The 142,664-nt window shown below is 53.3% G+C and overlaps 3 protein-coding genes across 3 annotated transcripts; 1 reads left to right on the top strand and 2 right to left on the bottom strand.

Moving 5' to 3' along the window:
• The first annotated feature begins 12,213 nt into the window (after positions 1–12,213).
• On the top strand, positions 12,214–33,950 carry LIMS2 (LIM zinc finger domain containing 2). The gene is made up of 10 exons (XM_065881222.1): positions 12,214–12,299; positions 17,405–17,564; positions 19,757–19,823; positions 19,987–20,107; positions 30,345–30,494; positions 31,153–31,303; positions 32,187–32,279; positions 32,869–32,917; positions 33,081–33,156; positions 33,803–33,950. The coding sequence occupies exons 1-10, from the start codon at positions 12,214–12,216 to the stop codon at positions 33,948–33,950; spliced, it is 1,101 nt and encodes a 366-aa protein (XP_065737294.1).
• GPR17 (G protein-coupled receptor 17) lies at positions 22,889–23,923 on the bottom strand. The gene has a single exon (XM_065881223.1). The coding sequence runs from the start codon at positions 23,906–23,908 to the stop codon at positions 22,889–22,891; it is 1,020 nt and encodes a 339-aa protein (XP_065737295.1). The 5' UTR covers positions 23,909–23,923.
• A 1,550-nt stretch (positions 33,951–35,500) lies between the features above and the next one.
• Positions 35,501–115,558, bottom strand: MYO7B (myosin VIIB). Its single transcript, XM_065880910.1, has 47 exons — positions 115,541–115,558; positions 109,705–109,818; positions 108,527–108,679; positions 106,444–106,628; positions 100,482–100,603; positions 99,328–99,470; positions 97,087–97,200; positions 94,881–95,034; positions 92,373–92,449; positions 91,171–91,290; positions 90,728–90,870; positions 86,595–86,805; positions 85,832–85,967; positions 80,698–80,861; positions 74,476–74,613; positions 72,530–72,682; positions 71,855–71,953; positions 69,922–70,016; positions 66,673–66,757; positions 64,803–65,021; positions 63,799–63,969; positions 62,723–62,932; positions 62,421–62,588; positions 59,367–59,441; positions 59,091–59,218; positions 54,926–55,052; positions 52,748–52,867; positions 51,507–51,680; positions 50,685–50,912; positions 49,218–49,385; positions 45,992–46,109; positions 45,778–45,904; positions 44,535–44,701; positions 43,362–43,543; positions 42,412–42,542; positions 41,937–42,094; positions 41,625–41,778; positions 40,950–41,105; positions 39,984–40,089; positions 39,086–39,199; positions 38,745–38,832; positions 37,587–37,693; positions 36,962–37,147; positions 36,619–36,735; positions 36,317–36,400; positions 36,013–36,132; positions 35,501–35,602 (listed from the first exon to the last, which is right to left on the bottom strand). Exons 1-47 carry the CDS (start codon positions 115,556–115,558, stop codon positions 35,501–35,503), a joined length of 6,429 nt encoding a protein of 2,142 aa, XP_065736982.1.
• Between the last annotated feature and the right edge of the window lie 27,106 nt (positions 115,559–142,664).

Raw genomic sequence — 142,664 nt, forward strand, 5'->3', positions numbered from 1 at the left:
TGTGCAGGGCCGTCACCCAGCCTGCAGGGGCACATCGATCGCTATTAAGGCTGTGGCCCCGAGTCTTAGGGCAGCCCCAGAAACCAGCACGGATCCTGTCACCTGGGGAGTCCTGTGCTTCATTTGCGATTTGCTGCCCACTTCCCAGACCTCCTGTCCCGACCCAAGTCTGTGGACAAAGCCAGCTTCCAGCGCTTACCCCTCCTAGTGCGCTCGTGTCCTCCGGTCCCTCGCAGGGCGCCCCAGCGGCTGCCTCGCTCCCCACCCTCAGAGCTTACGGGGAAAAGAAGGGAGAGAGAAGGACAGGGACGGAATCAGGAGCAGCGACAGATGGGTGGTGGGGTGGGGGTGGGATGCGTGGCAGGTGATTCTCCAGGCGCAGAAGAGATCGTAGGGCAGAGCCGCAGGGTGCCAGCTTCTGCCCAGATTCCCCGGGTGAGCGTTGAGGCAGAAACCCCGACGCACCTCTGTTCCCTCAGCAGGAGTCCTCTCAACCCTGAGTCCCGGGGGTCTTCCAGGGAGAGGGGGCCATCGGGTCAGCCAGACGCAGCCCGGCAGGAGAAGCTGGGAAGGCAGGCGGGGTGGGGGTGGGGGTGGGGGAGCAGAGACCAGCCTGCCCCAGCTGCTGCCTGGCTCCAGCGGGCTCCCTGAGCCTGAAAGATGCTGGTCGTCAAGTGACACAGGGACCAGAGTGAGCCTTGGAAAACACTGAGTCGGGTTTTTCCTTGTGAAAGTAAAACTGCTCATCTTAGAGAGTTTGGAAAAACCCAGAAACAAAAAAGGTAACAGAAACATTAGAAGAAAGAAAGGAAACACCAGCAGTTCCACTCCTCAGAAATGCCCTCAGGGACATTTTGGTGGCTTTCTTCTTTTCTTGTGGTGTTTTCTCGTGCTCATGTGTTTTTCACAAGCTGTGAGTGGTCTGTGAGCACAGTGTTCCGCCCTCCTTTGAAGTTTGCCTACCACATGCGGCGTCCATGCCAGGGCTGGCTAGCCTCCCCTCCCCACACAGCCATAGGGGCCAGGCTGGCAGAGCAATGGACATTCAATCTTTGGGGTGGGCGAGGTTTTTCCTGTCCCAGAAGCTGTGAAGTTTCATTTTCATGCCACCATGCCCTCCACACGTCCACTGCCCCCACGAGATGCCAGGGCAGTTCTCACACCTGGATGCTGGTTCTCCGCACATCATCCCTTGCTGCCCAGACCAGGCTGACCTTTGGAAATGACCCTGTCCTTGTACACCTCATGCACCTTCTGGGGCTGTCCCTGCCAACGGCGTAAAGTCCCAGCCCTCCCATGGGACTGGAGCAGATGAGACCAGAGGGAGGGCAGTGGGGAGCCACTGAAGTGACCTGGGGTGACATACATGACCAGGCATGTCACCCCATGCCTGGGGCTGCTGAGGAAGAGATGGGGAAGGAGACTGGCCAGGAGGCAAGAAACGGGAGAGCCTCTGCTTGGCAGCCATGGGGCTGGAGAAGAATAGACGGACTCAGGGGACCTGGGCGGTGGAGTCTGGACCCAGGACGGATCCAGGAAGAGGATGCCCAGTTTGTGGTGGTAGGTGTGGGAGTGGACATAGAGCTAGTTTGGGCCATGAAGCGTTCGAAGAGCTGTGGTGAGTCTAGGGGCAAACCCTGAGACTGGACATGAGGGCCTGCAGCCCAGGAGAGGGCTGAGCTAGGGCGGAAGAGTGAATGAGGCCTGGAACGTGGGCGTGGTTGCTTAGGGAGCAGCTGTGCTGTGGGAAGAGGCTCAGCCCCAGCTGCAGCCCTGGGGACTCTGGACCTTAAAAACACCGCATCTTTGTCCCAGCTGAAGGGGCCTTTGGCATCACCGGTTTTCAAGCCCGGGTGGGTTACGTCCCCTACCCAGGGACCTGGCCTGGCAGCAGCTCCCTTCCAGAGGGAGCCTGGGACGTGGTGCTCGCAGCAGTGTGACTCGGTGGCTTGGCCTACCCACCAAGTCCCACCCACCGCATGACCGGCATCCGCAGAGGCTGCCAGATCTCAGCTGGGTCCCACGCTCGGTACGGTGCAGAGTGGGGCTGCTAGGGCCCCCTCCTCACACATACCAGCCTCCCCCGACCCCGATGTGCTCCCAGCTGTTCCCCACCCTCCTCAGGAATACGGCCAGTGACCCCCTCAGCAGAGGGACCTGCCGAGGTGCAGCTAGGGTGGCAGCCAGAGCCCTCAGGACAGCACATGGGGCTGTGATGGAGGCAAGGGTTTAAGCACAGTGGGAAGTGGGTGACACGGGATGTGCACCTGAGGCCTGGGCCCAGCCTATGGCCCCTCACCGCCTGCCTTTTCCTCTGCTTCTAGTGCAGACTCCCCTCTCTGGCTGGCCTGGCCTGTAGTGTGTGCCCAGTTCCATGCTCTAACAACACCTCTACCTGGGCTCACTTCAAGCTACCCACGTGATGTGAAGCAGTTCACGAAATTCCTGAAAACTGAGCGGTCAGCAGTGTGATCTGGCCCAGGGTGGCCCGGGCACACCGCTGTGGAGAGGCCCCAGGCGTTCCCTGCACAGCGGCTGGCCCGCCTCTCCGGCGACACTGCTGCTCCCGGCTCCCACCTACCGCGCGCACATTCTCACTTAAACCTTCCTGGAGGCTTCATTTCTAGGGGGGGAGTGGGGCAGAGGGAGGTCCCTGAACTGTGCTCCTTGCTCTGTTTATTCAGATCTTCTGAATTTCTGATGATGTCTATTTACTCGAATTTCCCGTGAGGCAAGAAGGTTGGAATACACCACTCATCATCTCAGGCATGCCAAAGGATCTGGGCGAGTCGTCTTCGGCTCCCCAGTGAGGTTGGCTCTGGCGGAGAGGCTGTTTGTGGTGGTGTCGCTGGCTCCCCTGGGGGTGGCACTAACCACTCAGCCGGAGAGGCAGCGCCATCTCATGCCTTGCTGGCGGCTGCCCTGGCCCTTGTCTCTGCCCTAGTAAGTGACATAGTTGCATTCATCGCTACGTGTGTGTTTTGCTTAAACATTTGAGATAGGAATCCCATGCTATGAAATTCACTGTTTCAGAGTGTACAGGTCAGTGGCTTTTAGTACATTCACCACGTTATGCAACCATCACTACTAATTCCAGAACATTTTCATCACTCCCAAAAGAAAAACATTTGCAGCCAATTCCCCCCGCCCCAACCCCAGCCCTTGGCAATTCCTAGTCTGCTTTCCGTCTCTACAGATTTGCCTGTTCTGGACGTTTCATATAGATGGAACCATACATTAGGTCACTTTTTTTTTTTTTTTTTTGCCTGGCTTCTTTCATGTAGCATCATGTTTTCAAGGTTCATTTATGTTGTCATATGAATCAGTACTTTGTTCCTCTTTTTAGCCAAATATTCCCTTATATGGATATACCACGTTTTGTCTATATGTTCATCTGTGGTGGACATTTGAATTGTTTCCACTTTTGGCTCTTATGAATAATGCTGCTGTGAACATCCCTATATATATTTTCTACTTTCTGGAGCATACACCTAGGAGTGGAATTGCTGAGTCACATAGTAACTCTGTGTTAAACTTTTTGAGGAACTGCCAAGCTGTTTTCCAAGTGACAGCACAATTTTTACATTCCCACCAGGAATGTGTGAGGGTTCCAGTTCTCCACGCCCTAATTATTACATCATTATCTGCATTAGTAGGTGTAAAGTGGTATCACATTATAGTTTTGACTTTTATTTCCCTAGTGACTTGTGATGTTGGACACCTTTTCAGGTGCTTATTGTCCACTTGTATATCTTCTTTGGAGAAACGTCTACTCAAATTCTGTACCCATTTTAAAATTGGATTCTTTTTATTGTTGGGTTGTAAGAGTTCTTTTTGTATTCTGGATATTACACACTCGTCAGATATATGATTTGCAAATACTTTCTGCTGTGGATTGTCTTCTAACTTTCCTGAAAGTGTCCTTCAATGCACAAAAGTTTAAATTTTGATGAAGTCCTATTTACCTATTTAATTTCGATTGCTTGAGTTTTTGGTTTCATATCTAGGAAACTGTTACCTAATCAATGGAGATTTATACCTATGTTTTTTTCTAGGAGTTCTTTAGTGTTAACTCTAATATTTCAGTTTTCAATCCATTATGAGTCAGTTTTTATTTATTTTTTATTTTTATTTTTTATGAGTCAGTTTGTATATATGACCTGAAGTAGAGGTTTAAAATCATTCTTTTTCATGTGGTTATTAAGTGGTTCTAGCATCATATGTTGACAAGACTATTCTTTCCTCAATGAATTGTCTTGGCAGGCTTGTCAAAAATCAGTTGACCCTGGATGTGTGGGATTATTTCTGAATTCTCAATCCGATTCCACTGATGTATGTGTTTATCCTTATGCCAGTACCATACTGTTTTGATTACTATAACTCTGTAGTAAGTTATGAAATTGGGAAATGTGAGTCCTCTGACTTTGTTCTTTTTCAAGTTGTTTTGAACAACTATTCTGAGTCCCTTGCATTTATTTCCATATGAATTTTAGGATTAGTTTGCCCATTTCTGTAAAAAAGGCAGTTGGAATTTTGATATGGATTGTGTTGAATCCATAGGTCATTTGGGGGGAAAGGTATTGCTATCTTAACAATGTTAGGTTTTCTGATCCATGAACATGAGATGTCTTTCCATTTATTTAGGTCTTCTTTGTTTCTTTCAACAACGTTGCAGAGTTATCAGTGTATAAGGCTTACACTTCTTTGGTTAAATTTATTTCTAAGTATTTTTTTATTATTTATTTATTTATTTTTGGCTGCGTTGGGCCTTCGTTGCTGCGCACGGGCTTTCTCTAGTTGCAGCAAGCGGGGGCTACTCTTCGTTGCAGTGCGTGGGCTTCTCGTTGCGGTGGCTTCTCTTGTTGCAGAGCACGGGCTCTAGGCGCACAGGCTTCAGTAGTTGTGGTTTGCGGGCTCTAGAGCACAGGCTCAGTAGTTGTGGTGCATGGGCTTAGTTGCTCCACGCATGTGGGATCTACCTGGCCCAGGGCTGGAACCTGTGTCCCCTGCATTGGCAGGCAGATTCTTAACCATTGTGCCACCAGGGAAGCCCCATATTTTTTCTTTTTGATGCTATTAAAAATGGAATTGTTTTATTAATTTTATACTCAGATTGCTCATTGCTAGTGACTTTTTGTATATTGTTCTTTTATCCTGCAACCTTGCTGAATTAATTTACTAGCTGTAATAGGTGTGTGTGTGTGTGTGTGTGTGTGTGTGTGTCAGGGGGGAGTTCTTTAGGGTTTTCTATATATAAGAAAATGTGATACACAATTAGGGATAGTTTTACTCCTTCTTTCCGATCTGGATGCCTTTCATTTTCTTTTCCTGCCTAGTTGTCTTTGCTAGAACCTCCAGTGCAATGTTGAAAATAAATGAGAAGGCTGGATATCTTGTCTTGTTCTTGACCTTAGAGGGAAACCTTTCAGTCTTTTACAATTAAGTATGATGTTAGCTGTGGTTTTTTTGCAGTTTGAAGAAATTCCCTTCTATTCCTAGATCCTTGAGTTTTGTTTTGTTTTGTTTTGTTTTAATCATGAAAGGTGTTGGATTTTGTCAGGTGTGTTTTCTGCATTCACTGAGATGATCATGTGGTGTTTTCCCTTTATTCTACTGATATGATGTATTGTATCAATTTTTAAATGTTAAAACAACCTTATCTTCCTGAGATAAATCCCATTTGGTCATGTTGTATAATACTTGTTATAGGCTTCTAGATTCAGTTTTGTTGAGGACATCTGTATTCCTAAGGGATATCGATCTGTAGTTTTCTTGTGATGTCATTGTCTGGTGTTGGTATTAGGGCAATACTGGCCTCACTGAGTTAGGGTGTTCCCTCTTGGTTGATTTTTGGGAAGATTTTTGTGAAGGACTGGTGTTAATTCTACTTAAACATTTGATAAAATTCGCTAATAAAACCATCCGGTCCTGGGGTCCTCTTTGTGGGAAGTTTCTTTTTTTTTTTTTAATTACTAACCTATCCCCTGTACTTGTTACTGGTCTATTTGGATTTTCTGTTTCTTCTTGAGTCAGTTTGGGTAATTTATATCTTTCTAGGAATTTGTCCATTTCAACTAGGTTATTTAATTTGTTGGCATATGATTGTGCATAGTATTTCCTTACAATCCTTTAAATTTCTCTAAGTTCAGTCCCTTGTTTCATTCTGAATTTTAGTCATTTGAATGTTCTCTTTTTTTCTTGGTCAGACTAGATAAAGATTTGTTAAGTTTTGATGATCTTACCAATGAACCAACTTCTGGTTTCATAGATTTTCTCTATTTTTTTTCTAGTTTCTATCTGATTTATTTCTACTCTAATCCTTATTATTTCCTCCTTTTGCTTACTTTGAGTTTAGTTTACTAATCTGTTTGTAGTTCCTTAAAATGGGAGGTTAACTTATTGATTTGAGATTTTTTTACTGTAGATATTTACGGTTATAAATTGAGCACCACTTGAGCTTCATCCAATAAATTTTGGTCTGTTGTGTTTTCATTTCATTCATTCCGAAGTATTTCCTAAATTCCCTTGTGTTTTCTTCTTTGGTTCATTGGTTCTTTAGGAGTATGTTGTTTAATTTCCACATACTTGTGAATTTACCAACTTTCCTTTTATGATTGATTTTAATTTTATTCTGCTGTGGCCTGAGAATATGCTTCTTATGATCTCAATCATTTAAAATTTATTGAGGCTTGTTTTTTTTTTTTTTTTTTTTGTGGTACGTGGGCCTCTCACTGTTGTGGCCTCTCCCATTGCAGAGCACAGGCTCCAGGTGCGCAGGTTCAGCAGCCACGGCTCACGGGCCCAGCCGTTCCGCGGCATGTGGAATCTTCCTGGACCGGGGCACGAACCCGTGTCCCCTGCATCAGCAGGCGGACTCTTAACCACTGCACCACCAGGGAAGCCCTGAGGCTTGTTTTATGTCCTAATATATGGTCTGTCCTGGAGAATGTTCCATGTATCCTTAAGAAGAATGTATATTCTGCTATTGTTGGGTGGAGTGTTCTATAGATGTCTTTTAGGCCTAGTTGGCTTATAGTGTTGTTTATGTCTTCTATATCCTTGCTTAGCTTCTGTATAATGGTCTATCCATTATTGACAGTGGAGTATTGAAGTCTGTAGCTATTATTTTTAAATTATCTATTTTTCTCTCAATTCTGTCAATTTTTGCTTCAGGTATTTTGGGGCTTTGTTGTTAGGTGCATATGTTTATACTTGTTATTTCTTCTTTATGGATTGACTCTTTTATCATCATAAAATCTCCTTCTTTGCTCTTGTAACAATTTTTGCCTTGAAGTCTATTTTGTCTGATAGTGTAGCCACTACAGTTCTCTTTTGTTTGCTGTTTGAATGGTATATCTTTTCCATTCTTTTATTTTCAGCTTTTTGTGTTTTTGAATCTAAAGTGAACCTCTTGTAGAAAGCATATAGTTGGATCACATTTATAATATCCATTTAAAAAAGTTCAAAAAACTTTTAATTGGAAAGTTTAATCCATTTATATGTAATGTAATTACTGATAACTGGGGTTTACATCTGCCACTTTCCTATTTTTTTTATTTGTCTTACATCTTTTTTGTTTCTTAATTCCTACACCATTGCCTTCTTTTGTGTTAAATTATTTCATTATGCAGTCATCTTTAAACCAGATGGGAAAAAAAGGTTTACAAACAAAAAATACATTTATACTGTCTTTTATATGTATCTTATGGTTACCTTTACTGCCCTTAATTTCTTTTTTGTTTTTAAATAATTTAACAGGTTCTTCTCTTTTTTCCCTATTTATTTTTTCCTGCATTCGGTCTTCGTTGCTCCGTGCCGGCTTTCTCTAGTTGTGGTGAGCAGGGGCTACTCTTCGTTGCAGTGCTCAGGCTTCTCATTGCAGTGGTTTCTCTTGTTGTGCAGCATGGGCTCTAGGCACGCGGGCTTCAGTAGTTGTGGCCCACGGGCTCAGTAGTTGTAGCTCACAGGCTCTAGAGCACAGGCTCAGTTGTTGTGGAGGACAGGGTTAGTTGCTCCAAGGCATGGGGGATCTTCCCGGATGAGGGATTGAATTTGTGTCCCCACCATGCTGGCAGGCGGATTCCTAACTGCCACTGCACCACCAGGGAAGTCCCTGCTCTTAATTTCTTCATGTGGATTTGAATTATTGTCCAGTGTCCTTTCATTTCATCCTGAAGGACTCTCTTTAGTATTTCTTTTCAACTCTAGGATTTGTTTTTGGTCCCATTTTATAATTTCTCTCTCTTTATTGATATTCTCCATTTGGTGAGAGATTTTCATACTTTTCTTTAGTTTTTTAGATCTGGCTTCCTTTAGTTCTTTGAACGTATTTGTATCAGATGATTTGAGGTCTGTCTAGTAAGTCTAAAATCTGGGCTTCCTCAGGGACAGTTTCTGTTGATTGCTCTTTTTTTTATGTGTCTAGGTCATTTTTTTTGTTGTTTCTTTGCGTGTATCATAATTTTTGCTGAGAACAGGACTTTTCAAATAAAATAACGTGGCAGCTCTGGATACCAGATTCTCCCTACTCCCCAGGGTTTGTTGTTGCTGCTTATTGTTTGTTTAGTGAGTTTTCTGAACAGATTCTGTAAAGTCTGTATCTCTGTCAGTTGTGGCCACTGAAGTCTCTGCCTGGTTAGTTTAGTAGTCAGCTAATGATTGGACAGAGATTTTCTTGAATGTCTGAAACCAGTAAGTCTCCCAGCCTTTACTGAAGGCTCTGAGTGTATGTTGGGGCACAGTTTCAACATCCAACCAGGCATTTTACAACTCCGCCTTAGTCTTCACTTCCTGATTGTACAGAGCCCAAAAGGTCCATCAGAAGTGAGAGCTTAGGACCTTCTAAGGACTTTCCTGAGCATGCACCTAGCCCTGGGCATTCGCATGGCCTTCTAGATTCCCAGGAATATGTCGGTTCTTTTTGAAGCCCCTAAGGACATCTCATTCCTTGGTTTTTCCTTTTAAGCTTTTTGATTAGTCAATTGCCCAACTGTCCCCTTTGCCTGTGACAATGGCAGCTATGATAGTAATACATAGGTAGCTGTGATAGTAATACATTTGAAAAACTCACCCCAGGAGAGGATTTGAGCACTGGGTAAGTGTGAGTGAGGTCACATAAAAACCAGCCTTTCAAGTAGGATCTTCCAGGGAAGACCAGGTCTTTCTCCTTTGGGGATGAAGCTTTGAAAGAGTTTCAGCCTGTTCTGCTCCCTCATTACTGGGAATGCAGCCAGTTACTCTTCTAGGCAGCTATGGAGTTAGGAAGTGGGGATTAAGGACTAGGATAAATTAAAACACCATAAAGGTGTTCTTACCAAGATTCAGCTTTTATAACCCCCTCCCAGTTGGTTATTTTTTTAATTTATCTATTGTTATTGAGGTATAATTGACATACAGCATTATGTTAGCTTTAGCTGTACAACATGATTTGACATTTGTATATATTGTGAAATGATCACCACAATAAGTCTAGTTAACATCTAGTTAACTAGACACCATAGTTATAAAATTTTTTTTTCTTGTTATGAGGACTTTTAAGATTTATTCTCTTAGCAACTTTCAAATATGAAATACAGTATTATTAACTATAGTCACCATGCTATACATTACATCCCCATGACTTATTTGTCTTATAAAAGGAAGTTTGTATCCTTTGACCCCTCTTCACCCATTTCACCCATCTCCCCCCCCCCCCCCACCTCTGTCAACCATCAATCTGTTCTCTGTATCTGACCTGGGCTTTTTGTTTTGTTTTGTTTTTAAAATTCCAAGTATAAATGTGACCACACAGTATTTGTCTTTCTCTTTCTGACTTATTTCACTTAGTGTAATATCCTCAAGTTTCATCCATATTTTCTCAAATGGCAAGATTTCATTCTTTTTTTATGGCTGAATAGTATTCCATTGCATTTATATACCACATCTTCTTTATCCATTCATCCATTGACCTAAACAACACTTAGGTTGTTTCCATATTTTGGCTATTGCAGATAATGCTGCAATGAACATAGAGGTGTGTATATCTTTTTAAATTGGTGTTTTTGTTTTCTTCAGATAAATACCCAGAAGTGGAATTGCTGGATCATATGGTAGTTCTATTTTTAATTTTTTAAGGAACCTCTATACTGTTTTTCATGGTGGCTGCATCAATTTACATTCCCCCCAACAGTGCAAGAGGGTTCCTTTTTCTCCACACCCTCACCAACACTTGTTATTTCTTGTCTTTTTGATAATAGCCTTTCTTTTTTTTTTTTTTTTTTTTTTTTGCGGTACGCGGGCCTCTCACTGCTGTGGCCTCTCCCGTTGCAGAGCACAGGCTCCGGACGTGCAGGCTCAGCGGCCATGGCTCATGGGCCCAGCCGCTCCGCGGCATGTGGGATCTTCCTGAACCGGGGCACGAACCCGTGTCCCCTGCATCGGCAGGCGGACTCTCAACCACTGCGCCACCAGGGAAGCCCTTCGATAATAGCCTTTCTGACAGGTGTGATATCTCCTTGAGGTTTTGACTTGCATTTCCCTGATGACTAGTGATGCTGAGCATATTTTCATGTACCTGTTGGTCATCTGTATGTCTTCTCAGCAGTTTTTCTTGCTCTCTGGGTTACTGTAAGTCTTTGGTTAATTTACAGAGCTCTGAAAGAGGTGATGCTGACATTCCTTGCTAGTTTTTTCATTGCTTTTATGGAAAGACAAACTTTCAGAGGTCCTTATTCTGCCATTTTTGCTGACATCATTCTTACGTGTTTTTGCAACTGTGTTCTCTGGAGCCAGAATGCTGGCTGGGGATCCCAGTGTGACTGGTACCTCCACCTGCACTGGTAAGAGGGGCCTAGGCCCCAGGCCATCGACTTGAAGCTGCTCTAAGAAAACTCTCTACAGTAGCTTTCTTAAGCATTCATCTCTCTACATCAGCAGGTGGGAGGTGATCCTTCTACTTGTTGGCTCCAGGCTCAGCTTCTCTCTGCCCTCTAGCCCCTGGGGCCACCTTTAAGAAAATATTTGTTGAATTGATCGGTGCTTGGTACCTTTGGAATTGAGCTGCTTTGACAAACTATATACTGCACCCAATGTTCGTAGTCATCTGGCTGTGTTTGGGGGTTGACCCCCAGGGTAGTTAATGAGTACTTACTTCCTCGTGTTTGGATTTACTAGATGACGTGTGTTCCTCGGTGTCTGGGACTGGCATCTGAGTCTCGATGGATCCCCTCAGTTTCCTCCTGCCCCCGTGTTGGAGGCCCAGCACCCTGGAACGATGGAAGGCAGAGGAAGTTCCTGCTCACGCTTCCTTGACCCCGCTAGAAAGGTTTTCCAGGGAAATGGAATCTAAGTTATAGATTTCTGCGAGCCCTCCGGATCCTTATTTAACGCTGCGCGTGGTGCCTGCCTGGCCAGCAGTGGCTACAGTTCAGATGCTGGCCGTGGGTGTTTGCACTTAGATCACAGTAACCCCGCCAGTCCCTTTAAGTAAGAAGGCATGGAAACGCTGCCTTTCTTGTGGTCTTCCATCAGAGGCTGCTGCTTCTGCTTTCCGTGGTGAGCTGGGGGGCTACCTGCCCTCTAGCTTTTGACAGTGTGGACCCCTTTTGGGGTGGATGGTTATTTGTTGGCCAGATCCAGGGACCGGGCTGCCCTGGTCTGGGTCTCCTCGGTGGCTGCATGTTCTCAGGGAAGGGAACAAGGCAAACGTGGGCATGTGTGGGAATCCCTCATCAGCTTCTTGACTGCAGGATTCCTAAGCTGGCTCAGTCCCATACTGCCCTCCTCAGATGTCTGTACCATCGTCAGCATGTCCATGTCTGTACCATCGTCAGCATTTCCTCGGAGGCTCCTGGCAACCCGGGATCTCCAGGCATCCTGCCCTGCCACTGTGGACTGGACCTCTCACCTCGGTGCACTTTGGGAGCTTCCCAGCGTGTTCCCTCCCCAGCCTGGACCCAACCCTGCCAGCCTCAGCTTTCACTGTGCGGCCCCCGCGGCGGGAACAATATCCTTTCTATTCGGAGTTGACTCTGCTGCCCTTTGGAGATCGCAGTGCGTAACGTGAGCTCCTGTGCAGAGGGGTGGGGGCCGAGGCGCCCCCCGCACGCCGGGAGTCCGGCCGCCCAGCCCGGCCGTTGGTGGCTGCCCGCCGCCGCACCTGCCCTCCGAGGCTGGGGTCCGACGGTCGGTCGGAGCGGGCGGCCCGCGACGCGCCGGCAGGAGGAGGCCCGCGCCATGGCCGCCCGGCTGGGCGCGCTCGCCGCGTCGGGGCTGTACCGGCGGCGCCAGCACCGGCAGAGCTCGCCGCCCGCCGCGCCCGGGTAGGTGGCCGGGGGCAGGGCGGGGGCGCGGGGGACAATGGCCGGAAAGCTGCCGCCGCGGGCCTTTCCTCGGACACCCGCCTGGCCCTTCCGACGGCGGCGGCGGCGGCGGCCCGGCTGCCCCGGGCGTGAGTTCGGCGCCGGGCGTGGCGGCCATGGGGGGCAGGGCGCGGCTTAATCCAGCCGGGTTTGCTGTCCTGGGATCTGCACTCTTGGGCAGGGCGCTGAGGATGGGGCGCTCAGATAAGTTGCCCGAGGTAACCTCCACGACCACTTTCAGACTCGGATCGCTTTCTGGCCGCTTTCTAGATGAGCACCCTGGGTGGTCAGGGAACGCGCTGGACATCACCCATCCAAAAAATGGCTAAGCTGTGACTTGAAGCCAGGGTGGACTGACTCTGAAGCCTGAACTGCTTTATCCCGGGGAGAACTGCCAGTGTAGACAATGAGGAGAGCTTCCTTTGGGACTGGGAGGGGGAACCTGTGGGTACGGGATGGACCTCAGGGCATCTAGAGGATGAGTTAGCCTGGGGTGGGGAGGGCCTGAGGGGGCACTTAGATAGTGGAGCCCCCGGAGTGAGGGTGGGACTGGGGGAGGGGCTCCTGGACAAGTTGAAGTTGCAGGGAGTGAGAGCCATGAGGGCCGCGGGCTTGGGGTCTTTGGCATCAAAATAGCAGGTGGGACCCCCGAAGGCGTGGGGGAGGAGCTGTGGGAAGACCGTGGGGTTTGCGAGGAGGGGGTGGGGATTCAGGGAGGAGACAGAGCAGCAGTCACAGAGGTGGGCGGCCTGGAGGCTGCGGGAGGAGAGCGAACCCAGAGGCTGATGCTCTGCGTTAAACGTGCGCCCCACTGTGTGCTCACGGTGCGCGCATGGCCAGGGCAGCCTTCCGGAGCGGGGCTGAGGGTTGAGCCCTCAAAGGTGTCTGGGAGGCCGTCAGGTGGGGGGCAGGGAGCAGAGGCTGCAGAGGGCCACCCGCGGGATACCTGTTGTAGCCGGGCTTGCACCTGCATCCGTGTCTCAGGCCCCTCACCAGGGGCCACACCAGGATGGGCACTGGACAAACCCACTGCTCCGGTGGGGAATCCGGGGCACGGGAGGCCAAGTGACTTACCTGAGTGAACAGGAACCCTCACCGGTTGGCCTCTGGGTCACCGTGGACATCTGTGGAGTGAGCTGGGAGTGGGCGACCAGGGCCCTGATGGGCCAGAGGCCAAGCTGGAGGCTGGTGTCACTGTATGGATGCAGCACAAGAACTTGAGCCAGATGAAAGGAGGGCAGGGCTGATAGTGAAGATCAGGCCTCAGGAAAGTCCCGTGCACACATGCAGGCACATACGTTCATATGCTATCCTCAGCTTGGTATTTCTTTGAGCTTCTGGCTTGTGACTGACTGCTGTGCGGGATCACCTGGCCTCAGCGACACGGACTCACCCTCGAGTGTGCAAAGGCCCCTGTGGCCAGCCCCTGCCTATTCCTGGGCCCACACGCTGGCTTTCTAGGCTCTGGTGGGTGGGAGACTGGAGTGGGGGATGGTCTGGGGCTGTTGAAAAAGCAGTCTGGAATGGTCATGCCTGTGTGATGCTACCAGGAGCTGAGGGGACGCGGGAGCGCAGGTCCAATCCCGTGTGACCTCAGCGGGCTTCTGACCCTCTCTGCACGTCAGTTTCCTTATCTGGAACCAGCAACCTCCCCTCCCGAGGACCTGGCTCGGAGAGCACTCCCTCCAGCCCACCCCAGGCTAGAGCTCAGTGACGTCTTGCAACAAATAGGCTTGCGTTGGCTGTCAAGATTGAGAGCCTTTGGGGTGCCGCGGAGGGTCGGAGAAGGGTACAGGGTAGATGGGGGTGACCACCTCCCTCCTGCCCCACCGGCTGCCCCAGCCCGTCTCAGGAAGCGGGCACTTCTGTGACGGCATCCCCATGGCCCCTGCTCGGGAGCACAGGTGTGCTCTGGGGTTTGGCCTCTAGGTGGTGGCCGTGCCCTCGGCAGTGTTTGTGTGCTGTCCAGCCGGGGCGGGGCGGCGGTGTCTCCCTGCAGGTAACCGGGCAGACTGTGCTCCCAGCTCTTGGGCGGAATGTGTGGAGGAGGATGTAGCATGCGCATCTCCCTCCTTTGTCCTTGCAGGGAGCGCTGCTGGGCCGGGGTGGCGGTGGGGCGGGGGGAGGTGGTGGTGGTGGGGTCCCTGAGCTGCCGGCAACAACCGCTCTGTATCCAGTGCTTGGCCTGCCCGGCCCTGTGCTCCGCGCTCTGTACCTATGCTGCAGGCAGCGAGTTCTTCGCTTCAGCTCTGCGGGGCAGGTCCTGCTCCTCGGGGACCTCTTTGCAGATGAGGAAATGAGGCCCCGAGGAGCTGGGCCTTCTTCCAGGCGCACAGCTGGGGGCTAGGGCTGTCAGGGTTTAACCTCGCGGGGTGGAGCCCAGAGCGGCCTCCTCCTGCAGGGGACAACTGGCATTTTCTCTGACGGGCCTGTGGTCCGGCTGTCCGGCACATGAGTACGTCGGCCCATCTGTCTGCCTTCGGCCAGTGAGCTGGGGTGTTCTCTGCGGTCCGGAGCAGGGGCCATGGGGACGCAGCCACAGAAGTGACGCCGGGGGTGCACCTGGCCGAGACCTGGGTTGGGGCAGCTGGTGGGGCAGGGGGGAGGTGGTCACCCCCGCACCCCACCTGTCTGTGCCGGGGCTTATTGCGAGGTGTGTCGGGGACAGACGGCAGAATCCTTGACCTGAGACTCCCAGGGACCCAGCCAGGGAACTAGACCCAGACCAGTGAAGGGCCAGCTGCTCTTTTGGGGGCCGGCTGCTGTGGTGACAACGTGGAGACGCAGTCCCCGAATGTCTGCCTTGCGGGGAGGCTGGAGTTCTGGAGAGGCAAACCGAAGATGGGCCTGCTGTGCACTCGCTTGGTTAGGGTCCAGAGGTCTGGAACAATCTGGAAGCCTGGGGCTGCACTTGAATTCTTGTTTTGGCTTCATTTTCTGGGTCCTTTCAGTGGGGAATTCCAGGCTCAAGAGTCACAGGATTTCCTGTTGATTTCTGACTACTCCAAGACCTGCCAAGGTCTTGTTCGTGGCCAGGCACTGGAACTTCCTCCCAGCCACCTTGGGTATGTGTGTTTGGGGAGAACAAGGCCTCAAGGTTCACAGTGTTCTTGGGACAGGAAGCCATGCCTGTGCTGACAGAGTCCAGCCCAGCCCATGGCGACTGGTACTGATCGCCTTGTGGCGATCAGCAGGGAGCTGGAAAGGAGGGCAGTGGTCACTGTGCACAGAGCCTCCCTGTCATCTTGGGCTCTGCCCATCCCTCCTGCCACTGTCCTGCCTCCTTGCCCCTTTGGCTTAAATATGGATGCAGGAGACGGCTTTGGTCCCCCAAGTAACCTGGGGGCAGGCAGAGGCATGCAGAGGTGCACTTGCCTGGCAAGGCTCGCCAAGGAGCCTACTGGCCCTGCCCTTGCCGCGAGGGCTCCTCCAACAGAGCAGAGAGGAAGTCCTGCCTGGGTGCCCCAGCCTGGCTTCCAGACCGTGTCCACGTGGCAGCGACCCTCTGCTAGACCCACTGTCCACACCTAGACCCCTGACAGGCAGAGCCCTCTCCCACCTCCTGGGCTCGTCGCGCCTAGGGACCCCAGCACGAGCATTGCTCACTTGAGAATTCTCCTCCCTGTGCTGTGGCCATGAGGGAGGGGTGGGCTTCAGCATCCCGGGAGGCGGAACAGGCTGAAGAGATGTTCTCAGGAGACGTGCCGTGTGCCACCGCACGCGTCTACGTGATGTTGCCAACTGGTTACATCTCTCCTCACTGAGCCTGACCTTCCTTCTGTGCCCACCCAGTTGACACGAGACAAAATTTCTTTGCCGCCCTTGTAGCCAAAGACACAGGCATCAGGGTGCTGGGCGTTTGTACAGACTGTCGGGGCTGACAGCCAGGCTCCTCCAGCCTGAGCCTTGGGGCCCCAGCCTGGAGCCAGCACACATCTGTCTGTGTGGCCATTTCCCCTGTAGTTTAGCTCAGATTCCACACCTCCCGGCGGGATGTCTGCCGCTTCCCCGGGGACAGCAGTTGCCCTCTGTGGATGAGGAGGTCCACTCCCCACTCTGCTCCCATCTCCAATATTCACAATCTCACCTTCCCCATGGTAGGGTGGTTATATGTTTTGGGGGTGCAGGTGATTTGAAACTAAGTCGTGGTGCAGGGGAAAGAGCCATTGAAGTCGGACCAATCTGTGTTCAAATCTGGACGCTGTCATCTGCTCTGTGACTTTGGGGAAGTTACTTAACCCCTCTGAGCCTTAGGAAAGCAGAGTGGCCTCGGGGATTAAATAAATGTGTAAAACCCGAGCCGCTCCCCTGTGTCTGCCGAGCGTCCCTGACACCTCGAGAGACGGCCCAGCACCATGACTGAGCAGCCTGGGGGCCCGGTCAGTAACACTGACAAGCACAGCGCCATCCGCTGCGGGCTTACAGTGGGCCAGGCACCCTGCTGAAAGCTTGTGTGTCCGTCGTCTAACAGCCTGTAACCTGTGGCCATGGCCGTGATTAGGGTCCTTCCACGGCTGGGCGTCTGGGCCTGGAGAGCGAGGGCCAGCCCTGGCCGCCCTGTGAGTGAGAGCAACGGACTTGAGTCGTGACTGCTCTGGCCGGCGTGAGCCCGGCGACGGCCGGGCCTACACCTGAGCCCCCGTGTAGGGCATCAGGGGCTGCAGGGTGTGGGGGAAGGTCGGGGCCCCAGAGTCAGGCGGGGGACCGGTTCTGATGTAGACTTTGCCTCCACCCACTGTGGCCTTGGTGGTGTGCGGGTCACTCTCTCCAGGCCTCCGCTTGTCCATCTGGGAGATGGAGGCACTGCGCTGGCCTCGCAGGGTTGTCATCTGGGAAGGCCACCGTGGCCTGGCATGCGCTGGCACCCAATGTGCCCGAGGCACAAGGTAGCTGCAGGGATGGGTGACCCAAGCCGGTGCCGGGCAGCGTGGCCCCGCCTGTGTGACTCAGTCCCTGCGGTGTCAAGGCCGACCCGGGGTGAGCACGGCGCTGTCTTCACCCCAGAAAGCGTGTCCATCGAGTGCGGCCCTCAGGCCCTGACCTGCCCGTTCCTTCTTCCCACCCAGTAACATGTCCAATGCCTTGGCCAATGCCGTGTGCCAGCGCTGCCAGGCCCGCTTTGCCCCCGCCGAGCGGATTGTCAACAGCAACGGCGAGCTGTACCACGAGCACTGCTTCGTGTGCGCTCAGTGCTTCCGGCCCTTCCCCGACGGGCTCTTCTACGAGGTGAGCGTGCTCCCCGGACCCAGCTCAGGGTCTGCCCTCTGCAGCCTGTGGGCCATGCCTGGCCGTGGTCCTCTTGTGAAGATGAGGCAGACACGCCAGCCCTTGAGCCGAGCGGTGCTCCTTGAGGACCTTGCTGGCCACCTCGGGGCCCCATCCCTTACCTGTGAGATGTGAACAGTGTTCTCCTGGTGGCCATGGGTGCTGAAGGAGAGTCGCCGTTCATCCTGTCACCTCTGGGCAGTTGCTGGGGGGCCCTGGGGTGCAAACACCCTGCCGTGGTGGCACTTACCCCCCCTGGGGTCATGCAGTCAGCGTAACCCACGTGTACCAGATGGTGCTAAGTGCTCTGGTTGTAAGGCATCTCAGGGGAGGCGGGGTGGTGATCAGGGAAGGGAATGTCTGAGCAGACCTGAAGGAGGTGAGAGAGCAGCGTGTACTTGCAGGAAGAGCTCTCGGCAGAGGGCACAGCAAGGGCAAAAAGGCCCTGAGGTTGGAGCACGCAGGTATTTGAGGAGCAGTGGGGGGGCCGGTGTGATGGAAGCAGAGCAAAGGAGAGGGAACAGAAGAAGACGAGAGTGGGGAGGCAGATTTGCTTGGCCCCGTGGGCCTTCGTGGAGCCTCAGGCTTTCCTCCTGGGAGGGGCAGCAGCCACTGCAGGGTCTGGAGGGGAGGGGTCACATCGTCTGTCTGACCTTAGAGAAGGACCTCTGGTTGCTCTGCTGAGGAGAGACTGTGTGCGGCGGGGACAGAAGCTAGGAGAACAGGTGGGACCAGAAGCTGATTATTTCGGTAATCCAGATGGAAGTGAAGGGGCCTACACTGGGCTGCCCTGGGTCACAAGAGCAGATCGTTAAATTTTCAGCAGCCTTGCAAGCCGGTTGTTAAACACAGCCATTACTAAAAGTTAAATGATATAAACATACAATGAGATAAAACTGTATTAAAAACAAAGGTAACATTCGTTTTCCTGTACAGTAGAAACACAACATGGTAAAGCAACTATACTCCAATGAAACTTAATTAAAAAAAACAACAAAGGTAACAGATACTCAAAACTCACCGCTTCCTGATTACTTTATTACATTTCACGATCAGCTATGCCTTTGAGGTTATGCTTTGTTATTATGCCTGTGTGCTGGAAACACCGTACCATGGTGGCTACTGACGTCTCTTCTCAGCTCCACGCGGAGGTCGGTTGGTAGCTTGAAATTGACCACGGGTGGGAATATTTATACCATAGAAATCGGCAAACGCTGCAAGGCAGCCTCAGAGCCGGTTGTGAAATGTTTACCAGCACACCAGGGCAGTGCTCAGAGGCTGGACAGATTTCCAAGCTGATGGGACGGGCTGGTAGATGGCTGTGGGGTGTGTGATCTGCCTGGCAGAGCAGGAGTTGCTGTTGCCTGTGGTGCCTCCTGGGAAATGCTGGCCGATGATGGAGGCGGGGGTGGGGGAGGGGAGATGTGGGCAGGGCGCTGTGGATGTGCCTGTGACAGTTTAAATTCCTGCCGCCTCTGAAGGTCACTGGCTAGGGCTCTAGCCAGGCACAGCTTAATAAGACACTCATTTTAGAGAACAGGGGAAAGCCAAATACAATTATCAAGGGAGAAGAAAGCAGGGGCTTTCCTGGGGCCACACTTGGGGCCAGTGTGAGGGCCCTCCTTGCCCAGACAGATGGGGACAGCGGCTGCAGGACTCCCTTGCCCCGCTTCCTGTGTCCCTTCCCTGGGTCTTTTGTGGCCGCTGGGGGAGTGGACTTCTCACACAGGAAACAGGGCCAAGGGACACACAGAATTCAAACTCGATCCCCACCCTCCCCAGCCTGACGTTCCGCCCCCAGCCCTCAGCTCGTTCCTGAGACCAACAGGGCCGAGATCTTCTGCAAGCAGCAGTGGTCCTTTGCGGGGCTGGCCTTGCTGAGTTGCCGGCTTCTTCGAGGCCCCTAGCTTTGCACTCTCCCCAAGTCGAACAGGCCAATCCCGTTCCATCTCCAGGCCTTGCACGGGCAGCTCACTGTCTGGAATTCCTCCCCGCACCTCCCCCCCACCAGCTTCCTGTGGTGGTAGCAGGTGCACAAAGTGGGGTGTTTGTCCAGCGTCCCCGAGGGCAGGTCCTCACCCAGCAGACGGGCCAGCGCAGCTTGGGGGATGACAGTGCCTTCCTTGTCCTCTGTCTGCTGGCCCCGTTTGCAGCTCGAAGGGCGGAAGTACTGCGAACACGACTTCCAGATGCTGTTCGCTCCGTGCTGCAGGACCTGTGGTAAGGGCCGCACAGGCCTCGGCGCTGCCTGGGAGGCGGGTGGGCAGAGAGCTCTGCCCCTCAGAGCATCGGCCCCGGGCTCCCACGGGCGTCACCCTCCCGGCTCTGGGAGGGGCCTGCGGAGGGGCAGGGCAGGAGGCGAGCAGGAACCTCTCTCCTCCAGGCGAGTTCATCATCGGCCGCGTCATCAAGGCCATGAACAACAACTGGCACCCCGGGTGCTTCCGCTGCGAGCTGTGCGACGTGGAGCTGGCCGACCTGGGCTTTGTGAAGAACGCCGGCAGGTGAGATGGGCCCCTCATCACGGGCCCAGGCCCGGTCCGGGCGCTGCAGGCTGCGGATGGGGCTGCCGTGCGGCCCTGTCCCCGCGAGGCGGACGGGAGAGCCCTGTCCAGTGTATGGGTGAGGACGGAGCCTGGAGAGAGTGAGGGATGGTGAGTCGGGGCCCACGCCAGGCTTGAGGCTGTTCCTGGGAGCAGGCTGACAGCATACAGCAAGGAGGAAGGTGGCCCAAGCAGGTGCTGTTGGTGCAGCGGAAGGATGAGGAGCTTGAGTCAAGTTCCTGCCTGCCCGGCCGCCCCCAGTGCTGGCCCCGGCCGTCCACCTCCGTCCTCACGCCCCACGAGCGCTGCTGGAGGGACAGCACTCAGCTGGGGCCCAGGTTTCCTCAGCAGCCTAAGCTGTCGCCTTCCATGAAGACTTGCTCTTTTCTCCCCGCCTCCTACCCGCCCCCCCACTGTCCCTGCACCATCACACCCACAGCCAGGACCTCCCTTCCCCCTCCCCGACGGATGGCCACCCCTGCCGCCCGGCATCTGTGCTGCCGCCCTGCCTTGTCAGAGTGGGGGCCGTGTCCCTGCACCCCAAAGCCCTGCTCACCCCACACACCCTCTCCAGCAGGGGCTCATGGCTCTGGTCCGCTCTCTCTCCCTTTCTAAAGGCTCAGGCTTGGTGGCCCCCAGGGTTCAAAGCACCCTCTGAGCCTTCTTTCCACAGCGATTGCCTGCAGCCCTCCCCAGCCCACTAGCCGCGTCCTCCCATCTGCTCCCTGCCGCCCAGACTGGTCGGTGTCTCCGCGGCCTTCACGGCAGCCCCCGCTCCTCTCTGGGCACCCAGGCCCCCGTGTTCTGGGAGTTTCCCCCTACTTCACGGCTGCGCTGTCCCTCTCCTCTCCTGGCTCACTTTCCTCCACCTGTCTCTCCATGTTGGGCTTCTCTGGGGCTCTGCACCGGGCCCAAAGTCCCGGTGCCTCACATGGTGAGTGTGTGCTGGGCAGTCCAGATGTCCGCCTCCACCCCAGACCTCTCCCAGAGTACCCCACTGCCCACGTGCCAGCTCCACTTGGTGCCCGTAGGGCACCCCAAATGCCACAGAGCCCAACCAACCAACCGACTCCGAGTTTCCCCTCTGCCGACAGCCAGGCCTCAGGGAAGAGCAGGCCTGCCTCATTTGCAGCGCCCTAGCTGTCCATCTCCCATGCCCTCCCGTCTGGGCACTTGTCACATTCTCTGGTGCCTGTCGAACACCCCTTCCTGACGCTGCTGTAGTGGTCTCGCCCATCTGCCTGCCCCACCAGAGACGCGTGTTGTCCGTCTTGGTGTCTGCAGAGCACTCAGTAGCAGCCTGGGTATTGGGTGCGGATCTGAGAGACCATCGGGGGGAAGACAGTGCAGCGGGGCGGGGGGGGGTGTCCCATGCTGGTCCGTGGGGTCCCCTGCCGGGTGTGGGCCTGAGCCGCAGCTCACGCTGGGACCCCTACTCCGGTGCTCTGCTGGAAAAGTCCGGAAGAGGCTGGACGTGCTCAGGAAAGTAAAGTATCACTGTGACAAAAGGAGTGCGGGGGCCCTACGCACACCCTCCAGCCCAGGTCGACGCTCTGAAGCCCACGGGGCAGAACTTCAGAGTCTGCGCGGGGCAGGCCCACCGTAGGGCCACCAGAACCACAGTCCACACTGCTGCCTTTGCCTCTGCTTTGCCATTCTTGGGTCAGAGGGAAGAAAAGTTCTGGGGAGGGAGTTGTGTTAACCAAACAGAATAACCTTCAGTTATTAAAGTACAGTTATGTTTATGATCAGTATAATCAAGTACAAGAAAGGACCGGTGAGGGCGATCAGACCACCCTATAAGCAAAACAGCTCAAAGCTTGGCCTGCCGGGACTGATGGAAGCCTCTTGGGAAGGAGGGGGGGCTCTGCCCCTGCTGGGTCTGGGTTAGTAGCAGACGGGTTCACAGGCCGGGCCTTGCCCTCCCCGCCACCCAGCGGCGACAAAGCTCAGCTCCCCGTGACCGTCCACCCATAGCACGTGTTCCACGGGGACTCGGGAAGGACTGGGCAGCTGCCAAGAAGCCCTGGGGATTGTCGAGCACATGCAGGTCTGTGTGTGGGTTTCTGGCGGGAGGGATGGAGAGCTGATGTGCCTCACAGGCCCCGCCCGTGTTGCTGGCTGTCACCTGGTGACCACCCTGAAATGTGCTTACAGTGTTGGGTTCTAATTTATAGCTTGTGTCCCCTAAATGCAGAGTCCTTTGGCAAAGGTGCCACAAAGGGACCTCAAAGCACCTTGCACTTGAGAGAAAACCTTTAGACTCTCCGCCCCCCCCGCCCCCACCCAGCTTCCAGTGCCCCCTCTTCCCGTGGGCCCGTTTGCAGCTGTCTCCGGCGTCCTCTCTGCAAAGCTTCACCGCTGTGCGTTTCTGTCGGGGGAAGGAGGCTGGGAACCTCGCAGGCGGCCCTTGGGAGAGAAAGACGCTCATTGTTCAGGAACGTTTCTGGCCTCCTTGCCCCCTCAGCAGGGGGTGAAGCTGCTGAGTGTCTTGTAGCTGTGAGTGAGCAGGGCCAGGCCGTCTGGTCCCTTCTGTGCTCCCTGTTCAGGGATTTGCGTGGCAGAGAAGACAGAACTCAGCGCCGGGTGATGAGTTCGGGCCTCGGAGCAGGTGGTGGTGGCCCGCTGAGCCTGCAGCTTGTGTTCTCGGGGCCGCTGGGGTGGAGGCGGGCTCCTCCTTGGTGGTGAGTCTGAGGGCCGGTCCTCGTGGACGAGGCGGTGCTCAGAGAGGTGGCCCCCGGCTCACAGCTCCGACCTGGCGCTCAGCGAGCTCTCGTTGGTCTTCCCGTCGGCGCTGGGGGGCGGCCCTGGGAGCCTCTTGCCACACAGCAGGCTGCACAGGGCGTCCCGGAACTTCTCGGCCACGAAGAAGTACATGATGGGGTCGAGGGCGCCGTTGAGGCTGCTGAGGCAGGACGTGATGCGGTTGCCGAGCGCCAGCGCACGCTGGGCGGCGCACGAGGTGCGGTGGCCGCGGTAACGCAGCACGTAGACAGAGCGGTGGACGTGGTAGGGCACGAAGCAGATGAGGAAGATGGCCAGCACCGCGGCGATCGTGCGCACCGCCTTGTTCTTGAGGCGCCGCTCCACGCGTGGGCCCTGCCGCAGGCTGCGGATGATGAGCAGGTAGCAGGTGACCGTGGTGACGAACGGGAAGGTGAAGGCCACGGCCAGAGACACAAAGGCGTGCTGGGAGGCCTTCTCCCTATACAGCTGCAGGCAGACCACCGTGCGGTTGGTCCGCACCGTCTGTGGGCTCACCAGCAGCGGGGCCATGGCCACGGCCACCATCACCCAGAGGAAGGCGCAGGCCAGGTGGGCGTGGAGGGGCCTGCGGAGCTTGAGGGACTTGACGGGGTGCACGATGGCCAGGAAGCGGTCAGCGCTGATGCAGGTGAGAAAGTAGATGCTGGCGTACATGTTGAGGTAGAAGAGGAAGCCCGTGAGCCGGCACGGGATCTCCCCAAACGGCCAGTGGCTCCCCGAGAAGTGGTAGACAAGGCGGGTGGGCAGGACCAGCACGCAGGACAGGTCGGCCACAGCCAGGTGCATCAGGAACACGTTGGCAGGGGTGCCGGACTTGTGGTCCCGGACGAAGAGCCACAGGGCCAGGGAGTTGCCAACAAAAGCCAGGATGAAATCCAGGAGGTAGAAGGAGGCAAAGAGGACGTTCTCCAGTGGCGTCTCTTGGCCACATTGCTCCGTGGGGGCCAGGGAGGAGTTGGCCATCAGGCCTGGGGAAGCCACCTCGAGGCCATTCATGCTTTGGCTGGAGGTAGAGCCCGGGGCTGAGCCTGGAGGGAACAAGCAGACAGGCCCCGGAGAGCCTGCGACGGGGCGTCACCCTCTGCAGACGTGAGCCCTCGGAAGCCTGCGGTACCTGCCGACCCCGACCCTGTTCCACGCTCGGCATTGCCTCGGGGGCCACTGAGGACACCTCCTGGGTCCATCTGGGGGTGGGCAGGCATCACAGGCTCTCTGAACTTCAGCAGGAAGCAAAACCAAAACCAGGGACTGGGTGCTAAGCTGCTGCTGGGGCCGGCTCCCCACTGTGCAGCCACGTCCCTACAGGGCATGTGAAGGCCCTGGTTGGACCCTGGTGATCCGGAAGGCCACCTCTCAGGCCTGGGGGATGGAGTCAGCACCACAGGGAGAGCGTGGTGACCCGTCTGTCTGAGGCTCTGGGGGGTGCGAGGGCGGGGGGTGAAGCCCCACGTTTTCTGTCCCTTTCCCCTGTGTGCTGTCTGAGGGGCGGGGTGCATGGGGCCCCTGAGTCCCACTTCTCATGGGTGGATGGGCGGGTCACCTATTCCTGAGGGCCCAGTGTGTAGAGCTCAGCCATCTTCTCTTCAGCCTCGGGGGAACCCTGCGCACCCCTCCCTGACCCGCCTGCCCACCGGCTTCCCCAGTTCTCCCGGCACCCGCCACCCGCCACAGGAGGGCCTGGCTGGGAATGCCAGTGTCAGAGTGTCAGGGAGGGCAGAGGCCTGCTGTGTCTGCCGGCACCTGAAGGCCATCCGGGCCTGGATCCCAAGGTCTCTTGAACTTTCTGGATTTAGCCCACCAGCCCCACGGTAGGCATCTTAACGAGTGGAGACCTGTGTTTTAGAAAGCCCTTGGGCCCCAGGCCTGCAGGGGGTATTTTACCACCCAGGGTAGTTTAACTACCAAGAGGCGGATTCTTTCCCAGGAGAGGAAGAGCCGTTTCTCCCAGAGGTAGACAGACCTGCCAGGGTTTTCTAGCCAAGATCTGCAGCCCCAGAGAGGCCCGGGGCCCAGGGAGGCGGCCTGTCTCTGCCTGGCCTCACCCGCCTGGTTTACCTACACCTGAGGGGCCATGCAGCTCGGAGCCCTACTGGCCTTGCTAACAAGCCATTTCTGTCTGCCAACCCCAGGTCTGAGTGGGTGACCCTTGCTGCCGCCCCAGCAGACAGAGTAACAGGTTCCTATTTTGATTTTGGTCAACTCAGGAGATCCAGAAAGGAGAGGGAAGATCCCTAACACCCCGCCTCCCTCGCCAGGCCTGGGACCCGGGGGTGTGGGCAGGAGAAGGCAGGACAGCCGGGCCAGAGCACCCTCTGTCCACAACCCACACAGTCCACAGCCCCGAGTGGGGGTCAGTTTCAGCCTCGCGCGCCCCTGCCTGCAGCGCAGCTTCTGGGGCTCCCCTGAAGCCCCGCCCCCCAACACCTCCACTCCCTGCCTGTGTGGTTGGGCTGCAGGGGGGCAGGAGAGGCGGGAAGCAGCAGGAAGCGGGGCAGCTTGCGCGGTGTCATGTCCCGGCCGAGCCACGGGACCCGGAGCAAGTTGCCTGCAAGCTTCTCCTGGCTCTTAGCCCTCTCCTTTCATGCCCTGGCAGGGCTGACAGTTGCCCCGGGGGCATGGGCACGTCAGCCCTGAGGAGGAGGCTGGGTGCCGTCCCCAGGCACGGGTTCCCACAGTAGAGGGAGGGAGGGTGGTCCAGAGTGCGGGGACGAGGGGCTGTCGGGCCGGCAGCAGCTTCGTGCCTTGTTAACCACCACAGATGGCTGCGGTTGAGTGGCAGAGAGCATCTGGCCAGTCGTCCTCAAGCCGAGGGCGGGCGCTTGCCCGATCGTGTCACATTTTAATTATTGAAGGGGTCCAGGGCAGTTCCCCTGCCCAGATGATGTCTCCTGGCTCCAGAGTGGTTCACGCTGCCTGAAATTCTACTACAGGGATTATTGCCCATTGGTCCAGGTGTGTGTGACTTGAGGGGGGTGGTCTGGAGGCCAAGTGAGGGAGGGGTCCTGTTGCAAACCTGGGGCTGGGGAGGGGCTGAGCTGGGTGCCCTCCGCTCTGGGCTGACCTCGGGCTGTGCCCTGCGGCGGTGCAGTCGTCACCCGGCCCCTCCGTCAGGGCCACTTCCAGGTGCCGACCACCTCCTCTGGCCAGCATGAGGGGGCGGGCCTGCCTGGACACCGCACACCAGTCCTGAGGGGCAGGCCTCAGTTGCCTCATTTTACAGATGAGGAAACGGAGGCTTAGCATTAGCTAACTTGCCCAGGGTCACTTGGCCGGGCGACGGCCTTGGAGTAGGAAGTCAGGTCAGGAAGACCCGGCGGGGACAGCCGACACCTCCACCTGCCTTTCTCGTGGAGGCTGACAGCTCCCGGCTGCTAGAGCTCGTGCTGGAGTTTCCTCCCTGCCTCAGTGGCTCCCACGGGGGCCTGGCCCGAGGACCATCCATACAGTTGGCACCACCCCTTGTTCAAAAAGCAGCACAATGGTGATGGCAGAGCAGCGAACTGAGCGTGGGCCCCGCGTGCCTGCACAGGTGGCACCTGGCGGGCGGGCCAGCGCCTGGCTTTCTGCTCCCGCCCCGTGCCCTCCGCCTCCCAGCCCTGAAGGCTGCGTGCGCCGTGCTCTCTCCGGGGGCGCAGATTTGGCTTCAGAATTCTTTTAGGCTCGCTTCTGCTTTGCCGGGGTTCCTCTCCCCTCCCCCACGTTAGGAGTTTCGGTGCTGGTCCTGCCGTGCGGTCCGCAGTGGCTCTGCGGGTCCCCAGAAACGCCCGCACTCGCTGCCCCTCGGCGTGTCGCTCAGCTCGGGCAGGGTGACTGCAGTGCTTGCAGTTTGGCCCGGGCCTGGGCGGGCCTGGGGCCCCGGCCGGCCGTGGGTCAGGCGCAGGGCTTGGCCTCCGCAGAGGGGACGTGGGCGGGCCTGGTGGGGGGGGGGGGGTGGCCGTCTCTGGGGCATCGGCCGCCAGCACCTCTCCCTCCCGACTCCTCCTCTGGCCCCTCCCGGAGCCGCCTGGCTCGAAGTGAGGGGCACGGGGGCTGTCACTGCAGCCGTGGGACCGCAGGCCGGGCGCTCACTCTTCCTTTAAAAGCCCCGACAGGGAGACAGGAACACTGCCTGCGTGCTGCTCTCATTCAGACCGCGGCGGCCTGGATAACTAAGTCGGAGTCCGACCACAGAGAGGCGTCTCGGGGCTGGGGCTGGGCTCGCGTCCCTGCCCTGCTCTGCCTCTGCCTCGGCTGGGCCTGAGCTCCCCGCCCGCCCTGCCAGGCCCTGCCCTTACCTCTGTCGGCGGGTCTGGGGCGGCAGGTGGGCTGCAGCCTGTGAGTGGGTGGTGGGCTCCGCGCAGCTGTGGTGGAGGCCGGCTGGCTATTTAAGGAGGGGAGGCGAGGCTACAGCCCCTCGGGCCCTGAAAGGCCGCTTCATTCCTGAGGGGTCCCCTGTGTGGTGGGCCACTCCTCTGGCTGCCTCTGCTGCCGCTGGGCCGTGAATATTCCAGTGTGTCCCAGCCGTCCCCCCACCCCCCGCCCCCAGCTGGGCCACTGAGCGGCACAGAGGCCAAGTGTGCGACTGTCTTCGAAGCCGCAGAGTGGGCGCCGGCCGGGTGGGAGGCCTGGCTGGGACCGACAGACACAACAGGACGTTTCAGATCAGAGTAATTTCCTGGGAGGCGGGGAGGGGGCCAGGGAGGGGCTGGCCGCCATGGCAACGGGCCTGGGCGCCCAAGCCCGCACTGGCCATCGGCAGAGGGGGTCTTGTGAATGGGGAGGGTGGGAGGCCAAGGAGTCTTGTTCGGTCCAATGAGAGGGGACGCTTTCAGGACACTTGCTTAGGGTCCTTGTGTCCTGCCCCGTATAATGGGGCCCCGTTTGGGTGTGCGGAATAAATCGCGGCCTTTATCTCGAGCGGGGCGCAGCTGCAGGCTGCCTCATAATGGGGCGCTGTCTGTGCCTGTGGGGACCCGGAGGCCTGGCCCTCGCCTGTGTGGGCTCCTCCTCTGGACGGGAAGCCTGGGAAGAGGGTCGCTGCGGCCCGCCGCCCACCTGCCCCACAGCTCCTCCTGGGAGTCTGGGAGTCTGCGGGGTGTTTGGATGTTGACAGTGGCTGCCCCTGTGACGGCTGCAGCAGTGCTTGGTTCTCCCCGTCTTTCCCAAAGTGATGCATCCGGTAACACAGGGAGCCGAATCACCATTCCTAATTTCAAAAGACTTCAGAAAACTTTTTAGTTACAACGTTGAAAGATGTACACAGCCATCCCTGGGAAGTACCTGCCACAAGTACTGTCTGAAATTCTTTCGCACAAACCCGTGCACTTGGGATCACTGCCCATTTTACAGACGGGGAAACTGGGACTCAGAGAGGTGAGGTAACTGGCCAACGACAAACCAGTGGGGTGGCCGAGCCCACATTTGGACTCAAGCGCGTGTCACTCTGAAACTCAGGCTGTATGCGTGTGTGTTTTGTTCTCTTCTGTTGCAGCTCAGTGGTACAATTCTTAGGTTCCATCTTCATTCTACCTGGGAAAAAATTCTGCAGGTTGCCTTTAGATCTGGCGCTGGGATCAGGTCTGTTGAAAAGACGTTTCCCGTCTGGGGTTCCGTCAAGAGAGCGGGACTGCTCAGTTCTGTCATGCCTGGGAGCCGGTGGGGTGTGCGGCCCCCCTCCCCGCTGTGGCCCGGGGTGGCTGTCTGGGAGAACTGGCTCACGGTGACTTGAAATGTGGGAGTCTGGCTGGCTTCTGTCGGGTGACTGATGGCAGTGGTTTTAAGGGCACTGACCGTTGCAACAGAATTTTGAGGAGTTGTGCTAATTTCTATATCTTTGAAACAAAAACCGTTCCGTATGGGTTGCGTGTTGTCCTACTGCTAAAGACGAGTCACCAGGATTGGAGTGGGGTTGTAGGGAATAAATGCCCTGTCTGTGGCAGAGACATAGCAGGCGGCAGGCGTGGGAGTGGCCCCGCCGTGGCAGGAGGCCTGGGGTGGGGCTGGGGCACGGGGTGTCTGGGGGAGAGTGGGGCGGGGAGAGCGCACTGGGCTTCAGGGATCTTGGGACGGAAGGGAGATGGGGACTGTAGCCACAGGCCACGTCTGTGGCCGCTGGGCCGGTAGAGTGAGCTGGGGGCCCCAGGCCAGGAGATGACCTTCCAGTCTCGGTGGCCACGTCATCGTGGGAGATGACGCCCGCCATCCTTCCCTTCTTGTCTTTTACAATCATTCACCCACTTACGCATCAGAAGACCTGTCCTGAGCCGCTGCCCTGCGTGGGGCACATGGGGTCCGTAAGGGCACCGCTGGGAGCTGGTCAGCAGCTTACCAGGGGGCTGCTGGGAACTCCCTCGGGCCCCTTGCCCTTCACCCCGGGGAGCTAGGACACACTCAGGGCAAGCACAGGGCAGTCCAGACCCAAACGCGGTAGGAGGCACTGCGGTCAAGGCCATGGAGTTGGCTGCCCTGGCACCTAGGGTCTGCCCACCACACCTGCTTGGGGGTTCCTGAGTCTGAGAGTTACTCTCTTAAGTGGACTCCCTGACCTGCCTCTAAAAGAGGCCCGCACCGGTATCAGGTGACTGGGAGGCTGGTGAGAGTGGGTTGGGGACCTGGAACGGGAGGGAAGGAGGGCCCGGATGCTGAGAGCACTTGCAGACGGGGTGGCAGGTGGGGGATGGGAGCAGTGCACTGGGGCCTTTGTGCAACTTCGCCCGGGGACCCAGAATCTAAATTCCTGCCGCCTTTGAGGCCCAAGGAAACAGAAACCATGTTGATTTATCTCTCTCGGTAGAGACTGCAGCTGTGGCCCAATGGAGGGAGTAACATCAGAAATCACTCTGAGGTCTTTACAAAAAAGACTCTGTAATGACAGTTCCTGGGTCTGGGGGCCTCCATCTGACACAGCTGCACTTGTCTTTGGAGACAGAGAGAGCCTGTAGACATCCGGGTTCCTCTTTGTCGGGCCGACCCCTGAGGAAGCAGGCGTGCAGGCCCAACGGGCCTGGCACTCCTTGGCCCCTGGGCTGGGCACGAAAGTCACTATACGGTCACTCGTGTGTGTTAAAAGACATTTGAAAAATAAAATGAATTTTTCAGCAAATGCCCATGAAGTGTCTGCTCTCGTCCACACACGATGTCCTAGGCTCAGAAAAAGCGTAAAGAAGAAAAACACCACATTTGCCGTACTGTCCAAACACGGCATGCTGCTGTGTTTCCTCCTGGTCTTTGCCCCGTGCAGAGGCTCCTTTTAGAGGGTGCACCCGTGGCCTTCCCGGCCGCAGGACTGTTGGCTTGCTTTTCTGGACCACCGAGCTGAGCCCCCCGACGCTTCCTGGCAGGCGTTCGTTCAAGCTGCGGGCGGGGGCCGGGGGCGTCTTCTCCAGGGAGGTGGCCCAGGCTGCCCGGGCAGGAAGAGTGGCTCTGCCCCTGACCCCCACCTCACTTCTCACAGGCACCTGTGCCGACCCTGCCACAACCGTGAGAAGGCCAAGGGCCTGGGCAAGTACATCTGTCAGCGCTGCCACCTGGTCATCGACGAGCAGCCCCTCATGTTCAAGAATGATGCCTACCACCCAGACCACTTCAGCTGCGCCCACTGCGGGTAGGTGCACAGCCGGGCCCGGCTGGCCGGGAAGGGGGAGAGCCGGGTGGAGGTGGGCCGGCCGCCCGGGGGCAGTGATGGGGCGGGAGGGGAACACCACGGGGGCAGAGAGGGGCGTCCGGAGAGTGGGGTGCAGGGGCAGGTAGAATGGGTCCAGAAGGGCACTGCTGCAGGAAACGCCTCTCAGGCGAGGCTGACAGGAGGACTCATGGGTGAGGGAGGGCTGCCCCCCACCCCCGCCGCCGGTGAAGCCGAGAGGAGGGAATCCCAGGTGCAGAGGATGAGCGTGAGGTGGAGCGGATGAGGGAGGAAGGAGAGGCCATGGAGCCATGCCCTCGTGCTGGTCCCAGACGCCCAGTCTGGTCTGGAGGGCGGGGGCCCGGGGAACAGATCTGTGCCGCCTTCTGCAAGGGCCGGGCGGGGAATCCTGTGCCCTGGGGCCCGTCTGGGGCACAGGAAGTCTCCAAAGAGAGCAGAGATGAAAGCCACGCCTGCCCCGGGCGGGTGCTCTGCTGGGACCGAGCTGGTGGGGGGTGGAGGTGGCGGTGTGTCTCAGGAAGCTACTTCCCTGGCGCTGGAGGGGCTGGGGTGACCCTCCCAGCACGACAGGCCACGGAAGGGCAGGGTGGTCACCTGGGGTCTTCACGCTGTCTTCCAGGAAGGAGCTGACTGCAGAGGCCCGCGAGCTGAAGGGCGAGCTCTACTGCCTGCCCTGCCATGACAAGATGGGTGTCCCCATCTGTGGGGCCTGCCGCCGGCCCATCGAGGGCCGTGTGGTCAACGCGCTGGGCAAGCAGTGGCACGTGGAGGTGAGCGAGGCCAGCCCGGACAGCAGGTGGGCGCCCCGGCTCCCGTCCCCAGCCAGCCTGGCCCCGAAGCCCCTCCACACGCCCTCCAGCCCCCAGGCCATGTGGCCGGCTCCCAGCGGGGACCTTCCTCGTAGGTGCTATCCCTCCTCACCCCTGGTCTGGGACAGGTCTGTCCACGGGACCCAGCAGACTTGAGCCCACAGGCCATGGCTGGGCAGGCACACCCCCTCCCTCCCTCCCCATCCTGGCCTTCCAGAGGATTCCAAAATCATGAGAACACCTTGGGGACACTGGTCCGGGGTGCCCTGTGGGATTGCGGTTGGCGGAAGTGGCTGCGTGTCTGGCCCACCTGCAGGCGAGGTGCTCAGGTGTGTCTGACTGGCTGTCCGGGAACACTCACCCCTGCGCTGGGGGCTCTGATGGCCTTAGGGACACCACCTGGCAGGGAGGCGTGCAAGCCTGTGACTGGGTCAGCTCTGTGTCCCACAGTCTCTGCCCTGGGTGGCCTCTTGGCGAGGGTCCTGGCACGGCCCCCAGCCCCCCGGGGGAGGGTGAATCCTCACACGCCACGGCCTCCATGGGCGGAAGGTGTGCCCGGTGACTCTGGGCCTGTAGAGGTGTGCACCAGAAGCAGACGGTGCAACCCACCACGGCCCGGGCACCTCGCCGGCCCCGACACGGGGGCCGAGGGTGCCCCGTGGGCCCGGGGAGGATGCAGCGCCACCAGGCATCAGGGAAGGAGTGGGGTCTGCTGACCATGAGCAGTCCGTGGAGGTGTCAGCCCAGCGAGGCCCCCCACCCGCCAGCCTCCGCTTCCTGGCTGTGTGCTGGGAGGTCGCTCCAGGCCTGACGCTGCCCTCCCTGCACCCCCCCGCCACCCCAGCACTTTGTCTGCGCCAAGTGTGAGAAGCCGTTCCTGGGGCACCGGCACTATGAGAAGAAGGGCCTGGCCTACTGTGAGACCCACTACAACCAGGTAGGGCCCGGGACAGGGGAGGTGGGAGCTGTGGGGAGCCAGCAGGGCGCGGGCTGGGAAGGCGGCTGTGTCCGTGGCAGGAGAGGACACGGGGCGGCCCCCGGGGCCCCGCCATGGGTGCTGAGGCCAGGCCTGTGAGCTCAGGGTCTCGGGACCGGGGCAGCCCTCTGGGCCTCAGGGTCCCCATTTGAGAAACGTGCCTTGTGGCCCAGGCCTGCCCCGGGCACTGAATGAGATGGCAGTGTTAAGTCCTGGGCTCTTGGGGTGACATATACTACCATCTCCTCCCCCCTGCCAGGCTTGGCAAAGCTGCCCAGCCTTTCTGGCACAGAGGACAGGGTTACTGCCTTGCCCACACTTCTCAGGACACGGGCGGGAGCAAAGGGGTCTTAGGGGGAGCAATGCCTCCACATGCTGTCTTTCCCAGGGGGTAGTTCTGATAGACCCTCAGGCCTGAGGCTGTGCCCTGGCAGGAGGCCCAGGTGGCTGATGAGAGCTGCCCTTTGGGGGGTGGGTGGGGACCACACTCCTGGCTCTGAGCTTGGGGCACGAATGCCTGCAGCATGTTTAACACCTGCTCTGTCTACAGCTCTTTGGGGACGTCTGCTATACCTGCAGCCACGTGATCGAGGGCGATGGTAAGGCCCCTGTCCCTGTGCCCCCTTCCCGCCCCAGGCCCCGTTCCCCCACGCTCTCTGGGCTGTGGGTCCTGCAGCTGCGTGCCCAGCTGGCCCTCCGTGTGCACAGCTGGGCCTCTGGCTGGCCTGGGGGGGCCGCTAAGCCCCCATCTGACCCTCACAGTGGTGTCGGCCCTCAACAAGGCCTGGTGTGTGCACTGCTTCTCCTGTTCTACCTGCAACAGCCGGCTCACCCTGAAGTAAGTCGTGCTGGCTCCCAGGGGTCGGGGGCCGAGGAGGGCAGAGACCTGCAGGGTGTCCCCCTCCTTCCCCCTGGAGCCCATCAGGGGCTCACGTTGGAGTCGGCTTGCCATGGGCTCTTCCCTTCGTCGGACCCTCCCTGAATGCTCACTGTTATCAGGCCCTGGGTGTGCAGTGGGAGCAGGGGCAGCCCCAGCCCCGAGAAGGCAGGTCCAGGGACCCCCCAGGGCACGGTGGGAGGAAGAGTCACACTAGCCTCCGCGCTCGGAAGGGCGCCGGCCTCTGGGGAGGGACGGACACTCCGGCTCAGGGAGCAGGAAACACGCTCAGAGCCAAAGGAGCCAGACCTCACCTAGGAGGCTGAGAGGGGGAAGGACAGCTGGAGCGGTGAGGTGAGGTGAGGTGCGGCCCGGCGTCTGAGGACAAGAGGGAAGGTTCTGGAGTTCCAGCATTCCAGAGAAATCTCTAGGCAGAAAGGGAGGCCTGGAGGCCCGTCTCCTCGTCTCCCATGGCGTTCGGCCAGAAGGTGCCCCCCGGACCTGGCCGGCTGGCGCGGGGACAGGCTGGGGTAGGGGAGGTGGTGGGCTCTGGGCCAGGGGGTCCGAGGAGACCCCGGCTCTCCTGGCCGCTGCCCCTCCTCTGCAGGAACAAGTTTGTGGAGTTCGACATGAAGCCCGTGTGTAAGAGGTGCTATGAGAAGTTCCCGCTGGAGCTGAAGAAGCGGCTGAAGAAGCTGTCGGAGCTGGCAGCCCGCAGGGCGCAGCCCAAGTCCGCGGGCCTCCAACCCGCCTGAGAGGCCCGCCCGCCGCCTGCCGCCCGCCGTCGTCCTCCTGCTCCCCCCGGCTTCGCTGCCCGCCCCCGCTGCCCGAACCTGTGGCTTCTCCCTGCCCGTCTCTCCGCTCAGCATCCCCCCGCCAAGGCGTCCCGTCCCTCCCCTCCCTCCTTCCACGAGGCCAGAGGCCACGGGGCAGGGGCCTGGGCGTGGCAAGCCTGTGACACATCCTCGTCCACAGCTTCAGCCCGAGGTCTTCCAGGGACAGAAGCAAGTAGGGCCAGGGTCACCTGGGCCGGCCTGTCCTGACCTGTCCCATCCCCGCAGGAGGCCTCGTGGCTCGCATTCTGTGGCAGCTTGGCCAGCCTCCGCCCCCCGTGGCACAGGTGTAGCCCACGGCCAGGCGGCCGCCCGGACCCCAGGGCCATGTGGGTGGGCGCCCCCGGGGAACCACCCTGCAGTCCCCCGACTACGCACGCGCTCAGCCAAGCAGGAGCCTCGTGCCCAGGCCAGGCCGGCGAGTCCTGCTTCTTCAGCCCACGCAGCAGTGGGAGGGCCCCCGCTCGCCCCACCGCCAGGGCACCCGCTGACCCCCCGGTGCAGCCTGGGGCTAGGAGGTGGTGGGCTCTGGTGGGCGGCTCATTCCTGCCCTCCGGGGAGGACAGCATGGGACCTTGGTGTTGGGACTCACACTTGCACAACGAATGAAGGCTTTTCTACACGACCCCAGCGCTTGCGTGGTTTGTGACATTGCGGTGGATATGCTGCCGCAGGGTTAGGGAGACAGACGCCAGACCGGACAGGCATCCCAGGGCCAGGCTGCCGACAGAGACCCTCAGTCCTTGAAGGCTGGCCCGGTGGGTGGAGTCGGGGGACAGGCTCCGCAAGGGCTGGCGGGGGCCGTGGGTGCCCAGCCCAGGCTCCGAGGCCCCGCATGCAGCTCCGCCCTCGGGGCAGCGAAGCCAGCAGCCACCTCCAGCAGACCCTCCTGGTGGCAGCCCGTGTCCGGTGCCGGGCAGGGGAAGGAGGAAAGGTGTGCAGAGGGGCCTGTAGAAAGCATCTCTGCAGCCTGAGGCGGAGGAAGGGAAGTGGTGGGGGTGGAAGGAAAGGGAGGAGGGAGACACGAAGGAAGTCACACCATGAGGACGAAGCTGTCCTCTGCTGGGCCTGGACGGGCCGCAGTGCTTTTTGCTTTCTCTGGAAGGAACCCTTTGCTGGACCTGCTGCCCACCCGAGCCCCAACCCGACCCTCGTCTCTCGCTGACACACTCCCCACTGTTCTGCGGAACTTTTATTGAACATTCCTGGGGGGAGTCCTCCCCGCCATCCGTCTGTCGGCCTGGAGGCCTGCCAGTCCCAGCCCTGCCCTTCGGCCCTCAGAGTCAGCACCCGGGTTGGCGGGGGGGGCCCTGGGGTGCCATAGGGTGGTGGTGCTGGGGGTTCTGGGGAGAGGGTGACTTGAAAGGCTGCCACCAGAGGGCAGGCCTTGGGCCCAGAGAAGGGTCCTCGGGACGTGCCACCAGGAGCCCCCGATTGCGGAGGGTGGCTGAATGGGCAAGAGGCCCCCACCGCTAGGGACTGGCCGGGACTGAGGTCCGGGGGTCCCGCCGCTTGTTCACGGCACTCAGCAGCTGCTGCACGTACGAGGTCAGCAGGTCGTCCATCTTGTAACCCTGGACGGGGGGGAAGGGTGGGGTCGGAGTCTGAGGGGTACAGCTAAGTGGGGCTTGGGCCAGAGCTTGCGGGGCCCAACCTCTGCCTCAGTGACACACCGGGCAGGGCGTGAAGAGAGAAACAGGGCTCCTGCGGCTGGGCCCCGAGTCCCCTTCCCTCCCTGGGACCACAGGCCCCCCTGCCAGGCCTTGTTGCCCCCCGGTGACACGCCCAGCCCTTCCTGAGGTGCGCCTCCTTCCTCTGCCGGCCCGGCCTGGCCTGCCCACCCCAGGCATGGGGGCCACGTCCTCCCAGGGAGCAACTCGCCTGGTGGCCAGGGGGTTGGGTCAGGGTCGGGGAAACCCAGTGTCCGGAGCCTCTGGGTCCCTCGTGTCTGGGCTGGGAGAAGGCCCCCGGGCCTCGGGCTCACCAGAGAGGTCTCACACAGCAGGCGGCTGCCCCGGCCCAGGCTCCCCAGCACCATGTGGAAGTAAGTACTGCCACTGCTCCAGCTGGCAATCTTGGTGAAGGGGTAGGTGGTGAGCAGGTCCTGGGGGCACAATGGGCGGTGGGTAGAAGCCAATCAAAGCCCAGACGGCCCAGGGGCCCTGAGTCTGAGCTGCAGCCCGGGGTCCTCCAGAGCCCATGGGGCCATGTGTGGGAGGCCAGGAGGGCAGCCCCAGCTGCGCAGGGGCCCAAGGACCCTGGCGCGGTCCCCGGGGTCTTGCCACTACCTTGGTCTTGGGGTGGATGAGCAGAACCCCGTGCCGGTTGATGGCGATGAGGATGATGTCCGGGTAGGAGGGCTCCGAGGTTTGCTGGGGAGGGAGGGGGGGTCACAGTGATCACAGCCCAGCCTGGGAGGCCAGGCGGCCCCTCCCCGAGACGCACGCACGCACACACGTGCACACTTGCTCCCCCAGGCCCGGCCGCTGGCCCTGCCCGTGGCGTGTTTTGGGGAGAAGCTCAGGCTGCTGGGGCCAGAGCCGGGTGGGGCCTGCGTGGCCAGGATGGCCGGGCTTGGGGCGCGGCCTACCTTCACCTCGAAGAAGGCAGACCCAAAGGTGGGCCACCGGCAGATCCACTTCAGGAAGGCCACCTTGGCCTCTTCCACTGTCATGTCCCTGCGCTTGTCACAGGCCAGGAGGATGCGCTGGGGGAAGCAAGGGCCAGTGAGGGCCTGAGTGGAGGCCACTGCCCGACCGGGCTGCCACACAAGGCCCCGAGGTCCTGGCCCAGAGCGGCAGCTGCTGCCTGAGGCCGTGGACAGCGCGGGGAAGGTGCTACAGCGGACCCAGGCCACCCCCCACGGTGGCACCTGGGCGGGGTCCCTGTGGGGGCAGCAGCCGAGGGGCCCCTTCCCAGCCCCTGCCAAAGACCTTCTTCCATTCCTCTGAGGACATCAGACGTGTGAGGTTCTCAGGCACGAGTTCCCTCAGGACCTTGGGCATGCTAGCTAGCTGGGACCGGTCATCGCCAAACTGGGCCTTGTAGATGAGGCCTGCCAGGTGGACGGCATCCTCCTGTGAGCACTTGTGGAACCCACGCAGGTACTTGGGCAGCTCCTGGGTGAAGGACAAGCTGGACTTCAGGCTGCAGCCACGCCTGGCTTCATGCTCATGTGGTAGCCCGCCCCCATCCAGGAAACCGAGCCCGCAAAAAGCTAAGGTCATCCGGGTAAGGTGTCCAGCAGAGGGAAGGCCACTGAATGGAGGCAGGGCTCCCTGCCGTCTCGCCGTGGAGGGCAAGGGCCAGTGCTCCACGGGCTGCAGGACCCTCTGCGCGCCTCCCCGCCCCAGCAGGCAGGCATGCTGCAGGTGACGGTGTGGCCGCTGTCTCCAGACGCCGCTGTCCTTCTGCTCCTGGCTGCAGAACCCTCCCACCGAGAGGCCCTGGGCAGGAGCTGGGTGCCCGGGGGCGAGGCGGCCGTGCTCCACTCTCAGGGCAGGTGTGGGCTGGAGCGAGGGTGGCCCCAACGCCCACCAGGAGGGGCGGCCCGGGTACCTGATGGTAATGGAGTATGGTGTCTGCCTTCACATCTCTCCCTGGGGCCACGCTGAGCCACAGTTTCCGCATGAAGTACACCTGGTAGGAGAGCGTCACAGCGGCCCCTGGATAGAGGCGGCAGTGAGCACCAAGCCTGTCCCTGGCCCAGCAGGCCCGGGGCGCTGCCCGCCCACCCCCGCACCCTGCCCTTGGCCCCTCGCATCGCCGCTGTGTTTGTTACTGCGGCCTCCCCAGCTGGACAGCCTCCATGTCTCTTCCTCCCTGTGCCCCAGCTCTTCCTCATCCCTCAAGATAAGTGTGGAAGCCCCCTCTTCCAGCAGCATTCGCGGATCTCCCCGTGGGGTCAGGCCCCGTTCCGCCCTCTCTGCCCCCATGCACCCTCCATCACCCCACAGTCCCGCCATGTGTTCTAGGCCTGCCGCATGCCCGGACCCTGCCGGAGTTGGGAGAGCTCCAGGGGCAGGGCCTGACCGCCTGGCCCCAGGCCTGGCCTACCCATGACCCAGGGAACATGAAGGGGAATGAGAATAAATGAATAAATGAATGGGCACAGCCATGCAGGAGTGGCCCGGGGAGGCCCCTGACCCTGGCCCAGGAGGCAGACAAGCCCTCCCCCGCCTCACATCCCTGCAACGCCCCTTCCCCGCCCCACCTCTCCTTCCCGGCCTCCCGGCCCCCGGCCCCTCCCCTTCCCGGCCCCTCCCCTTCCCGGCCCCTCCCCGTCCCGGCCCCTCCCCTCCTTCACGGCCCCGCCCCTCCTTCCCCGCCCCTCCCCTCCTTCCCCGCCCCTCCCTTCCTTCCCCGCCCCACTCCTCCTTCCCGTCCCCACCCCTCCTTGCCGGCCCCTCCCCTCCTTCCCCGCCCTTCCCCTCCTTGCCTGCCCCACACCTCCTTCCCCGCCCCTCCCTTCCTCCGCCCCACTCCTTCCCGGCCCCTCCCCTCCTTCCCCGCCCTTCCCCTCCTTGCCTGCCCCTCACCTCCTTCCCCGCCCCTCCCCTCCTCCGCCCCACTCCTCCTTCCCGGCCCCTCCCCTCCTTCCCCGCCCCTCCCCTCTTTGTCGGCCCCGCCGCTCCCCTCCTTCCCTGCCCCACCCCTACTTCCCGGCCCCTCCCCTCCTTCCTGGCCCCAGCCTGCCCCACAGACCCCTCCCCTCACCTTCCTTCTGGGGCTTGTTCTTCTTCACCCAGTCGGCCACCTGCCTCAAGGAGTCAAAGAAAAAGTCTCCCTCCTTCTGGCTGATGACCTGGGGCGGGTGGAGAGGAGGGCACAGGGAGGCATGCAGGTGTGCGGCATCCAGGGATCCATCTCTGGCCTGGGAGGCTAGGTGCCGCACTGGGGCTCCGACCCCTCCTGCCTACGTCCCTTCACCCTGTGTGCCGCGGGGGGCCTGGCCCAGCGCACGTGGGAGACCTCCGCCCGCCCGCCCTCCCTCCCTCCCTCCCTCCCTCCCTCCCTCCCGACCTCCCTCCTGGCCCCTGGCCTGCTGGGCCGCACACCTTGTCCGAGATCTTGATGAAGAGGCTGCAGCCCTCCCAGGAGGCGAGCTGTAGCCGGGCGGCGATGCTGTCGCACACCTCCCGCACCCGGGTGTTGGTGCCCACCTCCACCATCTGGGCAGAGAGGGGGCAGGGGAATGTCTCAGGACGCGGCTCGGCCTGGGGTGACCCTCAACAGCCTGCTGACTGGGGTTGGGGTCGCGCCTGCCCTGTCCTGAGAAGGGCAAGACTCCCCTTCTGGAAACCTGGCCGGATGTATGCGCTGTTTGGTCACAGGGCTCGCTGTCTGGGGGTCCCAAGAGTCCCAGCCTTTTGAACTTGCTCTGAGAGCCTGCCGCCAGACTGTGGGAACTTTGTCAAGGCCACAGTCCGCTTGGGGAGGGCTGTGAGGGCCCCCTCGCTCCACTGCTGCCCCTTGGCCGAGGGTCTCCCGACTCCCACCTGTCCCCTCCGCCGTCCCCAGAGGCCGACTGGGCTCTGTCCGCAGGCACCCCATGGCGGCCCTTGCTCACCATGTCCCAGGGCCGGGTCGGAAGCCTGAGGGGCCCCCAGCCCTGTGGCCTCTTCTCCCTTGTGCCCAGCCTGGAATGCCCCCCACACCTTTGGGACGTCCAGACTCCCGACTGCACTCCAGCCTCCCCGGGGCCCATCCCTCCCCTGTGTGGCCCGGAACACCTGAGGGCGCCCAGCACTCAGTTCATGCTCATGGGGACTGGGGTGGGGCGAAGCGGTAGTTTCGGGGGAGACGGGGCAAGGCTAGGAGAGCGCTGAAGGGGAGACCATCCACTCTATATTGGAAACAGCCTTGTCGGGCGGTGTCTCCTGGCTCTCCTCGGGTGACCCCTGTGGGGAGGGACCTTGCTCCAGCTGCGGGTCCCCGGGGGGCACAGGGCCTCACCTCGCTCGTGTTGTTGGGCAAGCAGATCTTGTGGCACATGCGGGAGACGTTCTGCTCCACGGCCTCCACCTCCACCTGGTGCGGGGGCTGCTTCCGGGGCCCCGTCCTGGAGCAGACAGTGCACGGGCTGCACATGCCACCCGACACCCTCACTTGGGCCCAGCCTCTAAGCTAAGCTCTGTGCCAGGTACAAAACAAAAGCCAACCCCGAGACCACCGGCGTTCTGGGGGGCTGCCCTGCCTGCGGTGCTGGGCACATGGCCTAGAGGAGGCAGCAGTGGCCAGCCTGGCCTCACTCCCAGGTGCCCCGAGGTTCTGAGGACACACATGGGCAGGGGACCCAGGCTGGCCAGGGGTCCTGGGCCCGGCACCAGTAGGCAGGGTGAGTTGTGTTCTCATTCCCACACAGCTGGGCAGGGGGTTGGGGATGGGGACACCCACCTTCCCCACTGCGACCCAGGCTGCCACTCACTGTCACGTCTGCTCACCAGGTCACCCCACCCTCTTACACAGACACAGGAGACCAAGCCAGGGCTGGAGGGCAGGCAGAGCCAGGGAGGAACTGCAGGACGGGCTGGCAGGGATGGGTCTGAGCTCAACTACTGTGGGCTGAGCTAGGGGGACACACAGGTGGCTGGGGACATCAAGGTCATCCTCTGGCCTCAGGGTAGTTCCTTCTCTGCCCTGGACAGGCAGCCACAGGGGCAGGAGGAGCTCATGGCCAGAAACCTCCACTGACCAGCCTGGCCGCCCTGCAACCCTCTGGGGCCTCACTCTCCATCTTCCTCCCCGGCTGCTGGGACCTGGTCCCGCCTCCACAAACTGACACCAGCTTCTAGAAAGGAAGCCGAGTCTGGCTCCACTGGCGGGTGTCCCCACTGGACCATGAGCTCCTGGAGGAGCTGCGGGGCCCCCCCGGCATCCCCAAGCCGACATTCCCGGGGGCCTAGGAGCCGTCAGGCTCACCTCAGGACCCTCTGGATGCGGCGGCTGCAGTCGGGGGCCAGCACCTTCCTTCTCTGCGTGTCTATGAATTTCTGGGCGTGGGGCAGCAGCGCCTTGCCAGGCGGGAAGAGGCCGGTGCAGAGCCACAGCAGCTGCCAGCCCCGCTCCTCGCTGTGCCTGCAGATGGAACTGCTGGTCAGCCCAGGAGGGGCCCCTCCCGGAATCCCGGGCCAGCCAGGCCCCTCGGGGAGATGGGGCTTTGTAGGATTTACGCTATGAGCTGAGGCCTGCCTGAGGCCCTGGGCAAGGCAGCCGCTGCCCTGCTGCCAACGCCACCAAGGCTTCCCTGCCCACGAGAAGGGGAGGGGATGCTATCGTGCCCATTTTGGGGAGCAGGGCACTGAGGTCTAGAGAGGCTAGGGCCTGCCCAGGAGACGAAGGAGAGGGCGGAGAGGCGGGGCCCAGGGCAGGTCTGCCTCCCCCCACCCCCACCCCCGGCTCTGGCCAGCCCAGGAAGTCAGGGCCACCCCAGGTCCCAACCTTCCCACCGTTACTGCGAGGGTCGCCCTTATGAGGGGCCGCCTCCCCCTCTGAACAGTGGACACAGCCTCGGGGGCTGGGGCGAGGCCTGAGGGGGCCCTGGGCATGGCAACCCGCGCGTGCGGTGCCCTCTGCCCCTCCCTGGTGCCCGCAGACCTGCTGGTGTTGTGTGTCAGCTGCTTCAGGATCTGGCAGTAAACCTCATCCTGCAGGGCTGCCTGCTGCAGGGCCGCCGAGAAGATCTGGTCCGTGAGCTCCAGGGAGGTCCAGGCCTTCCGAGAGGGGTAGTCGCCCATGTACCTGAGGACGGGTGCAGCCGTCAAGGAGAACGCGCCGGCGGGGCTGCCTGTCACCGCTGACCCCCGAGCCCAGGCCCGCGCGGACCCCGGGGCAGCGCTGTGCCCTGGGAGATCCTGCCCCCTGGCGGGCGGGCTGCGGAGCTGGGGCAGGCTGGCCGGGAAAGGATATCGATGAAGATCCGACAGGCGACATCCCGCAGCTCGGCGTCGGCGTGGACGCGCCGGAGCAGAGGCTGCCGCAGCGGCTCGGCTGAGTGGGCCCACAGGCGGCCCCGGGGCCGGGCCAGGGGCAGCACGGCTCTGCTGACCGTCTCCTTCTCCGGGACCCTGTCAGGGATCGAGGCGGGGGTGAGGGCCCTCCTCACACCTCCTCTGCCCGTGCCCCTCTCTGTCCCCTCCCCACCATGAGCCACACGCACAAAGTGGCAAGAGAGCCCCGGGCTCCAGTGCAGGTCCCCACGGGGATGCCCTCTGTGCCCACAGCTCTCAGCTCAGAAACGGGGCGGTAGGAGGAGGGTCAGAGGGTCCTCTCCCTGCCCAGCAAGGCCAGGCGGGCAGTGCACCTGCTTTCATGGCCTCCAGCCTCCGGGGAGCGGAGAGCAAGGCTGCTTGGGGTGGGTTCTGGGGGTGGGCAGGGCAGTCACCTAAAAAACTCATAGGAGAATTCCTCCAAGGTGTGCAGCTTCTCCTCAGGCTGCTCCTCGGGGGCCGGCTCTGCGGGCCGCCCCTCCTGGGCTGCCAGCTTCCGCTTCTCTGGTGGCATGGCCAGCAAGCTCTGTGAGGGCACGGGTCTGTGGGTGTCCAGGAGCCCCTGCCCACTAGCTCCTCCTAGCCTAGTTGCCTCAGAGACTCGGCGGGGGCCAGACCACGGGGCTGGATAAGCCTGGGTCTACCCTTCTTGTGTCACCTGCTGTGTGACCCAGGATCAGTGACTCAGTGTCTCTGAGCCTGTTTCCCTTCCCTTAGGCGGGCTCTCAGGTCCACTCCTTCCAGCCTCAGCACAAGTGCCAGTCCCTCAGGGATGCCTTCCCAGACAGGGCAAGCCCCCGCCCTAGGATTTGCTCCCATAACAGGTACTCCTCCTTGGTGGCATTTCCTTCACTTGCCATCAAGTCGTCATTCGTCCCAGTGCTCCTTGAGGGCGGAGACACTACTGTGTTCAATCCTGTACTGCAGGCGCGGGGCACGCAGTTGGCACTCAATACATGCACGCTGGAAGGCCTGTCTGTCCTGTCTCCCTGGGGGGCTGGTCTTGGGCGCTGGGGTGGGGTGGCCCCCCGGGTCAGGGTTTAAATGAGGCTGAGACAAGGACGGATGCATCCCCAGGACACTCCCTGGTGGGAGGGGTGGAAGGAATGTCCACTGATTGAGCACCTACTAAATGCCGAGCGCTGCACCAGGCACTCACTGCACGAGCACTTCCTGCCTCTCCATCAGCCCAGAAGGACGATGGGGCCGGCAGAGCTGACGTGATTGCCCAGGATCCATGAGGTGGGTCCCCGGCCCCTGAGCTAGGACCCCAGGCCGGGCATCTCGGCCACTTCCCCAGGTGCCCACGGGTACCCAGCCGAGGGCAGGGGAGCATATGAGTTACCAGCAGCTCTGCCGAGGGCTTGGTGACCGTTGGGATGGTGTAGACGCAGGCCATGGGCACCAGCCCCGTCTTCTTGGTCCTGTCATTCTGGGCCAGGGACCAGTTCTCAGAGGTCAGCAGCCCCTGCTTCTCTGTCAGGATCAGCAAGTCCCCCTTCTTGAAGGGCAGGAGGGTGGCATCCTCTACAAATCCAGGTCACACGGACACACATACGGGGCAGAGAAGATGCCGTTTCCCAAGCGCTCAGTGGAGGCCACAGGCTGGGCTGGCATCCTGTGGGCCATCTCCTTTGACCGGTGGGGAAACGGAGATGCAGAGCAGTGGGCCCAAGGCCACCCTGACAGTGAGCTGGTGGTGGGATTCCCAGAGCTGTGGCCCTCAGGGGGCCTGGACAGGCACAGAGCCTGGGGTGGCAGGAGCTGGGGAGACCTGCTCAGACGCCTGAAAAGGAGATGGCTGGCAAGCCGGGAGGCAGGTGGACCAAGGGAACAGAATACCAGCTGGCAGTCACCAAGCCTGCCCGGGAGCTGGGTGACCTCTCTGAGCCTGTTTCCTCAGCTGTAAAATGAAGAAAGTCATCCCTCCCTCCTGGGGCTGTTGTGAGGATGGAATGGGCCCCAGGGGCAAATCTTCTGCTGACGTTTCTTACTGCACTTAAGACCCTGTGCACAGCCCTCCCCTGCTACCTCCCTCCTGAAGCCTGATTTCCAGCCGTGCTCAGGGAGACCGTGGCCGAGGACTCGACTGCCCGGGCTCACCCCGCCCCCAACCCCCCTCCTGAGCTGTGTGGCCCTGGACAAGTTGTGTCCCTTCTCTGAGCCTCCAGTCCTTGCCTGTAAAATGGGACAACAGGGCAGCTGTGGGGACGGTATGCAAGGCACGGGCGGGTGGCCCAGCTGTTCTCTGCAGGTGAGGGCGCTGGCCCTTCCCATGCTTCCGGCACGAGGACAGCCTTCAGCGAGCGCACTTCACTTTGGAGGGTTTGAGACCCCTCCTGGAGTCTCCTCATCTTGCACATGGGAAGGCCTTGCCTACCGCTGCCCCCTGAGGGCTTGGTGGCCTCTCTCCCTCTCTCTGCTCGAGTCCTTGTGCCCCGCCTGCCACGTCACCACCGGGACCTGGCACGAGCCAGCCACCCACCCTCACCGGTCCCCTCCCCACCTGGCTGGGTACCTGTGGCCTTCCTGTCCTGCAGGGCCATGGCGAACACGGACCTCTCCTTCAAGCCCTGCAGAAACATGGCCACCAGCTCGGCGATGGCCACGCTGCTGGGGGACCTGAACTCGAACTCCTCTTCGTGCAGCGTGACGAGCACCAGCCTCTGCCCACCCTGGGCCTCCCTGAGGGGGAAAGGGGGCAATGTGACCAGAGGTCTACTCCACCCTCCCCCTGGGTCAGCCCCTCGACAGCCTGGGAGGGGTGACCCGCCTGAGTTACAGATGAAGAAACTGAGCAGCGAGTCCAGAGCCATGGCAAGGCCAGGGGCTGAGAGCAAGTCTGCCCCGGTCCCAGGCCCCGCTGTGTGTGTGGGCAGGTGAGCCAGAGCTTAGGCTCCCATGGGCTCCAAACGCAGTGGTGGTATTGAGCCCCAGTCTGTGGGGTCAGCTCCGGGCAGGCAAGGTTGGTGGCCAGCGTGGAGGGCCACCACGGGGCCAACAAAAAGAATGGTGGCGCTGAGATGGAGCGCCAGCCTGGGTGAGCTTGGGCGAGCTACCCAGCCTCTATGTGCTTCCGTTTATTTATCTGCAGACTGGGGGTGCTGGGGGGACTTACTGGCATAGCAGAGAGCACCCAGCACGGTCAGCCTCAGTAAGTGGTGGCCAGCCTGCGCCCTGCACACACTGGTATTGACCACAGTGGCCATGCCACACCGGGCTGTGCTTTAACCAAACAGGGGCTCTGGCAGGGCACAAGCAGGCCTTCCCGAAGGGCATGGAGGCCTTCTCAGAAGGTGAGAGCTGTGGAGAGCACAGGGACAGGGCGTCCGAGGTCCCACCAGGCGTGCAAGGCCGCCCTCCTGCTGCTCTGTGCCCTGCACACGCAGCCCTGTCCCTCGCTCCCTCTCCCAGGCGGCTGGCACCTCCGAGTGAGTGCTTCCCCTCCATGAGAAGGGAAGGAGCCTGTAGGTGAACGTACAGCCTGGAGGCTGCAAGCTCATGTGCCCCTTTCCAGGGGGGCTGGGTTCTAAAGGAAGCCTGAGAAGGCAACGCGTGACGTGCAGACACAGTGCTGGCCCTGGGACAGCGGAAGGTGGGTCCCGATCCAGCAGCCATCACACCACACGTGTGACGTGGTATGAGCCAGCCGGGCTCCCAGGGACGATGTCCCGCCTCCTCTCCCTGTCTCTCTGGAGCCCCCCAAGGGCTGAGGTTGTGGGGAGAGAGAGATTTGGGGCCTCTTCCCTCAGGGCACCCACCTGTTGGTGATCAGGCTTATGACCTCCAGGAAAGAGAGTTCTAGGAGCCTCTTCTCCTTCTGGTCCAGGAAGTACAGCCCCTTCCAGTTAACAGCCAAGATCAGCTGAGTCTTGGGCAGTCGGGGGCCTGGCGGAAGGAGACAGAAGTGTGAAGCCTGGGCTGGCCCGAGGTGTGGGCCCAGCTGCACCCTCGTGCCCCGTCAGACACCGTTACCTGAGAGCGTGGTGACTTCAAATAGCCGGGAGAAGAGCAGCGGCCACTTCAGGCAGGCGGTGTTCACCACCTGCTCTTGCACGGCCAGTGGCGTGGCCTGCTTCTGGGTGTAGGGTGCCTGCTCGGAGGACATGGTGACGTGTCACCTCCATCACTCATCATCCCCCGCCTAACTACTCACCCAGAGCCCAGGGTGCTCATTTGCTGGATGATTCTGTGAAGCCTCTGCCTAAAGCCAGGCCAGTGCCGGGCGAGGGCTGGGTGGGAGGCTCTGGTGGGCTGCGGAGGACCCCTCACCGGCGGTTTTGAGAAGGAAGGAAGGCTTTCCCCTCCTCAGCATCAGAGCTCCAGAGGCTGTAGGGCCAGGCTCCTGCCTCAGCCTGGAAGCCTGTGAGGGTCACGTGCAGGTGTCTGCGGGCCCCCGTCTGCGGGCTCAGGCGGGCTCTCGCCAACACTGGCCTCAAGGGGCTGCATGTTGCCCCGTGCCCGAGGCCAACCATGGTGTGTGTGTGTCTGTGTTGCTGGTGCCCCTCTCTGCCTCTCTTCTGCGGAGCTCTTCGTCTGCACATTTGGGAGGCCTCTTTCAGGGTCCTCGGCTTTTCCCCACCTTCACCCTTTCCTCTCCCCATCTCACTGCTCTGTGCTCATCGCTGGCTGTAACACCCAACTGAGCTTTCTTGTTAATCTGTTGAATAAAATGTTATTTCTCTCGTTCCTACTTTAAAAGGTGGTTGGGTAACATTCAGATACCGGATTGGGGGATGTTGATACATCCTACCTGAGACCTGGCAGTATGCAACGGGTGTCAAGGATTTTTAGAACAGTCGCACACTCTGAAATCCCTTTTCTAGAAATTGATCCTGATGAAATAACTGGCAAACACAGAAAAGTTGTATCTACAAAGAGGTTCACCTTGCTGTTTTAACAGTGAAAAATGGGGCATGACCTTACCATTCATCAGTAGGAATCAGTAAAGTGAATTATAACTCATGAATGCAGTATATGCAGCCCTTAAAAACAGAGAGCTCGGTATTTAGTGACACAGAAGTAGGGCCGCAAGCTATTAAGTGAAGTAAAGAAGCATGTCTTAAAGTTATCTAATGATAATCCTATTTTTAATTTTTTAAAAGGTATGTTTTGGGCTTCCCTAGTGGTGCAGTGGTTAAGAATCCGCCTGTCAATGCAGGGGACACGGGTTCGAGCCCTGGTCCAGGAAGATCCCACATGCTGCGGAGCAACTAAGCCCGTGCGCCACAACTACTGAGCCTGCGCTCTAGAGCCCGCGAGCCACAACTACTGAGCCCGCATGCTACAACTACTGAAGCCTGCGTGCCTAGAGCCCATGCTCCACAACAAGAGAAGCCACCGCAATGAGAAGCCTGCGCACTGCAAGGAAGAGTAGCCCCCGCTCGCCGTAACTACAGAAAGCCCATGTGCAGCAGTGAAGACCCAACACAGCCCCCCCCCAAAAAAAAGGCGTGTTTCTCTCACTCCAATCATATGCATGTCTCCATTGTGTACATGTGAATAAGGCAGTCTAGAAGGACACACGTCACAAGCTTAAGAGGGATGAGCTCTTTGATGTGACATTATTGGTGATTTCCCTGTTGTTTTTGTATTTGTCTGTATTTTCTGGTTTATTTGGTAATGCCCAGGTTTTAAGTGTGTAATGGAAAAAAATCAGTGAAACTATGTCCACTTTGGAAAAAGTGTGGTGTGAATTTCCTAATTCTTTACTCTCACCCCAACTCCCCCTGCCCAAATTACGAAGCCACTTCTCACTCATGTTCATCTGGGGTTGTGTGCATCTCTTGTTCCCCTCCGTCTCGTACTAGCCCTAAAACGTCCATGGTCTCTCCCCTGTAAACACATCCACTCAGGCTGGGAAACAACAGGAACAACCAACAGGGTTTGCTTCCCCAAATTCCCGTTCAAGGATTGTCCCCAAGGGATGCTAGCCACTGCCTTGTGGAACAGAACATATGTGGTCAAGCTTGTGTGGGGAACATTGGGTAAGACAATCAGGCTTCTGTCCTGCAGGACTTCTTAGAGCCTTTCCTAAGGGCTGTGCGCTGTGACACCCGAAGAGCAGGAAAGAGCAAGCTGCATCCCCTGCCGCAGGCGTACAGGACCCTTGTCTACGGACCCACTTTGAGCACCTCCTCCTGTGTTGCCAGAATGGAAAGTGTGTTTCTTGGTCATCCTCCCTGCCCTTCTCCGCACTTGGATGGCCCCTGCTGCCACTCCCCCGGGGCTTATCCCCCTGCCACTGGGCTCTCAACCCCTTACAAACAAGCGCCATGCTGCCTTCGTATTTCCCACTGCCTGTCGTGTTCTTTCTTGGCCCCCAGTGCAAGTTAATGCAGGGGAGGCATTAAACAAAGGCTTGCATCCTCAGTAACCCCCTGTGCACAGCTCTCCTGCAGCAGCTGCACCAGCCAGCCAGGTCCTCAGAGATGCCTTTGCACCCTCAGGCCACGCTGCAGAGCAAAGCACCCTACGAGGAAGGAGGCTCTGACAGAGGGCCGGGTTTGGGACAGCCCTGTGGGGAGGGGAAGACAGACAGGGGGACTGAATCAGACAGCCTGTCTTTGTCCCTTCTTGGGGTGGAAGTTTAGGAGCAGCAGAAAGCTCCGCTGGTGCGGGTGATCCCGAGAACATGAGTGGGTGTTGGGAGGTGCAGGTAGAGTCTTGGGGACGAGGCTGTGAGCCTCCGGGACCTGCCTTCACTTGGTGCGGGCTGACCAAGCAGGGGTAGAAGAGGGGCAGCCCTCCCTGCTGTCCAGAGCCAGCCCCGGGCACACAGGGCCCAGCAAGGGGACACCGTAAGGCTTGGGGCCAGGATGGGGCCTCACAGGGTGGGACTGGTGCCGAGGCAAGGGCGCGCTCGCGGTCAGCAGCTGGGGATGCCCTCCCACGCCGGAAGGCCGGGGCCCAGCCCGACACTGCAGTGGAGACCAGTGCAGGGCTGAGCTGCCCTGACCTATGGCAGGATGCCGCCGCGGAAGGAGGCGGGAAGACGGAACGGGCCTGTCAGAGGGAGTGGACCTGAGCGAGACTCTTTAAACCTGAAGAGACAGGGCTCTGCTGAGTGGCAAGTTAGTCTCCCAACCCCCCATGAGTGGGGACTCGTCATGGGGTCTCCATCCGCTCTACACACCCTAGGGCCCCCAGGGCCCCCGTAAAGAGCTGCACAGCCCGAGTGCACAGGCTCTGGGGAGCTGACCTCGGCGAGGGCGGCGGTGACCAGGCTGGCCCACTTCTCTGGGGGCTTGGTCCTGTACAGCTTCGGGGGGACACAGCTGGGCAGCAGCTCCTGGACGGCCTGGCTCCTCACCGAGGCGCCGAGCTGCATGGCACAGCACTGGGCCAGCAGGTGCACCAGCTCTTTCTCCTGCACAGCCCGGGGGACACACAGCGGGGCGGGGGGGGGGGCGGCGTTGAGAGCCCACCCTCCCCCAGGACGCTCTCGCCCCGGCCCAGCAGAGGTGACCAGCCACCTCTGCTAGGCAGGACCTGCCCCTCCCCCAACACGGCAGAACCTCCGCGGGCCCCGACTGGGCCCCGACGCGGGCTGGGCTCCGGCTGGCAGGCAGGGACCTCCCAGCGGCCTTGGCCTGAGCCCTGCGGGGCCTCTGCCTGAGGACAAGGGGGGATCCCCGTGCCCCTCTCTCAGCCCTCCGGAGCCAGAGAATGTGTGGGAGGGAGCTCTGAGGCCTGGGTGGAGCCCCAAACACAGCTGTCTGAGTGGGGTGAGTGTGGGCGAGGCCTTCACCCTGTCTCCCCCAGTCCTCACTGAGCAAAGGGGACCAGTGGCCACCCCTGTATGGCCTCTGCAGGGCTCATGTGGGTGGAAGCCTGTGTAAGGCCCCAGCATGCACAGCACAGAGCAGGGCTCCTGCTCCAAGCAGCCCAGTGCTTCCCGGGAGACCAAAACCTTGCCCGGCCACCCAGCTGCCTGCCCTCTGGGTCCCCTTTTCCCCTCACCCCTGCCTCTCCCTGCCCACTGCCCCATTCCAGGCAGGCCTCCAGGGCTGCCATGGCTGCCTCCGACCCCCCAGGGCAGCATCCTCCGATTCGGGCCCGGGAGGTCTGCACCCACTGAACAGGTGCAGCGCTGCCCTAGGACTTCAGGTGCACAAGCTCCCTTCCCTCGAGTCTCACAAACATCCAGAAAGCTCAGGTGACTCTGCACTTTCCAGATGAGGGCCAGAGGCTCAGAGAGGTGACCTAAAGTTCCAAGGTCACACTGCCAGGAAGAGGCACAGGTGGGACCTGAACTCAAGTGCTGGGGCTCCAAGGCCGTGTTCTTGACCCCCAGGCCCTGCTGCCCCATAAGCAGCTGCCGTGGTGAGGCCAGGTGGGCTTGGGGCTGATGGGAGGGCTTCCCCACCGGCTGCAGGTGCCCCAAACCCCAGCGGCTTGAGCAAACCTATGGCTGAGGGACGAGATGGAGGTGGCCGGGCAGGGACAGCTGCGCCCAGAGGGGCCCAGGGACCTGCACTGGCGGACGCACCCCCGGGCCCGCTCCTCTCCCCTGGCCGCCTGCCTTCCAGCTCCCCACGGCCATCCCTGGTGGCCGCAGCCCAGCTGCCCTTGCTCTGTCCCCGCCGCCCCTGCGCTGGAACAGGGCACTTTCTCGGGCTGTCTGATGGGTGGGTCTTCAGGGCCCTGACGGCCGTGGTCCCCTCACCTTCTCGAAGCTGTACTCGCCGGAGCGAACTCCGTGGAGGACTTGGTGGTAAATGAGGCGGGTGCTGACTGGGTCCTCCCGGGAGTCATGCCACGGGGTGAAGAACTCCTTCCGGAAGTAGAAGCGCCAGGGTGCCTTGCGCTCGCTCTCGCCCCTCTCCCGGGCCAGCTGCTCACACTGGGCCACGGCGTCCATCACGTGGTCGCGCCCGCTGCCCAGGGACCAGAACTGAGGCCAGAATCGGGGCGGCAGGGGTGAGTGACTGCTGCATGTCAGGCTGCCCCACCTGCCCTTGGCACACGGAGGACAAGAGCCCGCTGGACGCCCGAGGGACTCCTCCCCATGTGGCATGGACTGTCAATCACCCCCCCAACACTGTCCCGCCTGCCCGCCCCGCCCACAGGCGGCACATGCCCACGTGACGGGGTCGGAACACACTGATTGGTTGGTTGGCATGAGCACGTCTCGGTCTGAGGCTCTGGGCATGGGCATCAGGGCATCTGGGGGGGCGACGACGTGGGGTTCAGGTGGGGCAGTGCTGGTGTGACCTCCGCACTGCTACATGGGAGTCTGAGCTCCCAGCGTGGGGGGCTTGGAGCAGGATGTGGGGGGGGGACCTACCAGTGTGCCTGTGACACCGTCTGGGGCCGAGGTACAGCCACTGGGCTGAGCGCATGAGTGCTGGGGCAGGAGGGCAGGTTGCCTTGTTAGGAGGCATGTCTGTGAGCGGGAGTTTGTGTTCGTATCTGTGTTTGGCAGCCGGCAAGGCGAGCGGTGGCTAGGCTGATAGGCGGGTGGTGGATGGGACTCCCTGGCCAGTACCTTGTCATACACGGCAACCTGCAGGGAAAAGCCCACGTGGTCGCTGAGGCCCTGCTTGTGGGCGATGTGCAGGCAGACTTCCCGAGACGTCGAGGCTGAGTCCACCGAGACGGTCAGGCTCTCTCCAGTCGCCAAGGTCACATGGATCGGGACGTGCTTCTTGGACTTGACAGCCTGGGGACAGACGAAGACTCAGGTCCTCTACCCGGGAGGCTCCTGGACTCAGCTGCCGGCGCTGGCGCTCCCGGAACCCTGGGATGGGAGGCCAGTCCACCATCCCCTCTTCTCATCACGCTGCCCCTGCTGGCTCATCCCAGTGGGTTCCAGGGGGAGGAGCCTTCTGAAGCCCCACCCGGTTCAGCAGGGAGTTAACAGAAGTCCTGGCCAACGGGCATCTGCTACTGAACTGACAGACTGGGCCAGGGCTGCGCCCCTGGGATGCAGCCGGCAAGCGGGAGGCCCAGTTTTAACATGAGATCCCTGAACTTTGGCTGGGTGACTCAGAATCACAGAAAGTCAAGAAGCTCTCGGAAATGGCTGGGTCTCGTACTCTGGAACATTTGGGGTCCGAGGAAGCCACTGTTCCTCTGTGTACAGCAGGGCGTGAGCATCACCACACCGTTAAGGCAAGTTCGCATGCAACCCCAAAGATCGTGGGCAGAGCAGGTAGGTAAGGTGGAAGCGGGGAGGCCCTGTGGACTCGGGTGGCAGGGCGAGGATGGGAGGGAGTGTGGCGGGAGGTTACCCTGCTATAGGGCACCGTGGGGCACAGACAGTGAGTGCCTTTCAGGAGCTGCAGGTATAGTGGGGGGCAGGGGTGTCCCCTCAACCCTGCCTGCTTCTGAAGGTCCTTTCCTGAGGATACTGCAGGAGCTCACAGGTGACACAAACAACATTGCCACCACGGCAGACAACCTTGGTTGGCCATATAAGATGCGTATGTCCTCGGGAGGGGTAACGCTTTAAGCAGCCACTCACACCCTGCAGCTGAGGAACTAAGGAACTAAGTAGACTTACTTTCCCCTTCAGCTGGTAGGGCCCTAAAGGAATGCCGATTTAGATTGGTGGCGAGGGTGCAATTCTGAAGGCTGGACCAGGCCTGGGGAGGGTCACGGGGACCACAGGCACAGAAGGCGGTGGATGGGCCCGGAGTGCACACTTCCTGCCGGCAGCCCCATGAGCGGTGCTGGAAGAGCCATGACGGCTGGCACCATCCCACATGGACCGTCTCTCGCCCCTACCTGCAGCTCCAGCCAGGAGGGCGGCTCCGTGCGCACCCCGTTGGCACAGGTGCGTCTCAGGCGCTCGGCACAGAAGGGCCCGTAGCCGACTGGCCCTTGACCAATGAAGTTCAGCAGATACTGGTGGGTGAGGAAGGGAAGGGGACGAAGGCACTTAGAACAGAGGACACTTTCTACTTACTGTCCAGATTCTAGAAACTGTGATACTAATTGTAACTATGGATGTTGCATGTGTTAACTAACCTTACTTGGCAATCATTCTGCAATACACACCTATGTAAAATCACTACACTGTACACCCTACACTTGAACAATGTTATATGTCAATTACATTTCAATAAAACTGGAAAAAAATTTTAAATGAAAATAAAAATGATAATAGTGTTGGCAAAGGTGCATTGACACGGGGCTCTCACCCTGTGAGAAGAAATATCAATTAGACGGCATTTCTGAGGAGTCATTTGTCAATATGCTTTAAATAGTACATAGTTTAAAAATGTACATACTCTTCGACTTAATAATTCAAACCTACGATAAAGGGAGATATATAGGTTTTTTTGCTTTTCATTTTTAAAATTTATTTAGTCTTTTGGCTGCATTGGGTCTTCGTTGCTGTACGTGGGCTTTCTCTAGTTGTGGCGAGCAGGGGCTACACTTCGTTGCGATGCGTGGGCTTCTCATTGCGGTGGCTTCTCTTGTTGCAGAGCATGGGATCTAGGCACGCGGGCTTCAGCAGTTGCAGCACGTGGGCTCAGTAGTCATGGCACGCAGGCCCTAGTGTATGCAGGCTGCAGGAGTTGTGGCACGCAGGCTCAGTAGTTGTGGCGCATGGGCTCTAGGGCGCGTGGGCTTCAGTAGTTGTGGTGCATGGGCTCAGTAGTTGTGGTTTGTTGTTTGTAGAGTACAGGCTCAGTAGTTGTGGCGCAGGGGCTTAGCTGCTCCGCGGCATGTGGGATCTTCCTGGACCAGGGCTTGAAGCCATGTCCCCAGCATTGGCAGGCGGATTCTTAACCACTGTGCCACCAGGGAAGTCCCTATAGTTTTTAATCATAGTGGTGTTTATGGTGATGGGCAATTGGAAGATGGATCCTAAATGTCCATCAACGAGTGAAATACACGCTGGGACAGATGGCATTAGCACTGCCATTTGGGAACAGTTTATGACATGAGAAGACACATAAGATAAGTGTTTAAAATGTTTAAAAAGGAGAGCCGATGTTCAAAATATGTTTGATAAGATGCTGAAACAAGGCACTGAAAACTTTTTTGTCTCTCAGAGAGATTCTTTGAGGAGATGCAGCCTGGAAGGGTTTACTGGTGTCAAGGGTGGCCCAGGGCCTAGGGCAGATGGCTAGGGTGACCACACTTCCTGCTGTCCCTGACAGGACAAGAGGTAGTGATATTGTTTTCTATGTGATTCCAAGTATGACCCTATCACACCACAAAAGGCCAGGAATTGTAATGGAAGTTACCTCTGGGTGTGGGGATGACTTTTATTTTCTTTCTAGATTTTCTTCATATCCTACATATTATTTTGTTTTTTTTTTTTTGCGGTACGCGGGCCTCTCACTGTTGTGGCCTCTGCCATTGCGGAGCACAGGCTCTGGACGCGCAGGCTCAGCGGCCATGGCTCACGGGCCCAGCTGCTCCGCGGCATGTGGGATCTTCCCAGACCGGGGCACGAACCGTGTCCCCTGCATCAGCAGGTGGACTCTCAACCACAGCGCCACCAGGGAAGCCCCCTACATATTACTTTTATCATCAGAACCAAAAGGTATATTAGAGTAGCAAAGGCTGGGGCCTCCAACACTTGAAAGCACCTCCCTCGTTAGTTCTAAGGCCTAGAGAGAGATGCTGCAGCCAATCTCTGGTTGGTGCTCACTCCTCAGACCCCTTTGCCTTTTCAGTGCCCACTGCACCCATTGATTGTCTCATTGTCTCCTGGTGCCTGAGCCCGGGTAAGATGACTCTGCAGATCCTGAGTAGAGGTTGGAAGGAGCATCCTTTTATGCAGACGGGAAACTGAGGCTCAAAGAAGCCCAGGCCCTGATACCCATCCTGGCCTGCAGTAGCAGGAGAACTGGGCCATGCATGCGTTAGGATGTCTGGACCTGCTCCAGGGCCCCGGGCCCACCCGTGCTGCCCCCGCCTTCAGCCCCTGCCCCCAGCCCTTCCCACCTTCATGAACCTTTTGGATGGCAGGAAGCAGCCCAGGCACAGGGCAAGCAGGATCCAGCCCCGGGCCAGGCTGCTTGTTTTGTAGTTCTCCGAGAGCTGCTTGCAGATCTGGCAGTAAATCTCGTCCCTAAAAGACACGGAGTGCTGGGAGGCCAGGCAGGGGGCTAGCTCTGGGGGAGAAGAGGAGAACGGGGCACAGGGGCACACAGCTCCTTCTGCACCCCTAGGGGCAGACATGTTTGCAGGGGGACCTCCAGCCTCCTCGCCTCCAATTGCTTTTGCTGTACCTCCTCACATCCAGGCCCACCGTGGACCCTGTCATCTCCCAGGACTGCTCCCTCCAATGTCTCCCCAGTGGGCTCTGTAGCCCCACTCCTTTCTTTTCTTCCCTTAATATTTATTTATTTATTTGGCTGTGCTGCGTCTTAGTTGTGGCACACGGAATCTGTTTCCTGAGCAGGGATCGAACTCGGGCCCCCTGCATTGGTAGCGTGGAGTCTTAACCACTGGACCGCCAGGGAAGTCCCTCTGCACCCCCGTTCCTGATAGCCCTTGTTTCCTGTCTTCCCAAGGCCTCAGCCCTCTGTCCTCCCAGTCAGTCATCTCGGCCCCTTGGGCCTTTGCTCCTGCCCTCACCCACTCTGCTCACAGCACCTTGACCCTCCAGCTGTGGGTCACAGCTACAGGGAGGGCCGAGGGGTCTCCAGCCAAAGCCCTGCTCCTAGCAGATCAGCCTAATCTGATCTGCTCCTTTCCCCAACCTCACAGTTATTTCAAACCTTTCCCTCTGCCTAGAGGTCCTCCCCCTTCCCCTGAATGCAGCACCCCCCACCCCGCCACTGCAGGGAGGAGAGTGGGGACTTCGAGGGAGAACCCCTCAACTCCTCACCTCCTGATCAGTTCCCATTCCCACAGGCTCATGAACCTCTCTTGGGGAAGGGGCTTTCCTCCACTCTTCCCTGCTGACTCAAGCCTCTATCAACTTATAAAAGTGTCACATTAGCCTCTCCAACCTCACACATCCAGAGACCAGCACCTTTCCCCTAATTACACAGCGGTATGCTCCTAAATGTTTAACAACCAACTCTTCTGGGGGAAAAAGCCCTGAAATTCATTGCATTTGCCAATTTCTGTGGTGTAAATATTCCCACCAGTGCTGATTTCAAGCTACCAATGTCACGTTGCTGACCACAGAGTTCAGAGGAGACGTGCACGGCCAGCTTTCCTGGGCCAGTATAGTCAGTCCCAGCAGACCTCCTCCTTCTGCAGCCTCTGCAGGCACTGCCATCAACCACTCTCCCAGACGGGAAATCTGGGGGCCACCCCAGACTCCACCCATCAGCCACCACATCCTACTATCTGTCTCCTGGAAAATTTCTCTGTCCGCTGCTCTCCACTTCTGCTCCCTGGGCTTCCTCATCAGCTCTGCAGCAGCCCTCTCCTGGCCTCCCACCCCCAGGCTCCATCCCTCCATGTCATTGCCAGGAAGATCTTTCTGGAAGTCATCTATGATCATGGTCTTCTCTTAAAGCTTTTCCCTGTGCTTTAAGGATTGAATTCAAACTCTGGGCCCCAGCTGGGACAAATCATCCGGAATTCCAGACCCTCAGGCTGTTTCAGAACTCTGTGACCCTGCTCACCCTCTCCCTCTGTCTAGCGAACACCCCTCCTCCTTCCCACCCCACCTGGCCCTACTCTTTTTCGGTGCCCCCACTGGATCACCACCTTAGCACAGGCAGTTATTGTGGGTCTCCGGGTCCTCCCATGCTCCCCAACTAAAGGATGGGCTCCTTGAGGACAGAGACACGTTGCCTTCTTCTCTACATCCCTAGCCCACAGGCCAGGGCCTGGCCCTGAGCAGGTACTTAATAAACATTTATCAAACGTGTGGCTGGATGTGAAGTGGGGCATTTGCTTTGTCTTGGAATTTGGCTAAGACTCCAAAGCCAAGGATAAACAGATGATAATACTCAATATTCTAAAGAGATACACTCTTGTAGGATTTACTAAAAGATGGCAGAACCAGTCCAGCCAGCACGCCATCTCCAGCCTGCATAAAGGAAGGTGAGAAATTTGAAAGGTGATTCCTGGAAGCGACTTCATGGGAGTAGAGAGATCTCTGGCTCATCTTCACTACATCTAAGTGAGGGGGAGTGAGGGGGGACCCAGGAGAACTGCTAATGGAGTGGGGACTGTCTGCTAGAGACGGACCCACCTCACTCCCCATCTGAGGCATGATGAGCCCCAGCAGCCCACTGGACCACCCCAGGGTACTGGAATGGGGCATGATGACAGAGCTCTTGAGAGTGCTTCGTTTTTGTCCCCTGGAGATACAAGTTGGGGGTCTCCATGAACAAGAGACTAGTGTCTGCTTCCTGCTAGAGAAGTCTAAGCCACCCTTGATGGGCAAGATGGGAAAGAACAGTCAAGAGCTGAGAACTGCACTGGTACAGTTTGGTGGGGCAAGCGTGGATGGGTGTCGGTTGACCAAGAGGAGGCCATGGAAGGAGCTGGGCGTCAGGCATCTTGCTGGGATCCACGCAAGCAGGCCAACCATCATTCCGGAGGGTCCCAGTGGTTAAGAGGCTGTGGTATGTTCCATTAGGGGCTAGAGATGACAGAGAACCTCAAGGGATCCCTGAGACAGTGTTGGCCCCAGCTGGGGTCAGGACTGTGCGGAAGTGCCTATAGGGTATCTGAAGAACCCACAATCATCTTATATGGGTCTACCATGTTGGAGGGTGTGGTGGCCAGTGAGGACTAACCATGAGAGAATTACCAGTAGAACCAACTAAGTTGGAAGAGTTGCCATGTTAGTGTCATGCAGGCAGCTAAAACGCTAGTCTTACTGGCTTGAAGAACCAGAAGACAGAGTTTGGGTACCCACAGCAGTTGAAAGTGAAAAGAGAAATCCTGTAATGAAGACAGCCAAAGAAGAGGAGTCCTACATTTTGCATATAAAATCTTCCTGAATCTCTGGCTCACCCTTGATCTACACGTGTGTGGGGAAGACTCCAGGCAGTCCAGCAAAGGCTAAAATAACTGAACAGGGTTTCCAGGTACTGCTCACCAAAGGGAGGCAGAGTTTGAATCCACCCAAGTTAATTGTCTGCTAAAATGAAAAGTCAACACTCTCCGAAGGAATACAACAGATTCCAGAGTCTCTAAACATATCATCCCCAAATGTCTAGGATACAACCCCAAAGTACTAGATTTCTGAGAAAATAACAGTCAGGTACTGGACGTATGAGGAAACAGGAAAACATGACCATTCTCAAGAGAAAAGGCAATCAGTGGAAACTGGCCCCAAGATGAACCAGATATTGGATTAATCAGAAAAGGTTTAAAAACTACCATAACTGTGCTCAAAGATGTAAAGGACACTATGCTCATAGTGAATGAACAAACAGGATATCTTGGCAGAGAAACAGAAACTATAAAAAAGAACCAACTGCAAACTCTAGAATTGAAAAATATGATATATGAAATTTTAAAAAAATGTTGGATGGGTATAATAGCAGACTGGGGAAGACCAAAGAAAAATCAGTGAATGTGAAGATAGATTAATAGAAACTATCCAATCTAAAGAACAGAGGAAAAAAAAAAGAAAGCAGGGATGAACAGACCCTCAGGGATGTGAGGGATAATATAAAAGTCTTCCATAGGTTTAATTAGAGTTCAAAGGAAAAGAGAGAGAGAATGAAGTAGAAAAAAACATTTGAAGAAATAATGCCCCCAATTCCCCCAATTTGGTTAAAAATAATAACTTAAAATATGTGAACCCTTGAGATACAGTAGTCTGTCCCTGAAAGCAGTATACATGGTTCTTTAAATTTCTATAAAAACACAATTCCTGTAAAGCATATTGTATATAAAGTAAAATATACATAACATAAATGAGGGACTTGCCCATTTAAACGGACTTGCATTAAAGCTGGTTATCAAATGAATCACCAGCCCATGATGAATTTGTCTTCCTAAAACTGGGTTTCACCCAGGGGTTTTAACCCAGAGCAAATAGAGGACCCTTGATGATAACGTCTGCTGTCCTGAGACCCAGCCTGCAGGCCCCAGGGTAGGGAGCAGGATAGGGCTGCAGCCATGGGCTGAGAGCCAATGAGGGGTCCCATGTTCTGAATGGGGTGCGACGGGGGTGGGGACTGACCTGAGGCTGGGCCGCAGGATGGCATAACCCACAATGAACTGCATCTTCTCCAGATTGGACATGGGTCGGTCTGAGATGGGTTCGTCAGGATCAAATGCCTCTTCCCCGATATTCAGCTGGCTGGCCACCTTGAAACCCAAAGGCGGCAGTCAGGACAGCTGAGATTCTTCCCATTTGCAAAGGAGGAAACCGGGTGAAAGCCTGGAATGCTGCCGCAGGCCAGCCAGCGGGCGGCAGAGCTGGGAACAGGCCCAGGTCCCCTGTCCCTGGGCTCACCTGGCCCGTGACCCTGGAGGACCGCTTCAGCTTCATGGAGATGTCCTTGGTCCCGCTGTCCCTGCGGTTGGGCCTCTGTGGATGGAGACAGTTCTTGAGGGATGGTGAGCTGGGGTAGCACCTCCCAATCTGACCCAACAGTGCCTAGGGTGGGGCTAGTCTTCAGATCCCCCAGCCATTTCCCAGCCGACTGACAAAGCGCCAAGCAGCCCCTCATCTTGACTGAGCTGTGCAACACTGACAGGTGTGCATTGCCATCCTCACAGCTGAGTGAGGAAACAGAGGCGAGGGAAAGTGAGAAACTGGACAAAAGCTGCTCAGCCAGTCACCTGCCCTCTGGGAGGGCTCAGGACTGTCCTGATTCCAAAGCTTGGACCTCTCGCCAGCCAGGCGGGCTGGGTCTGAGCCCAGGTGCCCAGGACAGCCCCAGGCTATGGTCATTCTCTGTGACAGTTCGGTGGATGAATTGGAATACACTCCACCCACTGCAAGGTAGGGGCTTTCCCAGAGATCAGAAGATTCTAAGCTGCGGGGCCTGGTCTGGGTGGAGAGGGGTCTGCCCCCAGCCATCGTGATCTGCTGGTCTCCTTAGGCAGGGGTCACACCCTGTCCTGATGGTGTCATGAGAAGTTGCTGCCAAAATTAGAGCTCAATGTGGGACTGGGTTCAGGGCTGGGTACCAGCTTCTGGCTGGGCTAAAACTGGTTTGCCACACAGGGGACAAACATAAAACATGGTAGGCTGGCGGGCGAGGGTGGGCAAGGCTCACTCAGCCCACTGCTCCTCCTCTGCGGGCACATGGTGGGTGCTTAATAAGTGTGCAGGAAGGAACATTTGAGATCTGACCTCTGGGAAGCCAGTCCTCCCTGTGTTCACCTTCCAGATGTGCCAGTGGCTGGACCACCTCCCAGCATCCCCTCCCTGAGAAGTGGCCAGCCTCCAAGGTGGCCCCCAGTGGCCCTTGCCTCCTGACATTCTCACCCACCATGGCATGTAGGCATTGAAGCTTCCTTCCTGCTGTCTCTCTGAGGTCACTCATTGTGGAGGAAGCATATGTGAGAACACTCGGGCAGCACCATGGAGAGGCCCAGGTGGCCAGAGCTGAGGTGTCCTGCCAGCAGTTATGTGAGGGAGCCATTTGGAAGCAGATCCCATAGCCCCAGTCGAGCTTGGAGATGACAGCTTGACTGCAACCTCACCAGAGACCTTGAGCCCGAACTAACCAGCTAAGCTGCTCCTGACCCTCAAAAACTGTCTGAGATAACGAATGTGGGCTGTTTCAAGCTGTCAAATTTAGGGGGTAATTTGTTACACAGCAATGAATGACTATTACACTCTGCAGAGCCCACATCTCTAGAGGTCAGGGAGTCAGGGCTTGAGTTTGGGCAACTTCCATGTAATCCCTGGACCAGATCTGGCCACGTGATGCCAGGCTGCAGACTCCCTTAGATGTCTATGCAGTTGGTCTGCACACAGGACCTCACAGCTATCTGAGCTGAGGTATGGGGCACTGTGATATTGTGATTTCTAATAGGAAATATATATTTGGTCTTTGTCCCCATTACTGGCACAGAGCTCCTAAAACCCTTGGAATTTCCTATGATAAAGGTGTCTTTTTATGTTAATGAGGTGACTTTTGGAAAGCACCTAAGGGTGGGTCTGGTTGCCAGGGGACAAGGGGAGGGGGGAGGGGCGGGACATTGAGTTCAGCTGGCTCAGTGGCCAATGATTTCATCAATCGTATCTATGTAATGAGGCCTGCGTAAAACCCCAAAAGAACAGGGTTCAGAGAGCTTCCAGGTTGGTGACCACTTGGAGATTTAGCGAGAGTGGTGCCTGGAGAGGACATGGAAGCTTCTTCTTCTTTTTTCCTATTATTTATTATTTTGTTTGGCTGCACCGTGTGGCTTGTGGGATCTTAGTTTCCCGACCAGCGATTAAACCCAGGCCCTCGGCAGTGAAAGTATGGAGTCCTAACCACTGGACCACCTGGGAATTCCCCATAGAAGCGTCTTAGTCTTTCCCCACACCATGCCCTATGCATCTCTCCCATCTGGCTGTTCTGAGTTGTATCCTTTTATAATAAACCAGTAATGTAGTAAGTAAAATGTTGCTCCGAATTCTCTGAGCCACTCTCCCAAATCAAACCCAAGAAGGGTGTCGTGGGAACCCTCTGATTACAGCCAGTGGGTCAGCAAATGAGGAACAATCCGGACTTGTGCTGAAGCAGGGGTCATCTTGAAGGATGGAGCCCTTCATCTGTGGAATCAGACGTTACCTCCAGACAGATAGTGTCAGGATTGAGTTGAATTGTAGGACACCCAGCTGGTACTGAGGAGTCTTGGTGTGGGGAAAAATCCCCATACATTGGAATTGGTGTCAGAATCATAGGCGATCGTGGGACTCCTAATGCTGGTGGGCCCGAGTGCTATCACTGCTGTGTCATTCCTTTGGACTATTTTGGTTAATTCCACTGAGATGACATCATGAAACCAGGGCTTTAGGAAGGACTTCTGACCAAAAATGGATGTGAATTAACCTTCCATCAGAGGACAGGGCAGAACATGGGTAAAGAATTTGGTCTCTGAGTTCAGCAGAATGGATTCAAAGCCCAGCTGTGTTACACGTATTCACTGTGATCTGGGGACAAGTCACGTCACTTCTCAGTTCCTCTAGCTACACTAAACTTAATAATCCCTACCTTGTAGGGATGGCTCATCTGGAAATTAACTGCAGACAGGCAACTGGCACATAGCACGTCACCAGTCAGTAATAACATCTGTTGTTAGTATTACTGTCCAATGTTCAGGTCAAACCCGGTGTTCAGAGCCTGGGAGATCCTCTCCTCTGATGACTGTGTTAATTCACAAAGTCCTGGGTGTAATGCCTGACTCAGGAGTTCCTGAGTGCCATCCAAGACTGAAAAGCCTCGGGGGCCCCTGGGTCCAGCAGGTGATGCTCACTCCACACCTTGCCTCCCGCTTCCAGTCCAGCTTCCGGGGCCTGGGGACCCCGGAAGGGCGTATGCCCTTTGTGCCCCCGCCCACTGCGCACCTGTGCGGATCCGCCGTGTGCTGGAGGCTGGGCACCGCTCTCCCTGCCCGGGGCGTCATGGATCTGCCGCATCACCGAGTCACCACGCAGGGTGTTCCTGGCAAAGAGCACTGGCTCCGGGATGTCACCCATGAACCTCTGGATGATGTTCCACACAGCCAGGGCGGCCTGGGGAGATGGGGACAGAGTGCCTGGCTGGAAGCCAGCTCCACGCAGCGGGGAGCCCACAGCACCCCGTCCGTGCCTGGTTCCCGCTGAACCAGGGGGAGGCCTGAGCCACTAGAAACCAGAGAACCAGGTACCGAGCAGTCGGCATCCTCCTCGTGGTAAAGCAGAGGGTATCGGAGGGGCCGCCGGATGTGTGTGTGGCTGGCTGATTTCTGAAAGTAGGTCACGGCGAACTTGGGGAAGGTGTACTCGGCCAGGCCGTCTGCGTCCTCCTCGGGCTCCTCCATGATGGGGACCGTGTCCAGGTCAACCTCGGGTAGCTTCTGGGTCCTCTCTTCCAGATCCTGGGTGCCAGTGAGAGGGAGGGACAAGGGTCTGCTGTCCTTTAAGATGTGACCTGGCAGCGTGTGCATCTTTGGGGGCCGGGGAGCCCCAAGAAGGGTCTGTCTGGTTATTGACGGGGTGCAGAATTATCCACTGCCCCTTGTGTTGGGGACCTCCCCGACCCTCACCCTCGGTGGGCCCCTGGTGGGCTGCCGGGTGCTGGGCGGGCCTCGGTGTGAAAGCCCCAGGTACCTGGCACCCTCTGCCTGCAGACCTGGGCTCTCCAGACACTCCCCACTCCCTACCCGCTTCCTGCTTGCTTCTGTCAAATGCTCCTCCAGTGGAGGGGGGCCGGGCTGCCCGCACTGCACAGATGATTTATGTGTGTGTGGGGGAGTCTGGGCGGGGGAGGGGGAGGCATGAGCACCTTGGGGGGCGCCTAGGTCACTGGCCCAGAGCAGGATGCGGTGCGAGTCAGCGGGACAGCCCCGGAGCTGCCCCCAAATCAGATATGCCCTCCTCCTGCCGTGCGTTTTCTACCTCGGGTCCCCAGGTCACAGATTGCAGAGCAGCAGCCGCCGAGGTGCTCTGTGACAGGGGCCAAACGCACGCGGGAAACGCTGCCCGATTGAAAGCCCAATGACATTCGCGCAGTAAAGGCTCTAGGAAGCCTTGCAGGTAAGAAACCTGCTCAATTTGAAAGGGTTTGACCACAGAGACCCTCGCTCCTGTTTTCCCTGCATCTTCACCCAGGACCGCAGAACTCACTTCAACACCTACCTACTCCTTCGGCTCCCCGAGCTGAGTCTTGGCTTTTCAGCAAAGCCTAGAGGTTGGCCCCTAGACAGAGCCCCTCTCGCTGCTGTGCCGGCAGGGCCTATCTTACCTCGACGTGCGGTGTGGCCTGGCCTTCCTGCCCGCCCATCAGGGAAGGCAGGAAGCCAAACACCTGTTCCACCATCTCCGTGTCGGTGACAGTGTCGTAGATGGACTTACGCTTCCTGCTGGGGACAGCGCTTGGGCTTTTCTGCTCTGCAGCAGGGATGACCAGAGGCTCCTGCACAGACACCCCGGGGGGCCACGGTTACCACAGGCCCAGTTGGGGCAAGCCCCTCCCGGGAGCCAAATAAACCTCCTCCCGCCATATTTGTCCAAATCAATACATTTCCCTCTAAAATCCTAGGTTTTAAAAGCGACAGGGACTGGAGATCAACCAGCCTGGGCTTCTCCTTTCCCAGTGGATAATTAGAGGTCCAGAGAGGGGAGATGCTTGCTTGTCCTCACAGGGTACCACGCCAAAGCCCGAAGACCCCCAGAACCTAGCTGCAAAACCCACTCAGGCCCACCTGGTCCCTTCACAAAGAGTACCAAGGCTCCCCTGGGAGGGGGCCCTGGGCCTGCCCTGGTCTGTGGCCTGTCCGGGGCCATGTGGGTGCAGGAACACGCTGCTGACGTGTCTGGGGCTCTGCACTGTTTCTTGCTCTGGCCACTGTACTAGCACTGTGCCCCGTGGACCCATTTTCATCTACGGAGCAGGGGAAGACTTTACCCTAGGCCCTCTTTCCTTATCACCGCTGCCAAATGAGCAAGTTCTGAGGAGTGAGGCTGAGTCTCAGGTGCTCTCCGAATGGAGGAAATGGGATCACGCAAGGGTGAAATTTCAAAACGCAGGGATACGCATCTCGGCGCTGCTCCCCTGTTCCCTGCCCTCCCGCCTCTCTTGCCTGGACTCTCTTGAAGGCTCCTCTTGGTATTTCTTGGTATTTTTGGACCTGGAGGGGGCAGGAGTGTCTGGCAAGAGCCCTATGTTGCTGCCCATTCCTTCCGCCTACCCTCCCTCACCTGGGCCCAGCCACCTCCCACCTGCCCAAGAGGGCAGTGACCACCTACATTGGCTTTCTGCCGCCGGAAGTTCCGCCGGACAGCTGCGCCCCTGGCGTACGCCTGGATGACCACCACTGCCCTCCTCTTGGCCTGGACCTGCTGGCGCACCAGGTAGCCCCTGCAGAGGGCTTGCAGCTGGACCATCCTCTGCCGCATGTCCTGGTACTGCTTTGCCAGCAGGTGGCTCCGGGCAATGGCCTGCAGACGCTCAAGACCCAGGAGGACCTGCGGAGGCAAGAAGGACGGGCACTCACAGAGAGGCCTGGGCCCAGCAGGGCACAGAGCAGAGAAAGGCCTTCCCGAGGGGACAGAGAGCAAGGGGCAAGGTGTCCTTACAAATTAGCTTTACAGTTACCTGCTTTATGGCATAAGCGCTAGTGCTAAAATTTTATGTGCCTGTGAGTACAAGCATATTAAGTGAGTTAGTTACACTTGTAAAGCAGTTAGAACAGAGCCTGGCATGAAACTAGTGCTAAAGAAGGCTCTTTAAATGGCGTCAATAATAAAGTAGTTTCCTGGTAGTTCTACCAGTAACAGAGAACTGGTTTGGGTGTCACATGCGTGATACGACTCCAGAGGCCTTGCTTTTCACACCTGCAGCCAAGTCCAGCCAGCTTGTGTGGAGCTAGAGTACCTGTGTGGAGGCCTATGGCCGGCTCCCTCAAGCTAATCCCTCAAGGATTTTGAAAATAAAGAGGAAATAATAAACTATGAGTACCTGCTTCTATGCTGCAAACACACCCTAGGCCACAGCAGTCCCTAAGCCTCTGGGATGGCTCCTGTTGGCTTCTGAAAGACCAACCTAACGGCTGCCAGGTGTGAGGGGTCACGCTTCATCTCACAGGTTTGGAAGTCACACAGACGCACATCCAAACTCCAGCTCTGCTGCTTACTGACTGCGTGCTCTTGGGGAAACGACTTAATTTCTCCATGCCTCGGTCCCTTGGCATACAGCGTTGGCTTAATAATAAATAAAATGGGGACTTCCCTGGTGGCGCAGCGGTTAAGAATCTGCCTGCCAATGCAGGGGACACGGGTTCGAGCCCTGGTCCAGGAAGATCCCACGTGCCGCGGAGCAGCTAAGCCCGTGCGCCACAACTACTGAGCCGGCGCTCTAGAGCCCGCGAGCCACAACTACTGAGCCGGCGCTCTAGAGCCCGCGAGCCGCGGCTGGAGAAAGCCCGTGCGCAGCAACGAAGACCCAACACAGCCAAAAGTAAATAAATAAAATAAATAAATGTATTAAAAAAACTACATATAAGAAATTTAGGGAAAAAAAAAATAAATGAAATGATGCACACAGAGCGACAGGCCCCAAGGAGCCTCTCCATCCATGTCAGCTGCCGATGTGCCCTTGTGAGCACGGAACGAGGACAGGTGTGGGTCAGTTTTGCTGACGTGACCACGGCATGTCCCGACCACAGTCGCAGCCATGACCAAGGCAAGCAGTCGAACAGGCCCCACAGGACACGGTTCAAGGTTGCTCTGGTTTGCTTGTTGCGCAGACACTCGTTAGCAGTGCCTGTGGTCAAGGAAAAAACTAGAAAAAAATGCTTGAAACAGAAAACAATCAATCCATTAACTTATTCTGTTGCCCGGAAATTGGGAAAAAAAGCCACCATCTAATTTCAGAGCAGGGCATCTCATTCTAGCCCTGGAGATGCCCCAAATTCTGCAGGAGAACGCTTTGAAACCCGCAAACTGTGTGACCTGACACCATGCTAAGAAGAGTGTGTGGGGTGCTGAGGTCCAGATCATGCCTGTGGCTGATGTGATGCTTCCTGCCCCAGCTCTCACAGTCATAAACAATCGTCAACATTTGTTTCTAATTGGACGGCTGCTCCCGCAGGTTCCGCCTCCCACGTGAGTCTCTTACCAGCTTGAAGTTCCTCCTGCTGTAGTAGCCTCTCCACCAGGCCTGGAGGGTCACAGCTGCCCGCCTCTGCCTTAGGAACTCCTTCCTAGAAGCGGAAATGCAAGTCAGTGGTAACAACCACAGACATTTTAAAGCCTTTGGGGGGAAAAACTGATTTTGAAAGAAGAGAGGGAATGAAATGTCGGGGGAAATGAATGCATACAATATTTCTTTTCCAGAAGCCTTTATAGGCTGAAAGACAGACAGGTTAGGAGCTTAAAATCTACTGCCAACAACTAAATCTGTGAATGAGGACAGTTCAGTTTTTTTTTTGTTTGTTTTGTTTTTTTTTGTTTGTTTGTTTTTTTTTTTTGCGGTACACGGGCCTCTCACTGTTGTGGCCTCTCCCGTTGTGGAGCAAAGGCTCCGGACGCGCAGGCCCAGCGGCCATGGCTCACGGGCCCAGTCACTCCGCGGCACGTGGGATCTTCCCGGACCGGGGCACGAATCCATGTCCCCTGCATCGGCAGGCAGACTTTCAACCACTGCGCCACCAGGGAAGCCCGACAGTTCAGTTTTTATTTACTTATTTATTTATTTAAACTGATCTTTTTTCTTTTTCTTTTCTTTATTTTCTTTTGGCCATGCCACGCAGCTTGCGGGATTTTAGTTCCCCAACCAGGGATTGAATCTGTGCCCCCTGAAGTGGAAGCGAGGAGTCCTAACCACTGGACCTCCAGGGAATTCCCGAGGACAGTCCAGTTTTTAGAGCGAGGAGAATAAATTTCCTCATTTCCCCCAAAGATCTCTGAAGGGATAAAACCCATTTCCAACTTTTTATTCGTTGTCAGACTCTGCCCCCTCCTCTGGCCACTAGCCCAGGGGTTTACCAGAAATCAGGTCAGAAGTCTTAGGACCAGAGCTCCTCTCTGGGGGCAGGTCAAAGCAGAGGGCTGCCCCCAGACCCAGGCAGCCTGGCAAGCTCCAGCAGACTGCTCCCTCCACAAGGAGGAACGAGGGCTGAAAACTGGAGGAGGTAACCTGAAACCTCGCCTCTTGGGGGAGTCAGAGGTGCATACAGGATGTACCTTTTCTCCCACACTTAACTGAGTTTTCTTATCACTTCTAATAATTTTTCAGGGTATTTTCTTAGGTTTAGGACAGTAGATCTCAATCATATTAAAAATCACCTTCGGGGAGTTGGGGGAGGGGGAATTGGATGAAGGTGGTCAAAAGGTGCAAACTTCCAGTTGTAAGATTAAGTACTAGGGATGTAATGTACAACACGATGACTATAGTTAGCACTGCTCTATGGTATATATAAAAGCTATTAAAAGAGTAGACCCTAAGAAGGATTTCCATCACAAGGCAAAAAAAATTGTTTTCTTTTGTTTCTGCATCTGTATGAGATGGTGGTTGTTCACTAAACTTATTGTGGTAACCGTTTCATGATATGTATAAGTCAAATCGTTGTGTGGTACCCCTTAAACTTGTACAGTACTGTAAGTCAATTATATCTCAATAAAACTGGGGGACAAAAACCAAAACAAACAAACAAAAAAGAACAAGAAAAAAATCATCTGGAGGACTTCAATATTTATTGATGTCTGGGTGCCGTCCAGTCCAATTAAGTCAGAATCTTTGTTGATGGGTGGACAATATATGTCTGTATATCTATCTATTCAATATTTTTTGGTGCATGTACACACACACACACACACACACACACACTCACACACTCACATGATGATTCTAATATAAGGCCAAAGTAAACAACTGAGTTATCTAAAAATAAAGATAATTTGTCTCCTTTCTAATATTTACACCAGTGATTCTCAACTGGGGGTGATTCTGCCCCCCAGGCACATTTGGCAATGTCTAGACACATTTTTGGTTGCCATGACCGGGGGTTGGGGAGGATGCTACTGGCATCTAGTGAGTAGAGTTCAGATGTTGCTAAACATCCTGCAATGCCCAGGACAGCCCCCTATGACAAAAAGTTATCCAAGCAAAATGTCAATAGTGTTGAAGTGGAAAAACCCTGATTTCTATATTTTCTTTAAATTTCTTGTCTAATTGCATTGGCCAGAACAGCAAGAACACCATTAGTTACCAATGGTGATCACTTCTGGGAAGACGGAGTAGACATACTTTCCCTTACTCCTCCTATTAACGACAACTAAAAACCCCTAGACATTATACATAAAACAAACATTAAGAAGACTCTGAAAGATGGAGAGAAGAAGGAAGACCAGCTGAGGATCTCAGACACAGTGGTAACTTCTCTGGATTTCTTTTTGCCTCACATACCCCAGACTAGGAGTTGAAGAAGTAGGCGATCCAGAAATGACAATGGGCACAGACCAGAAAGACCCCAAGAAAAGGCTTCTCTCTCTACCAAAAGGATCAAGAAAGGGGCAGTTTAGCAAGACAGAAAACTTTTAGATAATAACCAAGTCTACTCCAGTGAAACATCATGTAAACAACTGTGGTTCCCCCACCTACACCAGAAGATGCCCAGTGGAAAGCCTAGACATCCACCCTCACCTGGGTTGTGTAGGAAGTCATCCTTGATGGGTAGTAATGAGCTCACCCCCAACAATGGCAGTAGAGACCACTGGGGAATCCCGAACCTGTATGGCCTTCTAAGCCACACCTCCCCGCCTCATGACCCTGCTTGCTGGTGCCCATGGCCGCTATTCCCGTGGTTCAGCCACTTTCTCGCACTTTGTCCTCTCTGGGTTTCCAGGCCTTCCTATGGTTGGCAACGGGCCGATAGGACAGCAGGGAATGGCACCATGGGACCTGCCGAGCCCCCTGGACGTGGTGAGGGGGAGGGAGGCGGTAATATGGCTAATTTACTGAACCTGCACTGAAATTCAAGCGTTATCTTCTTACTGACAAGGAACCCGAGTCAAAGACAGTTCTTTTCTTCCCTCCAAAACCAGCCACCTCATAAAACCAAACCCATACGTTCTCTAAGACAACTGAAGGAGAACACCGAGATATAGTCGAAACCAGAGCTGACGCTTCATTGGGCTCTTGCTTCCATGGTGGAGTTTGCCCTCCACCCCAAAGATTCAAATAATGTATTAGAATTCTCTGGCCAACACAGGCTGCAGTGTCCCTGGTCAGGAGGTCCCGACAGCACTTCTGCCTCAGTTACCCCGAGAGGGGGACCAGTGGGAACATGTGGCCCTTGTGGGGTACAGGCCTGCCCAGGGTACATGGCGGGTGGGTGTATGGGCTGGGACGGGTCAGGGCAGGTACCTGTATCTGTAGCCCCGCAGGACTCTCTGGATGCTGACTGCAGCCTTGTCCAGGGCCTGGCTCCTCTGTACCGCCAGCAGGGTTTCCTGGTTTTCCTGGGATGGGAGAGATCTCATCATGCAGCTGCCCTGCCTCACCCCTACTCGCCCACCTGCAGCCAGAAGTCAGGGTATCTCAGACTCTTCCCACACGGCTCCTAGGAGGGCGGACAGGGGATGGGGCCCTCATGCTGCCACCGATGTGGCTCAGAGCAGAGAACCGCAGCTACATCCCCAGCCCCAATCCGAGAACTTCCCATTTTAGTTCTTTCTTCTTGTTAATTCGATCTGGGAAATTTCACTTCTGCTCTGGAGAAACCAAGATGGGGGCAAAACATTTCCCCAAAGCTGTATTGTATTTCCCAAAACTCATGTGCAACGCTCATTCAGCTGTAATACAGATGCACGCTTGTTTCCATATAAACATGAACTCCAGCCTTTGCGTAGAATTCAGAGCAACGCTCATTCAGCTGTAATACAGATGCACGCTTGTTTCCATATAAACATGAACTCCAGCCTTTGCGTAGAATTCAGAGCAACGCTCATTCAGCTGTAATACAGATGCACGCTTGTTTCCATATAAACATGAACTCCAGCCTTTGCGTAGAATTCAGAGTGTTGAGGTCATAAGCCGTCTTCATCCCTGAGCGGTGACTTTCCCTGGCCCACCTCCCTGCTCCCCCTGGATCCCGGGCCCGGAAGGAAGGGGCTGTCTTTGCAGAGTAGAGCACAGCACAGCCCTTTGCTAAGTGATGAGCAGAGGCCAGGGGCTTGGTGGCCCTTCCTGCCCCCATCAGTCTTGCATCAAGCAAGCACTGGGTCTCTTCGTGTGCCTGGGTGGGCCCTGGGGACACAGAGATGGACTAGACCCCCGACTGTGGCCTCACGGAGCAGCCAGGGAGGGGGAGGGATGGAGGGGTGGGCACTCACCTCTCCTCCTTGGCCATCCACCCATGCTGACCCCACTCTCCATACCACACCCTCCTGGGCAGCGGCCCTGGGACTCTCCAGACCTCTTCCCTCTGCCAGCCTCACCTCCCCAGTGGGGTCTGAAGCCCCTCTGTTTCTTCCTTCCTGTCAAGCCCCAGAGTCCCAGCACAGGCAGACCTGACTAACGCATGGACCTACGGACAGACCCACTGGAGAGCTTGGGCTGGGAGGACAGACAAGGACGTTTGGGCAGGCTCTACGGGGGAGGAGGAGAGAGTGGAGGCCTCAGGAAGGGCAGTGGGGACGAGGTGGGGTGCGGGGCCGGCTGGCAGAGCCCTGATTCTAGCCCTGATCTTCTCTTTCTCGCCCTGCTGACCTGCCCAAGGCGTGTGAGGCTAGGAGACACGGAGGTTCTCTCCCTGTGGCTCTCTGACCCAGTTCGCAATCCTGGAGGGCCCGAAGGCCAGCCTCAAGGGCGGGAGGCTGCCTCTGCGTGACCTTGAGCCTCCCTGTGAGTTGATGGAGAGGGAGGTGGGAGGTGGGAGATGGTGCTGCTTGTACTGACCGGCCAAGGAGCTGTCATGGGGGGAGGGGGCACACTGCCTCCTGCCTGAAGCCCCGCCTCTCCAGGGAGGCAGGGGCGGGGCTTCCCCAGGTCTGACTGCAGACTGTGGCGGGCCTGAAGGGCTGTTCTCCGGGACAGTGGGAGACCTCCCTCAGCTCCTTCTTGCTCTTCCGCGGTGGCTTGGAGGCAGCCCCTCCTTCTCCTCAGGCCTTGCCCTAAATGTCCTCCTCTGAGAAGCCCCCGGGCTTTCACGGCCGGGCTCTCCCCGTGCCGTCCTCCTCCTTTCCTCCCTAGCGTGGCTTTCTTGAGGGAGGGGCCACGCACGGCCCAGGCGCCCACGGCCACCAGACCAGCCACACAGGCTTCCGGAGGCTGAGGACCAGCACGTTCAGGGTCTCACCTTCAGGAAAATTTTGGTCTTTCCCATTTTCCAGTCTTTGTCTGTGCCCAGCCTGCTTTCGGCGATGCGCAGGGTCATCTGGCGAAACTTACCCCGAAGCTGCCAAAGAGAAACAGGACTGGCTCTGTGGAGTCACGCCGGAGCCTGAGGTCCCTCCTCGGGGGCTTCCTAGGGAGCGGGGTCCGTCTGCTCCCACAGGGGTCGCCGTCAGGGGCTGCTGGGCCGGGGCACAGGCACTGGGCACCCTGGATCAAGGGTGGGGCCCAGGGGACCATGAGGCCACCACACCTTGTAGGGCCTGGGGCCTCAGTGTGGCCGTTGGACACAGGCAGCCCAAACTTCTGGATGGCTGAGTGTTCGGGGAAGGCTAGGAAGCAGGAAGTGTCCTGCTCCCTGGCCACTTATCATCTCTGTGACATTCTGCCACGTAAAAGAGAGTGTTTGCTTTTAACTGCGCATGCTCCTAGAAGGAACATAATCAGCCGCTAGCCTCGTCTAGAGAACCGAAGCAGGAACGGGGGTCATTTCAAAGCTTGGAGTCCAGGGAGGGGCCCTGGGCATCAGGTGGGCAGCCCGCTTGGAACGGCGGCCGTGTGGGCGCCCAGAGGCGGCTGGGTTCTGCGGATGCGCACGCCGCCTCTCGGGGCCCGTGTGCCGGGCCGTGGGGACACACACCTCCGTGCGCACGGCGCTGGGCAGCAGGACGCGGAACCTCTGCGAGAACTCCTCGAACGAGTAGCGGATGGGGAATCCGGACTTGCGGATGTGCACCGTCTCCATCATGCCTGAGTAGCGCAGCTGCCAGATGCATAGCTCCCGGTTGAAGAGCTGTGGGCGCAGAGGAGAGGGGCTGATGGCGCGGGCCTCCCCCTTCCGGACCTCCCTGCCACCAACCCTTCGGCTGTCCACCAGATGCAGGAGAACCAAGCAAACGCTTGGTTTCATGAACGTTCTGTTTTGAAGGGAGATATTTGGTTGAAGTTGCTGCAAAGTCCTGGAAGTGTTTTCCAAGGAGCTAAAAAGTCGATAACATACGAACTGGGACATCCACAAGAACACCAAATGCTTCCCACATTTTCAGAATATGCAAAGTGTGAGGAATATCGAAGTGTTTTTGCATATGCCACATTTAAAATTTTTTGAAGTGCCCCCAAGCAATGATGCCAAAGAACACAGTTTCCTTCTGGCTTTGCCTGTGTTGGGGTGACCGGTGCCCCTGCAGTCCTTCAGGCTGGGGCTCCATCGTGCCTCTCACACTCTAGTGGAAGGAATAAGTACCTTTCCTACTTTGAGTCAGAAAATATTCTAAACTTAGTCTGTCCATCCTCCAGAGATGGGTATTTGGAGAGGAACTTGGCCACGATGCTTTGCACAGGGGTATGGGGTCTCAGCCATGGCCCCAAGACTCTGCATGCCTGGGACCCTCGAGAGTCCCCCTCCACCTCCAACCAGGAGTGTCCGGGGACTAGGGGCAAGCCCTCCAATCTGGCAAGCCCACCAGCACCTGGAAACACAGAGTGCCACAGAGGCAACTGCCTGTGGCATCTAGGACCGCACAGTAGTTAGTTTTGGGCAACTCCTTAGCTCCCATTTATTATTTCCGGTGGGCCTCGTGCTTTTCCTTTAATCTTTACAACAGCCCTACCTGGTGCGGTACTGAGCTCCAACTTAAAGACAAGCTGCCTGAGGCTCAGGGCCATGCTCCTGAGTGGCTGAGCCAGGGTTCCTACCTTGAGCCTTCCTGGCCCCTCAGCCTGGGTTCCCCTACACCCGCACAGCAGCTACCAACTCCCAGAAATGTCTCAGCCAGGGGCACCCACAAGACCTGAGAATGATCCTCAGGCCCCCACCTGTGGGCGTGGGTAGAGGACCTCTGGGAGCACAGTTACTCTCTAACATCTGTGCATTGTGCCTTTAAGGAAGACACACTTTGGATCTCCTGGGCCAGCCTGAATTTCATATGGTTTTATACTTTTCAAAAAGGCACTTCATTTAATGTAATATTATTTCTTTTCTTAAGATTTTTTTTTTTTTAAATCATGTTATCTCCTCTCAGATGGCATCTCCGAGTTTCTGGAATCCTGTATTTGCAGCCTCTGGGTGGGATTCCCAAGCCCATGTGTCAGGGGCTGGGCAGGCAGCAGGCTCCCACCCCACCACACACATAAGCAGATAAAGCCGCCTTCCAAGGGCTGCATGGCCTCAGGTCTCGGTGACCAGCAGTTGGTGTCAGTCTCTAAAATCACAGTACTGGTTGCTGCCCCTTATGGAGTGTGGTTTACTTATGCAGATGTGGCAAAAACGTCATGTGCAATCCTTGCTGCCCCCTGCAGGTAGGCAGGTCCTGAATTTACGGAAGAGAAAACTGAGGCTCAGAGAAGCAACACACCTGGCCAATGGCAGGCGAATGGCAGGGCTGAGACAGTTGAGGTCCAGGTGATCCAAAGCCCTGAAGGTCACAGACCTTCAAATGGCCTAGACTGGTCACCTTGCCTCAGTACCCACATCTGTAAAATGGGGGCAGATAGCTCTAAAGCTGCCCAGACACTCGTGCAGGGAGTGACATGACCCCAGATGCCATCAGACTCATCCAGTAGAGGCCTTCTCCCTCCCCGCATTACCAGTGGCTTCTTGTACTCATTGGGTTTGATGCAGCGGATGAAGTAGGGCTGGCGGTTGGTCAGGATTTTCATCAGCTGGTCCAGGGACTGCTTGAACTGGCCCGCCAAGGTGGAGGGCCGCTTGCCGGAGTCTGCAGACTGCAGGCAAAAGCACAGGGCACAAGTGGGGGGCTGGGGAGCTTGGCCTGGGGCACAGCTGACCCATGGCACAGCGAGGGCTTCTGCCGAGGTCCCGCAGGTGGGCAGGGCTACGTTCATCCAATCGCTCATTCATTCATCTAGCACAGGTTCCTCAAGTGCCTATGTGTGCAGGTGCCCAGCTAGACACTGGGGACCCAGAGCCAAGTAAGACAGGGCAAGCCTCCTGTCTAGGGGTGGGGCCCCCCAAGTGGGGCGCACAGATGATGCCCCAGGGTGAGGAGCGAATGTTTTACCTCACCATTCTACATGTTCAGTTTTTGTATCGGTTTTATATGCTTATTTTGAATGTTTTACACTGTACATTGTAAGCATTATAGTAAATGTATACAGTTTTAAAATACATGTATTAAAATGATGGATGCAAGAGAAAACAAAAGCCCAAGCCCCGGGCCAAGAGTAGTGTGTGTTTTTGTGCAATGCTGGCCTTGGACAATGCTCCTTGATCAAACCTTTCCAAGGTCGAATGTTCTTGAGTATGTACTGCCAAACTGCGTCCGTCTGGAGACACGAGCTCAGCATTCAACACCTCTGAAAGCAGGATGCGATCACTGGCAGGCCTAAGGACGATGGGCAGCATTTTCCTGTTGTCCTGGTTTATAAAATAATGTGCATTTCCCTCCACTGTCATTCTGTTGCCTGAAACCTGTGGGACATGCTCTGGTGTCCCCACAGGGCCAGGAGTAGGCTGTGCTCCGGCCTCAGCTGTGACGTCCAGGCTGGCTCTGTGAATGCAGAGGGTCTGGCCCAGCTCCGCCTGGTTGCAGACCTGGGCAATTCCTGCACAGCCTCGCGGCTCCTTGGTGCCCCCCTGGGCTGGCTCTGCACGTGGCTGTGCTGTGGGCCCGGGGCGCTAAAGCCTCAGGAGTAGAGGTGGGGGTTGGGATGATGAGAGGTCAAGGGCACCTCAGTGTGGCCAGGGCTGACTGTGCAGCATGCGGGGGAGAGGACAGGGGGTGTCCTCTGCTGCGCCCACAGTTCCTGAGCCCCTGAGCCGGCCTCATCTCCCTGCCTGGGCGTGGGGGAGCTCCTCGTCAGGTGACTCACAGGGCTTTTCTGGAACAGTCACTGTTAAGGGGTGAAGGCATGGCTGCTAGGGGGTGCACAGACCCGCACCCTGCTGGGGCGTCCTAGGCTGCTCTGAGGAGCACCTGGGGCTCTCTGCTGTCCACCTCCCTGGCCAGGAGCCTCAGTGCTGCTGCCACCACTCCACACACACCACACACACACACACACAGCACATACCACACACACACAGCACATACCACACACACACCACATACCACACACACACAGCACATACCACACACACACCACATACCACACACACACACAGACACCACGTAGTACACATACACCAGATACCACATACCAAACACACACACCACACAACACACCACGTACCACACACACCACGTACCACACACACACACACAGCACATACCACACACACACCACATACCACACACACACACAGACACCACGTAGTACACACACACCAGATACCACATACCAAACACACACACCACACAACACACCACGTACCACACACACCACGTACCACACACACACACACACCACATACCACACACACACCACATACCACACACACCACATACCACACACACACACACACACACAGCACATACCACACACACACCACACACACACACAGCACATACCACACACACACAGCACATACCACACACACACACACACACAGACACCACGTAGTACACACACACCAGATACCACATACCAAACACACACACCACACAACACACCACGTACCACACACACCACGTACCACACACACACACACACCACATACCACACACACACCACATACCACACACACACACCACATACCACACACACACACACACACACACCACACACACACACACCACATACCACACACCACACACACACACACACACACACACACACAGCACATACCACACACACACCACACACACACACAGCACATACCACACACACACAGCACATACCACACACACACCACATACCACACACACACACAGACACCACATAGTACACACACACCAGATACCACATACCAAACACACACACCACACAACACACCACGTACCACACACACCACGTACCACACACACACACACACCACATACCACACACACACCACATACCACACACACACACCACATACCACACACACACACACACACACACACACACACCACACACACACACACCACATACCACACACCACACACACACACACACACACACACACAGCACATACCACACACACACCACACACACACATAGCACATACCACACACACACAGCACATACCACACACACACCACATACCACACACACACACAGACACCACGTAGTACACACACACCAGATACCACATACCAAACACACACACCACACAACACACCACGTACCACACACACCACGTACCACACACACACACACACCACATACCACACACACACCACATACCACACACCACACACACACACCACATACCACACACACAGCACATACCACACACACACACCACATACCACACACACACCACATACCACACACCACACACACACACCACATACCACACACACACAGCACACCACACACACACACCACATACCACACACACACAGCACATACCACACACACACCACATACCACACACACACCATACCACACACCGCACACACACACCACATACCACACACACAGCACATACCACACACACACCACATACCACACACCACACACACACACCACATACCACACACACACAGCACATACCACACACACACCACGTACCACACACACCACGTACCACACACACACACACACCACATACCACACACACACCATACCACACACCACACACACACACACACAGCACATACCACACACACAGCACATACCACACACACAGCACATACCACACACACCACGTACCACACACACACACACACCACATACCACACACACACCACATACCACACACCACACACACACACACACACAGCACATACCACACACACACACACCACATACCACACACACAGCACATACCACACACACACACCACATACCACACACACACCACACACACCACACACACACCACATACCACACACACACCACACACACACACAGACACCACGTAGTACACACACACCACACACACACACAGCACATACCACACACACCACACACACACAGCACATACCACACACACACAGCACATACCACACACACACCACATACCACACACACACCACACACACACACAGACACCACGTAGTACACACACACCAAATACCACATACCAAACACACACACCACACACACACACCACACACCACATACCACATACCACACACACCACGTACCACACACGCACCACATACCACACACCACACACACACACCACATACCACACACACACCACATACCACACACCACACACACACATACCACACACACCACGTACCACACACGCACCACATACCACACACACACCGACACCACGTAGTACACACACACCAGATACCACATACCAAACACACACACCACACACACACACCACACACCACATACCACATACCACACACACCACGTACCACACACGTACCACATACCACACACCACACACACACACTACATACCACACACACACCACATACCACACACCACACACACACACTACATACCACACACACACCACATACCACACACCACACACACACATACCACACACACCACGTACCACACACACACCACATACCACACACACACACACCACATACCACACACACACCACATACCACACACCACACACACACACACACACACACACAGAGACCACGTAGTACACACACACCAGATACCACATACCACACACACACACCACATACCACACACACACACCACATACCACACACACACACCACATACCACATACCACACACACACCACACACACACACACAGACACCACGTAGTACACACGCACCAGATACCACATACCACACACACACACCACACACACACACCACACACCACGTACCACACACACACACACACACCACATACCACACACACACCACATACCACACACACACCACACACACACACAGACACCACGTAGTACACATGCACCAGATACCACATACCAAACACACACACCACACACACACACCACACACCACATACCACATACCACATACCACACACACCACGTACCACACACGCACCACATACCACACACACACCACATACCACACACACACACACACAGAGACCACGTAGTACACACACACCAGATACCACATACCACACACACACACCACACACACACACCACACACCACATACCACATACCACATACCACACACACCACGTACCACACACGCACCACATACCACACACACACCACATACCACACACACACACACACACAGAGACCACGTAGTACACACACACCAGATACCACATACCACACACACACACCACACACACACACCACATATCACATACCACACACACCACATATCACACGCACACACACACCACACACATGCACCAGATACCACACACACACACACACATCAGATACCACACACACACACACCACACACACAGCAGATACCACACACACACACACGCCACACACACACCACACACACACACACCACACACACACACACACCACACACCACACATACCACACACACCACATACCACACGCACACACATGCACCAGATACCACACACACACACACACACATCAGATACCCCCCCCCACACACACCACACACACAGCAGATACCACACACACACCACATACCACACACACACGCCACACACACACCACACACACACATCACACACCACACATACCACACACACCACATACCACACGCACACACACACACCACACACACGCACCAGATACCACACACACACACATCAGATACCACACACACACACCACACACACAGCAGATACCAAACACACACCACATACCACACACACACACACACCACACACACACCACACACACACACCACACACACCACACATACCACACACACAACATACCACACGCACACACACACACCATACACACGCACCAGATACCACACACATCAGATACCACACACACACACACACATCAGATACCACACACACACACACCACACACACAGCAGATACCACACACACAGCAGATACCACACACACAGCAGATACCACACACACACACGCCACACACACACCACACACACACATCACACACCACACATACCACACACACCACATACCACACACACACACACACACACACACACCAGATACCACACACACACAGACATCAGATACCACACACACACACACCACACACACAGCAGATACCACACACACACCACATACCACACACACACACACGCCACACACACACCACACACACATACCACACACACAACATACCACACGCACACACACACACCACACACATGCACCAGATACCACACACATCAGATACCACACACACACACCACACACACAGCAGATACCACACACACACACGCCACACACACACCACACACACACACACATCACACACCACACATACCACACACACCACATACCACACGCACACACACACACCACACACACGCACCAGATACCACACACACACACACATCAGATACCACACACACACACCACACACACAGCAGATACCACACACACACACGCACCACATGACACACACACCACACAAAACACACACAGAGACAGATATAGAAAGAAACAAGAGAAGCCAAAGCAGGTGGGCCGTCTAGAGTCCACCACTCACTGGGAAGCAGGCGGAGTCCCGTTCCCCCGACCCCACCCCACCCGCTGCCCCTGAAGCCCCGCTCCCCGTTTTCAGTCACCTCTGCCCCCCGCCTGAGGATTCCCGACCCGAGAACCCAGGCCCCCGGCTGGGCAGGGACACCGAGCCCACCTTGAAGAGCTGGCTGCCTGCCGTCACCTGGACGATGGTCCCTCGGCCCCGCTTGCGCTCCGAGGACTCCAGCCCGAATATCTCCCGCAGGAACTCGTTCTGGGAGGAGTGGACCAGGGCGAGGATGTCCTTGCTCAGCACGTCCCGATTCTTCTCCAGGAAGCCTGCAGGTGTTGTAGTTTCTCATGTCAGGGTTGAAAGCAAGCTCACCACACGAGACGAATTGTGCAGAGACTCAACAGAAGAGGGCTGCTGCTGTCTCAGGAGATACAGCGCCGGCTCGTCCTGCTGTGGTGACTTTTATTTAAGCTTTATCTATGGTTACATCTTAAGACTTGTTTTCTCAATATTCCAGAAATACCAAAGCAGCCAGATATGCTTTTACTGATTATACAATAAACGGTGGGCTTTCTTAAGAACGTGTCATGCTTCGTCCTTGAACGCAAAAGGAGCACAAGGACATTTCCCTGTGTTCCCATTATTCTGATTATACTGAGGACATTTCATGGATCAGCGCCCCAAACACTCAGGACTGCTTGCAGTTCTGGCTTTTTCGCACGCACCCACCCAGCTTGCCGGGGGGACTCATGGGGCACGTCTCCTTCCATGTCCTCAGTTATTTCTCTACACGGGGAAGCAGAGTCCCCCACCCAGCTCGGGCGCGGTGGGACAGGAGTCCCGCAGGCCACCCCTCCAGACCTGCCTCCATCACCGGGGACCGGCGCCGGCCGGTGTCACGGCCACAGCCACATCCTGCGGCCGGCACTAGCCCCCATCCCCACTGCTGCCCCCATCCAAGCCGCCACCAGTCCTTCCGCCTGATTAGCCTGCCCGCCCCCTGCCCCTCCCTGCCTGCCTGGCCCCTCTGCCCCCAGGGACCTTCCTGAGAGGGCACATCGCCCAACACCCCTCTTACCTTTCCTCTTCTTCTCTGCTGCCAGTGCCTGCCTTCTCCCTCCTCTCTCCCCTGGGGCCTGCACCCCACCCCACGGAGACCTCATCTCTCCCCCAGGCCCTGTGTCCCACCCCAGGGGGTTTCATCTCTTCCAGGGGGGCCTGCAGCCTCCACGAGCTCTCTGGGGCCCTCTACCCTCCCATCCCACCCAGGCCAACTCTGGTTTTTGCTTCAGGCCAGCTCAAGTGTCCTGTACTCCAGGAGGCTCTCCTGTCCCACAAGTGGGGTGAGGGGCCCTCCTTGGGGCTCCCTTCCGCCCTGTCACCTGGCTCAGGGATGGCCTGAGGACTTCGCATCTGCTCCACCAGCCACGGCTCCCTGGGTGGACCACGGGCAAGACCGAGTCCATGCCCCTCAACATCCCAGCAATCCCAGCCACCGCTGTCACTGCCACATACACCCAGGAACCCACTAACAGCACAGCAGACGGAGTGTCCGTTCCATGTACAGTTTAGACCTCCCCGAGGGCAGTTCCTGCAGGCTCTCATCAGGGCTCTGAATTTCTGGGGACCCTGGGCAAGTATGATCGAGGCAACTGCGTGTTTACATAAAGGAGCCAAAAGAAGAAGAGAAGGAAAAGGAGAAAGCACAGAAACCTCCCCACCCCTCATAATCCCTGAAAATCTGGCAACCTGGCCACATCCAGGCAGCTTGCAGTCTGGAGAGGAAGAGCTGGGCACTCCCACCTGGAGGCCCACCCTTCCCAGCTCGCCGGTCTGTGCAGGAGCGGCCACTTCAAAACGCCCCTGCGGAACCAGCGTGGGGGCAGTAGCTGCTTTGCTCTTCCTGGAAGCCCAAAACGGGGAAACGAAAGAAATTAAACACAATTTGGCTTCCTGGCTTCAAGGATGCGGCGGTGGGGGGGGGGGGGGGTGACTTGCTGATTATGAGGTCCTGAGACGTATTTCCCTCTTCATCATAAGTTTAAACTGCAGTGGTCTTGGAAATGAATGTGTGCCCATGGGCATTGTGTGCACATGCGTGTCAGCGTATGTGTGTGCTTGGACAGAGTAGGTCTAAGAACGAAGCATGTCTGTCACTCACTAAGGAGACCCTGAGGGCCTGGGAACCCCAGGGCCCCTCTACAAGCCCTGCTCTGGGGCCTTGGAAGGACTTTCTAGGGCCAAGGGGCCCTCCAGCCTAAGGACTGAGCCTCCAGAAATCAGGGAGGGCAATGTATGGGCTGAGCTGTTTGCCCCCAAAATCCATATGTTGAAGCCCTAACCTCCAGTACCTCAGAATGTGACTATATGTGGAGAGAAGGGCCTTTAAAGAGATAATTAAGATAAAATAAGGCTGTTAGAGTGGGCCCTAATCCAGTCTGACTGGTGTCGTATAAGAAGAGGAGATAAGGGACTTCCCTGGTGGCGCAGTGGTTAAGAATCCGCCTGCCAATGCGGGGGACACGGGTTCAAGCCCTGGGCTGGGAAGATCCCAAATGCGGCAGAGCAACTAAGCCCTTGTGCCACAACTACTGAGCCTGTGCGCCACAACTACTGAAGACTGTGCATGGAGAGCCCCTGCTTCGCAACAAGAAGCCATGGCAATGAGAAGCCCGCACGCCGCAATGAAGACCCCACACAGCCAAAAATAAAAATAAAAAAATTTATTTTTTAAAAAAAAAGAAGAAGAAATTAGGACCCAGAGACAATAAAGATGCCAGAAGAGAGACATCAGAAGGAACCAGTCCTGCCGACATCTTTGTCTTGGACCCCTGGACTCCAGAACTGTGAGAAAATACATTTCTGTACGTATTTGTGGAAATTTGCTATGGCAGCACTGGCCAACGAACAGAGGTGTGGGTCTGGGGGTGAGCAGACAGCATCCCTCCCCTGCTGCCATGGGAGAGAGTGGACCACCTGAGGCAGCGCACAGAATCGCAGGGAGAAGGCACTGGAAGAGGCTGCTTCTCGAAGCCAGGCTAGATGAGGACCCGGGGCCTGCTGAGGGATTCATCCAGCAAGGGTCCGACCCTGACTTGTCCTCACGCTTTGAGTCACCCCACATTTTAGTGGGATGCATTCTTAAATTCTTAGGAATTTGAGTAGTGTGTGGTCTCTATTTTGTTCAGAATTTAAAAGTGATAACTGATGAAAGACTTTTCTTATTCCCTCTAATTCACATTTACAGGATATCAGAAGCTGATACAATATTGAAGTACTAAGTGGTACTAAGGAACTACAAAAATACCATAGGACTTCCCTGGTGGCACAGTGGATAAGAAGCCCCCTGCCAATGCTGGGGACACAGGTTTAAGACCTGGTCCGGGAAGATCCCACATGCCGTGTAGCAACTAAGCCCATGCACCACAACTACAGAGCCTGCGCTCTAGAGGCCCTGAGCCACAACTACTGAGCCCGCGTGCCACAACTACTGAAGCCTGCAAGCTAGAGCCCGTGCTCCGCAACAAGAGAAGCCACTGCAATGAGAAGCCCACGCTCCGCCACAACTAGAGAAAGCCCGCGTGCAGCAACGAAGACCCAACACAGCCACAAATAAATAAATTTATTAAAAAAAAAAGAAGCAAACAAACAAAAAACCCCAAAAATACTATAAAGCTCATCTGTGTATCTCTGCCATTTAACAGTTAACAGTTAACAGTTAACAGTTAACAAAACTATAACTGAATTGTATGCACACCAAAAAAAAAGAGAAAAACCCACAAACCTGGTGTGGGGTGCAGGGAGGCCACATCAGGGGTGGAAGAAGGAAGCCTGGTTCCCCCTCTGCCAGCTGGTGCTGTGAGAGGAGGGGACTGGATCGGGAGCTGGGGCCATGCGGCCCTCACCAAGCTGGGAGTGGTGAGAGCCTAGGCGAGGCTCCAAGGCCACCTAAGCCCCTCTCCCAGCTGTGTGCCAGGAGGCTGCTTTCTGCAGGTGGGGACGGGCAGACACTTGGTGGCACCCTGTGTCTCTCCAGGCTTAGGCAAAGCCTCCCGGCTCCAGGTGTTCTCAGAGTCGGGGGAGGGTCAAGGCACCCCTGGGCTCGGTCCCTCAAAAGACAGAGTAAATGGGGCTTAAGGTTTCAGCACAGCAGGGCACCAAAAGAAAACCCAGCAGGCCTATCTTTAAAGAGCGTGAATAAAATTTTGCACTTAGAAAGAAGCTACCTTAATCTTAGCATACATGAAAGTTTCAGGTCACTTCAAAAACTAAAACTTGGCCTTGAGTAGCCCATGGAGGTTGATGCGCTCAGTGTCTTTGTATTCTGGGATTCTGGGGTCCCACTAGCTCTGGTCTCTCCCTTTCAGAAGAGCCCCAAAGCCAGGATCTGGTGGGAACTACGAAGGAGCAGCCTCACCTCCTCATTTTTCCAACAGAAATAATCCCCTGACCTCCTAACACTGCCCCTCCTCTATGTAAAAACATCAGCCCCTCCTGCTGCCTTGTCCCTCCACCTGAAAAGTGCTTGGAGCATCCCTGACTCCAGGTTTCCATTTAAACAGATCAGAGCAGCTCCTCATTTCTCCATACGAGTCCCACAGTGACACTATGACCGTCTGCCTCGTTTTCCTGACCACAGCACTCTCTGGCCGCCTTTCCCATTTTTCTAAGCACATCAGCAGGTTGACCACCCCAGGCCTTTATTTCTCCAATCAAAACCATGCCTGACCTTATCTCAGCATATATACTTTCACTACCAAGAGGGTGAAAAGATATCCCACAGAATAGGAGAAAATATTTGCACGCTTACAGACACGTGCTACAACGTGGAAGAACCATGAAAACATTATGACAAGTGAAAGAAGCCAGTCACAAAGGCCACATGGTGTACGATTCCATTTATGTGAAATGTCCCAAACAGGCAAATCCATAGAGACAGAAATCAGTGGTTGCCTAGGGCTGGGGTGAAATGAGGAATGACCGCTAATGGGAGTTTCTCTTTTGGGGTGATGGAAAAGTTAAAAAATTGTGGCAACAGCTGCATAATTCTGTGACCATAGTAAAAACCATTGGGTTGTAGACTTCAAATGGCTGAATTCTTCGGTATGTGAATTATCTCTCAATAGAACTATTACCCACAAAACAAAACACAAACAAACACGCCCGGTCCATTCCATTCCCTCTGTGCCATTGCTGGTTCTGCAAAATGACCTAGTCCCCTCAGCCTTCTTTCCTTGGCCTCCCTGGAGTGCTCGGGATTTAGAAGAAAGGGGCTGTGGAGAGGAGCTGCACCCACCTTCTGCCTGGTAGTACACCTCGCCGGCAAAGTGGGCGATGCCAAATCGGGCATCGTGGATGTTCTTGGGCTGCAGGAAGACCTTGTTGTTGGCATGGATGTTCTTCAGTTTTTGTAGCAAGGTGGTGTCTGTCCCCTGGAAGAATGGACACCCTATGGGCTGAGGTCCCAGAGTCCAGCCACTGGGAGGTCAGCTGGCACACTCCCAGGTCTCAGGGGCTCCCTCAAGGGGGCAAAACATCTGAATGACTGAGGGCCTTTCTACAGACAGCAAACGGACGCCCAGGTGGCGACAGCTTGTTGCGGTGAGTGAGGACAAAGGCGGGAGTAGGGACTGGGTCAGGCGATCCTCACTGCCAGCTTCCTGCTCTACCCTTCCCTACAACTGCCCAGGGACCAGAGCTTCTCCCTTCTGTAGATCACAGCTCTTCCTGACTACCTTTGAGAATCCATCTCCCCAAGGACAGGCAGAGTGCCCCAAAGTGAGAATGAAAGTGTTTCCTTGTCTTGAACCCTCTGCAGCCCTTGACCTACAAGGCTGAACAAGCCCCCTCTTGGGGTGTGTTCTTGAATCTAAATAATGCATTCTGGGGAGTGGGAGTGAGGGTAGAGTCAGGTGCCTCCCTGCAGGAGGCAGGCCTTGAAGGAGAGGAAGGCTGGAAGGCTGGGGCTTGTCTGCTAACTCCCGGTAGAGGTTCCAGCAGCCCTGGAGTTTCCCACGTGTGGGGTCTCCACCCGAGGGGCGGCGGGCCCAGGGGCGCACCTGTGGGAAGTGGCTTTCTTCGTCCAGGAGGGAGATGATGCTCAAGGGCTTGAGGGCCAGCAGGTCCAGCGTGGGCAGGTTGTCGTTGTAGTGGATATAGTCCCAGGGGATGCACTCGGTGCGGTATTCTTCCTGCTCCATGGTGAACACGTGCTGCACGAAGAGCTGCTGCAGGTGCTCGTTAGCCAGGTTGATGCAGAGCTGCTCGAAGCTGTGGGGACAGGGCCACCCCGGGCGGGAAGGGGCTGGCTCGATCGCTGCTGCAGCCGGCCCCTGGCACACAGCTGCATATCCCCAAACACATGCACACGCTGGCACACAGCCTCCCTCTTCTTCTACCTCTGCCTCCATCACCTCCTCCACCCCACAGCAAACAGACTCAGAGAAATGAGGGGGCTTGTGTATCATCAAGCCCCTGCCTTTGTCTCCCTCCGGTCCCCTGCGGTCCTCTGCCAGGCCTGCCTATCCTGACACGGAGACAATCCCTGGGGGACCAAGTGTCCTGTAGCCACCCAAGCATCCGTGGGCAAGTGGCTTTGGTATTAAGATGAGCTTCTGGCTGGGCTCCTTTGCATCAACCAGACACACTCCTTACCCCCACCCCAATCCTCCCAACCTGTTCTCCCTCCCGGGTTCCCCACCTTGGGAAATGGGTCCGCCACTTACCGCCCCTAGCTCAGGTCAGAAACCAGCCCATCATGCCTGACACCCCTCTCTCCCTCCTCCCCAGTTCCAATCAGTTGCCAAAGTCTGGTCCACGCTTCCTCCAACGCAGACCTGTTTACTTCTTTTCACCGCCACTGCTGCTACCTTAATCCAGGCCACCCTTCTTCCTCACCTGGAGCACAGTGACAGCGTCCTCATGGCTCTCCCTGCCTCCAGCCTCACCCCCCGCCCCCCGTCACTCTCCACAGCCACCAGAGGGAGCACATCTGATCCCGCTCTCCCCCTGCTTCGCATCCTTGTAGACCCGGGTGCCCATTGTTGTTGGGATCCAGACAGACAGTGACACAGTAGAAAGCCTGCCCGTCTCTGCCAGGGAGTGGCTGAGGGGCACCCTGGACTTCTCACAGTGCTGGGAAGGCACCTGGCCCCTGCTTACCTCTGAGTCTTCTTCACACGTGTGAGCCCCTCCCCTCCTTCCTCTGACCTGCTTGGTCTGCTCACCCTCTGGGTCTCACTTAGGCATTTCTTTTTCAGGATGGGTTGCCCATTTATGCAAAGCCGCATGGTACCCGGGACTCGTTGTTCAAGGTCTGTTAACCCAACAGAGTTAACACACTGCCTGCAGAGTGTGGACTAAGAATGCTGCCTGTCATATCAGTAAACAAAGGGTGTCACAGCTACGAGCCCTGAGGGAACTCAGGATGGAGACAAGGAATGACCACCATCTAGCAGTCATCAGACTGCAGCCACCCGCAACAACGATGCACCCTGGGGAGACTCAGGATGGGAAAGCGCAGGATCCTGGCCCCAGAGAGCTGAGGTGCGTATCAAAGGAATGATTTCAACGAGCCCAGACTCTTGCATCTTCCCATACATAGAAAAGCACTAAATGCCTTAACTTGGGATGTCTGATTTTCTTTAATTAACAATAATCTTTTGATGTTTCAACTACCTGCCTTTTGTTGCAAAACTTTTATATGCCTTGGGACCCCCCTCACCTCCTCGGAGCAGTTTTCTCAGAGTTATCTGAGATGCTGTCTCCTGGGCTTCAAGTCCTAAGAATGTCCACTGAATAAAACATGACTCTCCACTTTGAGGCTGTGCACTTTTTTTCACTCGACAAGAGCGCTCGGTGAACCCCGGTCGGGCCAGTGACTGGGTGCTGCGAGTGACATGGCCCTGCTCCTCCATGTGGCCCCCGGACTGCAGCCCTGTCGCAAACCCTGCTCGTGGCCCAGATCCCCTACAACCAACTACTCATCCACCTCCACAGGGTCCAAAAGTGTGCTTGCTCCGCTCAACGGCCCCTCTCAGGGCCAGAAACCAATGATCAGAATCACTTTTTAGTTTACTTAGAGTTTGCATCGCGCTGGGCTGAGTTCTGCCAGCCCTACCCCAGCCCACCTGCCTGCAGAGAGCTGGTCCTGGGAGGCTGTCACCCCCATGTGCTTGCACTCGGAATGGTTTGTATCTTGACAATCCTGGCCAAGTTGATAGGGAAACCACTGACCAAAACTGCCCTCCCTGGCCAGGCCCGATAGTAACCACTTGCATGAGTTATCTTAAACAGGAGGTCCTGGTAAGGAATGTGGAACTAACAAGCTACCACCAACCGGAAGAATTCGGGAACGGTCAAAAGACAGAGGAGACACCAGTCCATATGTCCTACCGACCTCCCAGAATCCTTCTCGCTGGAATCCATCTTGGCTGAGTGATGTGTGCGCCACCAGGAAGGACTCTGAGATAGAGTGATTGGCCAGAGACAACCCGGAAACTAACCCCATCACCATAAAACCTGAGACTGCAAGCCATGTGGCAGAGCAGTTCTCCTGGGTTCCCTTAGCCTCCTGCTCTCCACCCGGGCACCTCTTCCCAATAAAGTCTCTTTCTTTGTCAGCACATGTGTCTCCTTGGACAATTCATTTCCAAGTGTTAGACAAGGGCCCACTCTTGGGCCCTGGAAGCGGTCCCCCTTCCTGCAACAAAGGGACCTTCTCAGACCTCAGCTGGAGGTAGGGCCTCAGGCAGGGGCATGCCAAGGTCAGGACAGCCCCTTGGCTCCTCTAATAGTGCCCAGAGGCCTCCACTTGGAACTGAAACCAAGCAGGACCCTGAGGGACCCTCCTGGGTACAAAAGCCCCTCTGCGTCCCCGTTTCTTGTTTGTAGAGAAAGGCTTTAGTCTCCTAGGCCATCCCTGAGTTCCAAAGAGCAGACTCAAGCAGTTACTAATTAGGGAAGTGAGGAAATGCAGTCAAGAAACAATAATGCAACGATAAAACAGAGTCCTAGTTCTTCCTCAGGGGGTACACATAACAATCTGATGCATCTCTTTGAGTTCTTCTACAGAAACTAAGACCCCTGCCCAGGTGGAGGATGGTGACTACACGCTGACCACAAGTATGTAGACCCCAGACTGGTTGGAACCAGAAGGTTGATGATTAAGCTACCTGAAACTTCACCCCATTACCTCACCACCAACCAATCAGAAGAAAGTCCACAAGCTGACCACGTACCCTGTGATCCTCACCCCTAAAGTTGTCTTTAAAAAACTTTCCCTGAAAGTCATCACGGAGTTTGTGCATGAGCTGCCCGTTCTCCTTGCCTGGCCCTGCAATAAACGCTGTGCTTTCCTTCACTACAGCCCAGTGTCAGTAGATTGGCTTTGCTGCTCACTGGGTGAGCAGACCTGAATTCAGTTCGGTAATAGGACCAACTCTAGGCTCCATCCAGCCCATCCCTTTAAATGAACCAGGCTCACCTGGGTAAGCTAGGTCACGCACGTAGGACGCTTCCTGCTTGCTTGTTCCCAGTCCTCATTTCCTCATCCTCCAGCCCCCGGATAATGCCCCAGAGCAACACCTGTCCTCATCTGGCCCCACTGCCTGGCTCCCCTCACCACCCCTCTCTACCCCCACCCCCAGCCTTCATCACAGTCTCAGCTGGGAATTACTTCTCTGAACTGCCTCCTGCCTCCAGACCTTCAGCCTCCAGACTGGGACACTGGATCAGAAGTGTCCTGCCTCACCTTACCCCTGCCAAACTGAAGAGTCGGTGATGGGCCACAAACCCCATTACCTAGTATGATATCCCACCTAGATGCAGTTGCATCCGTGTTATTGATTTCCATTTTCACCCTAACCACGTGTGATGATTCACTCTAGTTCATGAGGAGAGTGGATGGCTCAAGAGGGGTGATGAATGCTGAGGTGCTTTTAGCCTGACTCTCAGGGATGCTTTTAGTTATGTGGCTTTTTCTAGACATGCTGTGGATGCCAGGGGATGCGCACGGACCACCTCACTGAGGAAAGCCATAGTCTTGCTGAGGGACTCACCCTGGTGCCTGTGAGCGGAGGTGAGAGGTCCTGCTCCTAGCCCAGAGGGGGAGGAATGGCTACCCTGCAGCTGGCTCGGAGAAGAGCTAAGCTTATCTTCCATTTTCCAAAAGCAGGTGCACTGATCTCCATACCTATTTTTCTGGAAATTTTCAAAACCAAATATGTCCAGGAGGCCGATGGTCCTTCGCACGTGTTTGGGGTCCTGGGCAGGTGGGGTGAAAATCGCGGCGTTGATTTTCTTGAGAATCCACAGGAAGAGGTGCCCATAGATGCCCTGTGGAGACATGGGGTAGAGCCCGCAGGCTATGATGTACAAGAGGAAGGCTGCCCCTTTCCAGTTCACCTGGAAAGGCTGCAGGCACACTGGATCTCATGGACCTACTCAAGGAGATCATCCCTACTTTAAGGTAAGAAACCACCCTGGAGAGACTAGGCAGCCCACGGTCACCAGGCAGGTGACCGGCAGAGTTGGGACTTGCCCAGCTATCTCTGCCTTTTCCTGCTGTCCACCCACAAGGCAAGGAGCCACACTCAACAGATTGACATGCGGGCCCCTTTTCCCGCAGCTCTGCACCTTGACGAAGGCATCCCTCCGGTCTGCAGCCTGGGCGATGTTCAGGGGCCTGGTGACAAACTCCCCACGGATGGTGATGGAGTGTTTGATCAGACAGTCTCGGAGTGCCTGGTCCTTCACCTGGAAGGCGGGTGGGGGCTGGCATCACAGCTGACTGAGCAGGGCCTGGCGCCAACACCTTGTCTCATGACCAAATACCCTATGCCCAAAGCCTGAGGGTAGGAGATGCCTGTGACTAGGGCCAGAGTCGGGATGCTGGGCAGGGCCCGGTCCAGGGTCAGTCTGAGCACTGGGGTATCAGTGTTGGGGAAGGGTGCACAAACTGGGTGGGCCCCAAGCATGCTGGCTGCTTGGTTGACCAGTCCTGTGCTGGTCTCCTGAGGCTGGGTCCACCATTGGGTGGACCCTGGGAAACAGTGGGAAGGAAGGGCTCTGAGGCCTGGCCATTGACATCTGGATACGCCCCCGCTGACGTCACTGCTGCCTGGAGGCTGAAGACCCAAGGGAGCAAGACGAGTCTGGATGGAGTCCCTCCCACCATGCGGGGAAGACTGAACCAGCAAAAATGGAAGGTTTCTGAGAACCCTGAACCACATGAAGAACATTAGCAGCAAAACACGCCCACCTAATGTGATTGCTTCCCCCACCCCTTCTGATTCTATTAATTTTCCACTGGACCTGCCAGCGGGGTGTGATGTGGAGGACATTACAATGCCCCATCGCTCATCCTCCAAGTCAACGCTCTATTTGGTCTCCTTAATAACCTGTAGGGTGAATGGTCTGAGCACATTCCACCGGCCCAGAATAGCACAACTCATGGAGAAGCCCCGGGGACCAGGACACGGGGCAGGGACCTTTTGATGTAAGGACATCAGATTGTGTGAGTGGGGAGAGCCTGGGGTCTGGGTGGGGTGGAAAGTTGAGTAAAGGCCACAGAAGAGCAGGAGGGTCAGGGAAAAGGGAAGAAACACACGTTCAAGTCAAACTGATCATTTCCGGGACTTGATTAATGGTTAGCTCCATGGCCCCACCCTGATTCCCACCCCCAGGGCCTGCAACGCTCCACCAGGGAGCTCAGGGGGTGAGCGGAGAGCCTGGGAGAGGGGTAGGAGGAAGGAACTAGAGCCTGGGAAGGGCTGTCAGCCCAGACCCCCGGGGCTCCTCACTAAAATGGAAGCTGGCGGACATAACAGCCCAGTCACCTCCAGTAACTTCATCACGGTGGGAAAGGCGGGCGTCTCCATCACATCAGAGGAGTCCAGGTTCTCGAAGACCGTAGCTGCAGAGAGAAGCAATGACCCTGAGAGGCAAATTGGCCTGAAGTGATGGGACAGAGGCCTCAGGAAGGCAGTCCCAGATCCACGCTTAGAGACAACCGTCCCCAGGAGGGAAGCACTGCCTCTCCCAGTACCCCCTCTGAGAGCCGAGGCCTCCCTGGGGGCCTATCAACTCCTTAGCTGTAACTACTGTTAACAGGGTATGTCCCCCTCTGCTGAGATCGGGACCCTGATGCAAAGGGGAGTTTGAAGTTATTGGAGGGAGAAGGTGCTGGTGGGGCATGTGGGGTCTACTGAGGGAGAAAACCAGCCATCAGTCCCCTTCCATCCACTCTGCTGTCCATAGAAACCTAGGCGTGTTCATTCGCTTGGTCAAACAAGCACGGAGCTGAGAGGAGGAGTGGTTGGAAGCCGGGGCCAGCTCTGTTGCAAGTCTCCTGACCCACCTCCTAGTTCAAGTCCCCCCCCTTTGGGTCCCTCCACCTTAGGGCTGCTGAGCTGGGGGGAGGAAGGAATGCTGTTTCTGTATTTTTTTTCCTTTTTAAACTTTAAAAAATTGTAAAATAAAGCATACAGATTTTAAAAAATGCATAAAATCCAAGGGCATGTTATAACGGATAATTATTAAGTCAACATTGTGTAACGACCACTGAAGCCAAAACCCAGAGCCTCGCTAACACACGGAGCCTCCTACATCCTTTCCTGCTCAGACCAGTTCCTGCACAAGAGGCAGTATTTTCCTGACCTCCATGGAAACCAGCTCCCTATTTTCTCTTTATCTTTTTACTACCTACATATGAATCCCTAAACAGCGTTTAATTTTACCTGTTTACCTGTGTGTCATCTAACTACCTGCATTCCTTTGTAGCATTTAATTTTACCTGTTTTTAAATTTTGTGTAAGTGTGATCTATAATTGTCTGTATTCTTTCACTTGGCTTCATTTCTTCAATATCACATTTGATTCTCTTCCATGACCTGAAGCCCCCTTCTTGTCAGCACCCACGTCTGGTTCATTACATGGTCACCTAGCTACAACTTGCCTGGAGTAGATTTCCTCATATCCTCTGAGACAGTGGTTCAAGTTCATGTTTTCTATATGAATACCCAATCGCTCTAGAACAGTTTATTGAAAAGTCCATCTTTTCCTCACTGCTCTATGAATTGGTGTCTTTCATTAGATCTAAAGCCAGCCATAATCTCTTCAAATGTTGTGTATGCCCCATCCTTCTCTTTTCCTTTAGAACTCGAATCAAATGTATACTACATCTTCTCACTGTATCTTTTAGGTCTCCTACTCTCTCTTTTATATTTTCCATCTTTTTATCTCTCCACGCTGTACACACAGTTTCTTCTGACATTTCCTCCTTTTTCACATTATAAAACTGGCCGTTAGGGACTTCCCTGGTGGTGAATCCACCTGCCAATGCAGGGGACACAGGTTCGAGCCCTGGCCTGGGAAGATCCCACATGCTGTGGAGCAACTAAGCCTGTGCGACACAGCTACTGAGCCCACGTGCCACAACTACTGAAGCCTGCGTGCCTAGAGCCTGTGCTCTGCAACAAGAGAAGCCACCGCAGTGAGAAGCCCGCGCACCACAATGAAGACCCAATGCAGCCAAAAATAAATAAATAAATAATTTTAAAATATATATTAAAAAAAACCTGGCCGTTAAACTCATCCATTGAGTTCATTTTGGTTTTTTTGGTTTGTTTTTTTTTTTTACTTTAGAATTTCTATGTGGTTCCTTTTAAAATCTGTAATGTCACTTTTTTATAGTTTCCAGTTCCCTGTCTAAATTTTCAAGCTTGGTTTTTTCTTTTCTTGAACAAAGCAAGCATAGCTGCTTCGTGGTCTGTGCTCAGTAATTCCAATCTCTGAAATCTATGTGGCTCTGTTTCTATTGTCTATCGTGTCTGCTGATTCTTGCTCACGGTATCTCATTTCCTTGTTCTTGTTTATTTTTGGAGGCACGCTGGATGTTGTGTTTAAAACGGTTTAAAGGAATAATCTGTGATCTAGGTTGATGCTATTTTCTCCCACAGAGGATTGTCAGCAACTCTGTCACTCAGGCGCTTGGAGGCACTAACAAGCCAGGACACCTTAATCCGTAGACCAACTGGATGCCTACAAACTGGTTTGTAAGTTCACGCACGGCTTTGCTTACTCTGGTTCACCCTTTGGGTTCCCAGCCCAAAGTGGGGGGTGATTGATCAGAGTCTTCACCTTTGGAGGGCCCTAAGCTTTGGCATCTTCCCCCTAACCCCACAAGGCCTCCAAAATCATAGCTAAAATTTTCAATGTACTTTTCCAAGATGCCGTGACTTGGGTGGGTCCTTTGCGTGAGGACCCGCAGGGATTTTTTTCCTCCTCTGTCCCAGTCTCCCCATTCTTCCTCCCCAGGGGGTGTACTCTGGGTGGAAACAGCATTACCCATGAACTCCACATTCCCCAGGTGGAGAATGGCGGCCAGCAGCTTGCTGAGGTCCCAGTTCTCGGAGTCGGAGAACATGAGGATCTTCATGGCTGAGCGGACCTGGGCATAGTCCTTGGCGTCATTGAGTCCTTCACAGGAGGTACAGTTCCCCTGCAAGATCGGGCCTATCAGGTTTCTGAGGCCACCCCACACCCTACCTCCTCCACTGTAGGGCCAGCAAGGCAGGGATGCATCAGGGATTCAGCCAAAGGGCCCTGGTAAGTGATACTGCACTGGCTCTGGGTGGATCCCAAGGGGCCACCTGGAGGCCCAAGCTCAAAAAATACACAGAAGGGCTTCCCTGGTGGCGCGGTGGTTAAGAATCCACCTGCCAACGCAGGGGTACATGGGTTCGTGCCCTGGTCGGGGAAGACCCCACATGCCGCAGAGCAGCTAAGCCCGTGTGCCACAACTACTGAGCTTGCGTGCCATAACTACTGAAGCCCGCGCGCCTAGAGCCCGTGCTCTGCAACAAGAGAAGCCACCACAATGAGAAGCCCGCGCACTGCAATGAAGAGTAGCCCCTGCTCGCCACAACTAGAGAAAGCCCGCACACAGCAACAAAGACCCAAATCAGCCAAAAATAAATAAATACATAAACATTTTTAAAAAAGAAAAAGAAAATACACAGAGGCGGAACGGTGGTGACACAGACGCAGCGTGCTATGGTAGCTTGACAGTTGTGTGGCCACGGCCAAGTCATCAGGCTTCTCTGAGCCTCTATTTGTCAGCCATCCATGGTAACGCCTGCCTCACCCTCTGGTGGTGGTGGGGGGGGGGCGGGAACATCACGGGTTCATTCCTTTAACAAACACTTTCCAAGGCTCACTGTGTGCCAGCCTCTGGGCTATTTGTTGGGAATTCAGAAATGGAGAGACCAGGCCCTGCCCTGGGTGCTGTTGCATCCAGGAGGAGAGGCACAAAGAGAATGGCGGGGTCATAGGCTGTTACAGGCGCTGAGACCAAAGGGGGCTGGGGCGGCCTCCTGGGAGCTGGGGAAAGGCTTCCTGGAGGAGGCATCTGAGTGGTCCCTCAGGCTGAGCTTCACAGCAGCACAGGGGAGAAACGGCCAGAACTGGGCAGTGAGGTGGGAGGCACGGGTGGAAACTGCAAGGAGCCTGGCGTCGCCGTTGAGGGGGAGAGGTTGGTGGATGGTGGGATCTGGAGGGACTTGGAAACCTTGCCAAGGAGACACAAGGAGCCCCTGAAGAGCTGTAATGAGAGACGTGGTCTGTCAGACTTGCTCTGTGGGAGGTCTCGGGCTGGATGATAGATTGGGGTCAAGTCTGGAGAGAGGGGGGACCCAGGAGGAAGTTAGCACCATGGTCTAGGCAAGAGATGATGGAGGTCTCCAGGCAGAGACCCAGGAGAGAGGGCTTAGGCAGGACACAAGGTCGAGACGTGGGTTTCATTCATTCCCTCAGCAGCAAGGTGAGCCTGATGGCTGCTTGTGCTACACTGTTTGTGCATGGGGACGCAGCGAGCAAGGCCCCTGCTCTCCTGGAGCTCAAGTTCTAGCGGCACCTACGAGGACGGTGAGTGGAATGAAACAAGGGTTTCAGAGCCTTCTGTCCATAGGCACCAAAGAAAGTTGAGGCTTGTGGGGCGGGACCATGGGTTCAGTAGGAAACAAGGAGGCACACGGACAAGGGTAAGCCTCTGATGGCCGTAAAGGGGATGCCAAACACAGGAAGGCTGGAGTGGAGAATGGAAAAGGGGAGTCCTCAGTCCCTGCCCGGGGGCCCGACCACAGTTTGGGCTTTTATGAGGCTGTAAACCAAGCGTTGAGCCGGCCCTTCTTCTGTCTTCCTCATTGTTATTGAGAGGCGGGGTGGGGAGAGGAAGGGAAGGGAGAGGTGGGGAGGGAGAGGAGAGGCAGGGAGAGGAGGGAAGGGGCAGGAAGGGGAGGGGGGAGGGGAAGGGAGAGGCACGGAGGGGAGAGGCGGGGAGGGGAGAGGAGGGGCAGGAAGGGGAGGGGGGAGGGGAAGGGAGAGGCGGGGAGGGGAGAGGAGGGGGAGGGGGGGAAGGGAAGGGAGAGGAGGGGCAGGGAGAGGAGGAAAGGGGTAGGAAGGGGAGGGGGCAAGGGGAAGGGAGAGGAGGGGCGGGGCGGGGGCAGGGTGGGAAGGGGAGGGGGGAGGAGGGAAGGCGCAGCGCGGGCCTCACCATGGTCAGGTAGTGGTACTCGGAGGGCGCGCCCAGGCACAGCAGGTCCTTCTCCTCTGCGCTCATGCCCATGAGCATGCAGTAGAAGATGTGGTAGTTCCGCTCCTCTGGGGCCTAGTGGGGAGGGAGTTCCGGGGAGCTTGTAAGCATCTCGCCTGAGGCTGCGGGGCCTCAGGACTGTCTCCTGCCCCCACCCGTGTCCCAGCTTCCTTCTTCCTCAGCGGGTAGCGCTCCGGCATTGACCTGAGGGATGGCCATGCCTGGTCGCTGTCCTCCTCCAAGGCCAGCTCATCCTGACTGTTCTGCGCGGAAAGGCCACCTTAACCTTGGAACTCGTCACTCCCCGGGGCTTCCCTGCATCCTGACCGCTCCTTGCAGCCCGGAGTCACAGGTGAGGCAGTGAGTCCAGATTCAGACCCGGGCCCTCTGACTCAGAACCCCGGACTCTTTACAGTCTACGGTGAAGCCTTCCTATTCACCTTGTGACCTCCAGGACCTGGCATCCACAGGTTTACCTAGCTGGGCCTCTGCATTTTTAAACATTATTATTATTATTATTTTTTTTTTTTTGCGGTACGCGGGCCTCACTGCTGTGGCCTCTCCCGTTGCGGAGCACAGGCTCCGGACGCGCAGGCTCAGCGGCCATGGCTCACAGGCCCAGCCGCTCCGCGCCATGTGGGATCTTCCCGGACCGGGGCACGAACCCGTGTCCCCTGCGTCGGCAGGTGGACTCTCAACCACTGTGCCACCAGGGAAGCCCTAAACATTATTTTTAAACTTTATTTCACATCCCCGTTGTGAAATTCAAACAATTCCAAGTATAGAGTGTTAAAGGGTGAGTTACTTTCTGCCCCAACTTGCCACTCCTCAAATGACCCCCTCAGAACAGTCTGATGGTCTGTGTTCCTTTGTAGACATCACTAATGTATTTACTTAGAGTATATCTATAAAAAGTTTATTTTTTAGGCAAGAACATACTTATTGTTCTACAGCTTCCTCTTTTTTTCATCTAAACGGGTCTCTTAGCCGTCTGTCTACACTGACACAGACACACCTCCTCAGCCTTTTAACTGACCCAGCGTTCCACAGTATAGATATGCCAAAATTTTTTAATCTTATCATGGACAGGACTTGTCTCTGATCTGCTTTAGAAGTCTCCTGTCCATTCCGGGGTACCTCTTCGAGGAACAAATTCTCTGAATTCACCAACCACCGTGCGAAGAATTACAAGCTTCTGGAAAGGGCAGACTTTGGAGTTGGAGAGACTACCTTCTACTAGTTCTGTGACCCTTGGTAAGTTACTTAACGTTCCTGGACTCAGTTTCTTCATCTCTACAATGGGGAGAAAGAGACCTGTCTCTCCTGGTTGTTGTGAAGGTCTAATGAGATAATGCAGGGGAAACACCTGGCACCAGGTGGGGGTCACTAAAGGTGAGCTTCCTTCTTCAGCTTGCCCAGGTGTCTGTCTGTCCTAACACACAGCGCCAGTCCCTTTGGTGGCATATCCCCAATCTGAAACATCGTGTGTGTGTGGTACATGTGCACTCATGCACACACGTGTTAGGGGTTATGCCATCATATGAGAGAGCACCTTACCCCCAACAAAGCCGTGGTAACTCAGCCGATGTGGCTGCCACACTTTGGGCTCCTTGTTACCCAGGACTGTCTACTTGGTTTGTGGGGCGCAGTGCGAAATGAAAGCATGGGGCTTCTTGCTAAAGAGTTATTAAGAGTTTCAAGATGGCAACGACAGAGCATCAAACCGAGACCGGGCCCCTGCGAGTACAAGGCCCCGCGTTGACGACACAGACCACATGCCACCTCATTTCCTGCAGGTGGTCTTTTGAACAGTGTCATCTAGGTCCTCCTGCCAGGGGCCCCAGCACACCTGATGATACATCCACCCCCAGATGGGGACTGGCCTGGCCTCAGAATTAATTATAGTAGAGGTGAAGAGAGGCCGACTATACAGATGGAAAATTCAAAAGAGAAAATCCTTGAATAAAGCGTTTCCTTGAATATTGGGGAAGGACCATCATTATCCAATTCTAAGGGTCCTTGGCCCATCTCGGACCAGGGTTCAATGACAGCAAGCTAAGGCCTATGGGAGTCTGGGGTGGAGGAAAGGAGGGGTGAGAGTGATGGAAGGGACCCCTCTTGGAAGCCTCCCCAATCCCCTGACTCCCATCCTGGGGTGGGAGGAGGTTCCCCCAGGACCAGTGCAGCGGGTGGAGGCCTTACCTGCCGGCAGACCCGGGATTTCTCCAGGAGAAATTGCTCGATGCACGCCGCCTCAATCACCCCACTGGAGTTGAAGTAGATGTCAATGTACTTCCCAAAGCGGCTTGAGTTGTCGTTTCGGATCGTCTTGGCATTTCCGAAGGCTGAGGGCCGACGGATGATGCCCATGACGGGAGCAGAGAAGAGAAAATTTACTTTTACCGGGGTCCTCTGGGAAGGCTTCTCAGAGGAGGTGGCCAAGCCCAGACTCGAAGGATGGGTAGGATTACACTGGACAGTGGTGGCAGCCAGGGGTTTGCTAAGAGGAAGGCAAAGTGCAGCTAAAGGTTCGGAGGTCAGAAAGCATGGGGTGTGCTTCCAGGGAGGGAAATTCGGCTGGACCATGGGATACAGGAGGAAAGCAGTGGAAGATGGATGGAACCGTTAGCAGGTGGAGCCAAGTAGTGCAGAGCCTTGAATGCCAAGCTAAGAAGTTTGCCATTAGTCCCACAGGTGACGGGGGAAGGAGGAAAGCTCCTGAGGGAGTGTGGAGGCGGATTTACATTTTAGAAAGATTGCTCAGGCTGTAGGGTGGAGGCTGGGTTAGAGAGGGCAAGCTCGCAGAGAGAGTGGCAAGAGCTGGCACGGGTCAGAGCGCAGACAAGGAGCTTAGACCAGATGGCGTTTGGGCTGTAGCACGATCCGAAGTGCATGCCATAGAGCTGTTTCTGCAAGGTTTTATCATGTGACTGCATTAAGAGAGATCCTTTGCACACACATCCTCACCTGCACACATAATTGAAAAGAGTAGAGGATCTGTCTTATCAGTAGAATGCATTTGGGATCCTTCCCTGTATCAATAATCCGTTCCCAGCATTTCGCAAATTGATTTCATCTTAGAGCCCTTTGTTTTTTATTTGTTAGTTTTTGGCCGCATTGCGCGACATGTGGGATCTTAGTTCCCTGACCAGGGATCGAACCCGCATCCCCTGCAGTACGAGCGCAGAGTCCTAACCACCGGACCGCCAGGGAAGTCCCTTGGAGCCCTTTTTAAATCCTGAGAAGTCACTAAAAGAGGATGGCTTATCCTGCCCTTCCCCACAGGCACCCCCTGGCAGGAAGGTGCCAGCCCACAGGTCCTGGAAAGGAGGCTGGTCCCGTGGGTGACTGCATACCTTCCAGGATGGGGTTGGCCTCCAGGATCTGCTGTTCAATCCACGAACGCTGGCTGTTGATGGTGGCCAGGAACTGCAGGATGAGCTTGGTGGTCTCTGTTTTCCCTGCTCCAGACTCGCCACTGCAAAGAGGGCATGCAGGAACGTCAGTCAGTAGAACAACTAGTTTTCAACACCTGTCAGCTCTCCTGCAGACCCATCACATGCCCGCTTTCTGGGCCGGTCTGAACAAGGATGCTCTCTCCCTGTGCAGGAATCCCACTGCGTTCTCCCTGACGTCCCCTGCCTACTTTGTGTTAGTTTATTAGTGTGTTCATCTTTCCTGCTCGACTATGCAGGTATGGTTGTATGTGGTTCATTCCAGGGTCACTGACACAGTGTTCAGTAACTCCATGAATGAATAAGACCAGGTGATGCAATGCCCTGATAATAATGTTCTCTCTGGGAGCGGTGAGGTCATGCTGGCCAGAGGGGGAACTGCACGAGCCTTTTGGGAAAGCAGTCTGGCCTAGGTATCAAAATGCTTCAGAATTATTCTGCCATTAGTCTAAGGAAAGACTCCTAAAATCAGAAGAAGCCTTCTCCACAAAGCTTCCTGCTCATTGAAGTGTTATTTATTTATTTATCATTGAAATTACGTGGGAAGCAACAAAAATGGGGGAAATTAGTTACAGTCCATCCAGTCAGAGAACGTTGTACAGCCACTTAATCCAGGTCTGCACAGAGCCTGCGGTCACACGAGCAATGCTTACTAATTAAGTGAAGCGGTAAATGTAGGCAGTATTCAGTCAAATTTTAACCAAGTGGGTAGAGGAAGCTTTTTCTTCCAAAAATGTCTAGCAATATTTTTGCTGAGAATATTTTTCTGAAATTTTCTAACATTTTCATAGTGAATATATATTAATTTCATAATGGTAAAATATGAAAACCAGTTTTTTTCATATTTTAGGGCAGTGCAGTGGCCAAGATGGTGCTAGAGAAGGACCTTGAGGACCCTGAGCTTGCCTCCTGCCATAAGCCCCCCCAAATTACAACTATTTATTTGTTTAAAAGATTTATTCATTCTTTATTTATTTATTTATTTTATTTTTGGCTGTGTCGGGTCTTAGCTACAGCACACAGGATCTTCACTGAGGCATGCGGGATCTTTCTTTGTGGCTCACGGGCTTCTCTCTAGTTGTGGTGGGCAGATTTTCTCTCTCTAGTTGTGGTGCTTGAGCTCCAGGGCACGTGGGCTCTGTAGTTTGTGGCACACAGGCTCTCTAGTTGTGGCGCGTGAGCTCAGTAGTTGTGGTGTGCGGGCTTAGTTGCTCCGCGGCATGTGGGATCTTAGTTCCCTGACCAGGGACCGAACCCACATCCCCTGCATTGTAAGGTGGATTCTTTACCACTGGACCACCAGGGAAGTCCCCCAAAATTACAACTATTTACAGAGAAATTATTGATGACAAAGACTGGACGACTAGAGGAAAAGAAATTCTTTAACTACATACGTAAAAAAGGGATCACAGCACAGGGAACTGGACTCAATATTCTGTGATAACCTACATGAGAAAAGAATCTGAAAAAGAATGTATATATGTGTATGTATAACTAAGTCACTTTGCTGTACACCTGAAACTAACACAACATTGTAAATCAACTCTACTCTACTAAAATTAAAAAGACAAAAACCCCCAAACAACAACAACAACAAAACAAAACAAACAAAAATATTTGCTTAATTGTCTTGGGACTAAATGTTAAATGGCATTATGTTTAAAGAATAAAATACATTTAGTTCACAGTTCAATTATATCAACGCAAAAACAAAAAAAACAAACCAACAACAACAAAGAAGGAACCACAATGAGATGGTAGGAGGGGCAGAGATGCAGTATAGTCAAGACCCATACCCCCGGGTAGGTGACCCGCGAGTGGACGAATAAGTACAATTATAGAGGTTCTCCCCAAGGAGAGAGGGGTCTGAGCCCCGCACTGGGCTCCTGAACCAGGAAGACAAACCCTCACAATGTTTGCCTTTGAAGGCCCATGGGACCTACTTTAAGAAGAGCCAGAGAGCTGTGGGGGATAGAGACTCCACTCCTAAAGGGCGCACACAAAACCTCACACGGCTTGCCTGGGGCAGAAGCAGTGATTTGAAAGGAGGCTGGGTCAGACCTGCTGATCTTGGAGAGTCTCCTGAAGGCAAGGGGCAACTGCAGTTCCCCCTGGGGACACGGACACTGGTGGCAGCCATTTGGGGAGCTCGTTGAGCAAGTGGACACTGGGGCTGGGGGGTGCCATTGTGGAATCCTCCCTCTAGCTCTTTAGTGCCAAGACGTCAATAGTCTGTTGCTGCCAGTGCTGGCACATCTCAGGCCAAGCAACTGCTAGGTGGGGACACAGCCCCACCCACCAGCAGGAGGCTGCCTTAAGACCCCCCAGACAGCTGCCCTAGGACCTGGCTCTGTCCACCAGAGGACCTGGAACCCAGCCTCACCCACCAGTGAGCCGGCACTAGCCTCAGGAACCCCTGGGACCAGCCCACACCCACCAACAGGCCAACACCAACCTTGGAAATCCCCGGGCCCTGCCTACCAGCAGGTTGACACCAACTCTGAGACACCTTGGGAACCCAGTTCTGTCCACAGTGAGCCAGCAATAGCCCCAGGACACCCTGAGATCCAGCCCCCCTCACCAACAGACCGAAGCCAGGTTTGGGACACCCCAGACCCTGCAGCTAGCCATGGCGGGAACTGGCCCCACCCATCAGCTAGATACACTAGAAGGAACAGCAGTAGATCAGATGATACAGAGACATGGATCAGGAAGCTGGAAGACAGAGTAGTGGAAATCACTGATGCTCAACAGGAAAAAGAATGAAAAGAAATGAGGGCAGTTTAATCTGGGACAACATCAAGCATATTAAGGTTCACATTACAAGGGTCCCAGAAGGGGAAGAGAGAAAGGGGCAGAAAACATATTTGAAGGCATAAGAGCTGAAAATTTCCCTAATCTGGGAAAAGAAACACACATCCAGGTCCAAGAAGCACTGAGAGACCCAAGCAGGATCAACCAGTGAGGGCCACATCAAGACACATTGTCATTAAAATGATAACAGAATGAGAAGATACTAAAAGCAGCGAGGGCAAAGCAACAAGTAACATACAAGGGAACTCCCATAGGCTATCAGCCGACTTTCCAGCAGAAACTCTTCAGGCCAGAGCAGGTGGTACAATATATTTGAAGTGAGGAAAGGGAAAACATACAACCAAGAAGAGTCTACCCAGCAAGGCTCTCATTCAGATCTGATGGAGAGATCAAAAGCTTTACAGACAAGCAAAAGCTAAAGGAATTCTGCACCACCAAACCAGCTTTACAAGAAATGTTAAAGGGAGTTCTCTAAGCAAAAAAAAAAGGCCACTACTAGAAACATGAAAATTATGACAGGAAAAAAGCTCATAGGTAAAGGTAAATATACAGTAAAGATAGTAAGTCAACCACATACAAAGCTAGTAGGAGGGTTAAAAGACAAAAGGAGTTAAATCCACAATAAGTAGTCAAGGGATATACAAAACAAAAGGATATAAAATATGATGTGGAAAATAGTAACTGGGCGGGGGGAGTAAAAATGCAGTGTTACTAAAATACATTTTAGCTTATGATTATAAGCTAAATACATTTTAGCTTATAATCATGTATATATATGTATGTATAGATGTATGATTATGTATTATATATCATGTATACGTATGATTATATACATGATTATATGTATGATATATGACAGACATATCTACATAGCAATATATAAACCTCACAGAAACCACAGACCAAAAATCTATAATAGATACACACAGAGAAGAATAAAGGAATCCAAACATAACGCTAAAGATTGTCCTCAAATCACAAGGGAAGAGAACAAAAGAAGAAGAAAGGAACAAAAAGAACTACAAAACAACCCAAAGACAATTAGCAAAATGACAATAAGGACATACCTATTAACAATTACTTTAAACGTAAAGGGACTAAATGATATATATATACAATGGAATATTACTCAGCCATAAAAAAGAATGAAATCTTGCCATTTGCTACAACATGAATGGACCTAGAGGGTATTATGCTAAGTGAAATAAGTCAGACAGAGAAAGACAAATACTGTTTGACTTCCGGTGGAATCTGAAAAACACAACAAATGAACAAACAGAACAAAACATCAACAAAGTTGTAGATACAGAGGACAAGCAGATGATTGCCTGAGGGTCAGGGGTGGGGGAGGAAAGACATAGGTGAGAGAGATTAAGAGGTACAAACTTCCAGTCACAAAATAAATGAGTCACGGGTATGCAATGAAACTCCTGACCAGTTTTGTTTCCCTTCCTGTACTGTTTTGAAGCAAACCTCAGACAAATACGGTTTCCTCTGAAAATATTAATTTTTTAAAAAAGTTTTGATCCAAATATCCCTGATCACTATGCCAGGGGAGCCAGTCAGGAGAACACCCCTGCACGTAGAGATGACTCCGAAGGAAGAGGGCTCAGGTGCCTCTCTCGCGCCCCGGGGAGGCAGTTTGACTCACGCAAACAGCCACCCGGGTGCTCTGTGCTTCTCTACAGGCACTGCCGTCCTGGCGGTGAGGCTTCCTGGCAAGACACCGCTCTGTCTTCTTTTCCCAGAGCCCTGGGTTGAAATTCCCTGTTTAACAGCTGTGTGTCTCTAGGAAAGAATGTCACCCGGTGGGAGGTTTCCCCAGCAGTGAAACGGGAATAGGAGTATCTACTACAGAGTTGCTGACAACATGAAACATGATAACCTAAGCTGTAGGACCTCGTTCCAGTCTCTGTTCCAAGGTCCCCTCCTCAGAGAGGCCAGCCCGATCTGCCCTTTAACCTAAAGCAGCGGCCCCATCGCTCTTTCTCCTCTTTCCCTGCAGTGTTTTCCTTCAAAGTTCTTATTACCCGCTGAAACAATTTGCTTGTTTGTTGCCTGTCTCCTCTTCTAGAATGTAAGGTCCACAAGGCAGGGATTTTAGTCCCTTTCCTTTGCTGCTGTCTCCTCATGTTAGGACAGGACAGGAGACAGAATTGGAGCACAAAACCTCGAATGAATGAGTGAATGAATGGGTGAACGGACGGATGAGTGGACGAATGCACAAATGAATGAGTGACTGAATGAATGGGTGACTCTACTAGAGAACTAAGCAAGGTGTCCTGGAGCCAAATTCCCTCTCCCCGCTTTCTTTCCCACTCTGCCTCCCTTCCATGGGTACCGGGAGGGCAGAAGGCAGAGAAGCCAGGCCAGGCCCGAGTCTCTGAAGCAGCAGCATCACCTGGACTGGAGAGGGACACATCCCTTCTGGGCCCAAGTACCTGAGATCTGTCCTCCCTGAGACTTGCCCTGAGGTTTTAAGATTTTTTGATGTGAACCATTTTTAAAGTCCTTATCGAACTTTCTACAATATTGCTTCTGTGTAATGTTTCGGTGTTTTGGCCCTGAGGCATGTGGGATCTTAGCTTCCAAACCAGGGATCGAACCCATGCCCCCTGCATTGGAAGGCGAAGTCCTAACCACTGGACTGCCAGGGAAGTCTCCCTGAGGTGGTTTTTGAGGGGCCTCACCTGTTGGATCCTTGCACCCCAAGTGCCTATCTTGGGTCCCATTTGTAAACCAACCCATCCGCACCCTTCCTTCCTCGTCTCAGGAAATATTCACAGAAGGCTGGGGCGGTCCAGGCCCTGATGATACAGTGGAAGAGCAGATTCTGACGGAAGGCAGCCTCAGAAGGACTTTTCAGGGTGGAGGGGCCACGGGGGCCAGATGCAGGGGAGCTCGTGGCCATGAAGGGGGGGTGTTTGCAGTTGAACGGGAGCCCCTAAGTCACACACTACTCTGGAGAGGTTTTGGGAGAGGAGATGCGCCCTCCTTTATGAGATGCTCAGAGGCAGTGTCTGGCCCACCTGCCCGCCCAGGACCTCACCTGATAATGCAGCACTGGTCCATCTTGTGCTGCTTCATGTTGAAGTAGCAGTTGTTCGCGATGGCAAAGATGTGCGGTGGCAGCTCGCCCACGTGGCGCTTGTAGTACAGCTGCACCTGCTCCACGGTGTAGAGGGGCAGCACCTGGTACGGGTTCACGGCCACAAGGATGGAGCCTGTGTACGTCTGGGGAAGGGAGAAGGTGGTTAGTGACCCCTACTCTGAGGATCAGCGCTGCCTGGCCCTGATCTTGGCCTTGGATGCCACCCCCCGAGGGCCACCAGGGCTGGCTGACTGTGGCGGGGAGGCGGGGTCTGATTCTGGACCGAGAGACGAGACCCTCAGCAGCTCAGATCCTTCACCAGGAAAGAGAGCTCCCAGGCAGGGGTGAATTCGCAGGGACGTTAAATGAGGTGGTCGTGCTTCATGTTTGGCGCTCTGTCCGGTATTCAGAAGAGGCTTGATAAAAATGGACTGAATGGGGCTTCCCTGGTGGCACAGTGGTTGAGAGTCCACCTGCCGATGCAGGGGACACGGGTTCGTGCCCCGGTCCGGGAGGATCCCACATGCCGCGGAGCGGCTGGGCCCGTGAGCCATGGCCGCTGAGCCTGCGCGTCCGGAGCCTGTGCTCCGCAACGGGAGAGGCCACAACAGTGAGAGGCCTGCGTACCGCAAAAAAAAAGCAGTGGTTAAGAATCTGCCTGCCAATGCAGGGGACACGGGTTCGATCCCTGGTCTGGGAAGATCCCACATGCCACGGAGCAAGTAAGCCCGTGTACCACAACTACTGAGCCCAGCGTGCTGCAACTCCTGAAGCCTGTGCGCCTAGAGCCCGTGCTCTGCAACAAGAGAAGCCACCGCAATGAGAAGCCTGTGCACCGCAATGAAGAGTAGCCCCGGCTCGCTGCAGGTAGAGAAAGCCCACGTGCAGCAACGAAGACCCAGCACAGCCAAAAAAAAAAAAAATGGAGTGAATGTATGAAGCAAGTCTTCACCTGCCTTTCACAGGGGCCTCCGTGAGGCTGGGCCACCACAGTAGCCCTCATGGACCCCTCCTGGACCCTCCCACTCATCTGGAGCCTCCACTGGGCCTGCCTGCCCCTCTGGGTTGGGACGGGGATGGCCATCTCAACAGTCATGTTTTCATGACTTGTCATGAAGTCGTGTCTACGTTTTCGTTTTAGGAAGGGAGAGGATAATCTCTCTGGCTCAGGGCTATGACAACCACCAGATAAAAGAATGCAAGCATAAGCTCTTTGGAAAAGATAAGCTGCAGTTCAACTTGGATAATTGTTGTTTTAGGTCCCAGCAGCTGAGGCTCACTCATCCAAAGTGGACTCAGAGTACCCCATCCCCATCTCCTTCCCGAGGGTCTCCTCCTTCTCCTCTCCCAGCCCAGCCCTCTATTCGGGGGCCCCTGCTCACTCTCCCACTCCTCTGAGCATCCCAGCATCAGGGCTGGTCAGAGGTCAATGAGCCACCTCCCTCTGAGAAGCCCAGGCAGGTGGTGACTTCCCCGGGTCACACCCACTCACGGCAGGGCTGGTGTCAGTGTTGGAATACCACCTCCCCTGGGAGGTCTGCATTAGAACAGGGATGAGACCCTCCCATCCACCGCTAGGCTTTGGGAGAAGAACCCGCAGTTACCTACGCGGCCCTCCTGGTCATCACGCAACTTACTTCATAGGAGGGCAGAGGTCTTCTGCCTGGTGACCCTGTCTCTGCCACATACCTAGGAAGGAACCAGGCAGAAGACCACGCCCCACGCCTTCAGTCCACTCGGCCGTCAGAGCAGGCCTTCTGCTCAGCCACAGAGGAGCGAAGAGGCAGCAGTAATTGAGTGCCTCCTATGTGCCGGGTACTGAGCTGGCATGCTGCATGTCAGCCTTCTGTACACTCGAAGGCTTTATCCCCCTGCTTCTTTCAGACTGGGGAGCAGAGATCGATGAGCATCCTCATACTGTGAGGGCGTGGGGAGTAGGGACTGAGCCAGGTGTGCCCGGGGCATAGTTTGCTTCCCCAGCCAAGTCAGCACGTGTGACCCCAGCGCACCAGGGGGCCCCATGTGGCCAGGAGGGACTCACGTAGATCTTGTCCTGCCGGTAGCGGATCAGGAGGTTGTGCACCATGCCCGCCTCGTTCAGGTCCCCCAGGAGGATCATGTCATCCACGCCCTGAGCAGAGTTGGGGTGCATGGGGCTGAGGGTGCCAAGGTCCTCTGCTCGGATCCAGTGTTCCTGGAACAAAGGGCACAGGCTTTCCTGAGCGGGGGTTGTCCTGGGCCAACCTGTCCCCCTTGTCCTCAATGGATCAGACGATCTAGTGGCCGGCACCTGGCCAGCTTTGGTCTGTGGTGAAGGTCAAGGGGTCGGCTCAGTCCGAGGCTGGAGTCAGCACACGTCTAGGGCCGAGGGTCAGTGTGCACTGAGGGTCAGTGATTGGGATCAGGGGCCGTTTGCAGCTGGGGAGCCTCACAGATGGTTGGAATAAAAGTGTGCAAGTAAAAGTGTTCTTTAAATGGCATGACATCATTTTGCAAATAGAAGGTATTATTGTTAACATTTGACTGGCTTCCAATCTGTGGGGCTCACAGGTCACAGTCTAGAATTTTCTCCTTGGAGGCCAAGTCTCCACATGCTTTACTTTGAAGCACCTCAGCAAAGAGGGTTGCCCAAGGAGGACTTAAATGACCAGCTGGACCCCTCACTCTGCATGCCCTTCTCCACTGTCGCTCCCCTGCTGCTCCGCAGCCCCCCAGGTGACAGAGCTCGCTTCCCAGCAGGTCACCCTGAGCTTCCTACTCTCTCTTCTGGGCTGTTTTGCTCAGCGTGAGCTGGGCTTCCTCCATCTTCTCACATTCCAGGGCCTCCCCTCCAGGCATCCTTCTCACCTTTCCCTCCCTCCTCCTGTCCTTCCTGCTCAGCTTCCTTTACTTTGCAAACAATCTTCCTGCCCTCCCCCTCTCTCTGTCACAGCCCGTTTCCCACTTCACGCTTTCCTGCTCCCCTAATTGTCCTAATTTTCCATCTGCCAACACACTCCCTGCTTTTCACTATAGAAGCAGTTCCCAAGGCAGACACATAACGTTCACCACGACGGGACTTCCCTGTAGTCTGTCCTGCCACATGGGTCCCTGACTTGGGCTCTCAAATCCCTGGTGCTGGGGGCAGCACCAGAGAAGGGAGGGGGCTCGGGGCCCAGGAGGGGTGGGGGGATGGGGCTGAAAAGGCTGAGCCCCTCAGGAGAGCGAGGCCATACTGACTTTGTATTCATCATCTTCAACCAAGATCTTGCCAGGCTTTGTCTCTTTGATGATGCCCCCGATGGGCACGCTGGTCTTGTCAGCAGAGGTGAAGTTCAGCCACACGTGGTCACCCTGGAGAGCAGAGAGGAGTCGGTTGTCAGATGCTTGATCCACCTTCCCCTTCCTGCTCAAGACTTACCTCCCCCGGGGGTGTCCCTTCCAACCAAGAGATCCCACAGTGGCTGAGGCATGCTCTCTCCCCCTTCCCCTCCTCCTCCTTTTTCTTTTTCTTCTTCCCTCTCTCCTACCCTGCTCCCAGCCCTTTCTCACTCTTGCCAGGAAGTTAATGGGAGGTGGCAGGGGAAGCTTCCCTGGCCTAGCTTTTTGCAGGAAAGTATCTCTCTGTGAGGTGCAAAAAGAGAGTCTTTGCCCTGCGAATAGCCCTGTAGCACCCAAACCCATTGGCTGGGGAAAGACAAAGACTAAAATCTCACTAGGTTTGTGCCTGGCCTGCAACAGGGCATTGACCCACAGGAACCTCTTTCTAATCCAAGAAAGCTCACCCTGCTCAAAGAGGAGGAATCCCAAAGGAACAAGCAGAGATCCACATGCAAATATACTGAAATTCAAAAGGAGGAAATGAGCAGGTGAATAACTCTCACCAGGGGAAAGCAAACTGCCACAGAGCAGTGGAAGGTTGTGACCAAGTATCTCACCATGATTCCAAAAAAACTTACTGAGGTGTGGAGCTGAGGCACGAGAGCTCAGAAATTAGACGCCGAGACAACTGAAAAGGATGGGACGTGAGTTGGCAGAGCTCAAGAGAGAAAGGGAGGTAAAGAAGTAAACATGGGCCAGAGATGAAAGCAAAACTGGAAGCAACAACAGGGGCATAAGCACTTACTAAAATCGTAGTAAAGATCATAGAAGACAGGAGGAGAAAAGTGAGCAAAGTGACAGGGAAATTTTCAAAATTAGGATTAGGAAAAAAAGGATAGATATGGAAGGCAGACAAAAATACTAATAATTGAAGTGCACAAAGAAGGAAATCGGGGAAAAAAACAGAAAAATTACTTAAATATAAAATTCAAGACAACTTTCAAGAAATTAATGAAGCCTTGAATCTATGGATTGAAGACACACCATTATTTTTTTGAAATAATGACAAAGAAAAATCAACTCCAGGACATAAAGGTATTGGACTAAAAAATTAAGAAATAATTTTTTGAGGGGTAGGCAGACAAAAAGACAAGTTCACTTATAAGGAGATAATTCAGGACAAATTCAAATCACATACGAGGGCCAAACATCTCCTACAAAGATCTCAGGAAGAGAACAATACAGCTGTTAGGATGGCCGTTATAAAAAAGTACAGAAAACAACAAGTGTTATTGAGGATGTAGAGAAATTGGAACCCTTGTACACTGTTGGTGGGAATGTAAAATGGTGCAGCCACTGGAGAAAACAGTATGAAGGTTCCTCAATAAATTAAAAATAGAATTACCATATGATCCAGCAATCCCACTTCTGGGTAAATATCCAAAGAAATTCAGAGCAGGATATCAAAGACATATTTGCATTCCCATGTTCATTGCAGCATTATTCAAAATAGCCAAGCAGTAAAAGCAACCCAATTGTCCATTGGCAGATGAACAAATAAACAAAAATGTAGTATATGCAGTCATCCCTAAAAGTACTTGGGGGATGGATTCCAGGAGCCCCTGCAGATACCAAAATCCATGGATGCTCAAGTACCTTATATAAAAGGACGTAGCACAATGAATACTACACACCATGGAATATTATGCAGCCTTAAAAAAGAAGGAAATCCTGTCACGTGCTACAGTGTGGATGGACCTCAAGGACATTATGCTGAGCAAGAGAAGCCAGTCACAGAAGGACGCATGCTGTATGATTCCACTCATGGAAAGTATCTGGAGTAGTCAAAATCATAGAAACAGAAAGTAGAAAGGTGGTTGTCAGGGGCTGGAGGACGGAAGGAAAATAGTGTTTAATGAGTATAGAGTTTCAAGTGTGCAAGATGGAAATGTTCTCTGTCGCACAACAACGTGAATATACGTAACAAGACTGAAATGTACACTTAAAAATGGTTAAGACGGTAAATTGAACGTTGTATTTTTTACCACAAAAAAAAAAAAAAACAGAAAAAGAAATCCAATAATTTTTTTACCCAGCCAAATTGTCTTTCCAGTATAAAGATAACAAACATTTTTGAAGATACAATATTTTCCCATAAGCCTTTTGGAAAAAAACGATTAGGGGACAAACTTCAGTCAACAGTGCAAAGAATGAAGATAGGTCCACACCAACACACACATCAAGAAATTTCAAAATACTTGGGACAAAGAAAAGATCATAAAAGCTTTCAGAGAGAAAAATAAGTTTTATACAAAGGCTCAAGGATTAAAATATTGTCCACCTTCTCCATAGCAAGGCTGGAAACCAGAAGGAGTACATGTCTTCACAGTTCTCAGGGAAAATTACATCTAGTATGGAATCCTATGCCCAGCTGACATTCAAATGTGAATAAACATATTTTCAGACATGCAAGTTGTTAAAAATACTTCATATGTATCCTTTCTCAGGAAGCTATTACAGGTTGTGCTTGATCAAAACAAGGGAGTAAACCAAGAGAGAGAAGAACCTTGGGTCTAAGAAAAGGGATTCAGTGCAAAGGAGAGGTGAAAGAAATCTTCAGGGTGGTTGTGAAGGAGACCCCAGGACAATTCTGAGATGTGTGCTTCAGAAGTAGAAGATGCCGGTTTAGATATGGCCTCAGCAACGCTGGGAGAAACTTCTTCCTGAGGATGAAACTGATTGAACTCCCAGATGAATCACTTTGAAAGGACATTGACATATCTGGGAGAAAGCTGGGTGGCGGGGGGCGGGGGGAGGTTATGTCGTCATAAGTACAGAGAAAACAAAGCAGATAGGGCAGAAGGACAATTACAAAGTCTAGCAAAGGGAAGCACAGCACTTACAATACATTGCAGGGCTCAGTCCAGAGGAACATTTTCTTTCTTTCTTTTTTTAAACTTTTTATTTTATATTGGAGTATAGCTGATTAACAATGTTGTGTTAGGGACTTCCGTGGTGGTACAGTGGTGAAGAATTCACCTTCCAATGCAGGGGACGTGGGTTCGATCCTTGGTCAGGGAACTAAGGTCCCACATGCCGTGGGGCAACTAACCCCGTATGCCACAACTACTGAGCTTTAGTGCCTCAACTAGAGTGCACATGCCACAACTACAGAGCCCACGCACCCTAGAGAAGAGAAAACCCACAGGCCACAACTAGAGCGAAGCCCACACACCACAACGAAGAGCCCACGTGCTACAAAGAAAGATCCCGCATGCCTCAACCAAGACCCTGCGTGCCGCAACTAAGACCCGACGCAGCCAAAAATAAAAACAAAAACAACAACAAAAAAATAATGTGGTGTTAGTTTCAGATGTACAGCAAAGTGATTCAGTTACGTATATACATGTATCTCTTCTTTTTCAAATTCTTTTCCCATTTAGGTTGTTATATAATATGGAGCAGAGTTCCCTGTGCTCTACCGTAGGTCCTTGTTGGCTATCTGTTTTAAATATAGCAGTGTGTACATGTCAGTCCCAAACTCCCTAACTATCCTTCCCTGCCCCTGACACTTCCCCCTGGTAACCATAATTTCGTTTGAGAGGAACATTTTCTTAGATAAAACAAGTAAGCTCTGTATGTAGATCTAATGAAAACTAGGATTTAACAATTTCGGGAGGAAGGAGAGATAGTATGAGTGCTGTGGGTGGGCGTTAGGGGCAAGGAGCTAAGGCCCTTCTCACCTAGTGGGAAGTCAGTAATAGGTGATGCCTGGAACCAAAAACTCCAACAGCCCTGTACCCACGTTCTTTAGAGGCACAGAGGGAAGTATCAATGAATCGACTAGAAGGTCGAGGTGGTCACCTCTCTGGAAGAGAAAGTGGGGGACTGATTCTTCAAACTGTGTGCCCAAGACAACTTAATAGAACTAAAAGCGAAATGAAAAAGAACAGTAAGGAACAGCTGCCACAGGATGCAGAAGACCAGCCTGAGAAGCGTACTAGATCCAGTGAACTAATTGAATCACATCAGGAACCTCAGGGACCTAGAAAAGCTTTCTTACAGCAAGGATAAAATTCCAGTGTGAAAATTGTGGCATGCAGCTGAAACAGCGGGCAAATTACCAAATGAGAAGATTATCAGTCAAAGAGAGATGATGGGAACTTCCCTCGTGGTCCAGTGGTAAAGAATCCACCTTCCAATGCTGGGGATACAGGTTTGATCCTTGGTCAGGGAACTAAGATCCCACATGCCGCGGGGCAGCTAAGCCCAAGTGCCACAACTACTGAGCTTGCACACCTCAACTAGAGAGCCCACGTGCCGAAGACTACAGAGCCCACGCGCTCTGGAACCCGCACACCGTAACTACAGAGCCCACGTTCCCTGGAGCCTGTGTACCACAACTAGAGAAGAGAAAACCCGCATGGCACAACTAGAGAGAAGCCTGCACGCCACAGCGAAAGATCCCGCATGCCTCAACGAAGATCCCGCATGCGTCGAAGACCCGACGCAGCCAATAAATAAATGAATACATAAATAAATAAAAAGACAGATGATGGGTATCTCACAGTGAACTTGATATTAACCAGAGATGAAAAAGAGAAAGACCATTTCCAGTCCACACTTAATGATAAGGTGTCAGGCCAACATGAGCTGGAAAAATAAACAAAAGAGCTAGAACATGACTTTTGTTCACTCCATTTGGCCAAAGCTCTCCTAGGAAATAAATGAGAAGCCGAGTGCAGAAAATAGAGCTGCTTCATGAACTCTATTGGAAGAAAAAGATGACTGTGCAGAAACAGCTGGATCAGGAGAAGAGTGAGCGAGAAGAGATAAAGCAGAAGCTATCAGCTGCAAAGAAAGTAAAGTCTATATTGAGATTCAAGGAACAGAGGATGAATTACAGAAAGCAGAGAGATCTACGTGACCTTCGTTGTTCTTTGTGATAAGAAATACCTGATGACTGGCTGCTACCCATGATGCAGAAAGTTCCTTCCCCAGCCTGAGACAGAAATTACTACAAGGAAACTCAAAGACCCAAGGCCGTGAAGAATCCACTTCCGGGAGACCTGATCCTCAGTCTTCCGAGGTGGGCTGGCTCTTCCGGACATTGGCTGAAATGGGTGTTGTGCCCTGATCCCATGTGCCCACCTGCCATGTCTTCTCTTCCCATAGAAAAGATGGGCCTAGAGATGCCTCTGTGCTGCCTTTACTTAGATAAATGAAGGATCCAACCAATGAGAAGTACCCTGTCAAGACATTTTTTTTCTGTTCTTTTATTTTTCATTTTATTTTATTTTTAAAATTTTTATTGAAATATAGTTGATTTACAATGTTGTGTTAGTTTCAGGTGTATAGCAAAGTGATTCAGTTATACATATATGTATATATTTTTTTTACGTTCTCTTCCATTATAGGTTACTACAAGATACTGAGTATAGTTCCCTGTGCTATACAGTAGGTCCTTGTTGGTTACCTATTTTATATATTGTAGTGTGTTTTGTCAGGACATTTTAAGCCCTGAATATAAGTAAGGGATTACTGTGCAAGTGTGGTCCCCCTGCCAAAGTCCAAAGGTTGGCCAAGGTCATTTTCTTTAGGTAATACAATCTGTCTCGTTCCTCCAAACTCCCTTTCTCCGGTATTCTCCTTATAGGGTCTCAGTGCCTCTCTTCTTCTTTCCTTGGGAGTGATTTGACTCACCCTGTGGCAGCTCCCACGAACAACCCCTCGATGGAAGAGATGCAATTCTTACCAGTCTCAAGCCCGACATCCTGAGGCAGCCACTCCTGACAGCCTGTGTGCAGAGAGAAAGCAGAATGTCAGTCCTCGTGGCCCTGAGTTGGAGCCCTGGAGGGGAGGAGCCACCTGTGTTCATCAGCGTGGCTCTGAGCGCCTGGCATGGGGCCGAGAAATGACTCTTCAGTGAGTGGACGGATGAGTCATTGTCCCACCGCAAGTGTGAGAGGAGGCGCCCTCAGCTTCATCCATCCTATCTCATCTTTACTGAACGTCTATGTTGCACTTGGCACTGGGCTCAGCTGGGAGTGCGGTGGTTCTGAACATCCTTAGGACACCATCCCTGCCATACAGAAGCTCAAGCTGTGTCTGGTCAGACATCCGTGAATACCAGTCACCACCCTACACCACACGGGGTGCTGAGGGAAGCAGCCAGCAGAACTAGAGACACAACATACTTGATCTAAACCTCACGGACAGGGGCTTCCCCGTTGGCACAGTGGTTAAGAATCCACCTGTCAATGAAGGGGACACGGGTTCGAGCCCTGGTCCGGGAAGATCCCACATGCCGCGGAGCAGCTGAGCCCGTGCGTCACAACTGCTGAGCCTGCGCTCTAGAGCCCTCGAGCCACAGCTACCGAAGCCCGTGCGCCTAGAGCCCGTGCTCCGCAACAAGAGAAGCCCCCACGATGAGAAGCCGCGCACCGTAGAGTAGCCTCCGCTCGCCGCAACTAGAGAAAGCCCGCACACAGCAACAAAGACCCAACGCAGCCAAAAATAAATAAATAAACCTCACGGACACCCCCAAAACACAGATATCCCCCATTTCACTCATGGGACTCAACAAAGGAAAGGTGACCCGTTGATCAGTAGCACAGCTGGGGATTCAACCTGGACCTGCCTCCTTTCAAACCTGTCCGCAGCACCTGGCAGGCCTGTGTAGCTGCCAGCAGGTGGGGGAGGGAGGGGAGGGAGGGGAGGGAGGGGAGGGAGGGGAGGGAGGGGAGGGCGGAGGCCCTGATCTCAAGGAGGAGCCCCACCCATCCCCAGCCTTGCCTCACTGAGCAGCGGGAGGCAGGTACTGGCTTTTTGTTCATCATATGCTCCCTGCTTCTAACACAGACTTGCTCCAAGGAGGGACCCAGGAAATAGTTGTTCAGTGAAACAGAGAACGAAGCCCTTGGAGAGGATGTCCTTTGACAATGGTTTTGCCAGATTTGTAAGAATTCACAGTGGAAGGAAAGAGGGGCCTTCTCGGGAGTTCCCTGGTCGCCTAGTGGTTAGGATTCAGGGCTTTCACTGTCGTGGCCCGGGTCCAATCCCTGGTCAGGGAACTGAGATCTTGCAAGCCGCGAGACCAAAATAAAAGGTGGGGGGGAGCGATTCTCTAGGGATGCTGCAACTTTAGCAAAGGCAGAGGGAAAAGTGCAAAGGATGTGAGGGGTCAGCACATTTGGGTTGAGCAGACCAAGCTGGGAGGTAAGAGGAGAGTAGAGGTGTAGGTAGTGGGTGAATGTGACAGAGAATCTTTGCCACTCTGCTCTGCTGGACAAAGAATTTTCTTATTCCAATTTTTCTTCAGTGTGTGAGCATTTATATGTTTATGGCAATCTAATCCTCCTAGCATTTGTTGAGTGCCTACAATGTAGAAGGCGGTAGTAATCGGATTGAGATTCCTTTTTAAGGGTCTGAGGCTACTGCTCTTTCAAGGGGAGGCTGGTCCATCTCCGCGCCTCACATACTGCAATGAGGTGGTGGGTGGGAAAGACGCAGAGGGCATTGCCTGCCTCTCGCTCCCCACTGTGGCTCTGTCCCCTCACTTCTCCACCCCAGGTAGGAATCTGAGGCTCATCCACGTTCTTTAGCTCTGTCACCCTCACCCATGGCACTGACCTCCATGGACATAATCCCTCTCCAGACACCAGGATGTGTCCCATAGGTGCCCCCCACCAGTCCTGCCATCCCTGGGGTATGAACCTGCCAAGTGTTCTGGACTCCCACTCCTCTGGTCCCCAGACTCCACTGACCTCCACTCCCCCACGACTAGCCCTGGTCTTCCTGTGTCCCAGAACTTCTCCACTTCAGAAGCCTCCAGCTGCCACCCTCCAGCCACACCCCAGGCCAGCACCAGGCCCTCCGCCCATGGCCAACTGTTCCCTCATTTCATCACGACCCCTCAGCCCTTGCTTTTCTCTCCATTCTATCAACCGGACATCCGAGCTTCGTTTCTATCCCAACCTGCCTAGAAACTGACTTACATCTCTTCTGGAACAAAGTGGTTTTATAAGTACCCATAAACGGAATACAAAAATAAAGTACAGTAAAGCTGCACTCTAGGTGGACCCCTCTGGTCCACGCTTGTCTTGTGAATGTTGTTGACTCCTGCTTGTACCTTGCAAAGTCCCGGCACCAAGCTGAGCACACCAAGGATGGGTCACGCCATCTTGACGACAGTGGCCAGCACCTCCCCTACGACCTTAGAAATGTTCAGGGACACTTGAGTGGGCCCTGGTCAGCTCTTTCTGGAAAAAAAAACCCAACAACACTCTTATTTCAAATCTCCCTCCCACTACTTACTCTGCAGAACACCTTGACCTGTGTCATTGAAAGAAGAGAGAAAAATCACCCTCAGCTTCCAGCTCTGCCCACTCCCTGCCTTTCCCTATATCTGAGAACATTTAAGGGACTGCCCAGGGGAAGGGGCCCCCTGACAGCCCCACACTAACCCTTCCAGCCCTGCCCTCTCTGGCCTCCTCCATCAGGGCTTTTGCTTTATCAATTACTCTGGTGGTTAAAATACTCCCACCAATTCTTTGACACTGCTCCCTTCCAAATATGGAGACTCATTCTCCCTACTGTGGATGTGGATTTAGTGACTCACTTCTAACAAATAGAATAAGGTCGGAGTGATGGAGTATAGCTTCTGAGACTAGTTCATAAAAGGCTCTGTGTCCTCTTCCTTGCTCTGTCTGAGATCACTCGGCCTGGGGGAACTTGCTGCCGTGTCATGAGGATACTCAAGCAGCCCCAAGGAGGACCCATGTGGTGAGGAACTCAGGTCTCCAGTCAACAGCCAGTGATCTTGAAAGCAGATCTTCCAGCCGTGGTCAAGGCTTCAGATGACCAGAGCTCCAGCCAACGTCCTGACTGCAACCTTGTCATGGGCTGAATTGTGAACCCCTCTCCAAGTTCATATGTTGGAAGTCCTAACCCTCAGTACCTCACAATGGAACTGTATTTGAAGATAAAGCCCTTTTAAAGAGGCGGTGAAGTTAAACTGAATCTGTGAGGGTGGGGCGTAATCCTGATACCCTTGTAAGAAGAGGAAGAAATACCAGAGCTGTACATGCAGAGGGATGGTCATACGAGGACAAAGTAGCAAGAGGGTAACTGTCTGCAAGCCAAGGAGAGGGGCCTTGGGAAGAACCACCCCTGCCAACATCTTTGGTCTGAGACTTCCAGCTCCAGAAGCTGAATATAAATGAACCCTAGAAAATGAATACAAACCACGTGAGTGTTCCTGGCCCAGAACCACCCAGATAAGCTGTTCTTGGATTTCAGAAATTGGGTGAGGAAATAAATATTTGTCATTTTAAGCTGCAAAATCTTGGAGTAATTTGTTATGCAGCAGTAGATAACTAATACAATTACCCCTCCCTCTCACATCTTCATTCTTTCTTACTCTTCTGGTTTTCCTCCCTGCATAGAGATACAAGTTTTGTCTATCTTAAAATGAATTTTCTTGGCCTCATGACCGCCTCCAGCTATTGCTCTCCTCTTGGTTCTATTCCACAGCTGAACTGCCTGAAAGAGTTGCCCCACGATGCTGCCTCCACTGTCTCACCCTTCATGCCTTCCCAAGCCTTGGGTCACACACACATACCCACAAACGCTGCAGCGACCCCTCCAGGGCTAACATTGCCCAAGTCTATGACAGGACTTTTTCAACCATGTCCTGTTCCCTGAGCACGCCCCCCTGGCTTCTGCAGGACTACACTTCCCTGTCATTCCTTTGCTTTAGGGGGTCCCCTCGATCCCCTCCCAGGGCCCTTTCCCTCACCTTGATCTCTTGGTGTCTGAGGGAGATGCTGGTTGTTTTTGTCTGCCTGATGTGCCTTCTCCTATTTTCTTTTGGGGGAAATTCTCCTCCCTTTGTCCAAAATGTTTCTGTTAGGAACCATGAATCATGGTACCTCAAAGATGGCATGCAATCCAAGAAAGGGCTTTCCCTGAGATGTTCTGAATTGAAGCTGGGGATTAGTTTTCTTCTCTAGTTGCAAAGTTCTGAAATGTGATTCCAGAACTGCCAGGGGCTATGGTCCTAGTGTCCTGAAAATAGCTGATTTGAGAGAAGAAAGTTGGAAGGACAGGAGGGAATGAAACAAAAGACAGAAATCCTGTCTTTGACTTTTTGCACTTTGTTATTTGAGCTAAGCCATCTGTACTCTGAATTCTCATTGATATGGTGGTCCTCATTCTATTCTCCTTCAGTCTGCCCACTCCCCTTGCACATTTCCACCCTCTCCCAGGGCCACTGACAAAATCAAAGCACTTCTGAGTCTGAAGTCAATGTCTCAAACTCTCATCTCTATCCGGAACTCCAGCTCCACCAAGGCCCTAGTCTCTGGATATCTCCAGCAGATAGGCCATGGGCACAACAAACTCAACATGACCACACATCTCCTCTGTCCCTAAATCTGCTCTTTCCCCTTCATTCTTTATCTCATTGAATGGAACTAGCAATTGTTGAAGAAAACACTTGAGTCATCCTATGATCCTCATATCTAAATGATCACCAGGATCTGAAGATTTCATCTTTTAAAAGCTTGAGGCTCCCAACTATATGTTGTCTGCAAGAAACTCACTTTAAATATAAAGACACAGATAGATTAAAGATAAAGAGATAGAGAAAAATATACCATGTTGATATTAATCAAAAGAAAGCTGGGGACTTCCCTGGTGGTGAAGTGGATAAGACTCCACACTCCTAATGCAAGGGGCCTGGATTCGATCCCTGGTTGGGGAACTAGATCTCACATGCATGCCACAACTAAGAGTTTGCATGCCACAATTAAGGAGTCCGTGTGTCACAACTAAAGAACCAGTGAGCCGCAACTAAGGAGCCCTGGAGCTGCAACTAAGGAGCCCATGTGTGGCAACTAAGGAGCTGGTGAGCCGCAACTAAGGAGATCAGGAGCTGCAACTAAGGAGCCCGTGAACCACAACTAAGGAGCCCCCCGGTCACAACACAACCAAATAAATAAATAAATATTAAAAAAAAAAAGAAAGCTGGAGTAGCTATACTAATTTTAGGTACTGCTGACTTCAGGGCTAGGAAAATTATGAGGAATATAAAGGGGAATTACATAATAATAAAGGGGCCAATTTCCAAAGAAGACATAACTTTACTTAACATGCATGTGTGTAACAACAGAGCATCAAAATACATGTGGTAAACTGGCAAACCTACAAGGAGAAAAAGATAAATCCACTATTATAGTTGGAGGCTTTAACACCCCTTTATCAGTAATTGACATATTTGGCAGGCATAAAATCAGTAAGTACATAGTTGAAATGCATAGCATCGTTAGTCAACTGGATCTAATTGACACTTGTAGAATACTTCACCTAACAGCAGCAGAATATACCTTCTTCTCAAGTTCACATGGACCATTCACCAAGATAGGCCACCTTCTGGGCCATAACACCCCTGAGGAAATTTAAAAAAATAAAAATCATACAATGTCTGTTGTCAGACCACAAAGAAATTAAACTAGAAATCAAAATAACTAGAAAATCCCCAAATATTTGGAGATTACGAAACATACTTATAAATAACGTGAGTCAAAGTCTCAAGAAAATTCTTAAAGTGTTTTCAACTAATTGAAAATGAAGGTACAACTTACTAAAAGTTGTGGAATGCAGTGAAAGCAGTGCATAGAAGGAAATTTATAATACTGAAAGACTATATTTAAAAAGATGAGGATCCAAATCAAGATGGTGGAGTAGGAAGACACAGAACTCACCTCCCCCCACGAACATATCAAAAATACATCTACACGTGGAACAGTGCTTGTGGAAAACGAACTGGAGACTGACAGAAAGACTCCTGTACAACCAAGGCTCTAAGAAAGATACAAAATTGGGTAGGAAGGGAAGAGAAGCAGTCAGGTGGGGTTCTGTGCCCCTGGGAGGGGACTCAGAAGAAAAGAGAGATTACATGGGCAGAGACCCTCCCTGGAGAGGGAGCAGTTTGAGCCACATATTGGGTGCTCTAACCCTGGGGTCTGACAAAAGGAAGACAAGCCCCCTTGGCTCATTGGAGGGCAAGTGGGACTAACAGGAGGGAGGTGGAAATCCTGTACCTTGCTTGTGAGGAGACATGAACAGTTGCCTACTCCCGAAGCAGGGTGGAGAGGGCAGATTGAAACCACACAGCTGGCTGACTTGTTTCCCAGGACCACCCCAGAGCATGCCCTAACCCGAGCTGAGCAAATGCTCCAGCACTGTTTGCCCCATGTCACGGCTCCACACTGCAGTGAGGGCTGCCATGGCCAAGGAAAAAACTTCGCTGTGAGACTGTGGCAGCTCAAACACTAAGCGGCTTCTGAGCAGGGAGGGGCCTGTCATTACTGGTGATTGCACAAGTGATACATCAGAGGCACTCCAGATCTTTGACAGTGGCCATATCAACATACTCTGTGTCCAACGTTCATTGAATACCAGCCCAGCGCCTCTTGCTCCAGCTCTGCTCCCCTCTGGGGCTGAAGGTGCTGGTGCTGGGAGGGGGAAGAGCACACACTTAAAGGGAACGTAGCCAGCTCACACCCGACACTCAGGGCTTCTGTTCCAGCAACTTGAGACCTAACCCCACCCTTGATAAGGCAAAGTTGGCCACTGAACAAAGGGTAAGCCCCACTTCACACCTGGCTCTAGCCCTAGCCCCTCCTTCTCCAGCCCCACCTACTACCAAGAAGACAGCTGCCAACACACCCTGAGGAAAGACATCACTTGTGTTCACATCAAATCCATCTCTCCCAGCAAAGCCACTGAGCACAAGCAAAATGTATAGGGATGCTCCCACATAAGGACACACTTTCAAGACCACCATAGGTAACAATTTAACTAAAATTCATAGAGACAGAGAAAGATAATTAAAACGAGAAGAGAGAAGAATTTGTCTCAACTGAAAGAACAAGAGAAAACCCCTAAAAAAAACAGCTAGTGAAACAGAAATAATTTACTAGATAAAGAATTCAATGCAGTAGTAATAAGAATGCTAACTGAATTAGGGAAAAGAATAGATGAACACAGGGAGAATTTTAACAAGGAACTGGAAAATATAAAAAAGAACCAGTCAGAACTGAAGAATACAATAACTCAAATGAAAAGTGTTCTAGAAGGAATGAACAACAGACTAGGTGATACAGAACGATGCATAAGTGATCTGGAGGTAGAACAGTGGAAATCACCCAAACAAAACAGTAAAAAGAAAAACAAATTTTAAAAAATGAAAACAGTTTAAGGGTTCTTTGAGACAACATCAAGTGTACCAATATTTACAGTGTAGGAGTCCCAGAAGAAGAAGAGATAGAGAAGAAAGTAAAAACTGTATTTAATGAAATTATGGCTGAAAACTTCCCAAGCCTGAAGAAGGAAACATATATCTGGGTACAGGAAGCACAGAGAGTCCCAAACAAGATGAACACAAACAGACCCACACCAAGATATATCATAATTAAAATGGCAAAAGTTAAAGAAAAAAGAGGATTCTAGAGGCAGCAAGAGAAAACCAAAGAGTTATATACAAGGGAACCCCCATAAGACTCTCAGCTGATTTTTCTGCAGAAGATTTACAGGCCAAAAGGAAGTGACATGATATATTTAAAATGTTGAAAGGTGAAAACCTGAAATCTAGGATACTCTACCCAGCAAAATTATCATTTAGAATTCAAGGATAAACAACTTTTCAAACGAGCAAAACCTGAAAGAGTTCATCAGTACTAGAATAACCCTAAAAGAAATGTTAAAGGGTCTTCACAAGGTGGAAGAGAAAAAGCTATAAGAAGTAGTAAGTATCTATAGGAAAGAAAAAAATCCCACTAGTAAAGGCACACGTATAGTAAAGACTGAGGATCAGCAACTTAAAAAAGTTAATATGAAGGTTAAAAGACAAAAAATTATAAAATTAAGTATAACTACAATAATCCATAAAGGTATAAACATGAAGATATAAAATATGGCACCAAAAACACAAAGTATGGGGGAAAAGAATAAAAAATGTATCTCTTGTAGCATGTATTTGAAATTAACACATTTAATTTTGATTTTAATTTAATTTTAAGCCCAGGAACAGATGGCTTCACAGGTGAATTCTATCCAACATTTAGAGAAGAGCTAACACCTATCCTTCTCAAACTCTTCCAAAATATAGCAGAGGGGAGAACACTCCCAAACTAATTCTACAAGGCCACCATCACCCTGATACCAAAACCAGACAAAGATGCCACAAAAAAAGAAAACTACAGGCCAATATCACTGATGAACATAAATGCAAAAATCCTCGAGAAAATACTAGCAAGCAGAATCCAACAGCACATTAAAAGGATCATACACCATGATCAAGTGGGGTTTATCCCTGGAATACAAGAATTCTTCAATATATGCAAATCAATCAATGTGATACACCATATTAACAAATTGAAGGAGAAAACCCACATGATCATCTCAATAGATGCAGAAAAAGCTTTTGACAAAATTCAACACCCATTTATGATAAAAACTCTCCAGAAAGTAGGCATAGAGGGAACTTACCTCAACATAATAAAGGCCATATATGACAAACCCACAGCCAACATCATTCTCAATGGTGAAAACCTTAAACCATTTTCACTAAGATCAGGAACAAGACAAGGTTGCCCACTACCACCACTATTATTCAACATAGTTTTGGAAGTTTTAGCCATAGCAATCAGAGAAGAAAAAGAAATACAAGGAATCCAAATTGGAAAAGAAGAAGTAAAACTGTCACTGTTTGCAGATGACATGATACTATACATAGAGAATCCTAAAGATGCTACCAGAAAACTACTAGAGCTAATCAATGAATTTGGTAAAGTAGCAGGATACAAAATTAATGCACAGAAATCTCTTGCATTCCTATACACTAATGATGAAAAATCTGAAAGAGAAATTAAGGAAACACTCCCATTTACCATTGCAACAAAAAGAATAAAATATCTAGGAATAAACCTACCTAAGGAGACAAAAGACCTGTATGCAGATAACTATAAGACACTGATGAAAGAAATTAAAGGTGATCCAAACAGATGGAGAGATACACCATGTTCTTGGATTGGAAGAATCAACATTGTGAAAATGACTATACTACCAAAAGCAATCTACAGATTCAATGCAATCCCTATCAAACTACCAATGGCATTTTTCACAGAACTAGAACAAAAATATTCACAATTTGTATGGAAATACCAAAGACCCTGAAGAGCAAAAGCAATCTTGAGAAAGAAAAACGGAGCTGGAGGAATCAGGCTCCCTGACTTCAGACTATACTACAGAGCTACAGTTATCAAAACAATATGGTACTGGCACAAAAACAGAAATATAGATCAGTGGAACAGTGTAGAAAGCCCAGAGATAAACCCACACACATATGGTCACCTTATCTTTGATAAAGGAGGTAAGAATATACAATGGAGAAAAGATGGCCTTTTCAATAAGTGGTGCTGGGAAAACTGGACAGCTACATGTAAAAGAACGAAATTAGAACACTCCCTAACACCATACACAAAAATAAACTCAAAATGGATTAAAGACCTAAATGTAAGGCCAGACACTATCAAACTCTTAGAGGAAAACATAGGCAGAACACTCCATGACATAAATCACAGCAAGATCCTTTTTGACCCACCTCCTAGAGAAATGAAAATAAAAACAAAAATAAACAAATGGGACCTAATGAAAGTTAAAAGCTTTTTCACAGCAAAGGAAACCATAAATAAGATGAAAAGACAACCCTCAGAATGAGAGAAAATATTTGCAAATGAAGCAACTGAACAAGGATTAATCTCCAAAATATACAAGCAGCTCGTGCAGCTCAATATCAAAAAATCAAGCAACCCCATCCAAAAACAGGCAGAAGACCTAAATAGACATTCTCCAAAGAAGATACACAGATTGGCAACAAACACATGAAAGGATGCTCAACATCACTAATCATTAGAGAAATGCAAATCAAAACCACAACGAGGTATCACTTCACACTGGTCAGAAAGGTCATCATCAAACAATCTACAAATAATAAATGCTGGAGAGGGTGAGGAGAAAAGGGAGCCCTCTTGCACTGTTGGTGAGAATGTAAATTGATACAGCCACTATGGAGAACAGTATGGAGGTTCCTTAAAAAACTAAAAACAGAACTACCATACGACCCAGCAATCCCAGTACTGAGCATATACCCTGAGAAAACCATAATTCAAAAAGAGTCACATACCACAATGTTCACTGCAGCTCTATTTACAATAGCCAGGACATGGAAACAACCTAAGTGCCCATCGACAGATGAATGGATAAAGAAGATGTGGCACATATATACAATGGACTATTATTCAGTCATAAAAAGAAATGAAATTGAGTTATTTGTAGCGAGGTGGATGGACCTAGGGACTGTCATACAGAGGGAAGTAAGTCAGAAAGAGAAAAACAAATACCATATGCTAACACATATATATATGGAATCTAAAAAAAAAAAAGGTTCTGAAGAACCTAGGGGCAGGACAGGAATAAAGATGCAGACATAGAGAATGGACTTGAGGACACGGGAGGGGGAAGGGTAAGCTGGGACGAAGTGAGAGAGTGGCATGGACATATATACACTACCAAACGTAAAATAGATAGCTAGTGGGAAGCAGCCACATAGCACAGGGAGATCAGCTCGGTGCTTTGTGACCACCTAGGGGATGGGATAGGGAGGGTGGGAGGGAGATGCAAGATGGAGGAGATATGGGGATGTATGTATACATATAGCTGATTCACTTTGTTGTACAGTAGAAACTAACACACTATTGTAAAGCAATAATACTCCAATAAAGATGTTACAAAAAAGAAAAAATATAGTAGGGGACTTTATACCCCATTTACATCAATAGACAGGTCATACAGACAGAAAATCAGTAAGGGAACAGTGGTCTTAAATGACACAATAGACCAGTTGGACTGAATACGTATCACAGGACATTCCAACCAAAACCAGCAGAATATACACTCTTTTCAAATGCACATGGTACATTCTCCAGAATAGATCACATGCTAGGCCACAAAACAAGTCTCAACAAATTTAAGAAGAAAGAAATTATATCAAGCAATTTTTTCCCACAATGGTATGAAAGTAAAAATTCATTACAGGAAGAAAAATGGCAAAAATATGTGGAGACTAAACAACATGCTACTAAAAACCAATGAGTCAATGAAGAAATCAAAGAGCAAATTAGAAGATACCTTAAGACAAATGAAAATGTGAACAGAACTTTCCAAAATCTTTGAGATGCTGCATAGCAGTTCTAAGAGGGATACACAGCAATACAGGCCTATCACAAGAAACAAGAAAAATCTCAAATAAACAACTTAACATTCCATCTAAAGGAAAAAAAAGAACAAGCAAAGCCTAAAGTCAGCCGAAGAAGGAAATAATAAAAATCAGAAAGGAAATAAATAAAATAGAGACCAAAAAACAATGGAAAAGATCAATGAAACCAAGAGCATGTTCATTGAAAAGATAAACACAATTGATAAATCTTTAGCCAGCCTCATCAAGAAGAAAAGAGAGACCCAAATAAACCGAATAAGATACAAATAAACAAAATAATAAGTGAAAGAGGAGAAATAACAACCAATACAACAGAGATGCAAAAATTTGTAAGAGACTACTACAGACAGTTATATGTCAACAAACTGAATAACTTAGAAGAAATGGACAATATTTTTAGAAACATACAACCTTCCAATAGTAAGTCAGGAAGAATTATACAACGTGAACAAACCAATCACTAGTAGTGAAGCTGATTTGTAATTAAAAAAGAAAAACAAAAACACTTCCTGGCAAGCAAAAGCCCAGGACTAGACAGATTCACAGGGAAATCTTATACCAAACATATAAAGAAGAGCTAATACCTATCCTTCTCAAACTATTCCAAAAATATCAAAGAGGATGTAACACTCCCCAAATCATTCTGTGAAGCCACCACCATTCTCCTGACACCAAAACTAGACAAAGACACTACAAAAAAAATTAAGTAGCTTACAGGCCAATATTTCTGATGCATATAGATACAAAAGTCCTTCAAAAAATAGCAAATTTAATTCAACAATATATAAAAAATACACCATGATCAAGTGGGATTTATTCCAGGGGTGCAAGGATGGTTCAATATTTACAAATTGATCAATGTTATATGCCACATTAATAAAAGGAAAGATAAAAAAGCACATGATCATCTCAATAGATGCAGAAAAAGCATTTCACAAATTCAACACCCATGCATGATAAAAACTTTCATCAAAATTGTTATAGAGGGAATATCTCACCATAATAAAGTCCATTTATGACAAGCCCACAGCTAATATCATATTCAACAGTGAAGACCTGAAAGCTTTTCCTCTAAAATCAGGAACAAGACAAGGATGCCCACTCTTGCCACTTCTATTTAACACAGAATTGGAAGTCCTAGACTCAGCAATCACACAAGAAAAAGAAGTAAAAGGCATTCAAATTGGAAGGGAAGAGGTAAAACTGCCATTATTTGCAGGTGAGATGATACTATATACAGAAAACCCTAGAGTCTCCACCAAAATACCATTAGAACTAATAGGTGAATTCAGTAAAGTTGCAGGATACAGTATTAATATACAGAAATCTGTTGGTTTTCCATACAATAATAATGAACTATAAGAAAGAGAAATTAAGGAAAAAATTTTATTTACAAACACATCAAAAAGAATAAAATAACTAGGAGTAGACTTAACCAAGAAGGTGAAAAACCTGTACTCTGAAAACAATGAAACATTGAAGAAGGAATTTGAAAATGATACAAAGAAGTGGGAAGGTAGCCTGTGTTCTTGGATTGGAAGAATAATATTGTTAAAATGTCCATACTACCAAAAGCAATATACAGACTTAATGTAATCCCTGTCAAAATACCCATGACATTTTTCACAGAACTAGGACAAATAATTCTAAATTTTTTATAGAACTGCAGAAGACCCCAAATTGCTAAAACTATCTTGAGAAAGAACAAAGCTAGAGGCATCATGCTCCCTAACTTCAGATTATATTACAAAGCTACAGTAATCAAAACAGCATGATATTGGCACAAAAACAGACATATCAATCAATGGAACAGAATAGAGAGCCCAGAAATAAACCCATGTATTTATGGTCCATTAATATATCACAAAGGAGGCAAGAATATATAATGGAGAAAATACAGTCTCTTCAATAAGTTCTGCTGGAAAAACTGGACAGCTGCATGTAAAAGAGATTCAAACATTTCCTCACACCATATACAAAATAAACTCTAAATGGTTTAAAGACTAAATGTGCGAGCTGAAACTTCAAAACTCCTACAAGAGAAAATAGGCAGAACACTATGACATAAATTGTAGCAATAATTTTTGGAGCTGTCTCCTAAGGCAAATGAAATGAAATCAAAAATAAACAAATGGGTCTTAATTAAACCTAAAACTTTTTCACAGCATGGAAAGCATCAACAAAATGAAAAGCTAACCTACTAAATGGGAGGATATACTTGCAAATTATATGACTGATAAGGGGTTAATATCCAAAATGTATAAACAGTTCATACAACTCAGTATCAAAAACAAAACGAAAACCAAAGAACCCAATTTAAAAATGAGCAGAAAACCAGAATATACATTTTCCCAAAGAAGATATACAGATGGCCAACAGGCATATGAATAAATGCTGGGGACTTCCCTGGTGGCGGAGTGGATAAGACTCCACACTCCCAATGTAGGGGGCCTGGGTTTGATACCTGGTCAGGAAACTAGATCCCACATGCATGCCACAACTATGAGTTTGCATGCCACAGCTAAGGAGCCCGTAAGCCACAACTAAGGAGCCCATGTGATGCAGCTAAGGAGCCAGCACAACCAAATAAATATTAACAAAAAGAAAAAATGCTCAACATTACTAATTATCAGAGAAATGCAAATCAAAAACACAATGAGAAACTTCACACCTGTCAAAATGGCTATCATCATCCTCAAAAAACCTAAAAATAGAACTACCATATGATCCAGCATTTGCACTCCTGGGTATATATCCAGAAAAAACCAGAAACACTAATTTGAAAAGATACATGTGCCTCAGTGGTCAGAGCAGCACTGTTTACAATAGCCAAGATATGGAAGTTACCCAAGTGTCCATCAACAGACAAATGGATAAAGAAGATGTGGTATATAAATATACAATGGATTATTACTTGGCCATAAAATGAGAATGAAATTCTGCCCTTTGCAGCAATGTGGATGGTCCTAGAGAATATTATGCTTAGTGAAATAAGTCAAATAGAGAAAGACAAATACTGTATGATATCACTTATATGTGGAATCTAAAAAATAATACAAATGAGGGGCTTCCTTGGCGGTCCAGTGGTTAAGACTCTGAGCTTCCACTGCAGGGGGCACGGGTTCGATCCCTGGTTGGGGAACCGAGATCCCACATGCTACACGGTGCGGCCAAAATATATATATATATATACAAATGAATGTATATAGCAAAACATGAACAGACTCACAGATATAGAAAACTAATGGTTTCCAAGAGGGCAAGGGAAGAGGGAGGGGCAAGTTAGGGATATAGGGTTAAGAGACACAAACTAAGCAACACAGATATATTGTATAGCACAGGGAAATATAGCCATTATCTTGTAATAACTTTTAATGGAGTATAATCTGTAAAAATACTGAGTCACTACGCTGTACAACTGAAACTAATATAATATGTAAATCCACTATATTTCAGTAAAATTTTTAAATTCAAAAATAAAAGAAAAAAGATATAAAATTAATGATCTAAGCTTCCACCTTAGAGAAAGAGGAGCAATATAATCCTAAAGCAATAAGAAAAATAAATGAATATTAAAAATTAGAGCAGAAATCATGAAATTGAAACAGGAAATCAACAGAGAAGATCAATGAAACCAAAATCTGGTTCTTAGGAAACAACGATTAGACTGATAAACCTCTAGCCAGGCTAACCAAGAAAAAGAGAGAGAAGACACAATTTCTAATATGGAAATGAAAGAGGGACACCCCATTGATAACTGGTCTGATCCCAGGGACATTAAAAGGATAATAAAGCAATATTATGAACAACTCTATCCCTACGAATTTGGTAACTTAGGTGAAGTGGACCAATTCCCAGAAAGATGCAATCTACTGAAACTCTCGTAAAAAGAAATAGACTATCTACATAGGTCTATACCTATTAGAAAAATTGAATTAATAATAATTTCAAAAAAGAGCGTGCCAGGCTCAGATGGTTTCATTGATAAAGTCTACCAAACATTTAAGGAAAAAAATGATACCAATTCTCTACAATATCTTCCGAGAAATAGAAGCAGAGAGATCACTTCCCAACTCATTCAATGAGGCCAGCATCACCCTAATACCAAAACCAGATAACAGACATTAAAAGAAAGGAAAAACTTGAGGGTTTCTCCCCCCTGCCCATCCCTTAGTCCCCATCATCCTTCACTTGGTAGAATGGAAGCCTCCCAGGTGGACTTGCTTCCTCCGTCCTCTCCAAAAATCATTCTTCATTTAACCAACCAAGTAATCTTTAAAAGATGGAAAAAATCAATCATGTCATGCCTCTCCACAGCTAAGAGTGTGCTATATCTTTATAGCATTCAAGGTCCTTCAGGATCCTAACCTGCCTACCTTTTCAGCTTGCCCTGTATCTCACCTCTTCTCCCAGGATGTGCTGAATTTCATGTGGTTCCTGAAATACCCCATATTCTCTCTCACCTCAGTGTCTCTGAACTTGATCTGAAATGAGTTAGGAACACATACGCATGCACACATGTACTCACACACAGGCACATACATCTCACATGCAGCAGCTCTTGCTACATCATCCCTTACTTCTGTTTTTCTCTTATATCACTTACTTCTGTTTCTCCCACATTTGTGAGAAACTTAGGAGCAGAACTGTGCCTTACTCATCCCAGAAGGAGTTCACGATATCATTGCTGAATGAATGGATGGATGGGTGGGTGGATAGGTGGATGGATGATTGGTTCCTGGGGGATGGAAGCAGCCCTGCCCACATCCCAGGATGGCAGGTAAGGGGTTGTTCCTGAGGGGAAGCCGAGGGGTATTTGCAAGTTTCCTGCCCCCTGGAGGTGAGATGCTTCTTCTTAGCTCAGACCCTCTTGTCCAGCTCTGAGGCAGGTCACTGTGGCTGAGCCCATGGTGGTCAGTATCCTGCACTGGCCCCAGGGTCTACCTAATCTTAAGAATCAGAATGGGGATGACTACCACCCGAGGGGAGAAGGGTAAGCTGCTGGTTCCCAAAGACGTCCTCGGAGCTGCTGGAGGTCTAAAACCACACCACAACATGCATTTCTGGGTCATCATTGAACAGCAGTGTGGGGGTGTAGGTAAGAAAATGCTGAAAGGTGAATGAGAAAGTGGACCTGGGGAGAAAATCAAAGGTTGCAGGGACCAGGAGGGACCAGAGTGGGCAGGGTGCTGTGTGCCAGGTGGTGGGTGGGGCACAGATCAGGTGACTGGGGTCTAAGAGGCAAAACCAAATTGAGACTCTAGTCTATGGGCTGCCAGGCCAAAAGGAGCCCCTGTCCTAGAGGGCCGACAAAGCATTGCCCAAGTCAGGGATGCGAGCATCTTTGGGTCGAAAGGGTGTCTGGGGTTGGGTGAGAGATTGAGAGGCTTGGAAGGTACATACGCTATGCCACCAGCTAACTGGCTATTCCCCACCCTCCCAGAGCTCAAGGTCCCTAGTGTAGAATCCGTCACTGCAAGGAAAACAAAGCCTGCATAGGCTGGCAAAGGTGGGGAGGGCCAATGTTCTGTGGAAATCAGCATCGTCCAGCAGGTGATAGGGATCCGGGCTGGACCACCCACTCCAGACAGTCAAGAAAAGTCAAATATTGGCAGTTTCATGTGGTTCCATCTAACACATGTTGATATATGAGTACGTAATCCACACAAGCTATAAGATGTATTTTTTGGAGATACATGTTTTTTAGAGGTAATTATATTAAACCATCGACAGTGGTTTCTTCTGGAGAAGGGAATTGGGAGGGGGAGCAGAGGGAGATGAGCTTTTCCACAGCCAGAGATTGCTTTTATTATTTATTTTACAGCTCACAGGATTGTACAGGGGCCTGAAATCCCACCTCGTCCCCACAGTGACGACTACCTGCAACGATCAGCCACCAAGCTCAGTGACAGGGCAGTACGGCAGAGCTCACGGCAGTAGCAGCCCCACTGAGCTGGGAGCTCTCAGTGTGGCAGGGTTCAGCTGTGCATACAGGAAAGGGCCTGGGAATCCAGATTCTAAGCCCCTCTGTGGGCCCTGATCCACCCAGGGACAGCTCAGCCCCTCTCTGCAGCCCAGGACCCCAGAGGGCCTGAAGAAGGACACACCCTCTGTTGAAAGCAAGTCCCACCCCATCCAGGACTGCCCGGCATTCGGGATGATGTCCAGGGGTGGCACTCCCAGGAATACACGTGACTGGCCGCCCAGAAGGTGTAGAGAGGTGCCCCCGGCCCAGAGATGTGATGCTCCTGGGTCCTTCCTAGGGCTCCTTCCCTTCTGCCCAGGTCACCCAGGGTGAGGATGTGAAGGTATAGTCCTGGGTCCCATCTTCCCTTAGAGGGCACAGGCCCTGGCCACCCTCACTGCCAAAAACCTTGCAGTGTGAGACAATGAGAGACCCCGTTCCCCCGGAGCCAGGCTCCTGGCCCCTGCAGGGGAAGTCAGAGATGGCAGGGTGGCCCCGGTGAAGGGGCCCTCACAGGGGACTCTCTCCTCCTAGCAGGGCTCTACTCCCACTCTTGAGACGCAGTGCACTTGTGGGGAACTCAGCAAGCCTGCTGGTCCTCCGCAAAGTCATATAGTGAGTGAATTAAACTAGGTTTATCCAGTCCCCTCTCACACCTGGGTTCAAGTGCTTTCTGGCTCCCTGCAGGTATAGGTGAAGTCCCTGCCTCTCCAAACTCATCTCCAGGCCACTCTTCCAGACCTGGCTTAAGAGTCCCCTTGCGGCCTCCTTGACGCTGTCCTCAGCCACCCTAGCTAATATCTGTCTCTCTCATGTCCCAGAAGACCCTAGCCAGCCCTTGGGAAGGATGTTCACCACCCTGCACTGAAACCCATGGTTTACATCTGTCCAGAGAACATTTTTTTTTCCTCAAGCTTTGCTTTGGTGGGGTGCTGTCAGCCTGCCTGGAGAGAGCTCGGCAGGGACGGCCCTTGAGAAGCCCTCCTGAATTTACCATTTATGTCTATAGCATTTCCTCTCTTGGTACCCCCTTCCTGGTATCCCATCAGGAAAGATGGGCTTCTTCTCAGAAACGGGCTTGTTCTTAACTCAAGGACATTATTAATCTAGTCGCTATTTTATTTCTGCATTATCCGCCAGGAAGCTCAGGATACATTTGGTAGCTCTGTCTAGCAAATAGACTGGAGCTTCGTTTGCAAACCTTTCTCCAGGTGCATTGTATTTACCTTAATGTTCCTTCATCTTGGTTTCTCATTTATTTTATTCATGTTTCTGATTCTGTTGTATTGCACGTATCTCTGTAAGCTGTCTCAAGTGACTCTCTTCTGTTTACTTTTGAATAAGGCAGGTGATGAATGAAAGAGAGGTTGATAGATACATCCACGTGTGCATGGCGGTCTCCCACTGTGCTATGGCCCCTTTCTGTACCCTCAGCGCTCCGTCCCTAGCCCCCAAAACAGAGTAGGGGCTCATACTACACTGTGCTGAAAGTTTTCCAATGGCAGTCCATTCATTTAATCTGTACAATAATGCTGCCACGTAAGTGATGTGGTTGCATTTGACCAACGAAGAAACCGAGGCTTCAGGTCCCATACTTGGTAGGTGGTTGAGTCAGGATTTGAACCCACGCTTGTCTGGCTCTGCTTGTTGATTCCACTTTACCTCTTTCCTGAGTCTGACATGCTCCACTCTCTAGGGCTGCACTGTCTATTACGGTAGCCACTAGCCACATGTGGCTACTGAAATTTAAATTAATCTTAGTTAAAATTAAAAATTCAGTCCCTCAGGTACACTGGCCACACTCCCTGGGCTCCATGGCCACATGTGGCCAGTGGCTGCTGTATTAGACAGTGCAGGAGAGAACGCTGCTCTCAGCATGGAAAGAGCATTTCCCATTGCCTCCCTACACTTATGCTGGGCTCCTGCCAGGAGCCAGCAGTGCCCGAGCTGGACTGGTACTTTCTTTCCTCTGCATCTTTACTTTTTTTTTTTCAGCCATGCTGCACAGCTTGTGGGATTTTAGTTCCCCGACCAGGGATCGAACACGCGCCCCCTGCACTGGAAGCGCGGAGTCTTCACCACTGGACTGCCAGGGAAGTCCCTGAGCTGAGTGCTTCTGAAAAAAACATTCCTTGGTTGTGGGGGGGGCGGGTTGTCCTCCGCACGCAGAGCTTTGGTTTTCTTCAAAATAAAATACTGTATGGAGTTCAGGGGTTTTATGGGTTGGAACAAAATTCAAGTGCAGAGTTACAGAGTGGAGGCTGAAGGGGAGGCCTGGTTGTAGGGTCAGGAGGCTTAGGATGGGGTCGCCCCTGCCCGCTGCCAGCCCCTCCCCAGAGAGAGTCCATGTCATATTCCCTCCTCTGGGAGGAGGGGATGGGTGCCCACCGCGCTGACTGTTCGAGGGAAGGGCCCAGGGTGGTGGCCCTCCTCTCAGCCCTCCATTCCCCACAGCCCAGCGCCCCTCCCAGGGAAGACCTTGAGGCCTGGCAGGCAGGGTCCTGCCTTACCCGGGGGCCCAGGCCGTTCAGAGGCGACTAACACATGTGTCCACAATTGTCCAAGAAGGTAGGTGGTGGCTCAGAGGAGCCCGGGCCTTGGAGTCGAGTCCCTCTCTGCTTCCTCGCGTGGGCACTTTGACTCCCATGGTCCTCAGTCTCCTTGTCGGTAAAACACCAGCATGCAGTGACATGGCACTTATGGCACGGCTGACGTTGCCAGGCGCCCGGTCCTTGGCGCCTAGGCTGTCCTTCACGCCCCATGAGCCACCCCCCCCCGCCCCTCCGAGGCCCTCCTGCTGGAAAAAGGCAGCCCCGGCCCCTGTCTCTCCCCTCCGCTCCTGAGTCTGCCTTCCTAGAGCAGAAGCCTGGGCTGCCTCCTGTCCATCCTCCTGCTCAGCCCCCCAGAGGCCCTGCAGCTGCTGGGATGGATCTCTGCGCTGGGGCTCTGGTTTCCAGCCTGCCGCAGAGGCTCTCCAGCTCTCTCCTGGTCGTGTGGACGAGGTTTTTTCCACCTTGTTCCCTACAGGGCTTCCCCAGGTCTGTGTCTCCCAACCCACGCCTGCCCAGAGACCCTCCTCCCGGGAGGCACTTCCCCTCCCATGCCCCCAGCTGGCCCGGGGCACCTGGCACACAGAGAGGGCCCCAAGGGCTCTCTTACCTTGTCAGGGTGGGGCTCCTGTTGACCACCTTCCCCTCTGCCCTCAGCACTCTGAAAGAGAACTGGGCAAGGAGACAGTGCCAGGGCTCTGGGCGCGTCGGAGAGCACGGCGGAAGGGCCCCAAGAGGAAATGGCAGAGTCCTCTGGGCCCACGTAATTTATTACAGGACTTTGTCCTTGGGCTCCAGGCACACCCACTCCCACATGGCTCCTGCAGCCCCAGCTAGCAGAGCTTCCCGGTGGTCCGATCTTTAACCCCAGCCTCTTCAGCAGAGAGTCTCCATGGGCCATTGGAGCCCAATTCCACACACCTGTTGCTGGCCACCAGCCAAATCCCACGGTGACCATCCATCCAGGGATCTGAGCATCTTTCCGGGCATCAAGGGGACTCCAAGGCAGCCCACGCGGGGGCTGTGCTCCCAAACACCCCATGTCCTAATCGGGGTCACATACAGGAGATGCCAGGAAGCCTTACACCAGAGCTAAAGGCCATTGGGGCAACTAGATTCCCGGGAGGGTCCCTGGGAGCAGAGGGGTCTGGCTTGGGCTGGGATTTGAACGCAGCGGGGATTTTTGCTATGAGGCAATACAGATCCTTCCGAAGGAAAGGGCATCAGGCAGTGTGTCCTGGGAGAGACCAGGCTGGAGGAGACAGGCCGTCCCTGGAAGTGAGGGTGAGGGCTTTGGAGGTGGGCGGAAAATGAGTCCACGGGAGATACCTGCTCAGCTGCAATGCTTTCCCTGGGCCGGCAGAGGCCTCGGGGGTCCTCACTGTTGGCCCAACCAGAGTCCGTCAGGTTCTATCCCTTCTCCAGGACTTGGGAGGGAACCCCAGGCTATCATCTTTTAGACAGAGTTGAGGCCACAGCAGGGCAGCAGCCCTGACCTTGGGCCTCTTTGGGGGACAGGAGCCAAATGCTGGTGGGAGAGAGAAGGGTAAAGTAGAAGAGCCACGGGGGCAGAGACCACGTGGCCCCAGAGACAGGCAGGGGCCACTGCTGCCTGAGTTTTCTGTGTTTCCTGCAACGCGCTCCACGGAAGCTTCCTTCTGCTGCATACTCCATTGCTGAGACAGCCTGAAGGAGTTTCTGTTGCTTACAACCAACAGCCCAGGACAAAGTCAGGGAAGCGAATTGGGAGGTGACTTAAGGAAGGGCCATTGGGAGGAAGCGTGCGCTCCGAGGTTTTCAGCCAGCTTCCCACCCACTCCCCGCAAGCACTGTGTTCAAGTTCTGCCCGGCTCCAACTAGCCTCCTGGCCCCTAAAACCTCATCCAGTTCCTGGGCCAATGCTTGCTTCTGGGGGGGCTTCACATGGATGGTGGCTCTTCTGGTTTAGAAAGATACCATTTCACTCCCACAGGATTGGCACTGCTGATCCTAGCAGCTCCTAGAAATGGCGAGCCCCCTACTTTGGGACTCCCGGGACCAGGTTAGGTCCTCTATAGCTCTCATTCCACTGTCCTCTTGCAAAAAAACGTAGTGAAACAGAATATCTCTGTAGAACAAAATGACTTATAAGACATCTCTCTCCAGAGCCTGTCTTAAAATTTGATAGAAACACATTTGGGATACTTACAAACTCATCTCCTCCTTTTTTTTTTTTACATCTGACATTAAATCATAAGCATTTTCTGACACTGTACCAAACTTTAACCACCAGTCTTTAAAGACTGCGTGCTGAGAGAAAGACACATATCATATGATATCGCTTATATATGGAATCTAAAAAAAATGGACTTATTTACAAAACAGAAACAGAGTCACAGATGTAGAAAACAAACTTTCTGTTACAAAGGGGTAAAGGCGGGGGAGGGATAAATTGGGAGGTTGGGATTGACACATACATTCGATTATGTATAAAATAGATAACTAATACAGACCTACTGTATAGCACAGGGAACTCCACTCAATACTCTGTATTGGCATACAGGGGAAAAGAACCTAGAAAAGAGTGGATATATGTATATGTATAAATGATTCACTTTGCTGTACAGCAGAAACTAACACAACATTGTAAATCAACTATACTCCAATAAAAATTAATTTTTAAAAAAAAGGGCTTCCCTGGTGGCGCAGTGGTTGAGAGTCCGCCTGCCGATGCAGGGGACACGGGTTCGTGCCCCGGTCCGGGAAGTTCCCACGTGCGGCGGAGCGGCTGGGCCCATGAGCCATGGCCGCTGAGCCTGCGCGTCCGGAGCCTGTGCTCCGCAACGGGAGAGGCCACAACGGTGAGAGGCCCGCGTACCGCAAAAAAAAAAAAAAAAAGACAGCATGGTGGTCCAATCTACAAGTGCTCCATTATTTGTGTAACAGTCATCCCTGAATGGACATCAGGAGGCAGCCAGTCTATCGCTATCATGCACAGCACTGCAGTGGACAAATCTGTGCTCACAGCTTTGTTTGCATTATGTCATTACAGGGAGATTCCAGAAGGGAACTTACTGAAACAAGGGGCTTGAATGTTTTGTTGCTAACCTTTCTCAAGTGGCACGTCAAGTCCTCCCTCCCAGCAAACAGTGTCCATATGACTTCAAGGACCTGGCCTGACTGCTGTGTCAGTTGGCAGAGCTCAGAGGGAACACCTGAGGGGCAGTTCTCTGAGAGTCTTGGGTTTTCTGTTGCTGAGGTACCCCAAGCCCTGGAAATCAAGAAGAGAGGCTGGGAAGTCAGGGCACGTTCTTCCCTGTCACATGCGTGGCCAGACTGGGCTCTCCCATGGCCTAGTGCTACTTCCACAATTCTCCTCAAAGTGCAAATAGTCCGCTAACCTTTAAGAATGTGTTTCTGGGCCCTGGCGACGAGGGGCCACTGCGTGGTGGCTGGATCAGGGTGACGTCTGTGGGGACCACTGGACGGTGAGGGGAACGACCCCCTCGGGGATGACTCTGGGGGAACCGTGTCCGAGTCGGAGAAAGACACTGAATTCCAGGAGCATGAAAAGATTCTGTCTCCAGATTTTCTTTCAGTTGCCCAGATCCCTGAAATGCTAGCAGAGGGTGTAGATGGAGTTCAACAGAAACTGGAAAAGTTTTTGTATTTCAAGAGTCTTCAAACCTGTTTAAAGGAAGCCAGTCTACTAGATTATTATGTATCTGGATTTTTGTGGGCAAGAGGAATGGACTTTTCTATTATTCAATATTGAAAATTTATGACTTTACTAGATATGGTACTTCACAATCTTAGAAATTTTTCGTTTCTGAAATTGCTATTTTCAAAAGAATTTTATCATAGAAAAAGAAATAGGGACTTCCCTTGTGGCGCAGTGGTTAAGAATCCGCCTGCCAATACAGGGGACACGGGTTCGGTCCCTGGTCTGGGAAGATCCCACATGCCAAGGAACAACTAAGTCCGTGCACCACAATTACTGAGCCTGAGCTCTAGAGCCCGTGAGCCACAACTACTGAAGCTTGCGCGCCTAGAGCCCATGCTCCGCAACAAGAGAAACCACCGCAGTGAGAAGCCCGTGCACCTCAAGGAAGAGTAGCCGCCACTCGCTGCAACTAGAGAAAGCCCACGTGCAGCAACGAAGACCCCAATTCATCCAAAAATAAATAAATAAATAGATAGATAAATTAAAAAAAAAGAAATGTTCAATAATAATTGAACTCCACTTAGAATAATACAGGAAAGCCTAGTTATCCAGTAATAATTCTTTGTATCTGACAGACATAAAACAGGATCTGGAAGGAGGCCATGAGAATTGGACTAAATTGACATTCATTAAACCAGATTTTAATTGTTGTATAGTTTTATGCTTCTTTTCTAATTCCTATACATAGAAAAGAATCTAGACTAAACAAATTACAAGTTGATGTTTATAGTGTCTTCCAAAATTTTAAATTACTTTACTGTCATTTTATTAGTAATTTGGGGACCTAGCACTTATATCCCAGAAAGAGAAGCTATGTAACCCAGAAATAATTGGATGCAGCAATCAGCCTGTGTTCTCATACCGCTTCTGCACTCTCCCCTTCTACCTCCCTGAAAAATCCACCCCCTTAACAAGACATGGAAAGTTTACTAATGGTCTCCTAAGAGAGACAGAAGTTTGGTTGGGATTGGGAAGGTGGGATTCACATTGTTCAGCACAGTTCTCCCCCAGGCCCTCATCCAGGCCACCAGCTGACAATCGCCTCTTCCAAGCAACCAAACCAACCTCGTTTTTGCTAGAGCCTTTCAACTCTCCACCTCCATGCTCTTTGGTCTCGTGTCCATACACCCCTCACTTGTCAGCAAACAAAGGACAATTTGGATACTCCAGTTACCTGGATTCTTCTCAAGATGCAGGGAGCTGTGTGTATATGTGTGTGTGTGTGTGTGTGTGTGTGTACGTGCGTGTGTGTGTGTTTTAAATAATATTTGCCTGCCACAAGTAAACGTATGAGAAGATGATAGAAGTTAATATTTGTATTATACACATTATAAAATTAAGTCCACGGGAAAAAAAAAAGAATGTGTTTCTGACTTGAGCCAAAATGCCTCCATGGGGCAATCTGTTTCATTCCATTTCTGTCCAATGATCAGACCCATTGTAGTATCACCATAGCAACTAAAACAGAGCACAGTGAGTATTTCATTTCAGCTCTGCCAACATATCATAGAACGACCTGAAGTGGTTTGTTTCCTGGTAACCCCGAACTTCCCATCTGGTCTACAGCAGCCAAGTTATCCATTAACACTTTAAAATAGCACAGCAGTAAGCATAGACCTCTGTGACAGAGTTACTGTTTAGAGAATTTTATGATTCTCGGTCTCAAAGAGAATGAGCCCTTAATGAGTGCTTTTGGTGTACTGGCTTCATTGCATGTGAACCCATTCAACCCTCATCAAAAACCCTACAAATTTGAGGTGTTTATCCTCATTTCACAGTAAGAAATTAAAACCAAAGAAGTTAAGAAACTTGCTTAGGTCACGTGGCTAAAAGTGGCAGGGGCAAGATTTGAATCGAGGTCAGCCTGACTCCAGGGCCAGTGCTCACTGCACTACATTACACCACACCAACCCTCAAACAAACCTGGACTCCCTCCCCTCCCTCAAAGACAGATAAGACTTCCATTGTTAGAGATTTTTCAGGGAAGGTGCTTCTCCACCTTGCTCATCCTAGCTCAGGATCTGACGGCCCTTTCGCCTTTCATTTCTGTGATCTCCAAAGTGCGACGGCAGAGAAATATCTGGGGAAAAGCAGGGCTTAAATGTTTCCCCAGAAACAGTTATGCACGGTACAGGACTGCAGGTCACAGAAAACATTCTATCTGGGTAGTTCAGAATTTCTCGGTCTTGGTACTATTGACACTTCAGAGTAGATTATTGTTTATAGGGGCATTGGGAGGAGCTGTCTTGTGCACTGTGGGATTTTTAGGATTTTCAGCAGCACCTCTGGCCTCTACCAACCATATGCACTCCCCTGGCGGTGCCATCAAATTGTCTCCAAATATTTCCAAATAGGGGGAAAAACCAGCCCCCACTGAGAACCAATATATAGCTCATAGGTCCAAGTGCAATTACGGCTGGGAAAAAGTGGAGGCCCCCAAGAGCCAGAATGGAATGTCTTCCTGGAAGAGGTGACACCGAAATTGGCCTCCTGGAATGGCAAGAAAATATGGCTCAGAAGATGGGGGAGGGAGCAGGTACAGGGAAGGGGCTACTGGACTGTGTTCCCTAGAGGATCTTGGTTCTGACAAACCAAGGAAATGCCTGTATCATCAGGGAAGCCCAGCTACTGCATCCTCCCTGGATCAGCAGCTGTGAGATAGACACTTCTAGACTGGGTGAAGTTTAGATCCAAAGTCCTGATGGGCCAGGGCAGTGTCTACAATCTCTGTCCAGGAGGAATGACTCATTTCTGATTGTGCTTTATCATATCCCATCTGAGGGACCCACCCAGAGGTTTGTCCAAGGGTTAGGCCGCAGGAGGGGCACTGTTGGGCTGTACCCCGCAGGCCTCTAAGGCCTGCCCTTGCCCAGCTTCAAAGGAAGAGCCCAGAGTCAGCGACAGAGACATCAATGGTTTAATGGACGGGGGGAGCCTGAAGCAAGGTCCTGAAGTGACACCCCACTGTGTGCAGTTTGTGAGGGGAAATTGACCTCAGGTTGGCTCATTAGTTACCAGGGAAACCAGCAGAGGGACACGCCCCTCACTGTCTTTTTGATAAGAACAATCATTAGCTGAGGCCTGAGGCAAGTATGTAGGAAGGTCAGTCAGGTGAGTAGAATATAGGTGAAGCAGGCACTGGTTGGGCAGAGGATGTACAGAGAGCAAGAGAACAGCTATCTTGAGTGGCCTGACCATACAGGCACAAAATAAGAGTCCCTTTCTCCTCTCTGGAGAGCTGTGGGCAGTCCAGTGAATAAATCTCAGTCTTGGCCTCTGGCACTTAAACCCAGGCCACTGGCTGTAAACAGGGGGACCTCT

This window comes from Phocoena phocoena, chromosome 7 (genome assembly GCF_963924675.1).
Source record: "Phocoena phocoena chromosome 7, mPhoPho1.1, whole genome shotgun sequence".
Taxonomy (NCBI): Eukaryota; Metazoa; Chordata; class Mammalia; order Artiodactyla; family Phocoenidae; genus Phocoena; species Phocoena phocoena.

Bases quoted from the DNA above. Each gene is read 5' to 3' on its own strand.
- LIMS2 (XM_065881222.1), top strand. From the start codon at position 12,214: ATGGCCGCCCGGCTGGGCGCGCTCGCCGCGTCGGGGCTGTACCGGCGG. The intron at 17,565-19,756 runs GTGAGCGTGCTC...CCCCGTTTGCAG, and splicing joins CCGACGGGCTCTTCTACGAG to CTCGAAGGGCGGAAGTACTG. The intron at 33,157-33,802 runs GTAAGTCGTGCT...CCTCCTCTGCAG, and splicing joins AACAGCCGGCTCACCCTGAA to GAACAAGTTTGTGGAGTTCG.
- GPR17 (XM_065881223.1), bottom strand. From the start codon at position 23,908: ATGAATGGCCTCGAGGTGGCTTCCCCAGGCCTGATGGCCAACTCCTCC.
- MYO7B (XM_065880910.1), bottom strand. The intron at 66,758-69,921 runs GTACCTGCCCTG...TTCCGCTTCTAG, and splicing joins CTGCGGGGCTACAGATACAG to GAAGGAGTTCCTAAGGCAGA. The intron at 37,694-38,744 runs GTGAGGGGAGGG...GCCTCTATCCAG, and splicing joins GAACAAGCCCCAGAAGGAAG to GGGCCGCTGTGACGCTCTCC.